Here is a 144179-nt window from a genome sequence, read left to right on the forward strand (position 1 = left end):
GGTTTCCCCTATTACTGATAAAAAAAAAAAAAAAAAAAAAAATTTTTTTTTTTTTTGATTACTGACCGTTACCCATTTATTATAACCAGAAAGGATACAAGCATAAAGATGCACCAGTCGAGGCCTGGGACAAGGCTCAGCATGTGGCTTCCACTGTCCCTGCGGACATGCCACATCCTCTCCCCTAGGTGGGTGTTCTTACCAATCCCAAAAGCCTTAAAAAGAAGGCCTCAAAGTCCCTGCTCCCCTAGTCATTGGGATCTCCATGAATATGATTACTTGAACCTTAATGCATAGTTACAATCAATCTAAGCAATGAAGATGCATGACAACGTTAGGGAGCCCTGGTGGCACAGTGGTTAAAAACTTGGCTGTTAACCAAAAGGTTGGCAGTTTGAATTCTCTGGTTGCTCCTGGGAAACCCTATGGGGCAGTTCTACTCCGTCCTATAGGGTCATTAAGAGCTGAAATAGATTCGATGGAAAGGATTTTAAAATTTTTTTAAATGATTTCCCTTCCTGAAGTTAGTTTGCCAGGTATGGGGCCTGTACTGCCCCTACCTGCCTAGCTATTTTGGGGAACAAAGGCATCTTGATTTCTTGGGTTATTTTCAAAAACCAGAGTCAAAGGAGGGCCAAGCCAGGTTCTTTGTCCAACAAGAACACCAGCAAAAGAAGGGTTTAATTGGTGGACCATACTGTCTAAGCTGGAGTAGAAAAGACTCAAGAGTGCTGATTCACAGGGAAAAAAAGGAGGTGTTGGAGGAACCACGAGTGGACTGACTCACTGAGGGAGTGAATTTAAAACGGGAACAGAGAGCTGAGAGCGAACTCTCAGAGGACATCTACATGTGGTTGGATGGAAACCTACCTCCTCCCCCTCAAAAAACTGAGAAGCACTGGAGAAACCCTGAGAGTATGACCCTTGGATACCCTTTTAACTCAGCACTGAAGTCACTCCTGAGGTTCATCCTTCAGCCAAAGATCAGACAGGCCCATAAGACAAAACAAGACTAAATGGGCACACCAGCTCAGGGGCAAGGATGAGAAGGCAGGAGGGCACAAGAAAGCTGATAATGGGAACCCAAGGTCGAGAGGGGGAGAGTGTTGACATGTCATGGGGTTTGTAACCAATGTCACAAAACAATATGTGTATTAATTGTTTAATGAGAAACTAATTTGCTCTGTAAACCTTCATCTAAAGTACAAAAAAAACAAACTGAGGAAAAATAGAGGCAGAAGGGAACCATAAAATTCAAAAGACACAAAAATAGCACAGAAGTTACTAGAATAGTTTTCCATTACATGATTTCCTTGTTTAAGAATTGAGTGTATAAGGACTTATACTTTCTGATTTCAAAACATACTATCAAGTTACAGTAATCAAAACAGTCCAGTACTGGTGTAATGATAGACATATAGACCAATGGAAGAAAATTGAGAGTCCAGAAATAAGCCCACACATCTATGGCCAATCGGTTTTCAACAAGGGTGCCAAGTCCATTCAATGGACAAAGAATAGTCTTTTCAATAAATGGTATTGGCACAACTAGGTTCCCACATGCAAAAGAATGAAGGTGGACCCATATACCCCATACCATATACGAAGATTAACTCAAAATGGATCAAGGACCTAAATTTAAGAACTTTAGCCATAACTTAGAGCAAACACAGGGTCAGTGCTTCAGGACCTAGTTTTTGACTCTGGATTCTAACATATATGCTGGCAGTGCAAGCAACAAGCGGTGGGATAGACAATTGGACTTTATCAAAATTAAAAGCTTTTCTGCATCACAGGACTTTATTAACAAAGCAAAGACATAACCTACAAACTGAGAGAAAATATTGGGGAAGCATATAAAGGCCTAATTTCCAGAATATGTAAAGACCACCTACAACTTATCAACAAAAAGATAAATGACTCAATCAAAAAACAGGCAAATGTCTTGAACAGACATTTCACCCAAGAAGATATACAAATGGCCAACAAGAAGATAAAGAAGTACTGAACATCGTTAGCCGTTTGTTACTGTTGTTAGGTGCTGCCATTGAGTCACTTCCGACTCATAGTGATCCCATATTACAGAAGCAGATTGCCAGGTCTTTCTCCCGAGGAGCTGCTGTGGGTGGGCAGGAGGACGGTGGCTCAAACCTGGCAACTTTTTGGTTAGCAGCCACCAGGGGCTCCTTTCGTTACTCATTAAACTCTTTGCTGCTGAGTCTATTCCGACTCATAGGGACCCTATAGGACACAGTAGAACTGCCCCATAGTGTTTTCAAGGAGCAGATGGTGGATTCAAACTGCTGACCTTTTGGTTAGCAACCAAACTCTTAGCCACTGTGCCACCAGGGCTCCTTTAGTCATTAGGGAAATCCAAATCAAAACCACAATGAGATACCACAGAATAGCTATGATCAGAAAAACAGAAAACAACAAGTGTTGATGAAGATGTGGAGAAATTGGAACCCTCATCCATTGCTGGTAAAATTGTAAAATGGTACAACTATTGTGGATTGAGCCCATCAGCTGCTCCACAGGAGAAGGATGTGGCAGTCTGCTTCAGTAAAGAGGATAGCCGTGGAGGCTCTCTGGGGCAGTTCTACTCTGTTCTATACAGTCACTGTAAGTCAGAATTGACTCGATGGCAACAGGTTTGGTTTTTGATTTTTTATTGTAGAAAACAGTTTGGCAGTTCCTCAAAAACATAAGCATGGAATTATTTTATGTTCCATCAATTCCACTCCTAGATAAGTACCCCAAAGAACTGAGAGCAAGACTGCAAACAGGTTCCTATACCTCTATGTTCATTGCAGCCCTATTTACAATAGCCAAAAGGTAGAAACAACCTAAATTTCCATCTACAGATGAATGGATAAACAAAACGACGGCACTGAGTTTCAGTTTTTATTAAGAGAAATGAAGTCCTGCTATGACATGGATGAACCATGGAAACTTTATACTCAGTGAAATAAGTAGGTCACAAAAGGATAAATATCATATGATTCCATTTATATGAAATATCTGGAATTGGTAATAGTCAGGAAAGATGTGTGTCAGGGTTGTGCCTTTTCACCATACTTATTCAATATGTATGCTAAGCAAATAATAAGAGAAGCTGGGGCGCTCCTTGGAAACTCTGTGGGGCAGTACTACTCTGTCCTATAGGGTCACTATGAGTCGGAATCGACTCGACGGCACTGGGTTTTTGTTTTGGACTATATGAGGAAGAATGGGGCATCAGGATTGGACGAAGACTCATTAACAACCTGCGTTATGCAGATGACACAACCTTGCTTGCTGAAAGTGAAGAGGACTTGAAGCGCTTACTAATGAAGATCAAAGACCACAGCCTTCAGTATGGATTACACCTCAACATACAGAAAACAAAAATCCTCACAACTGGACCAATGAGCAACATCATGATAAACGGAGAATGGATTGAAATTGTCGAGGATTTTACTTGGATCCACAATCAACACCCATGGAAGCAGAGGTCAAGAAATCAAAAGACACATTGCATTGGGCAAATTGGCTGCAAAAGACCTCTTTAAAGGCTGAAAAACAAAGATGTCACCTTGAAGACTAAGGTGCGATTGTGTTTTCAATTGCCTCATATTCATGCAAAAGATAGACAACGAATAAGGAAATCGATGAATTGACGCCTTTGAATTGTAGTGTTGGCAAAGAATATTGAATATACCGTGAATGGACAAAGAACGAACAAATCTGTCTTGGAAGAAGTATGACCAGAATGCTCCTTAGAAGCAAGGATGGCGAGGCTGTGTCTCACATGTTTTGGACGTGTTATCAGGAGGGATCAGTCCGTGGAGGAGGACATCATGCTTGATAAAGTAGAGGGGCAGCAAAAAAGAGGAAGACTCTCAATGAGATGGAATGACACAGTGGCTGCAACGATGGGCTCAAGCATAACAACAATTGTGAGGATGGCTCAGGACCAGTAGTGTTTTGTTCTGTTGTACATGGGGTCGCTATCAGTCAGAGCCGACTTGACAACACCCAACAACAACAAAATGGCTGGTGGGGACAGAGTTTTATGAGGAAAGTGACATTGGAATTGGATACTGAATGGGGAGCAGCGTTTGTGAGAGGAGGGGACAGGTAAGAGCAGTCTAGGCTTCAGGAACATTCTAAGGAAAGGCAAGGAGGGTTGTGGAAAGCTTGGAACTTATTCAGAGACAGCTGCAAATGGTCAGAAATGTATTAATTCAACAATTCACTGCTTTATTTCTGCCTTCACAAGCTTATTTATAGTTGAATATTTATAGTTGAATAGGGAAATAAAGTATATAAAATGCAGAAAACATTGGTGGGCTTCCTGAAAAGGAGGGCTTATATCCAGTTTTGAAGATTCTTCTGGCTGCAAGGCATCAATCTTTGGTAGCAAGTATTCACAATCTCCTTTCCAGAATGGGATCGAGAGAGGGCAGCAGCTAGACCCTTGCATGTCCGGACTCAAATTCCATTTACTTAGCTTCTGTGTGTCTCAGTCACCGCAAAGGACCGCTAAGGATACAGTGGATGAAGAACGCATAGCAAACACAGCACCTGGTATCTACGTCCCAAGTTCAACATTTAATAAACTGATAAGCAGGTGCAGTGTCAAGTTTTCACCAGAACGCACACGCCCCGCTGGCTCTAAGACAGACCACGCCCTATTCATCAGCCGGCCCTTTCCCTGCCTTCTGCCAGAAGAAACCCAAACACACAGCGTAGACCCGCTCCGGCGCACAGCGACCCCGCAGGACAGAGCAGGACCGCCCCATAGGGTCCCAAGGCGGGAATCTTAGGGAAGCCGACCCCCACGTCGCTCTCCCCAGAGCGGCTGGTGGGCTTGAACCTCCCGCTTCTCAGCCGAGCGCTTCAGCCGCCGCGCCACCGGCCGATCGGCGTCCGGCCTCTTCCGCAGCACGTGGGCCCCGCCCTCCCGCAACAAAACCAGGAGGTGCCCCACTTCGGCGCTGGCGCAGGCGTCTCCGGGAGCGACGGCTTGATTTTAAAATCCATTCAAAAGGGCCAATCAGAAGCGGCGTTCCGAATCCGGGGAAGCAGATTGGCCCGACGATACGTACAAGTGACCAATAGGCTCGGAGGTGGGCGTGACCGGGCCGGAAGCGGACGAATGGAGACCGAGCGGCGGCGGCAGCGGCGGCGGCGGCGGGCGGTTTGAATCGGGAGCTGAGAGCTGGGCTCCGACCGCGGGCGCCGCGCCGGGTTCTCGGACAGGTGTGGTTCCCAGCGAGGTGGGCGTCCGCCTGCGCCGCGCCAGGCTCTCGGACAGGTGTGGTTCCGGTTCCCAGCGAGGTGGGCGTCCGCCTGGGCCGCGCCGGGCTCTCGGACAGGTGTGGTTCCAGTTCCCAGCGAGGTGGGCGTCCGCCTGGGCCGTGCCGGACCGCACTCTCGGACAGGTGTGGTTCCGGTTCCCAGCGAGGTGGGGAGCGCCGGTTGGCCGTGCACTGGGCGGCGGGGCTCCAGGGCGTCGACCCCTTGCTCCAGGTAAAGCTGGCGCTTTGTCCCGCTCACCTGCCTGCGCTGCAGCTGCTCCAAGCGGCCATCCAAGTCCGGCAGCCAGCGGCTCCTCTTTGAAATCCGGCCCTGGCCTTTTGTTGTATTCTGGGGATGCAAGTTTGGGTTTTGATCTGGACGGCGGGGTGGTGAGCCTATTTTTAGTGCATTTTAAGCATTTTTCTCTTCCTTCTCTTTCCCTCCTTTCCACATTTATTTGGACGTGCCTGTGTGTCAGGCTTTACCGTGTGTGAAACCCACCCAAGTCATAGCCACCCTACGCGACAGAGTAGAGCTGCCCCATAGGGTTTTTAGGGCTGTAAATCTTTATGGAAGCCGACTGCCACATCTTCCTCCCCGGGAGCTGCTGGGGAGGTTCCACCGCCGAGTCTTTTTTTTTTTTTTTTTTGGACCAGCCGAGCGCTTTAATCACTGTGCCACCAGGGCTCCTACCATGCGCTAAGGACCCAGAAATAAATGCCGTAGGTCCTACCCTTTTTTTTTTTTCCTGGTCTAAAGGACACTTTGAGGCCCAGCTCAGGTGCTGCAGACACTGACTTGGGTTTCTTGGTGGACAGAGCGAGGATTCTGATAGAAAGAAAGCTGAAAAACACATTGCCCTGCAGGCCTGGGTGGGTCCCACAGGCACTTTCTGAACCTCTTGGGGCTTAAAGGGGTTGGGTGATTCCGGCCTGAAGAGTCCCTCCACTATTCAAGGTATAAAGGTGCAGTGTTTTCTAGAGGACGAGCCTGCAAAATCAGCCTCCCAGGGACCTTAACACACAGGGCTTTCTTCAGCCCACTGTCCCTTACATCCTACAGTCAGGTTCACGGTTTGCTTTTTTCCTTTTGCCCCCAGTGGCCTGATGTAGAAGGTTGATGGCTGACGCTGAATGTGTCCGTGGCTCTGATCACAGTGGGTTGGGGTCTGGTGATTGCTTTAACCATTTTTTTATGGCTGTATCTTTTTTTTTATCTTAGACTTTGAAATAGGAAAGCATTCAAGCTGCCACTCTTCTTCTGTTTCCCTCACGTCTGTCGTCTTTCTGGATTCCTCCTTTTAATCTAGAGCTTGATTTAGTAAAACACAGACAAAAAAAAAAAAAAAAATGAATCCTCACCTGTTGCCAAAGATAACTGGAAGTTGAATGACTTTACTTTCACTTAAGTTCTAAAGGCCATACTCCTACCAGATGATTTAAATTTCCTATGAGTCGGAATTGACTTGACGGCAGTGGGTTTGGATTTTGCTTTGGTAAGATGTGGCTGAGAAAGAGATAGGGCACTTGGCTCTGTACTATAGAATGACAGATAAAAATAATGTCTTCAGGGCTAACACAATAACTAGTATATAGAGAGGGCTTAGCAGGTGGCACCGTTCTGAGGGTTTAATAGATTTTTACTTACTTCATCCTTACAGTCACCCTGGGAAGTCATCACTAAACCAGAAAACCAAACCTGTTGATGTTGAGTCTATTCTGACTCATAGGGACCCTACAGGACAGAGTATAACTGCCGCATAGGGTTTCCAAGGAGTGGCTGGTGAATTTGAACTGCTGACATTTTGGTTAACAGCCTGAGCTCTTAACCACTGTGCCACCAGGACCCTGTTTGCCATTCTTATTATCCCCATTTTACAAATGTGGAAACAGCACAGAGCAGTTAAATAATTTGCCCAAGGTCATACATCTTGCGAGTGCTGAGCTGGGATTTGAATCCAGGTTTGAGTCATTCGGGCTGCACACCTGTTTGTTCTGCCAAGGCCTGTCGGCAGCCTGGCTTTACTGCCTTTTGCAGCGATTCTGGTACTAGTGTGGCTTTCACTCTGTTCGTTTATTCACTCATGCATTCATTCAACAGATTATAACTGTAAAAGAGAAAAGGGTACCTGTGCTGTGAGAGACTGACTACAGACAGGGGGGACCAGGTCAGATCTCAGGGACGGCTTCCCAGAGGAAGATGACTAGAACTGAGGGACTAAGCATGAGTGGGAATTAACCATGTGAGGAAGGGAAAAACATCTGTGAAATAACTTATGTGTTTTGTTTATTTAGAGCCCCTAACTCATCTGAAACTTATAGCATGAACTTATAGCAAAGTGTTCATGTTTTGTGTAACGGCTGAGCTGTACAAGTCAGGTAACCATATAACAAGTTAAAACTGAGAAGTAAGAAAACTGGGAAACTAAAACTGCTCCTGAAGCCAACTTGTCAGACAAAGATTAGATGGACTATAAAACATAAAATGATACTGGTCAGGTGTGAGCTTCTTAGCTCAAGTACACACATGAGACTATGTGCGCGGCTCTTGTCTGGAGGCGAGACGAGAAGGCAGAGGGCGACAGGAGCTGGTTAAGGACACTGGAAATACAGGGTTGAGAGAAGGAGCATGCTGTCATAGGGACAAAAACTAGGGTCACATAATAGCGTGTGTTTAAGTTTTTGTATGAGAAACTGACTTGAATTGTAAACTTTAAAGCACATACACACACAGGAAAAGAAAACCAAAAAAAAAAAAAAAAAAAAACCCAAAAAAATTTGGGATGCAAGGGAGGCCAACCAGACATATTATGTCCTTTATGATCAAGGTTATTGGTTTCAGGGGATGGAGAAGGGCACTATTATACTTGGCTGTCTTTTTAAAGGTCAGGCTTTGAAACTGGATTCTTTGCAGGTGGTTAGGTAGCCTGGTTAGTCTCTGAGACCTTACATTTTCTCTTGCTGTAGTAAGACTCAACAGGCTGGTTTTTCTTTTCAGTTTATTTATAAATGTTTGACTAGTAAAGAACGGGGAACAAAATGAGCTGGGCTTTAGAAGAATGGAAAGAAGGCCTGCCTACAAGGGCTCTTCAGAAAATTCAAGAGCTTGAAGGGCAGCTGGACAAACTGAAGAGAGAGAGGCAGCAAAGGCAGTTTCAGCTGGACGCTCTGGAGGCTGCACTGCAGAAACAAAAGCAGAAGGTAACGCCGCTGAGATGCTGCTTCACACGGCTCACTCCTCGTTTGGACGGCTTATTTTATTTCGGCCTTTTAAACTTAAAGAGAAGCAATTTTGCTATCTTTAAGTGGTAATTCCCGTTTATTTTTGGGGGGTCCGTCACTTAAAATTGAATTGCCATTTTCCCCCCTCTCTATCTTCATTTCTGCTTACCTGCTAATATTTGGGGTTACTGAGTTCCATTTGAGCTTCCATTTGGGACTGTGAATTGGGGATTCCTTTTGCATTCTAAACCAACAAGGCCGAAGGTGTCTGGCTGTACTTAGAGCATTTTGCATTTCGCTTTTTGAGAGTGGGCTTTTCACCTTGGAATCCCCAACCTTCTCTTCAGGACTGCTTCAGTGTTAGCCAGCTAAGTAGTGATAAAATCCCTGCTTCTGAATGATTTTGCTTATGGAAGAATTTTCTGGTTTCTCAGGATCACTGGCTTTGGCAGCTGAACTTGGAAATGAATTAAGGGACATTTGTAACTTCTTGTTTTTGATTTTTAAAATTAAAAAAATCATTGTGGTAAAATATATGCTGGACCAGAAATCAGAAGTTGTGATAAAACCTGTATAACGTAAAATTTACCGTTTTGACCATTTTTAAGTGTACAATTTGGTGGCACTAGTTACATATACCGTGTCATACAAACGACACTGCTATTTATTTCCAAAGCTTTTTCCTTACTGCAAACAGAATCTCAGTACCCACTAAGCAATAACTTCCGACTTCTCCCTCCCCATAGCCATGTTTTGACTCCTGAAAGGACTCTCTCGCCTGTGAGTGCCATGTGCAGACTGAATACAGTGCCACGCATGACTCTGCAGAACTTTTCTACCCGTGGGCTTCAAAGTGTGGCCATCTAAACTGTGTTTCTGAGTCCAGTTCAACGAGATGGTGCCCAGCTCCCAACACTGACTGCTCTGACAGGGATCACAATAGACGGTCCTGGGCAGAGCTGGAGAAAAATGTAGAACAAAATTCTAACTCATAAGAAAGACCAGACTTGCTGGTCTCACAGAGACTGGAGAAACCTGAGAGTTAAGACCCCCAGACACCCTTTCAGCTCAGTAATGAGGCCACTCCTGAGGTTCACCCTTCAGCCAAGGATTGGACAGGCCCATAAAACAAAAGGAGACTAAATGGGCACCAGGAGCCAGGGACTAGAAGGCAGGAGGGGACAGGAAAGCTGGTAGTAGGGAACCCAAGTTTGAGAAAGGAGAGTGTTGACATGTTGTGGGTTGTTAACCAATATCATAAAACTGTATGTGTACTGTTTAATGAGAAGCTGGTTTGTTCTGTAAGCCTTCATTTAAAGTACAATAAAAAAATTAAAATAAGTAAGTAAAATGTGTTCATCTAGCATTGATGCTGGATTATTGCATTATTCCTGAGAAAATTAGTCAATGTTAAACTCATGTTTATAAATTATATCTAGCAAATTTGTGAAATAAGGGATGTATTTCCTTCTGAATGATCACTATTAGGTCGAAAATGAAAAAACGGAGGGAACAAACCTGAAAAGGGAGAACCAAAGCTTGATGGAAATGTGTGAGAACCTGGAGAGAGCCAGGCAGAAGATCTCTCACGAGCTTCAAGCCAAGGAGTCACAGGTGAATCTCCAGGAAGGACAGCTGAATGCAAGCAAAAAACAAATTGAAAAACTGGAGCAGGAACTTAAAAGGTGATTTTTTTTAATGAGGTTTATATGGATTTGGTTTGTATATGTTCAAGAGATGCGTTTATCTTTCCCTTTAATGATGTGATTATTAGATCTTGCAGTATTATTTTCCTGGTGGAGGGAACAGTGATCTGAGAAAATAATTGTTTTCTCACATACTTCAATCCTGTTACTGTATGGTTCAGTACTATATAAATTTCATTGTGGTAAAATATATGCTGGTTGCTTGCTTATTTAAAAAAAAAGCCCAAAAAACCGGTTGCCTTGAGCTGACACTGACTCATGGTGACCCCCCGGGTGTTAGAGCAGAACGGTGCTCTGCTGGGCTTTCAATGGCTGATCTTGGAAGTAGGTTGCCAGGCCTTTCTTCTGTGGCACTTCTGAGCTCGTTGACCGTTTACACTACCCAGGGACTCCTTTATTCATGTGATATGTGTTTATTGAGCTGCGGTATGTGCCAGACACTGGCACTGGGTGATACAATAAATTATATAAAAATTATCAAGTGGTTCCTGCTGTTTCCTTTTTACTTCTTATTTTCACGTGGTTGGAATTTTTTAATGAGCATGTTTTTGACTGAAAACCAGCCATCAGTGTAGTGGGAAAAAATGAAAGGGAAAAAGACATGGTAGCCATGGTCCCTGTCCTCATAAATTTTACTCTCTAGTGGAGTATTTGGACAAGCCAATCTGCAGTTTCTAGTTCATGTTGTCAGTGACAGTACAGGATGCTGTAGGGGCATGTGATGGGGTTGCTTCAAGGAAAGGTGCTCTTTATGCTGAGTCCTGAAGGCTGAGTCGGAGCTGGCCAGGGAGAATGGCCTCAGCAGAGGGCACTGCATGCTGATAAGCTGGGAGAGAGGGCTGAATGTTCAGGGAACTCCAGGTAGCTCAGTAGGGAATTGAGTAAATGGAGGCAGTGCTGAGGGCTGAGGGGTCAGCTTATGCCAGGCTGTCAGGGATTTAATTCTGTCCCCCTAAAATGTGTGTCAACTTGGCTAGGCCATAATTCCCAGTACTGTGTGGTTGTTCTCGGTTTTGTTATCTGCTGTGATTATCCTATGTGTTGTGAATCCTACCTCTATGATGTTAATGAGGCAGGATTGAGGCAGTTATGTTAATGAGTTAAGACACAAGCTATAGGATTAGGTTATATCTTGAGTTGATCTCTTTTGAGATATAAGTGAGCAGAGAGGAGAGGGACCTCTTACACCAAGAAAGAAGAGCCAGGAGCGGAGTGCATCCTTGGGATCTGGGGTCCTGTGCTGAGAAGCTCCTAGACCGGGAGACGATTGATAATAAGGACCTTGCCCCAGAGCCTATGGACAGAGAGAGGCTTCCCCTGGAGCTGCCATCCAGAATTTGGACTCCTAGCCTCCTAGATTATGACAGAATAAATCTCTGTTTGGTAAAGCCATCCATTTGTGGTATTTCTGTTATAGCAACACTAGATAACTAAGACAAAGGCTTTGAACGTCAGTCACCTCAAGGAGTTGAATTTATTGTGGAACAGTAGCAGCTATTGGAAGGTTTAAGCATGGGGGTGCCATGATGAGGTGTGTGTTAGACCACTGTGAGTGCAGAGTGGACAGCAGTTAGCGGGGAGCAAGTCTGGAGGCAGGGAGACCTTTAAGAGCCATCTAGGGGAGAGAGAACGGCCTGATAACGCGGTGACTGGGAATGGGGAGAAATAGATGGGAGAGTTATTTAGGAGACAGAATCAATAGGTCTTGGTGATCGGCTGTGGGGGAAAAGGATGATTGCTCGGATTCAGGCTTGGGGAGCTGGGTAGAGGTGCTGTTCGCTGAGAGAGCACGGATCAGGGAGGAATGTGATGAGGTCATGCTTGGACGTGGATTAAATAACAGTGACCAGTAGGTACGATATGCAGATCTGAAATGGGGGAGAGAGCTCTGGGTTAGAGGAATAAATTTGGGAGCCCTCAGCATATAACTGAAGCCACAGGAATGATGCGGATCATCTAGAGAAAGTAAAACCTTGAGAGACACCACTATATAAGAGAATCAGAGATAGGAAAAGGATCCTAAAAAGACAATTGAGGAGAAGGCAGGAGGGTGGAATGACAACCAGGAGACATGGAATCACTGAAGTCAAGGGAAGAGAGCAAGAAGGAAGGAGCATTTGTCTCAAAATTGTACAGAGGAGGCAAGCAAGACGAGACCGTTGGATTAGCAACAAAGAGTTGTTTCAGTGAAGGAGTGGAGGTTGGGAGGTGAGGAAATGATGTCACCTTTCAGAGCATGGCTGTGAGGAGGAGGGGGTCTTTCGCCAGGGGGTGGGCATGGTGAGAGAGGCTCTTTTATTAGAAATGAGAGAGCTTTGTACATATTATAAAGCTTGAGTATAAGGACTAGTGTTGATGGAGAAGTGAACAGAAAAGAGAGAAGATGAATCAGGCGTGGTCCCCGAGAAGGTAAAGGTAGATGGTGGGCCTCCAGCATGGTGGGATGGATTAGCTTTAGAGGAGACTTTTATTCATGCACTGTGAAAGGGTGGAGGGAGGAAGAGGTGAGTGTAAACATAGTCAAGATAGAAAAGATGGAAGGAAGTCAAAGCATGGTTTATGCTGATGGCTTATATTCTCTGAGTGGAAAAGCTGGTGGTGAGGACTAGGGAAGCTTATGGGTTGAGGAGCACCCATGCCTGCTTGAGGTTGGAGGCCATGAATTTATAGCGGAACTCTGTCGTTGTTACTTGTTTAACGTTAATAGAGTATTTCTGTTGGAGACTTTATTGCTGTTATCTACTGGAAGCAAGCGTGTCATGATTGGGTTTGCTGATAAGTCATTATTCTCAGCTCATGCATCGCCTCTTCCTTCCCAGAACCTGGAGCTCAGTGAAACCAGGGACACTGAGGCACTGTCTTCACTCTCTGCTTGGAGTAAGGTGCCCATGGCCGAGAGGCTGGTGTGTGTCATTAGGGTGTTCATTGTGTTTCCCGGGTTAAGCTAAATCAGAGGCGTTAGAGACTTGGAGGAGTTGAGCCCTCTGATAACATGGGTTGCTCGGTTTTGAGAAGTGCTTAGAGCTTACCTGAATGGTAGGGATGTTTCTGTACATAGACACAATCTATACCTTTCTTCCCCCATTTCTTTCTGTTTGCAGCCATATCTTCTCTAGAGGCATTATAACTTTTTTTTTTTAATTAACTTTTATTAAGCATCAAGTGAACATTTACAAATCCAATCAGTCTGTCACATGTAAGTTTACATACATCTTACTCCCTTCTCCCACTTGCTCTCCCCCTATTGAGTCAGCCCTTTCAGTCTCTCGTTTCGTGACAATTTTGCCAGCTTCCCTCTCTCTCTATCTTCCCATCCCCCCTCCTGACAAGAGCTGCCAACACACTCTCAAGTGTCCACCTGATTTAATTAGCTCACTCTTCATCAGCATCTCTCTCCCCCCCCCACCGATGACCAGTCCCTTTCATGTCTGATGAGTTGTCTTCGGGGATGGTTCCTGTCGTGTGCCAACAGAAGGTCTGGGGAGCATTGCCGCCGGGATTCCTCTAGTCTCAGTCAGACCATTAAGTCTGGTCTTTTTATGAGAATGTGGGGTCTGCATCCCACTGATCTCCTGCTCCCTCAGGAGTTCTCTGCTGTGCTCCCTGTCAGGGCAGTCATCCATTGTGGCCGGGCACCAACTAGTTCTTCTGGTCTCAGGATGATGTAGGTCTCTGGTTCATGTGGCCCTTTCTGTCTCTTGGGCTCTTAGTTGTCGTGTGACCTTGGTGTTCTTCATTTTCCTTTGCTCCAGGTGGGTTGAGACCAATTGATGCATCTTAGATGGCCGCTTGTTAGCATTTAAGACCCCAGACGCCACATTTCAAAGTGGGATGCAGAATGTTTTCATAATAGAATTATTTTGCCAATTGACTTAGAAGTCCCCTCAAACCATGTTCCCCAGGCCCCCGCCCCTGCTCCGCTGGCCTTTGATGCATTCATTTTATCCTGGAAACTTCTTTGCTTTTAGTCCAGTCCAATTGAGCTGACCTTCCATGTATTGAGTGTTGTCTTTCCCTTCACCCAAAGCAGTTCTTATCTACTGATTAATCAATAAAAAACCCTCTCCCTCCCTCCCTCCCTCCCTCCCTCCCCCCTTCGTAACCCCAAAAGTATGTGTTCTTCTCAGTTTATACTATTTCTCAAGATCTTATAATAGTGGTCTTATACAATATTTGCCCTTTTGCCTCTGACTAATTTCGCTCAGCATAATGCCTTCCAGGTTCCTCCATGTTATGAAATGTTTCACAGATTCGTCACTGTTCTTTATCGATGCGTAGTATTCCATTGTGTGAATATACCACAATTTATTTACCCATTCATCCGTTGACGGACACCTTGGTTGCTTCCAGCTTTTTGCTATTGTAAACAGAGCTGTAATAAACATGGGTGTGCATATATCTGTTTGTGTGAAGGCTCTTGTATCTCTAGGGTATATTCCAAGGAGTGGGATTTCTGGGTTGTATGGTAGTTCTATTTCTAACTGTTTAAGATAACGCCAGATAGATTTCCAAAGTGGTTGTACCATTTTACATTCCCACCAGCAGTGTATGAGAGTTCCAATCTCTCCGCAGCCTCTCCAACATTTATTATTTTGTGTTTTTTGGATTAATGCCAGCCTAGTTGGTGTGAGATGGAATCTCATCATAGTTTTAATTTGCATTTCTCTAATGGCTAATGATCGGGAGCATTTTCTCATGTATCTGTTGGCTGCCTGAATATCTTCTTTAGTGAAATGTGTGTTCATATCCTTTGCCCACTTCTTGATTGGGTTGTTTGTCTTTTTGTGGTTGAGTTTTGACAGAATCATGTAGATTTTAGAGATCAGGTGCTGGTCTGAGATGTCATAGCTGAAAATTCTTTCCCAGTCTGTAGGTGGTCTTTTTACTCTTTTGGTGAAGTCTTTAGATGAGCATAGGTGTTTGATTTTTAGGAGCTCCCAGTTATCTGGTTTCTCTTCATCATTTTTGGTAATGTTTTGTATTCTGTTTATGCCTTGTATTAGGGCTCCTAGGGTTGTTCCTATTTTTTCTTCCATGATCTTTATTGTTTTAATCTTTATGTTTAGGTCTTTGATCTACTTGGAGTTAGTTTTTGTGCATGGTGTGAGGTATGGGTCCTGTTTCATTTTTTTGCAAATGGATATCCACTTATGCCAGCACCATTTGTTAAAAAGACTATCTTTTCCCCAATTAACTGACACTGGGCCTTTGTCAAATATCAGCTGCTCATACGTGGATGGATCTATGTCTGGGTTCTCAATTCTGTTCCATTGGTCTATGTGCCTGTTGTTGTACCAGTACCAGGCTGTTTTGACTACTGTGGCTGTATAATAGGTTCTGAAATCAGGTAGAGTGAGGCCTCCCACTTTCTTCTTCTTTTTCAGTAATGCTTTGCTTATCCGGGGGTTCTTTCCCTTCCATATGAAATTGGTGATTTGTTTCTCTATCCCCTTAAAATATGACATTGGAATTTGGATCGGAAGTGCGTTATATGTATAGATGGCTTTTGGTAGAATAGACATTTTTACTATGTTAAGTCTTCCTATCCATGAGCAGGGTATGTTTTTCCATTTAAGTATGTCCTTTTGAATTTCTTGTAGTAGAGCTTTGTAGTTTTCTTTGTATAGGTCTTTTACATCCTTGGTAAGATTTATTCCTAAGTATTTTATCTTCTTGGGAGCTCCTGTGAATGGTATTGATTTGGTTATTTCCTCTTCGGTGTTCTTTTCGTTGATGTAGAGGAATCCAAGTGATTTTTGTATGTTTATTTTATAACCTGAGACTCTACCAAACTCTTCTATTAGTTTCAGTAGTTTTCTGGAGGATTCCTTAGGGTTTTCTGTGTATAAGATCATGTCATCTGCAAATAGTGATAACTTTACTTCCTCCTTGCCAATCTGGATACCCTTTATTTCTTTGTCTAGCCTAATTGCCCTGGCTAGGACTTCAAGTACGATGTTGAATAAGAGCGGTGATAAAGGGCATCCTTGTCTGGTTCCCGTTCTCAAGGGAAATGCTTTCAGGTTCTCTCCATTTAGAGTGATATTGGCTGTTGGCTTTGCATAGATGCCCTTTATTATGTTGAGGAATTTTCCTTCAATTTCTATTTTGGTAAGAGTTTTTATCATAAACGGGTGTTGAACTTTGTCAAATGCCTTTTCTGCATCAATTGATAAGATCATGTGGTTTTTATCTTTTGTTTTATTTATGTGATGGATTACATTTATGGTTTTTCTGATATTAAACCAGCCTTGCATACCTGGTATAAATCCCAGTTGATCAGGGTGAATTATTTTTTTGATGTGTTGTTGGATTCTATTGGCTAGAATTTTGTTGAGGATTTTTGCATCTATGTTCATGAGGGATATAGGTCTATAATTTTCTTTTTTTGTAATGTCTTTACCTGGTTTTGGTATCAGGGAGATGGTAGCTTCATAGAATGAGTTGGATAGTATTCCATCATTTTCTATGCTTTGAAATACCTTCAGTAGTAGTGCTGTTAAGTCTTCTCTGAAAGTTTGGTAGAACTCTGCAGTGAAGCCGTCCGGGCCAGGGCTTTTTTTTTGTTGGAAGTTTTTTGATTACTGTTTCAATCTCTTTTTTTGTTATGGGTCTATTTAGTTGTTCTACTTCTGAATGTGTTAGTTTAGGTAGGTAGTGTTTTTCCAAGAATTCATCCATTTCTTCTAGGTTAGCAAATTTGTTAGAGTACAATTTTTCGAAGTAATCTGAAATGATTCTTTTAATTTCATTTGGTTCTGTTGTGATGTGGTCCTTCTCGTTTCTTATTCAGGTTATTTGTTTCCTTTCCTGTATTTCTTTAGTCAGTCTAGCCAATGGTTTATCAATTTTGTTAATTTTTTCAAAGAACCATCTTTTGGCTTTGTTAATTCTTTCAATTGTTTTTCTGTTCTCTAATTACTTAGTTCAGCTCTAATTTTTATTATTTGTTTTCTTCTGGTGCCTGATGGGTTCTTTTGTTGCTCACTTTCTATTTGTTCAAGTTGTAGGGACAGTTCTCTGCTTTTGGCTCTTTCTTCTTTTTGTATGTGTGCATTTATCGATATAAATTGGCCTCTGAGCACTGCTTTTGCTGTGTCCCAGAGGTTTTGATAGGAAGTATTTTCATTCTCGTTGCTTTCTAAGAATTTCCTTATTCCCTCCTTGATGTCTTCTATAACCCAGTCTTTTTTCAGGAGGGTATTGTTCATTTTCCAAGTATTTGATTTCTTTTCCCTAGTTTTTCTGTTATTGATTTCTAGTTTCATTGCCTTGTGGTCTGAGAAGATGCTTTGTAATATTTCGATGTTTTGGACTCTGCAAAGGTTTGTTTTATGACCTAATATGTGATCTATTCTAGAGAATGTTCCATGTGCACTAGAAAAAAAAGTACATTTTGCAGCAGTTGGGTGGAGAGTTCTGTATAAGTCAATGAGGTCAAGTTGGTTGATTGTTGTAAGTAGGTCTTCCGTGTCTCTATTGAGCTTCTTACTGGATGTCCTGTCCTTCTCCGAAAGTGGTGTGTTGAAGTCTCTTACTGTAATTGTGGAGGTGTCTATCTCACTTTTCAATTCTGTTAAAATTTGATTTATGTATCTTGCAGCCCTGTCATTGGGTGCATAAATATTTAATATGGTTATGTCTTCCTGATCAATTGTCCCTTTTATCATTATATAGTGTCCTTTATCCTTTGTGGTAGATTTAAGTCTAAAGTCTATTTTGTCAGAAATTAATATTGCTACTCCTTTTTTGCTTATTGTTTGCTTGATATATTTTTTTCCATCCTTTGAGTTTTAGTTTGTTTGTGTCTCTAAGTCTAGGGTGTGTCTCTTGTAGGCAGCATATAGATGGATCGTGTTTCTTTATCCAGTCCGTGACTCTCTGTCTCTTTATTGGTGCATTTAGACCATTTACATTCATCGTAATTATAGATAAATAAGTTTTTAGTGCTGTCATTTTGATGCCTTTTCATGTGTGTTGTTGGCCATTTCATTTTTCCACATACTTTTTTGTGCTGAGACGTTTTTCTTAGTAAATTGTGAGATCCTCATTTTCATAGTGTTTGACTTTATGTTAGTTGAGTCGTTACGTTTTTCTTGGCTTTTATCTTGAGTTATGGAGTTGATATTCCTTTTTGTGGTTACCTTATTATTTACCCCTATTTTTCTAAGTAAATACCTAACTTGTATCGTTCTATATCGCCTTGTATCACTCTCCATCTGGCAGTTCAATGCCTCCTGTTTTTAGTCCCTCTTTTTGATTATTGTGATCTTTTACCTATTGAGTTCCATGATTCCCTGTTATGTGTATTATTTTATTTATTTATTAAAATTAATCTTAATTTGTTTGTTTTTGTGATTTCCCTATTTGAGTTGATATCAGGACGTTCTGTTTTGTGACCTTGTATTGTGCTGGTACCTGATATTATTGGTTATCTGACCAAACAATCTCCTTTAGCATTTCTTGTAGCTTTGGTTTGGTTTTTGCAAATTCTCTAAACTTGTGTTTATCTGTAAATATCTTAATTTCTCCTTCATATTTCAGAGAGAGTTTTGCTGGATATAGGATCCTTGGCTGGCAGTTTTTCTCCTTCAGTGTTCTGTATATGTCGTCCCATTCCCTTCTTGCCTGCATGGTTTTTGCTGAGTATTCTGAACTTATTCTTATTGATTCTCCCTTGAAGGAAACCTTTCTTTTCTCCCTGGCTGCTTTTAAAATTTTCTGTTTATCTTTGGTTTTGGCGAGTTTGATGATAATATGTCTTGGTGTTTTCTTTTTGGATCAGTCTTAAATGGTGTTCGATGAGCATCCTGGATAGATATCCTTTCGACTTTCTTGATGTCAGGGAAGTTTTCTGTCAGGAGATCTTCAACTATTTTCTCTGTGTTTTCTGTCCTCCCTCCCTGTTCTGGGACTCCAATCACACGCAAGTTATCCTTCTTGATAGAGTCCCACATGATTCTTAGGGTTTCTTCATTTTTTTTAATTCTTTTATCTGATTTTTTTTCAGCTATGTTGGTGTTGATTCCCTGGTCCTCCAGATGTCCCAGTCTGCATTCTAATTGCTGGAGTCTGCTCCTCTGACTTCCTATTGCGTTGTCTAATTCTGTAATTTTATTGGTAATCTTTTGGATTTCTACATGCTGTCTCTCTATGGATTCTTGCAACTTATTAATTTTTCCACTATGTTCTTGAGTAATGTTTTTGAGTTCTTCAACAGTTTTATCAGTGTGTTCCTTGGCTTTTTCTGCAGTTTGCCTTATTTCATTTGTGATGTCTCGAAGCATTCTGTAAATTAGTTTTTTATATTCTGTATCTGATAATTCCAGGATTGTATCTTCATTTGGGAAAGATTTTGATTCTTTTGTTTGGGGGGTTGTAGAAGCTGTCATGGTCTGCTTCTTTATGTGGTCTGATATGGACTGCTGTCTCCGAGCCATCACTGGGAAAGTAGTTTTTCCAGTAAATCCGCTAAAAAAAAAATGCAGTCAGATCCCTATCAGAGTTCTCCCTCTGGCTCAGGCTATTCGGATGTTAATGGAGCCGCCTGGGGAGGGTGGGGGAGGGATTGGAGAGCTAGGAGAGTAGCACCTCAGGATATAGCCAGAGTTGCTTGTCTTACTTGGGATGACTATTATATCTGAGATTTCCGCGGGGCACGTCGCCTATGTGTACTGGCTGTGTGGAGATTGCCCCCGGGGGGTCTGGCCCGCTGATGTCACGGTCAGATCCTCCGCTGTCATCCCCACCCCCAAGGTTAAAGCTCCCCTACTGGGACGGTGCACTCCCGAGTCGCTGCCTCCCGGGGACTCCCCGTCCTGCCAGCCGCGTCGTGCGCCGCCCCCGTGAACCAGCTGGCTCCCCCGCCCTGGGTCAGCTCAGGAGAGCAGAGCAGCTCCCTGTGCCTGCGCCGCGACTGCGCATCCCGACTGGGACGCCGCTCTCCCCGCTCCAAGACCAGCCACTGCCTCCCGGGGAGTTCTCCCACCGGCTCGCGGCGCAGCCCATGCGAACTGGCTGGGACCCCCCCAGGGTCAATTCAGGGGGATGGAGCTGCACCCTGTGCTCACGCCACACCCGCGTCCACCAAAATCCCAGCGGGACGGCTCCCTGGCTGGGACGCTGCTCTCCCCTCTCCAAGACCTGTCACTGCCTTCCCTGGACTTATCCCACCGGTTGCGCCGCCGCGCCGCCGGTGCGAACCAGCTGGGCGCCGCCTGCGCGAACGGCTGGGCCCCCCCCCGGGGTCAATTCAGGGGGATGTAGCTCCTCCCCTCGCTCGCGCCACGCCAGCGAAAATCCCGGAGGGACGGCTCCCTGGCTGGGACGCTGCTCTCCCCTCTCCAAGACCTGTCACTGCCTCCCGGGGACTTCTCCCACCGTCTGCGCTGCCGCATCACCCACGCAAACCAGCTGGGGCCCCCCCGGGGTCAATTCAGGGGGATGGAGCTGCTCCCTGCACTCACGCCACTCCCGCCAAAATCTCGGCGGGACGGCTCCCCGCCTGGGACGCTGCTCTCCCCGCTCCAAGACCCGTCGCTGTCTCCCGGGGACTTCTCCCACCGGCTGCGTCGCCACGCCATCCGAGCGAACCGGCTGGGCCCCCTCCTGGGGTTAGTTCAGGGGGGTGGAGCAGCTCTCCGTGTTTATGCCATACCTGCGTCCAGTCCAAATCCCGGCAGGACGGTTCCCCGGCTGGGACGCTGCTCTCCCTGCTCCAAGACCAGTCACTGCCTCCCGGGGACTTCTCCCACCGGCTGCGCTGCCACGTTGCCTGCGCAAACCGGCTGGGCCCCCTCCCGGAATGAGTTCGGGGGCTAGGGCTGGGACCCTTGTCTGTGCTGTCTGCCCCCCTGGGCTCTGCCCCAAATCGGGCTCCGACGGTCACCTGACTGGTATGCTGGCTCCAGGCTCTGAAAACAATCGCTGTCTCCCCGTATTTGTTCGTTCTCCGTCTCTAAATCTGTGTTTGTTGTTCAGGGTTCGTAGATTGTTATGTATGTGATCGATTCACTTGTTTTTCCGAGTCTTTGTTGCAAGAGGGATCTACGGTAGTGTCCACCTAGTCCGCCATCTTGGCCCCGCCTCCTATAACTTATTTTTATGTTTGTGTTTTAAAAATGTAATACATGACATGTATATAAAGGCTGCGTTTGTCATGACTAAATATACTTAGAAATGTCATCCATCCTCATGACTTGAGCCCCATGCTTGGATGCATTTCCTCCCTTTTTTCTGAAACTGTGGGTTCTTTTATATCCCCTTGTCTGTCTTTGACTTAGAATGTAGAATTTGCCTGGACTTTTTTCTATCCCTGGCCCTCCAACTCTTTTGTTGTTCCTGTAGTGGCTGGTACAGATCTTCCTTGGAGCCTTTAAATAACAAACCAAACCTTTTGCCGTTGAGTTGATTCCAACTCACAGCAACCTATAAAACCCATTGCTGTCGAGCTGACTCTGACTCATAGCAACCCTACAGGACAGAGTAGATCTGCCCCTTGGAGTTTCCAAGGAGTGCCTGGTGGATTCGAACTGCTGGCCTTTTTGTTGGCAGCCAAACTCTTAACCACCACGCCACCAGGGTTTCCACCAGAGCCTTTAGAACTTTGTAATTATTGGATTACATTCTGTCTCCCCAGTTAGACTGAGTTCCTGTGATGACAGGGGGCACATTTAGTTCTTTTACTTAAGTGTCTGTTGGATAGAGGAAGTGGTGAGAATTCTTGGAGGGGTGGGTTTCTTTGTGAGTTGATTACTACCTGGGAACAGGCTTTGCCTTTGCTCTAAGGGACCTGCTGTCCTCTTGGGCCTTTTTCTCACAGGTGTAAATCTGAACTTGAGAGAAGCCAGCAGTCAGCACCTGCTACAGATGCCTCCCTGAATCCAGGCAGTACACCCCAGAAAATTCTTCCAACTCCACTCACACCAAGTCAGTATTACACTGGTAAGGGTTTTGTTTCTTGGTATAAATACCTCTTCTATTGAGAGATTTTAATTCAGTCAAACAAATGAATTAATTCAACATTGAATCCAGCTTTTAATTTGGATGTTTAAAAAAATGCAACCACTTGTTCCACACCATTTGTGCATTTGTTGAACTTACGTGGGGCCACGGTGCTGCGCCTTTAAACTTTTCACTCTATTGTTATGTGGTATGTTTTAAAAGTTGTTCACTTTCACCTATGCTTCTATGTATTTTGATATTTGAGTAATTCAATCAGTATTTTGATCCTTTGTCCTAACAAAATGTTATTTCTGCCTAGTGTACTAAGATATTCATTTTTAGATTATCTCTTATAACGATGGCTGACCTTTGAATTCCTCCATGAAATCAGCGATTGAAAAATTAAGCTGTATTTCATTGTGTTTAGGTTCTAGGTATGAAGACCTAAAAGAAAAATATAATAAAGAAGTTGAAGAACGAAAAAGATTAGAAGCAGAGGTTAGAGCGTTACAGGCTAAAGTAAGTTAATTAAGGGCCTTATAATTGTTGTTAGCTGCCATCGAGTCGGTTTTCACTCATAGCGACCTTACCTACAACAGAACGAAACACTGCCCGGTCCTGTACCATCCCTGCAGTCGTTGCTATGTTTCAGTCATTGTTGCAGCCACTGTGTCAATGTGTCTCGTTCAAGGGTCTCCCTCTTTTTACTGACGTTCTACCTTACCAAGCATGATGTCCTTCTCCAGGGACTGATCCTCCTGATGACACGTCCAAAGTAAGTGAGATGAAGTTCTTGCTATCTTTGCTTCTAAAAGGAGCATTCTGGCTGTATTTCCAAGACAAACTTGTTCGTCCTTTTGGCAGTCCGTGGTATATTCAACATTCTTCACCAACACCACAATTCAAAGGCGTCAGCTCTTCTTCAGTCTTCCTTTTTCATAGACCTTATGAATAAGGGCCTCCTGATGAGAGTGTGCAGCTGCGGAAGTATTTTGCCGTACGCTGGAACCAGGCTAAATGAAAATGTGCTTTACAAAGTGCAGACATGTTTTTCTCATGCTGAGAAAATAAAGTTCCTGCTTATTGGTTGTGATTTTTTTTTAGTTTTAAAAATAGTTACGGGTGAGTAAAATAGAGTAGGGGTTAGTTTATCTCCACGTATGAAGTATTCATGAAAATATGCAGAAGTCATAGCATATAAATATTTCCCTGCTAAGACCTAATGATAAAGAGCATGGTTGGAGAGGGCAGGACCTGCCTCATTCCTGATTTCAGTAGCCGGCTTTGTCACCTGGAGGCAGTTGTTTCATCTGTAGACCTGCTGATGGGATGCGGTGACTCCTGCCAGAATCATTATTTGTGAACTGCATAGTTCAGAGGAGGTTATTAGCATCATCTCCTCGATCTTTTTAAACAAGCTGCTGACAAGAGCGTTTAACTCTATTTTTGATGTGGGTAAAGAAGCAGAGAGATAGGTGAAGAGCTTTGCTTAATGTCAAAAAAAAGAAAGAAAATGTAGGTTTCTAAAACGCCTACTTACAGATCAGGGCCTGGCCCTGGAAATACTTAATATATACAGAGTTTTTGTCTACCATTTCTGTGCATGATATGTTGTGCGCCAGGAAAACTGGTTTGGACCTTAATGACGGGTTTCTGCTACACCTAAGAGCTTGGTGAGATGGCACAATTTAGCAATGACTTAATGCTGAATTTATGAGTAGATGCTGTAAATATCGAGGATTTAAGAATCATTAATAACCACCTGTCTGTTAGAGTTTTAACAACTTAAATTCTTTTACGCCTTTAACCCTTGTTTTGAAGTTGCTGAAATTCTGATAGTTAGCAAAGGCATTGCTTAGCAAAACAAACAAAAAAATAAATAATTCCCTGTTCTGTCCTGGAAATATCCTGGGCTTTGTTGGTCCAGTTCAGTCATCTGTACCCATCCTCCCCCGACGTCGGTTCCCAGAGTTATTTTATGGAGGAACATGAGTCCCTATAGACGCTAAGCCTCTCACCATGGCAAGAAGATCGCTCGCTGTAAGAAATTTAATGTAGCATCTACAGCTAAGACAATTCAAAGTAGCAGACATTTCAAAAGTGTGTATTACATATAAAACTCCTTATATAACACTTTTTGGGAGAGTGCTATGGCTGAGAGTGGAATTCTTGAAAGTGTTTAGACTGATAATTAATTTTCATTCTCTGTGCCCAGCTACAGGGGGCGTGACCTATGACAGGTAAAGGAAAGCCAGTTTTGGGGTTCACAACAGCGGAGAATACTCGTGTGTTCACTGGACTACATGAAGGATGGAGAAGAAATACTGAGACTTGGTGCATTTTAACTGTGCCGAGCCTCAGATGGTACCAGCTTAAACGCTGAGAAATCTGACTTTAGAAGGTTCTGTCACCAGATCCTGGGGCTTGATGGTTTCCTTAACTTGATGAACACACCTTTTTTTTTTTTTCCTAAATTTGTTTTTTTATTAATTTTTTTTTAATTGGGTGAAAGTAGATATAGCAAACATTCAGCAATTCAATACGTTTTACACGTATAGTTCAGTTACACTGATCATGTTCTTTGTGTGTGCAACCATCATCACCACCCTTTTCTGGATCATTCTGCCGGCAGGAACATAAACTCTTGGCCCCTTGAACTGTAACTCTCTTCGCCCTCCCTCCCACCTCTGCTAACCAGGAATAAGCTCTGGTCTCTGTGTATTTGCCTGTTTTACGCAGGTGAGATCGTAAAGTCCTTGTCCTTTTGTGACTGTTTTCAAGGTTCTTCCACGCCGTAGCATGGAACATCCATCTTTCCTGATGCCTAGCAGAGGTGTTAACTCCTTCTCCTTATGGCTTCATGCTCGAAAAATCAACAGCCCCAAATCGCTATGAGTCAGAATCGACTCGACGGCAATGGGTTTGGTTTTGGTTTTGATTTTTTTTGTTGGGACTTCTAAAGGGCTCTGAAGAGTTTCTGTTTTTGCAGAAAGCAAGCCCTGCTATCCCCCAGAGCACCATGAATCACCGAGAGATTGCTCGACATCAGGCTTCCTCATCTGTGTTCTCGTGGCAACAAGAGAAGACCCCCAGTCGTCTTTCGTGTAGTGCTCGGAAAACCCCGAACAGGAGAGATTTCCCGGCACCTCACTTTGCTGGGGAACAAGAGGTTACTCCAAGTAGATCAGCTGTGCAGATAGGGACAAAAGATGCGAGTAGCAGCTTCTGTGATAATTCTAGCAACTTCCGTCTTCTGGATCAGCTAAAAGCCCAGAATCAAGGTAATTTCTTAAGCTAAATTGTTTAATTTTTCCCAACACAATTTAATAGGTGACTCTGGGCCGTTTTAGTCCTAGAAAGCACTGATGTGTTTTGTGCACCTTGGTGTCATCCTCCCAGACCGGGCCTGAGAAATACTGTCCTTTAGTAAAGGATGAAGACGTCACAGCTTTGGAAGGTACTTTTATTTGTACTGAGAAATGCTGGTGCCCTGAAGCCTTGGGGAGCAGGACACATGGCTTTGGCTTATCTTTCCAGGAGCAGGGTTACCCTTAGTTCTCCTCGCACTTCTCGTCTGGCTGCTTTGCAGACCCGTGGTCTGACCAGCCTTGGCTGGAGCTGGGGCAAGTGTCTGCAGGAGGGCTTTGCTCTGCACTGCCAGCTTGTCCATATGGGATCAAACCGGTGTCTTTGGCTGCCGCGCCTGCTGCAGCCGACAGCCAAGGCTACCAGGTGGTGTTTTGGAATCTACTCCGTAGAGTATGAAAGTTTCCAGTGCTGTGATAGATTGAAAACCACTGGTGAGGGCCGTCACGCGGCCAGGCTTTGTTCCAATACTGTGTGTGTATTGAGGGGATGGTGAAAAAAATCATTGTTGATTTTGGCGGTATGGGAGGTTCACACTACGCGGGTCTTTACAGAGGATGTAGGAGGGTGATCTTTTCCTCTGTCGAGCACTTGTTTGCATTCAGATGGGCACAGAAGGAATGTCAGCCTGCCAGTGTACACAACCAAGTAACAAGATAAACGAAGGATGCCGTAGATGCCCTTTTTGCAGCTGAAATAAACGACTGCAATTTTAGAAACGCATTCCCCCCACCCCAAGTTTGCTCTGAAAAAGTAAGGAAATCTGTTTTGCCTGTTTTCTAAAGGGCATTTGAATGCAAATGATAGAGATGAAGCACTGAAATGAAAACCAATGAAAGTAGCTCTGTGTTTGATGTAAATTGATTTATATCTGGTCTCACCAGTGATTTCAGAGCAGGGCAAAATAAATGTTCAGTTCTGAATTTAATTGTGAAATTTTTGTGGAAAATGCATGTTGATTGAAGTGTGATTTTTGTTTGTAATTTTAGAACTTAGAAGCCAGATTAGTGAATTGGAACTACGTCTGCAAGGACAAGAGAGAGAATTGAAAAGCCAAGTGAATAAATGTCAGGAACTCCAACTCCAGCTGGAGACAGCAAAAGTGGAATTAATTGAAAAAGAGAAAGTTTTGAACAAAAATAGGGATGAGCTAATGAGAACAGCAGCACAGTATGACCAGGCTTCAGCTAAGGTACTTGACTTTCTGTGGGTTATTGAAAAAGCTCCATCTTATCATACAGTTCTTTGGAAAGAGCACCTTACACTTAAATTCACGAAATAAATGTTGGTAATGATCTTCGTTAATACGGACCAGACAGTGTTGATCTAATTGAACTAGTAAGATATTTTGGAGTCGGGCCATTCTGAGGTCAAATCCAGGTTATGCATTTTCCCAGCTGAGTGACTCTGGGCAAGTCACTGATTTCTTTTACATCTCATAGTGCATACACAGCCTCTAAGGATCCCTGGTGGCACAAAGATTAAACACTTGGGTGCTAATCGAGGTTGTTGGTTTGAACGCACTCTGTGGGAGAAAGACCTGGGGATCTTCTCCCGTAAAGATCACAGCCAAGAAAACCCTATGGGGGCCTTCTACTCTGTAATATGGGGTTGCCGTAAGTCGGAATCGACTCGACAGCACCCAACAACAACATACACAGCACCTGGCACAGAGAACAGGTGTCCACACATAGTGAGGTAATGGAACGTTAAAAGAACTTTAGGACGTGTGGTGGGAATGGTTTTTACTCTTGGGATCCAGCATATACACTCCTACCATTTAGCCTTCAAGGCTTCAATTGAGGTAAAGATTTTCACCTGTTACTTGAGAGGCTTTTTTTTTTTTTTTTTATGTGTCTATTCTTCAGCCCCAACCTGCCTCCTCAGTCTTTCCTTCTCTTTTTTGTATTCATTCATTCATTCACTTGCTCACTTATTTGACAAATACTTTTTTAATTAAAATTTTTAATTTTTTGAGATAATCAGATTCACATGCAGTTTTAAAAAATAATAGTCTGTTAATATGGTGGATTACACTGATTGATTTTCCAACATTGACTTAGCCCTGCATCCTTTGAATAAACCTCATTTGGTCATGGTGTATAATTCTTTATATGCTTCTGAATTTTATTTTCTAGTCATTTGGAGCCCTGGTGGCACATGTTTAAAAGCTACTATGACGAGCTATAGCTGCTAACCAAAAGGTCAGCAGTTCGAATCCACCAGCTGCTTTTTAGAAACCCTGTGGGGCACTTCTACTCGGTCCTATAGAGTTGCTACGAGTTGGAATCAACTTGGGGGCAATGGGTTTAGTAATTTGTTAAGCATTTTTGTGTGTATATTCTTGAGGGATATGGGTCTGTAGTTTCCTTTTTTTGTACTGTCCTTGGCTGGTTTTTGTATCGTGGTAATGCTAGCCTCATAAAAAATGAATTAGAAGTTTTCCCTCCTTTTATTTTCTGAAAGAGATTGTGTAAAATTGGTGTTTAGCTTTGAGGACCCACCAAAGTGTTTTCCATAGCAGCTGCACCGTTCTACAACCCCATCAGTGGTGGACGAGGGTTCTAATTCTTCCACATTCTCGCCAATAATTGTCGTTGTCCGCTTTTCTGATCACAGCCATCCTAGTGGGGGTTAAGTGGTGTCGCACTGTGGTTTGACTTGCGTTTCCCAGTGACTAATGACACTGAGCACCTTTTCGCGGGCTCGGGCTTGACGCTTGTATATCTCGTTTGGAGAAACGTCTGTTTAAGCCCTCTGCCTGTTTTTTGACTTGGTTGATTGTCTTCTATTCTGTTTTTGAATGTATTTCTTCGTAGAACTTTTTTTAATGGTTGCTTTAGATTTTAGGTCACATGTGTGTGAGTTGTCACAGTCTGCTGTTGTCATCATTTTACCAGTTTGGGGGAAGTGCATAAAACGTGCCTCCCTTTCTGTCCCTTTACCCTCCACTCTTCGTAACTGTCTTAAATGTTTTCTCTCTCTGTACACAGTCACATCCTGTTATTTGTAGTAGTTAAAATAGAATTTTTTTTTTTTGTAGTTATGTTCTAGAAAATCCCTGTCGATAGGGAATTAGTGAATACCTTGTTCGACCTCAGTTGGGATTTTTCACCGCGCATGGGCATGTCTAAATGATAAGAAAGTTGAGGGTATTTTTTAGCAAACAGGCAAATTTGTGAATATGAAATTTGCAAGTAATGAGAACTGACTATGTTTAGAATTGCGTCAGGCTGTAATTTTTGCTTCAACTGTCAAATATAATTTAGAAAAATAAAGAGGAAGGAAGGCCTATTTTATGTACATGTATTGTTGCTTCTTACCATGTTCTTTTTTCCTCCCGATTCTAACGTCTCTTCTTTTGTCATTTCCTTTCTGTTTGGAGAACTTCCGTTAGCGATTCTTTTAGATTAGGCCAGCTGGTAACAAATTCTTAGTTTTCTTTCACTTGAGAATGTCTTGACTTCCTCTTCATTCCTGCAGGATGTATTTGTTCAGAATGGGATTCTGGGTTGTGAGCTCTGTTCTCTCAGTACCATTGTGGTGTTCCTCAGGTCCCGAGGTCCCTAGTGGTCTGCCTTCTTCTCTTCTCCTTTCTGAGGCTCCTTATGTTTGTCTTAACAGAAAGTCTGGGATTTTAGAGGTCTAGGGAAGAGTCCATCTTTTCCGCTATCTGGAGGTGGACATTCAGGCTTTTATAGTATTCCCCTAGCTACTGTTTTATACAGAGAAATACTTGATAAATATGGGTTGGATGATGAAGAATTGAGAATCTCCCTGGATCCATGTGTTTATTCTCCTCAGATAATCTCAGCTTGTAATAGCAATTTCGTCTTTTTTAAGTTAGAAAGTCTTGGATTTGAGTCCTGGTTCTGTGTGTTCCAATTGTGTTGCTTTTGTAGCTATTTAATGAACTTCTGAGCCTTGGTGGCCTGTCTCACAGGATTGTTGTGAACCCTGAGGTACTTTGTGTAAAGCCTTTAGCTCAGGCACATGGTAGACTTCCAGTAGCGTTAGCTCTTATTATCGTATTGAGTTTTTGTAGTCAACTACACTCATATTCTATTTCATTTTTGCCATGTCACGCCTTCCTAAGTATGAGAATTTACATCTGCTGCTAACCGAAGCATCGGCAGTTCAAACCCACCAGCCACTCTGTGGGAGAAAGATGTGGCAGTCGGGTCCTGTAAAGATTATGGTATTGGAAACCCTATCGGGCGGTACTACCCTGTCTTATAGGGTCATTACTTCCCATAAGTTGAAACTGACTCAACACCAGTGCATTTTTCGGATCTTTTACATCTTACCTTGTTGGTTTTGGTATGACAAGGTCATCGAGTTGTCGTTCTATCTAACATACTTGGTGAGGTCGTTTCTCATCAGATCGTCAGTTAAACTTTTTGACTTAGGACAGCTCGAGAATAGAGCCCCGGCTTTCTGTCTACAAGAAACTTCGCCTTGGCTCCTAAAATTCCTTTAGCTAATCCCCTCTGGATACCTGTTTTCCAATGAGCTACAAATCCACCTAACTGAAAATCCTGTACACCTTTCTCCATCTTGACTTTAAGGATCCTAACACTAAGTGTATCGCTGAAATCAACTGATGCTCTGTTTAAGCAATTCCCTGATCAGCCACTAGGGGGAGCCGTGGTGGCACAGTGGTTATGAGCTTGGCTGCTAACCAAAAGGTCAGCAGTTCAAATCCACCTTGGAAACCCTATGGGGCAGTTCTACTCTGTCATATAGGGTCGCTATGAGTCGGAATCGACTTGACGGCAATGGTTTACCTATCAAATTAAAAATCAATACTGTGGAACACACGCTGTTTCTAGTATCTCTCTCCCAAGTGTTCACAACCCTGTGGGATACAAGGCTTGAGCTCCTGTAGAAACGCAGTGTTGGGGCTGGCTGCCCACCTGGAGTTTAGCACCTGTGTTCCACCAGTGAGACACCTAGGCGCAGAGCACCGAGTGAGTGCCGAGGGGCATGGCTCTGTCATAATTTACAAGGACTGAGCTGAGAGTTGTGTGGAGCATTCATGACACCTAGTGGTCAGCTGCTCTTACCTGCATCGTTGACATGAGAATGTCATTTTAAGAATATTTAAACAAAACGTAAATACCTTCTCAAGGAATTCCTGATTGAGATGGTTGGTTTTATAGTTTCAAGGAGCACCAGCAGAGGGAGCCAAGGGCTCATTCATCTCCTCAGCCACACGTGGCTTTTTCCTCAGAATTGTCAGCCATCAGAAGCCTGGGACAGTCATTTCGGCCATGATTTTTTGTCTGAGCTGTTTACTTCCGTATCCCCAGTGCCTAGAACAGTGCTTGACATGTTGTTGTTAGGTGCCATCAAGTTGGTTCCGACCCAGAGCAACCCTTTGTACAACAGACTGAAACACTGCCTGGTTCTGCGCCATCCTCAAAATTGTCGTTACGCTTGAGCCCTTTGTTGCAGCCACTGTTAGTCAGTCTCATTGAAGGTCTTCCCCTCTTTCGCTGACCCTCGACTTTACCAAGCACGATGTCCTTCTCCAGGGACTGATCACTTCTGATACCATGTCCAAAGTATGTGAGGTGTACTCTCACCATCCTTGCTTCTAAGGAGCATTCCAGTTGTACTTCTTCCAAGACAGATTTGTTTGTTCTTCTGGCAATCCATGGTGTATTTGATAGTCTTGCCAATACCACAATTCAAAGGCGTCAATTCTTCTTCCATCTTCCTTATTCATTGTCCACTTTTCACATGTATGTGAGGTGATCGAAAAACAATGGTTTGGGTCAGGCATACCTTAGTCCTCAAGGTGACAGCTTTGCTTTTCAACACTTTTAAAGAGGTCTTTTGCAAAACATTTGCCCAATGCAATGCGTCTTTTGATTTCTTGACTGCTGCTTCCGCGGGTATGGATCCAAGTAAAATGAAATCCTTGACAACTACAGTATTTTCTCCATTTATCATGATGTTGATTACTGGTCCAGTTGTGAGGATTTTTGTTTTCCTTATGTTGAGGTGGAACCCATACTGAAGGCTGTGGTAGGCTCTTTTTTTTTTTTTTTAATTTTTTTATTAACTTTTATTGAGCTTCAAGTGAACATTTACAAATCAAGTCAGTCTGTCACATATAAGTTAATATACATCTTACTCCTTACTCCCACTTGCTCTCCCCCTAATGAGTCAGCCCTTCCAGTCTCTCCTTTCATGACAATTTTGCCGGCTTCCCTCTCTCTCTATCCTCCCATCCCCCCTCCAGACAGGAGACGCCAACACAGTCTCAAGTGTCCACCTGATATAATTAGCTCACTCTTCATCAGCATCCCTCTCCCACCCACCGTCCAGTCCCTTTCATGTCTGATGAATTGTCTTCGGGGATGGTTCCCGTCCTGTGCCAACAGAAAGAAGGTTTGGGGACCATGACCGCCGGGATTCCTCTAGTCACAGCCAGACCATTAAGTATGGTCTTTTTAGGAGAATTTGGGGTCTGCATCCCACTGATCTCCTGCTCCTTCAGGGGTTCTCTATTGTGCTCCCTGTGAGGGCAGTTATCGATTGTGGCCGGGCACCAACTAGTTCTTCTGGTCTCAGGATAACGTAGGTTTCTGGTTGTGGTAGGCTCTTAATACTTACTTTTGAATTCCTATTTATTACTGTTACAGCCTCTGTAATATTCCTTGAGGATTTAAAATCTCAAGGACAGTAAGGAGCAAAGGTGTCTGAACGTCTGGGGAAGTAGATAAATTTGAACCACTGAATATTTTACTTTCTGAATTTTGTATTTTTAAAGTCCTGGCACTTACAGAGTCATTTAGCCAGTAATGACTAGCTTAGCTCTTTCATCTTGTTTAGTTAATAATTAGTGACTGCTTTTTGGTCTTCTGTCAGGGTGTTACCATAGTGTTTTCTTCTCAACATTTAGTTAAAATTATAGCATTTCTAATAGTTCTAAATGAGACGACACTGAATCTCAGGGAAATCCATTAGTAGATGAAGGTTTGCTGAGTTGGGGAGTGTTTGTTTTGGACCAGGGAGTCCTCCCCAACCAGTGTGGAGTCTTCTCACTCCTCCACAGGACTTCTGAGTTACTTTGTAGGACCCGAGCAGCATGGGGAAGACTCAGAGGAATGGGGCTCAACACTGGAACACTTGAAGCATTTCGACCATTTTGTCCTAACCTAATTTTAGAAGGGCCTCCTGAAATTTAAAGTAGTTCACATTTAGAAAATTAGTTTCAGGGATAACTAGCTATATAGAAAGGCTTCAGGGAGTAGAATGTTTTCCGTATTACTTTTGGCGGCTTAGTGAAAGACCAGTTGGAATTTTCTCTAAAGTCCTGTGAACCTCCAGAAATTTTAAGTGGCCCAGTGAGAGTGTCGTGGAAGGAATCATTTTAGTATTTAAAATTTCCCACAAAATCCATGATGCTTGAAACAGACTTCCACTTGAGGATAGTGAGTACCTTCTGATTATTTTCAGGCTTAAAATTCATAGGTCGGCACCATTGCATCTTAACGTCTCATTTTCACACAACAAGATGTCGGAAGAATTGTTACCCAGAAACGCTGGTCTCTCTTTCTATAGCCCAAATTACGAAGTATTTATTTAAATGGGCTAACACATGATTACATCCTTGCTAATGTCTCTCAAGTGTGAATTTTATGTGTGCTAAAGTAATTATAGTGGTTTTGATACCCAGCTCATTTTTTTATTTCATAGACACTTGCATTTAAAACTATCAAAACCCAATGGTAAACCTGACCCAGATCTTAGGACTAATCGTCCTAAAACTTGAATATTTGCTTCTTTCCTTGAATAGTTTTTGTTTTGTATTGAACATTTTGTTTTGTCATTAGTGTATTGCATTGGAACAAAAACTGAAAAAATTGACCGAAGATTTGAGTTGTCAACGACAAAATGCAGAAAGTGCCAGATGCTCCCTGGACCAGAAGATGAAGGAAAGAGAAAAGGAGTTTCAGCAGGTGAGGTGAACGGACTCTTGAGGAGTTTGTCTGGAAGACTCTTGCCGACATTTCATAGTTCAATCCTTTGAAAAGAGGAACTGTTTATCGTAATTTGGGATATTCTATCAGAGGGGAGATGTTTCGTGACCAAAAAGTCACTTCATTTTCCATCTTTTAGTATTTGATTGGAGAAGGAATTAGAAGTCAGAATTTTGTTTTATCCATGGGTTCTGGTTTGTGTGAGACTTGATATGGAGTAGGAAAGGATCATGTTTCTTCTTTCCAACACTTTCCCTGCTGTGAAGGAAGCTGTAGTACCTTCTCCAGGTGTTTTAGAGAGGGGTGGTTGGCAAACACATAGGAAAGGTAGTTGACTATTGGGGAAAGAAGTCACAGGAAAGGCCAGGTGAAGGTGCTCTTCCTTCCCTGTGCATTGCTGCCTGTTTCCTCCAGGTGATTAGCCTGCAAGGGCAGCAGGTGGAGTGAGAGCCTGTAGTCTTGGAATTCGAGCGACTGTAGATGTTAGTCTGGTGTCCTTCTGTGGTTAGCAAAGTTCACGGGTGGCATGTGTTTTCTGTCCTTGTAAACTCAAGACCATTGTAATTGGCGTGTGGTATCTGATGCTTCAAACCCCAATGTTGAGTGTGTTTACTTTCTCAGTTGAGCTCTGACCATTGCAGCTTAGCTGTTTCTCCTTTGCCCTTGGATCCTTCAAAATAGAGATGATTTGTGTAAGATTTGGGGATGTTGGGGAAACAGGCTAGCTTCCATGCGGTCGACTGGCAGACTCCTTCCCCTTCCCTTCAGAGACCTGGATTTGATTACCAGGACCAGTAACAGGGCTGATTATGTTTATCACTGAGTGAATGGTTGTCTTGGCTCCCTATTGTCTACTGCCCTTTCACTATCTCCTTTCCTGTGCAAGGTTTATGTCTCACCCTGGAATCTCCCTTTTGAACAATTGTCAGTTTAACGTGTATATTTTCTGCTTTTTAGGAGCTTTCCCGTCAACAGCAGTGTTTCCAAACATTGGACCGAGAGTGCTCTCAGATGAAAACCAAACTCACCCAGGAGCTACAGCAAGCCAAGAGCACTCACAACATACTCCAGGCTGAACTGGATAAAGTATGGTGCCGACTTAACTTCTCTCTCCTCAGTAACCCCTGTTTTTACTTACTACCTCTTCATCACAGAAATTTGTAGCAGTTTACTCTCCCGCCACCTGTAAGGTAGGGCCTTTTACTCCCTATCCTTGCTAATGGACAGTCCTGGCTTTTCAGATGTTCTCATTCCAACTAAGGAATGAAAACGACGTCTTAACACTGTTTTAACGTACACTTCCCTGTTTCAGAAGTTGATTCACCATTTGTATTTCTAAATTAAATTTTTCTGTTTCTATCCTGTGACTGTCTTGTTATGTTTGTCTTTTTGTAAGTTGAATCGTAGGTAAGCTTTACATACTATATTAGGTATGTATACAGCGAAACCTGTGAGAGCCGGAACTCAACTGCCTTGCTTTTCCCAGTCTTGCAAGTTTTCCACTTTTGACAAGGTGCAGTCTTACCACTTTTCTGTCACTTGTTTTATTGGAAAATGTTTGCGTTTTCCTTCTCTGACAGGTTTCTGCCTTACGCAGGTTCTGGCTTTTGCAGGTTTTACTCTATTGCAAATGTGTTCCGTCAGTCTTAACTTTTTTTTTTGTTGGTTTATAATTAGTAGTTTTAGTTTTGTGGAGAAATACCTTTCTTTTGTGACTTTCTGCCCAAACGCAGCTCCTTTCATCCTCTCTTTGCTGTCACTAAATGATGTCACAGGTTCATGTTGTATTTAAGTTGGTTATAGTGCTGTATTTAGCTGTGACATGTATTGGGTCTCACCAAGATAAAAAAAAAAAAAAAAAACCCAGTGCCATCTATCCAATAACCTTTTTAATATTAAAGAACTAATGATAATTAAAAAAGATGTGCCACTTAAACCTTGTTTGTTTTTCTCTTGGTAGGTCACATCCGTAAAGCAGCATCTAGAAAAAAATTTAGAAGAGTTTAAGCAAAAGTTCTGCAGAACTGAAGAGGCACTAGAGGCCAGAGAGAGTGAGCTGAGGAGAAGCCGTGAGGTGAGGGAGCAGAGCCCAGCACTTACCAACTCCTCAATGGGGAGAAAGGGGCCCTGGTGGCGCAGAGGTCAAAGCACCCAGCTGCTAACCAAAGGTCGGGGGTTGGAACCCACCAGCTGCTCCAGGGGAGAAAAATGGGACAGTCTGCTTCCATATAGATTTACGGCCTTGGAAACCCTAAGAGGCAGTTCTGCTCTGTCCTTTGGGGTCACTAGGAGTTAGAATCGACTTGACAGGCAGTGGGTGGGTACGGGGTGAAGTGTGAGGGTTAAAAGAGAATTTCTCTGTTGTTTTTCAATAGTCTTTCATGCCATGTGTCTTCTCTTTGATTTGGCAGAAGTTTTGCAAAATGAGCATATAATCTGTGACATTGAACAGAAGTATTATTTTTATACTTTCCATCTCAGTATAATTGCTAACGTGTATATAATAACTATAGGAAAAAACATAGCTTTAATTAGGAACTTGTATAAATTTTTTTTTTTAAGAATAAGTTTAAACTACCTGGGAGACTGGAAAGATGAAAGAAGAAAAGGAGGGATTTCCTAAATGGAAAGAAATAAAACTGGTGATGGGAAGTGTTCTTTAAATCCCTTTCCAAGGGCTGGATTTTGAGTCGCCAAATACAAAACCTTGTGGAAAGTGGTAGGTTTATATAAACGAAAGCAACTACAGACGAAGAGTTTCTTGATTTGAAATTCTTATAAAAGCATCAAATTAATTAAATTATATTACTTTGGCTTCAAAAGACAACGTTAGCATAGCGTTCATCGCACGCAAGCACTAGGTAACAACATCTCTGATCTATGTTTGTTATGCCAGTGGTGGACGAGGGCTCACAAACAGCATGGAGGCTAGGAGCACCCTCTCTCTGCTGTAGGGCTTTTTCGTACTTACTTTTGATGTGGCAGATCTGAGCTTACTCAGTGTGCTGGAGTTCATTCTTAAAGGGCTTAATTTAGAACCACTTAGGGACAGTTAACAGACTGAAGCAATTTGAATAGAGCCATATATCAAGAAGTATAGCTAGAATGCTTCTTAGAGGCAAGGATGGCGAGATTACATCTCACCTCCTTTGGACATGGTATCAGGAGGGACAAGTCCCTGGAGAAGGACATCATGCTTGGTAAAGTAGAGGGTCAGTGAAAAAAGGAAGACCCTCAATGAGATGGACTGACACAGTGGCTGCAACGATGGGCTTAAGCATCACAATGAATGTGAGGGTGGCGTAGGACTGGGCAGTGTTTCTTTCATTCTGCTCTACATAGGATCGCTATGAGTCGGAACCGACTCGATGGCACCTAACAACAATATAAATCGGCATGGTAATTTTAGGAAAAAACACAACAGAAGATAGCGGCAGTTTCTTCTCCTTCAAATGTCACAGGAAGGAATGGTTTTCCACTCATCCTTTAAGTATTCTCTGGTTACTATTTGGGCTGTAAACATTCTTTTTTTAATTCTCTATAAGGAACTGTTACATATCTAGGTGAGAAAAGTTTGTGTGTACTTACCCCCAAAGCTTTGAGAGTGTACGGCGGTTGTAAAATGAGAACATCTGTCAGAGGCAAAGAGGCAGTGGTGAGAGCTGCGAGCCCCAGAGGGCCGATGCTGCCGGGGATGGAGGCCAGAACTCCAGCAGCCCAAGTGCAAGACAGCCTCATATCCCGTGATGGTTTCATCAGCGAACACTTTCAAATGGAAGTGTTTGTTTCAGCAAAACAAACGTTTGCCTTTTGGCCAGTGGGGACCAATCAGCAGATGCTTCTGCTAACATTTCCACAGGCGCCCTGGCGCCAAACTCTTCCCTCTGTGAGCTTCCCTTCCCGCCAGCAGCCCTCCCGCGACTCCGTTTGTAAAAGCGGTCGTCTGGTGAAGAGGGTCCAAACACTGTTTGCTTGGCCACGAAGCAGCAGTGGGCTGGACGTTGTTGTGCAGGTGTCTCTGAAGGTTGTTCATCCCCACAAGGCCAGGTGTGTCAGCAGCAGAGCTTCTAAAGTCGGCGCTAGCCTTTACTAAGTTAGGAGCCCTGGTGGTGCAGTGGTTAAGAGTCGGCTGCCAACCAAAAGGTCGGCGGTTCGAATCTGGCAGCCACTCCTTGGGAACACTGTGGAGCAGCTCTACCCTGTCCTATAGGGTTGCTGTGAGTTGGAATTGACTTGACAGCCTGGGTTTGGTTTTTTCTTTTTTTAACTAAGCTAAATGCATGTCATGTTTGAATTTTATCTGAATTCTATGTCAAATGAGGGTAGTCATATGAAAGTGCCTAGGACAGTGTCTGGTAATTAATTCAGTTTTTGTCTTCACTTTGGGGTGTGTGTGTGTCTCCTGCTTCGAGGATGATACCAAGAACATAAGGGTTTAGCTGGCTCTTGAACCTTGGGTTGAACTGGGATCAGAAAATTGACTTACCCAGCTGGACCGGTGGCGTATCTGGTGGGAGCGTGGTGGCGGCTTCAGAGTTCAGAGCTCTGAAGTTGCATCGTCTTCCTACCACCACCTGCCCTGTGACCTTTGGGAAAGGCTTGTCCTTTCTGAGCCTGTCTTCATCTCTGTGTAAAACCAGACTGGTTGCCGCTGTGTCGATTCTGACTCGTGGTGACCCCATGTGTATCAGAGTAGAACTGTGCTCCGTAAGGTTTTTAATGGCTGATTTTTTGTAAGTAGATCACCAGTCCTTTCTTCCAAGGTACATCTGGGTGGACTTGAACCTCCAACCTTTTGGTTAGTAGTTGAGCGCTTAACTATTTGTGCCACCGAGGCGGCCTCGTCTGTATATTGGGACTGATAATATCACTTTTCAAGGCTATAGTGGAGCCCTGGTGGCACAGTGGTTAAGAGCTATGGCTAGCTATGGCTGCTAACCAAAAGGTCAGCAACTCAAATCCATTAGCTGCTCCTTGGAGACCCTGTGGGTTTACAAGCAGTTCTGCTCTGTCCTACAGGGTTGCTATGAGTCAATCTACTTGAGGGCAGCAGTTTTTTTTAAGGCTGTAGTGATGGTGGCACAGGGTTAAGAGCTATGGCTGCTAACCAAAAGGTTGGCAGTTTGAGTCCACCAAGCCGCTCCTTGGAAACCACATGGGGCAGTTCTACCGTGTCCTATAGGCACGCTATGAGTCAGACAGAATTGACTCCATAGCATCGGGTTCGGTCTTTTTTTTTTTTTGGTACTGTGGTTACATCAAATGTTGTATAGACGTGTTCTGCCCAGTGCTTAGTAAGCAGAGTGTGCTATTCTTGCAGCCTGCCTGCTCCTTGCTTTGGTCTTCACAGCTGTCACGGCCTTTCCATGTTACCAGTGCTCCTGTCACCCGTGGACACAGAAAATGAGGAGGTGACAGTGCACTTGAGATTTTTAAGGTAGAAACTTTTCCTGTTGTGCCCTCTCACTCTGGGTAGCTCTGTATCTAATTATAAGTCAGCACAAACGAGTTTAGCAGTTTATAGGTTTTGGATGCCGGAATAACGTGACAGTTGTGCTGAAATCCTCCTTGTTCGTGTTTAGTGAACTAATGGCTGCTTATACTGAGAAATTACCAGTGCTGGAAATGTGATTTTATGGCTCAATCAGGGGTAAAGTTAACATTCAGTATCGAAGTGAATGGAGGGTTTAGAAAAGCTACTTACTCGTCCAGCAGTCAGTGCCAGCCCAGTAAGTACCGCTGGGGCTGGGCAATAAACTAACCAGCATCTGGCAGTCAAGATGGGGAACACGAGCCTGGGGACCTTTCCAAGCACAGGGATCTGTATTGCACTGGGCCCTCCAAGGAGCCTGGCCTGGCAGGAGGAATGACTGGTGGTAAGGGGAGAAGGGCATCCCCTGCGCCCTCCCTTTTTCGGGATGCAGACTTTACCCTGCAGGGGACGCGTGAAACTTCATTCATGGACGGGATCCTGAAAAGCCACACGTTAACTGGAATTTGTTTTGTCTGGCCCTCGGAAATGCTGCTCCCCTTGCCGGTCCTAAACCAGAGTTGATCTGGGTGGAATTGCTTGCTAAGCTTGAATGCTGGCTTGTGGTTACAGAGAATCTTGTGTTTTTCCAGAATAGTGCCCAAGTTCGCAAATCACGTGAGGAGGCAAGAGATGCCTGGGAGAACATATCGTTGTATGCTTAACTCATTGATAACGAGTGCACCCATTCAAGTCTTAAACGGCTGTAGCCTCGCCGGAAACTAATTGCTGGTGGATGGCAACTTGCAGATTCATTTTCAGATGCTTGTTTTCTAAATTCTGGCCTTTTAAAACTCTTGGGTTGGTCATAGCCATAGCTTTATAAGCCTGCTGGGTCCCAGGATTGGCTGGACATTTCTGCATTAGAAGCAAATGTTTACTGAGCTAACGCCAGAAGAGAGAAAGACGTGTTAATCTTTCCATTGAGCTTACTTTTCATTTAAATGTCTCCATTTATGGATAGAAACTGACAGATCGGCAGACACGTGAACATAAGTCTGATCCTCACCCCCTTCCGTGTCCCCCTCCATCTTCTCCCGCTTTCCTTCCTTCCTTTGGGATGTATTAGCTTTGCTGCAGGGTCTTCCCAGCTTTCTTGGCAAGCCTCCAGACGTAGATGTCATTTGATTTGATTAAGTTTTCAGGTTAAGAAGCTATTTTGTAAGTTGCAACATAAAAAGTGCTAAATGAACCAAGGTGGTTAAGTTCTAGTCACTCTTACGCTGAACTCCTTCTGTCAGTCTTAGCGCCAATCACGGAGGCCTGGCTGACGTTCAGTTTTGGGAAGCAGCTGCTCATAGTGCCCCAGTACTCCGTTAACGTGCTTTAAGGTGTGTTTCCTTTCACACTGGGGGTCTCATTTGAGTGGGGATTGTTCCAGCCTGGAGAACAAACAAGTTATCATGGTTTTTGTGGTTCAATGATGCTAGTTTTGACTACTAACACTGTTGCTCCTTAAAGATTGTTCTGCAAAGTTTAAGACTAATGGGCTTGCTATGCGTCAGAATAGGCTCAAGGGCAGTGGGTTTGGGTTTGGGGGGTGTGAGCCTTCGCCTGTGGGGGTTGAGCTGCCAGAGCTGTTCCCTGGTTCTGACTGATGTCTTAGTCCCGTGGAGTGTCCATTCAGTTAGTGGGAGGGCGCGGGAACAGGACAGAGGAGACAGGAACATAACCCCAACAGGTTGTCTTGTTTCCTGAGGAAATGAACATATATGCATGAACAGAACAGCTGCCAGCAAGTTTTCAAGTACTTGCTACCAGCCAGGTTCCCCCTCTTCTTGAATTTGGCTGGGCTACACGGTACCCATCTGCTGGTAGTAACCCGACTGATGATTGAAGGCGGCCTTCCAGCACAGCACTGCCAGGGCCATCTTTTTTCTGGCGGTGCAGTAGGATTTTAGAGGATGGGTCTCAGTGATTTCTTTAAGATTCAAAAATTTTCCCCACTTGTCCCAGGGGGACCTTTGGCGTTTTTGAAATGAGGTTTTAAAATCCTCATGCTAAGTGAACAAAGAATATACAACTCTATTTTCCCCCAAGGATGGGTTGTGATGGCTGGTAGTGATGTTGGCCGATCTCCTGGGGCCCAGAGGCTGGTAGACGAGATAGGCTGAGGTACTCGTTAGAAAATATTTTGGAAGTTGAAAAACAGGCGGAAGAACACGAATAGAGGATTTATAACGTTGGGCGTGTGCATCTTCATATGCTTAATAAGCAATAGTGTTTATTTGGTGTGCACATATGGCTTGGTTTTAAGAGTCAGAAAAATATACAGGTCTCCCAAGCTTAGTGCCTGGCCCTGCACACGCCTCTTGGCTCTGCTGTTGCCTGTTGCTGCAGGGTGCTTCATTAGTCAGGCAACCACAGGACCCGTTTTCAGCATGGAAGCTCAGCCCCCATCTCGGGTGCATTCCTCCTTCTGTTCTCTCCCACGGATTTTCCACAGCTTGACAACCTCTCTTTAGCACACCCTGGGTGTAGAGTCACTATGAGTCAGAATCGACTCAATGGCAATGGGCATTATTATTATTATTTTTTTTCTTTTTATTGTGCTTCAAGTGAAAGATTACAAAACAAGTTGGACTCTAATACAAAAATTTATAAACGCCTTGCTATATACTCCTAATTGCTCTCCCCCTAATGAGACAGCACACTCTTTTCCTCCACTCTCTCTTTTCGTGTCCATTTGGCCAGCTTCTGACCCCCTATATCCTCTCATTTCCCCTTCAAACAGGAGCTGCCCACATAGTCTCATGTGTCTACTTGATCCAAGAAGCTTATTCTTCTGCAGTATCATTTTCTATCCTGTAGTCCAGTCCAATCCCTGTCTGAAGAGTTGGCTTTGGGAATGGTTCCTGTCTTGGGCTAACAGAAGGTCTGGGGACCATGACCTCCGATCCTTCTAGTCTCAGTCAGACCATTAAGTCTGGTCTTTTTACAAGAAGCTGGGGTCTGCATACCACAATGGGCATTGTTTTTGTTGTTATTTGGGTGTGTATTACATTACTGGTGTCACGTCTTCCCCAACTGGGGGTACCTGCCTTGAGAGCAGGGACTCTGTCTTCAGATTTCTATCTCAGAAATCCCCGTCCACTGTCTTACACACTGTAGGTTTTGTTGAACGTAATTTGACCCATAAAGGCACCCCTAGAACTGTGGCACTTGAGATGGTTGTACGGTGGAAGGGAGGTGGAAACTTGGCATGTGGATTTTTGTCTTGTTAACACATCAAGTCTTTGCAAGGATGTAGCTCAGCATTCAGATGTGATGGGAACTTGTAGCTTCTCTCCAAGGACCTTGTTCTCAGGGTTTTTCTCACGGGCTCGCTCTGTAACAAGCATATGAACAATCAGAAAGTTCAAAAAATATCTTTCATGAGGGAAAAAAATTAACATCAGATTTGGATTATCTGCTTTTGTTTTGGACATCTATGTGTAAAATTATTTGATTTAAGTAAGTTATGTCCAACTTCCCCAAGTACTCAGAGGGAAGGCGTGATTCTTCCCCAAGTGAGATGGACAAACAATTCTGTTAGGGACCCTTATTAAGGCAGAAGTCATAGTTTTTTGAGCATTTGTTTTGTTTATAACCAACTAAATCTATATTTTAGGAATCAAAGAAGGAAAACAGCCTCCTTCAGAGTCAGTCTGAGCAAAGGGCCAGAGAAATCTGCCACTTGGAGGAAGAACTCAGGAAGGCCAAGCAGTGTTTAAATCAGAGCCAGAAGTTTGCTGAAGAAATGAGAGGTAAGCTTAGTGTTTGCAGTTACTTCTTTAAGCTACTGTTCCCACGAGGGAGGTGCGATGACTTTAGCACATCAGAGAAACATCTTTGAGTTTTTCCGTCTGTTTACCCAGAATGGAGTCTGCAGTTGATGTGGAGAAAAATTTCCTTTTCCACTGTTTACTTTCCAGAGTAATAGTTGGACATTTTTTTACTGGAACATATTGAGTCCCCAAATGCCTGGTTTTCAGCACTTTGAAACCAGAAGGATAAATATTTTCCACACAAAACACTAAACTATCGGTTCCCCTCTTCCCCGGGAGTACTATTCTTTGCGTCTCAAGTGTGTTTGTTAGTTGCACCCAGACGGCACATCTTCTCACTCATTGCTGTTTCTCTGATAATAGACAAAAACCTGTGTTAAATGTGTGTTTCCCAAGCTCTTAATGACCATTGCTTTTTGTTGGCTTACTTGATTGAATGATTTTATTTCCTTATGTTAAAGCCAAAGAATTTTGCTGTATACCCAAATGAATCTACCATTAGTTTCACATCTATTTGTTTGTGGCATGTCTTTTTTTTTTTTTAGTTGAGAGTTTACACAATAAATTAATTTCCCATTCAACAACTCATACACAAGTTGTTCTGTGACGTGGATTGCTGTCCCCGCAATGTGTCAGCCCTCTCCCCATTTCCATCCCTCCAGTTTCCCTGCCCCTCCTTGCCTTCTCATCTTTGCTTTTGGGCAAACAATGCCCTTTTGGTCTCCTATAGTTGATTGTTCTAAGGAGCACATTCCTTATGGGTGTTATTGTTTATTTTATAGGCCAATCTATTATTTGGCTGAGAGGTGACCTCTGGGAGTTACTTGAGTTCCAGGTTAAAAGGGTGTCTTAGGGCAATAGTCTTGGGGGTTCCTCTAGTCTCTATCAGTCCAGTAAGTCTGGTCTTTTTTTATGAGTTTTAGTTTTGTTCTATGTTTTTCTCCCATTCTTACTGGGACCTTCTGTTGTGTCCCTAGTCAGAGAGGTTGGTAGTGGTAGCCAGGCACCATCCTGTTCTTTTGATCTCAAGCTAGAGAAGGCTGTGGTTCGCGTGGGCCGTTAGTCCTGTGGACTAACTGCTTCCTTGAGTTGTTGGTTTCCTTCACTGCCGTTTGCGCCAGATAGGAAGAGACCAATAGTTGTATGTTAGATGGGTGTTTGCAAGCTTTTAAGACCCTGGACACTGCTCACCAAAGTAGGATGTAGAACATTGTCTTTATGAACTATGTTTTCCAGTTGACCTAGATGTCCCTCAAGACTATTGGTCCTTAGCCTTCAAGCCGATAACTCAGTCCCATGAGGTGTTTGGATATGTCTGAGAAGTTTCCGTAACTGTGCCACCATAAAAAAAAAAAAAAAAACTGTGCCCCCATATGCTTTATTATATATGCGAATATACCTGCCACACATACAAATCCATACACAGATGTCCACACTATACCTATGTGTGCGTGCACGTGTACCCCCATACGTCCCCCCACACCTGTATAGCACACATGTCTTCCTACAGAACCACCCACGAGTTTTTGGTTGTTATTACTGCTGTTGGGGAATTGTGTATGTCACAGCATTTCCTAGAGCTGTCCTTTATTCCTGCATACCTCTCACTCTCTTCACTGACCTTGGCCATGTTGTACTGATTTCCTCCATATCATGTATGTCAGTAAGGAGCCCTGGTGGCTCAGCTGCTAACCAAAAGGTCAGCAGTTTGGTTAGCAACTGAGCTCTTAACCACTGACCCACCAGGACTCTTGTCTATACGTAAGCTTAGGTAATTATCAAGTGATCTTTCCAGAAGGTACCCAGATAACAATGCCACTTTTTTACTGACCATTTTTCACAGTTTAGAATAAATACTTGCTAAAAGCATCTTTTTTTTTTTTTTTTTTAATAGTTAAGAATACTTCTCAGGAAACAATGTTAAAAGATCTTCAAGAAAAAATGAAGCAGCAAGAAAACTCCTTGACTTTAGAGAAACTGAAGCTTGCCTTGGCTGACCTGGAAAAACAGAGGGATTGTTCTCAGGATCTGTTGAAGAAAAGAGAACATCACATCGAGCAACTGAATGAAAAGTTAAGCAGAAGAGAGAAAGAGTCTCAGGCTTTACTGACTGCTTTGGAATTAAAAGAGAAAGAATATGAAGAATTGAAGGAAGAGAGAACCCTGTTCACTCATTGGAAAAGTGAAAAAGAACAACTTTTAAATCAGATGGAAGCAGAAAAGGAAACATTGCAGAATAAAATTAATCATTTGGAAACTTGTCTCAAGACTCAGCAAATAAAAAGTCAGGAATACAATGAGAGGGTAAAAATAATGGAAATTGAAAGAGAAAACCTGAGTGCTGAGATCAGAAACCTTCACAGTGCGATCGACAGCAAGAAAGTGGAGGTTGAGGCGCAGAAGCAAGCTTACAGGGAATTACAGCAGGAAGCTGAGCTCTCAGATCAGAAACACAAGAAGGAAATAGAAAATATGTGTTTAAAAACGTCTCAGCTTACTGGGCAAGTGGGCGACCTAGAACACAAGCTCCAGTTACTGTCGAGTGAAATAGCGGAGAAAGACCAGTGTTACCGAGACTTGCATGCTGAATACGAGAGCTTCAGAGGTCTGTTAAAACCCAAACATTCTTCTCCCGAGATAAAAGAGGATCATCACAGAAGCCTTTTGGCTTGTGAAGAGCAGCCTGCAGTGAGTAATTCTTTTGCAAAGATGATTGGAGAACAAGGACGCATGCCTTTAGAAAGGAGCAAATGCCAGTCGGAAGCAGACCAAAGTGCCACAGACTCAGCCGATTTACAAAACAGAATCATTTCACTTGAGCTTTCATTAGAGTCTCAAAAGCAGATGAACTCCGATCTGCAGCAGCGGTGTGAAGAGCTGGTGCAAATCAAGGGGGAAATAGAAGAAAATCTCATTAAAGCAGAACAGATGCATCAAAGTTTTGTGGCCGAGACAAATCAGCGCATCAATAAGTTGCAAGAAGACACTTCTGTGCATCAGAATGTTGTTGCTGAAAGTTTAGTCGCCCTTGAGAACAAGGAAAGAGAGCTGCAACTTCTGAGTGAAAAACTAGAAACTCAGCAAGGAGAGTATCAGGAATTAGAAAAGAGCAACGGCCTACTCGAAGGCTCTCTAAAGGAGCTACAACTTTTGTCTGAAACTCTGAGCTCCGAGAAGAAGGAAATGAGTTCCATCCTTTCTCTAAGTAAGCAACAAATTGAAGAGCTGACTCAAGAGAATGGGGTTCTCAAGGAAGTGAATGCAGCCTTAAATCAAGAGAAAATGAACTTGCTGCAAAAAAGTGAGCATTTTTCCAATTGCATAGATGAAAGAGAGAAACACATTTCAGAGTTATCTGATCAATACAAGCAAGAAAAACTTACTTTACTGCAAAGATGTGAAGAAACAGAAAATGCATTTGAGGATCTTAGGGAAAACTACGAAGCTGTGCAAGAGAAGAACTCTAGATTAGAATGCTTGCTAAATGAACGCACTAGTCTTTGTGAAAATAGAAAAAATGAGTTGGAACAGCTAAAGGAAACATTTGCGAGGGAACACCAAGAGCTTTTAGTGAAATTAGCCTCAGCCGAAGAAAGAAACCAGAGCCTCGTGCTGGAGGTGGGCACTGTGCAGCATGAGATGAGATCTGAGATTACAGACTTCCAAAACAATGCCAAGAGCGAGGCTGATGGGTTAAGGCAAGAAATTATGACTTTAAAGGAAGACCAAAGTAGGATGCAAAAGGACATTAATGCCTTGCTAGAAGAGAATGAGAGCCTGATGAAGTTAACGAAGACCTCACCTGGGCATCAGGATCTAGAACTGGGACCCACCAGCTACGCTGTGAAAGAAAGAGAGCGTGAGATAAATGAATGTAACATTGAACGTCAGATGGATCTTGATGTTGAAGCCACTTCTCTAGACAGTTATAATGCGCAATTAGTACAGTTAGAAGCTGTGATAAGAAGTACGGAATTCAAACTTCAGGCAAGTGAGAAGGAGAAGGCATACCTGCAGGAAGAATTACACAGGATTAGAGGAGAGCTAGAAAACGGGAATTTGCAACAAGGTACTCAGTCACGAGAAGTTAGTGGCCTTACAGACTGTGAAGTAGATGCAGAGGAAAAGTCTATTTCAGTGCTTCACGAGCTGTCAACAAGTCAGAATGACAGCGTGCACCTACAGTGCTCTCTTGAAACAGCCATGACCAAGCTGAACGAACTGGAGAAAATGTGCCAGATACTGCAGGTTGAAAAGCCTGAGCCACCAGCCGAGCTGAGTGACTCAGGATCGGAATGTGTCACAGCAACTAGCAAAATGGCAGAAGAGGTGGAGAAACTGGCCAATGAAGTTAAAATATTAAACCATGAAAATGGTCTTCCCCAAGGAGAGTTAGTGAAACAGATGCCAGAAGATGAATTTGGTGAACAACAAAATGTGTTCTTGAATCCTTTGGAGGACAGTAATTTCTGTGAGCACCTGACATTGTCAAACAAAGAAGTTCAAACGCACTTTGCTGAATTACAGGAGAAATTCTCGTCTTTGCAAAGCGAACACAAAATCTTACATGATCAACACTGTCGGATGAGCTCAAAGATGTCAGAACTACAGTTCTATGTCGACACTCTAAAGGCAGAAAATTCAGTCTTGTCAATGAATCTGAGGAACTTCCAAGATGACCTGGTGAAGGAGGTGACACTGGGGCCCGAGGAGGGGCGTCTTCTGTCCCTGTCATTCTCTTGTGTGACTGACAGCCCCGTTCTTAAAAGTTTTGGAGAATCCTCATTTTGCAAAGATCTTTTGGAACAGACGGGAGAAACATCTCTCTTGAATAATTTGGAAGAAAACGTTTCAGTGAACCAGTCTAATGTGGCAGAAATGTCCTGCAGCAGTCTGGAGGAGGAGAGCCAGGCCAAGAAAGAAGTTCCATCTGCCCCCGGGAGGAGCCCTGAAGACCTAGAGGCCCTCTGTCAGATGTACCTGCAGGCCCTCAGGAAGCTGGAGGAGGAAATGGAAGGTCAGGGAGTTATGAAAAATAAGGAAATCCAAGAGCTTCAGCAGTTACTGAGCTCTGAAAGGAAAGAGCTTGAGTGCCTTAGAAAGCAGTATCTGTCGGAAAACGAACAGTGGCAACGGAAGCTGACAAGCGTGACTGTGGAGCTGGAGTCCAAGTTGGCGGCAGAAAAGAAACAGACGGCGCACCTGTCACTTGAGCTAGAAGCTGCCCGGCTCCAGCTACAGGGTCTCGACCTAAGTTCACGGCCTTCGCTGGGTGCTGACATTGAAGATGTAAGTACGTGGGATTTATGTGCTGTTTCCCTCTGTTTGCACAATTTACATTTACAGTACACATTTGTTACATTGAAATTTGCACTCTAGGTTAAAAATATGCTTAGGGTTCAAGGAAATAAATACAAAATATACTAATTTTTTTTCAAAATGAATCAGAACTTCAAGAAAATGAGTAAACTTTATTTGGGGAGATTTTCAGTGATTTGACTTGTTAATTGATTCTGACTCATGCTGACCCCATGTGTGCAGAATAGGACTGCTCCATAGGGTGTGGAAGACTGTAACCTTTTGGAAGCAGATCACGAGGTCTGTTTTCCAAGGCACCTGTGGATGGGTTCAAGCCACCAACCTTTCACTGATAGTCGAGCACTTAACCATTTGCTCCACCCAGGGACTCCAAACCTGTTGCCGTTGAGGCAGTTGTGACTCATGGCGGCCCCATGTGTGTCAGAGTAGAAATGTGCTCCATAGGGTTTTCAGTGGCTGATTTTCCAGAAGTCGATTGCCAGGCCTTACTTCGGGGGTGCCTTTAGATGGATTAGAACCTTCAACCTTTCAATTAGTATCCAAGTGCTTAACTATTTGCACCACCCAGGGACTCCACAGTATTAAGTGGAAAATTACTGAAGATGCTTTAAAGTCTCCTGGAGAAAATTACATTGTAGAGCCAGAAGGTTCTTGTTAGGATGTGTGTGTGTTTTTACTCTTTGTGAGTTAATAAAGCACAATTAAATATTGAATTAGAGCTTATGAATGATAATATGTAAAATTTAACCTCTCACGTCCTTTCAGGCTATTTTTAATGTTAGAGTTATAGTCATAACATAAATGTAGAAGATTCTTTATTACTAAATAATTTTCTAACAGTTTGCTATGATACAAATATGTGATTTGGTATCATTTAAAGAGACATTTCTTTATTGAATAAGCAGTTGCTTAGTTACTGATAACTTCGATCTTTTTAGCCTACCTGCCCCGATAATAATGCTCTGTCATGTAGGACTGCATCTCCCTGGGTTCCCTCTGTCATGTAGGACTGCGTCTCCCTGGGTTCCCTCTCTCTACCTCTGTCATGTAGGACTGCGTCTCCCTGGGTTCCCTCTGTCTACCTCTGTCATGTAGGACTGCGTCTCCCTGGGTTCCCTCTGTCTACCTCTGTCATGTAGGACTGCATCTCCCTGGGTTCCCTCTGTCTACCTCTGTCATGTAGGACTGCGTCTCCCTGGGTTCCCTCTGTCTACCTCTGTCATGTAGGACTGCGTCTCCCTCGCTTCCCTCTGTCATGTAGGACTGCGTCTCCCTGGGTTCCCTCTGTCTACCTCTGTCATGTAGGACTGCGTCTCCCTCGCTTCCCTCTGTCTACCTCTGTCATGTAGGACTGCGTCTCACTCGCTTCCCTCTGTCTACCTCTGTCATGTAGGACTGCGTCTCCCTGGGTTCCCTCTGTCTACCTCTGTCATGTAGGACTGTGTCTCCCTGGGTTCCCTCTGTCTACCTCTGTCATGTAGGACTGCGTCTCACTCGCTTCCCTCTGTCTACCTCTGTCATGTAGGACTGCGTCTCCCTGGGTTCCCTCTGTCTACCTCTGTCATGTAGGACTACGTCTCCCTCGCTTCCCTCTGTCTACCTCTGTCATGTAGGACTGCGTCTCCCTCGCTTCCTTCTGTCTACCTCTGTCATGTAGGACTGCGTCTCCCTGGGTTCCCTCTGTCTACCTCTGTCATGTAGGACTGCGTCTCCCTGGGTTCCCTCTGTCTACCTCTGTCATGTAGGACTGCGTCTCCCTGGGTTCCCTCTGTCTACCTCTGTCATGTAGGACTGTGTCTCCCTGGGTTCCCTCTGTCTACCTCTGTCATGTAGGACTGCGTCTCACTTGCTTCCCTCTGTCTACCTCTGTCATGTAGGACTGCGTCTCCCTGGGTTCCCTCTGTCTACCTCTGTCATGTAGGACTACGTCTCCCTCGCTTCCCTCTGTCTACCTCTGTCATGTAGGACTGCGTCTCCCTGGGTTCCCTCTGTCTACCTCTGTCATGTAGGACTGCGTCTCCCTGGGTTCCCTCTGTCTACCTCTGTCATGTAGGACTACGTCTCCCTCGCTTCCCTCTGTCTACCTCTGTCATGTAGGACTGCGTCTCCCTGGGTTCCCTCTGTCTACCTCTGTCATGTAGGACTGCGTCTCCCTGGGTTCCCTCTGTCTACCTCTGTCACGTAGGACTACGTCTCCCTCGCTTCCCTCTGTCTACCTCTGTCATGTAGGACTGCGTCTCCCTCGCTTCCCTCTGTCTACCTCTGTCATGTAGGACTGTGTCTCCCTGGGTTCCCTCTGTCTACCTCTGTCATGTAGGACTGCGTCTCACTCGCTTCCCTCTGTCTACCTCTGTCATGTAGGACTGCGTCTCCCTGGGTTCCCTCTGTCTACCTCTGTCATGTAGGACTGCGTCTCCCTGGGTTCCCTCTGTCTACCTCTGTCATGTAGGACTGCGTCTCCCTCGCTTCCCTCTGTCTACCTCTGTCATGTAGGACTGCGTCTCACTCGCTTCCCTCTGTCTACCTCTGTCATGTAGGACTGCGTCTCCCTGGGTTCCCTCTGTCTACCTCTGTCATGTAGGACTGTGTCTCCCTGGGTTCCCTCTGTCTACCTCTGTCATGTAGGACTGCGTCTCACTCGCTTCCCTCTGTCTACCTCTGTCATGTAGGACTGCGTCTCCCTGGGTTCCCTCTGTCTACCTCTGTCATGTAGGACTGCGTCTCCCTCGCTTCCCTCTGTCTACCTCTGTCATGTAGGACTGCGTCTCACTCGCTTCCCTCTGTCTACCTCTGTCATGTAGGACTGCGTCTCCCTGGGTTCCCTCTGTCTACCTCTGTCATGTAGGACTGCGTCTCACTCGCTTCCCTCTGTCTACCTCTGTCATGTAGGACTGCGTCTCCCTGGGTTCCCTCTGTCTACCTCTGTCATGTAGGACTGCGTCTCCCTGGGTTCCCTCTGTCTACCTCTGTCATGTAGGACTGCGTCTCCCTGGGTTCCCTCTGTCTACCTCTGTCATGTAGGACTGCGTCTCCCTCGCTTCCCTCTGTCTACCTCTGTGAGGGAGGCAGGGCAGGCAGTGGAGGGGGCAACAGTGACAGTAGCCACAGCATATTCCCATTTTGCAGGTGAGGAACAGTGAGCCTCCAGGACCCATTATAGCAAGTGCTGGATCTGTGGTTAAGCCCTTGGGCTGGGAATCTGGTCATGAAACCTTTACTGCCTTTTCTTATTAATGAATGCCATCAATGCAAAGTGGAGGGGGAAGGTTTTGTGATGGAGTTTGTTCCTTATTTGATAATCATAAAGAGAAATTTTATACTTGGGTGACCTAGAATATTCCTAGCGAGAACAAATAATGAAATTTAAATTAGTTGCAATTCAGATGCTAAAACAAATGGTTTGTCTTCATGATAAACACCTTACCCCTGATAAATGCCTTGCCCATAGAAAGCACCCGCTGAATGTTTGTTTAATTGCGGTAGGTATTTGAGTGGAGAGAGGACAGTGTAGTGGAAGTTATACCACTTGACTTTAGTCATTAAGAGAATGTGTTTAGCTGAGGCAAGAAGCCCATTTTTATAAAGTAATAATTAAGCCTCCTATTTATTGTACTTTGTTTCTGCTTTAAAAAAATAAATGCTTTCCTGTTATCATATTACAATTACAGGGTATTCGGGGTGGAAATGAGAGATGTGACATAAAAGAATCAGAAGAATATACTCCAAAAGCTAAAGGAAGAACACCAAAACGTGACATTCGTCAGATTGGTGAAAAAGATGTTCAGCAGGACCTCAGCCTAGAGATTGAAAAACTAACTGAGATTGGTGCAGTCATTCAGACAGGACGACCGTCCGGGGCACCATCCTCGGAAGCCAGTTCTGAGACTCCCCTGGAAGGCAAAGATCAGGGCTGGTCAGAGTGCATCTCTGAATTGTCTTTTTCTGATCCTAATGCTTTGGTACCCATGGATTTTCTGGAGACTCAGGTAACCATTCAGAATCTCCAACTGCAGGTGAAAGAGACATCGAATGAAAATCTGAAATTACTTCATGTCATAGAGGACCGTGACAAAAAACTTGAAAGTTTGCTAAATGAAGTAAAAGAGTTGAGCTCAAAAATTGATCTGCAAAAAGTACAACTAACTACCAAGACTGAAGCTTGCATAGAATTGGAAAAAACAGTTGAGGAACTTAAGAAAGAAAAATCAGATTTAAGTGAAAAATTGGAATTCTTCTCCTGTGATAACTCGGAGATACACCAGAAAGTAAAGACTCTGGAAGACCTCAGTTCTAATTTAGAAATGACAGATAAATTGACTGATGAAGTTATTGAAGATAATGTAGCCATGGTGAATGACAACTGGAAAGAGAAATTTCTTCATGTGGAAAATAAGCTGGAGAGAATCAGGTCTGAGAAAGTTAGCATGGAGCACCAGATCCTCTCTGTGGAAGCTAACTTAGAGACATTTCAGACAGAGAAGCTGAATTTAGAAAAAGACAATGAAAATAAGCAGAAAGTTATAAACTGTCTTGAAGAAGAACTCTCTGTGGTCACAACTGAGAGAAACCAGCTTCATGGAGAATTAAGTACTGTGTCAAGAGAAAACAAAGAACTGAGTCAGATGTCTGACAGGATGCAGAAAGAACTACAGGAGCTGGAGAATCATCATGACGAGTGTCTCCATCACATCCAAATTGTGGAGGCTGAAGTAAAGGAGAAGACGGTGCTCCTTCAGACTTTGTCCTCCGAGAAGGCTGATCTCCAGGAGCAGCTGCAGAGCCTGGAGAAGGATTCACGGGCACTGTCTTTGGTGAAAGGTGAGCTGGAAAACCAAATTGGACAACTGAGTAAAGAGAGAGACTTGCTTGTAAGGGACTTAGAAAGCCTGCAAAACAAGTTGAGTGAATCAGAAGATGAAAAGGCAGGCCATTGCAAGGCCTTGGAGGCTGCGTTAGTGGAGAAAAGTGAGATTGCAGTGAGGCTGAGCTCAACACAGGAGGAGGTGCTTCAGCTGAGAACCGGCATTGAGAAACTGAAGGTCCGCATTGAGGCCGATGAGAAGAGGCAGCTCCACGTCTTAGAAAAACTGAAGGAAAGTGAGCGTCGTTCTGATTCACTTAAGGATAAAGTTGAGAATCTTGAAAGGGAGTTGCAGATGTCAGAAGAAAACCAAGAGCTTGTCATTCTTGATGCTGAGAATTCCAAAGCAGAAGTAGAAACTCTCAAAGAAAAAATAGAAGAGATGGCAGAGATGCTGAAAGGTTTAGAATTCAACCTTGTCACGGTGAGGTCTGAAAAAGAAAATCTGACAGAACAACTACAAGAAAAACAAAGTCAAGCATTGGAAGTAGAGTCCTTGCTTTCTTCTTTGAAGAGCCTGATAGAAGAAAAGGAGCAGGAGAAAATACAGATGAAAGAAGAGTCTAAAACTGCAGTGGAGTTGCTTCAAATACAATTGAAGGAGTTAAACACGGAAATAGCAGCCTTGTGTGATGACCAAGAGACTTCTATGGCCAAAGAAGAGAGTCTGGGTTCGCCAGCGGAGGAAGTGTGTCAGCTAGGAAATAGCATTGAGAAGCTCAAAGTCCGCATCACAGCAGATGAAAAGAAGCAGCTTCATGTCTTAGAAAAACTGCAGGAAAGTGAGCAAAGTGTGGATTTGCTTAAGGGTAGAATAGAGAACCTTGAGAGAGAACTGGAGGTCGCAGGAAAAAACCAAGAGCTTGTCGTTCTTGATGCCGAGAATTCCAAAGCAGAGGTAGAGACCTTAAAGACAAAAATAGAAGAGATGGCAGAAATACTGAGAGGTTTAGAATTCGACCTTGTCACGGTGAGGTCCGAAAAAGAAAATCTGACTGAACAACTACAAGAAAAACAAAGTCAAGTGTTGGAATTAGAGCCCTTGCTTTCTTCTTTGAAGACCCTGATAAAAGAAAAGGAGCAGGAGAAAATACAGATGAAAGAAGAGTGTAAGGCTGCGGGAGAGTTGCTTCAAGCACAATTGAAAGAGCTGAATGAAGAGGTAGCAGCCTTGTGTGATGACCAAGAGACCTCTATGGCCAAAGAAGTGAGTCTGGGTTCACCAGCAGAGGAAGTGCAGCAGCTGAGAAATAGCATTGAGAAGCTCAAAGTCTGCATTGCAGCAGACAAAAAGAAGCAGCTTTATGTCTTAGAAAAACTTCAGGAAAGTGAGCAAAGTGCGGATTTGCTTAAGGGTAGAGTGGTGAACCTCGAGAGAAAACTGGAGGTTGCAGGAAAAAACCAAGAACTTGTCATTCTTGATGCTGAGAATTCCAAAGCAGAGATAGAGACCCTCAAAATAAAAATGGAAGAACTGGCCCAAAACCTGAGAGATTTGGAATTAGATCTTGCCAATATAAGGTCAGAAAAAGAAAGTCTGACAAGAGAGTTACAAACCGAGCAAGGGCGAGTGTCTGAATTAGAAATGCTGAATTCTTCATTTGAAAATTTACTGCAAGAGAAAGAGCAAGAAAAAGTACAGATGAAAGAAGAATCTAAAATTGCCGTAGAGTTGCTTCAGACCCAACTGAAAGAGCTAAATGAGAAAGTAGCAGCTATGTGTGTTGACCAAGAGACATTTAAGGCCAAAGAGCAGAGCCTGAGTAGTCAAGTAGATTCTCTTGAACATGAGAAGGCTCAGTTGCTACAAGGCCTTGAAGAGGCCAGAAATGATTACATTAGTTTGCAGTCTTCAGTGGATGGCCTTGTTCAAGAAATAGAAGATGGCAGACAGGAACTAGAGAAGAAGCGTGAAGAAATAAGTACACTAAAAAATCAAATTCAAGACCAGGAGCAGCTCACCTGTAAGCTGTCCCAGGTGGAAGGAGAGCAGCAGCTTTGGGAGAAGCAAAAAACAGAACTGGGAAATCTGACAGTGGAATTGGAGCAGCAGGTCCAAGCACTGCGGTCCAGAAATGCCAGTCTGCAGAACTCTTACAAGGATCTTGAGAAGGAGCTTGAGTCAATAAAAATGGAAAAGATGTCCTTTGTTGAAAAGGTAAGTGGCTTAACCTACTTATATTTATTATGTTTTTATTTAATATTTCATTGTGTTTTCAGTGAAGGCTTACACAGCAGTTTAGGTTCCCACTCAACAATTTCTCCACAAGTTGTTCAGGGACGTTGGTTACGTTCTTCACGTGTGAACATTCCTATATATTTCCGTTCTGGTTGTTTCGTTTCCATTAACCTAGTTTCTCTGCATCCTTATGCTTCTCATCTTTGTTTTAAAGTAATTGTTGACCATTTGGTCTCATCTAGGTGATTTTTAAAAGGAACACAGTACTTACAGGTTATATTCGTTATTTTTTGAGCCGGTTTATTATTTAGCTACAAGGTGACCTTGGGTTAATTTTGGTTCCAGGTTTGAGGAGTATCTCAGGGCACTAGTCTCGTGGAGTCCTGCAGTCTCGGCCAGTCCAGTAGGTCTTTTTTTTTTTTTTTAAAGGAATTTGAGGTTTTGTCCTACATTTTTCTCCTGTTCCATCAGGGCCCATCTGTTGTGGCCCTGATTGAAACTGTTGGTACTGGTAGCTGGCACCATCTAGTTCTTCTGGTCTTAGGGTGGATGATGCCATGGTTTGTGTAGACTGTTTGTCCCGCAGACGAGTTTCTTTGAGTTTTTGGTTTCCCTCTTTTCCTTTTGTCCCAGATGAGTAGAGACCAATAGTTATATCTTAGAAGGCCACTCAGAAGCTTTTAAGATCCCAGACACTGCTCACCAAACTAGGGTGTAGAACATAACTTTATGAACTGTATCATGCCAGTTGACCTAGATGTCCCACCAGACTACAGTCCTAATGCTTCAAACCCAGAAACCCAATCCTGAGAGGTGTTTGGTTACGTCTAGTTTTTTTTCTTTAGTTAATCTATTACATTTAAATACATAGTCATGAGGGCGGGGGGGAACCGCTCTGAATTAGATTTCCTTCTAGACAGTGTTTGCCACAGTGGACCAACTTTATATGGGCTTGAAGTTTCTGTTACTCGAGTGTGGGAGCCTCGAGCCTGCTCCTGCCTTAGTAATTCCTTCTTCTGATGCATGTTCATGTGGGACACTCCGTGGAGGCCCAGGATTTTCACGTAGCACCTTGACGTCGGGTCGTGCACAGTCACCTCGACGTCGGGTTGTGCACAGTCCGGATTCTAGTTATTTTTCCCTTTGTTACGTTAGATCAGAATGGTAGCATCCCCACACCCGAATGAGAGCCACTGCTACTGAGAGCGTGTTGATGTCAGCCCCCTGACTCTTGGTAAGCTCACTTGTTACAGAGTATAACTGCTCCGTAGGGTTTTCTTGGCTGTACTCTTTATGGAAGCAGTTCACCAGGCCTATCTTCTGTGAAACTGCTGTGTGGGTTTGAACCCCCAGTCTTTGGGTTAGCAGCCAATCTCAAACTGCTTGTGCCTCCCAGGCTCCTGCATACAGAGCCCAACAGACATGAATTAGGGCCAGAATGTGCAGATACCTCCGCTCCCCCCGCCCCCATCTTTTTGCCTTTAGGTGAAAGAACTGTTAAAGATATTGTTGTAATTATAACCAACAAAACAGTCCCAGCTCCCAGGCTCCAGGGAACGTCCTGGAGATTTTGTACCTTCTGTCTTTCGCAGCCTCCTGTTCCAGGGAACGTCCTGGAGATTTTGTACCTCCTGTCTTTCGCAGCCTCCTGTTCCAGGGAACGTCCTGGAGATTTTGTACCTCCTGTCTTTTGCAGCCTCCTGTTCCAGGGAACGTCCTGGAGATTTTGTACCTCCTGTCTTTCGCAGCCTCCTGTTCCAGGGAACGTCCTGGAGATTTTGTACCTCCTGTCTTTCGCAGCCTCCTGTTCCAGGGAACGTCCTGGAGATTTTGTACCTTCTGTCTTTCGCAGCCTCCTGTTCCAGGGAACGTCCTGGAGATTTTGTACCTTCTGTCTTTCGCAGCCTCCTGTTCCAGGGAACGTCCTGGAGATTTTGTACCTTCTGTCTTTCGCAGCCTCCTGTTCCAGGGAACGTCCTGGAGATTTTGTACCTTCTGTCTTTCGCAGCCTCCTGTTCCAGGGAACGTCCTGGAGATTTTGTACCTTCTGTCTTTCGCAGCCTCCTGTTCCAGGGAACGTCCTGGAGATTTTGTACCTTCTGTCTTTCGCAGCCTCCTGTTCCAGGGAACGTCCTGGAGATTTTGTACCTTCTGTCTTTCGCAGCCTCCTATTTTGTTAGCTGATGATGAAAAGGAGGAACCTGTGTGCAAGAGGATCAGTTACTAAAGAAAATTAAAGTTTTGCCCTGATTGCTTACTTACGGACCTAGGAAAGTGAATTCCTTCAAACTAAATTTTTCCTTGAACAAATAATAAGAGGAAAAGGGAGTGTTCAGAAATGCGATTAATCGCAACTCTGTCTTTTCTAAAAACCTCAGGTTTTCATACAGCTTGCAAGAGATAGCAGTTACCACAGAGACGTGAGGCAAAGGATTCCAGGCTGTTCAGCTTTGAGATTGTTTGAGATGCAAACAATAGAGCACTTACGGGTTTAGGTAATCACGGGCGTGTTTCTTGCAGATTAATCTGGCATTGCGGATTAGCAGAGATCCAAGAACACATAAAAATCTAAGAAGCTTCCTCATACAGTATTCTCTGATGTTGAAGTTTAATTTGAAATAATCCCTTCGTGAAGGTGGTATTTCAAGATTTGGTAGTATTGTCTTTCTTTGCCATTCCTTTCTTTATTGCTGCCTACTATTAAATCTTTGCTGAAGAGGAAAGGTAAGCTTGCCAGTAGGTTTTGAGAATATTAGTTAAGTAGCTTAGTAAAGTGAAGATTAACTAGGTTTCATTTTATTATTGAAGACAAAAGTGAATGTATGTTGTATCAGGGTGGTTAATTTGACTAAAATGGATGCCCATAAAGCAGATCCTAATGAAAGATTACATTTCAGGTAAACACAATGACTGTGAAGGACACGGAGCTGCAGAGAAAAATGCATGAGATGGTACAGAAAACAGCAGCGTCCAAAGAAGAATTTGACCGAGAGAAAGATAGGCTTGTCGAAGAGTTAAAATTAGCGTCGGAAGAAATAAAAAGCAGCCAGGTAAGTTTCCCTCTGACAGGTTCATCATACTCTGATATTTAATGTGTATGCTCTCCTTGTTTTTATTTTTGTAAGACACTAGTAATGCACCGGCATTCTTTATCTTTTAAATAAAATAACACTGAGTTTCTGTCAAGATTGAATCTGCGGTAATCACAACCGCCCAGCACTGTCATGAGCCTGGAAGGAGTCACGTGTGGCCTCTGAACACATGAAAATACCAGTCTTGGAGCCCAAATACTTCTTCATCAAGGAGGACCCTTGCACTATGTTAGCTCACATCAGAAGTAGATTTTACACCTCTGGTTTCCTAGCCTGCCACAGATTATAAGCCAGAATTTGCTAGAGACAGATGCACTGACAGTTGCCGAGAACTAAAATAACAGAAGGGAAGTGACAGTAAAGTGTACTGCTTTAGGGTATTGTTAAGGGGGCAACTCTACAGCACCTGGACTGCTGTTCCCCAGGCTGTTCCCGTGGCAAACACATTGCCCTGGAGTCGGTTCTGATTCGTGGCAACCCCATGTGTGTCAGAGTATAACCGTGTTCCACAGGGCTTTCACTGGACGATGTTTTGGAATTACATTGCCAGGCCTTTATTCTGAGGCACCTCTAGGTGGACTCGGACCTCCAACCTTTTAATCAAGTGTGTTAGCTGTGTGCACAACCCTGCGTCTCTGTTCCCATTGCAGACGTTGCTAATTCACGACCTCCTTTTCTTTCTCCTGACACTTGTCACCTGTGCCCAAGGTAGTGGCTACCACTCAGGCAGAGCTGACAGGAGAAATGAAAGCTGTTTGCTAAGCCTGGTTAAATGACAAACATTCCCATATTCATAAAGTCCTCCCGCACTTTAGTCCCTAAGCATCACTTAGAAGACGACAGAAAAAAAACGGTCATGATGCTGACCTTGAATTGTCACAGAAAGTTGGAATAATGTCTGTAATATGCTGCACTCTTCTTTAAATACAGTATTTAATCTAGTTCAAATAGACAAGCTTTGGCATTTAATCTTGGTTATCGATTGACAGAATTTTCTAGAAATGCTACATAGTAAGGAATTCTTAAATGATTGGTGTTTGAACAGTGAACCTGCTGAAATCTCCTTTGCTACAAGAGCTTGGGAATATTCCCGGTATATTATTATATGTATTTCATTTTTAGGCTTTGTTGTTTTGTTTGTTTGTTTTTTGTTGTTTTCATTGGTTGCTGTCAAGTTCATTTTGACTTAAAGTGACCGACCCCATGTGACAGAGTAGAACTGCCCCATCGGGTTTCCTAGGCTGTAATTTTTATGGGAGCAGAGCTCCAAGCCTTTCTCCTGCAGAGCTACTGGGTGGATTCAACCTGTTGACCTTTTGGTTAGCAGCTGAGCACTTAACCATCATACCGCCAGGGCTCCTTTCCTAGGCTCTGCTAAAAGGAAAAGCTCGATGTCCAACCTCAGTCCTATACATGTGAATGTGTTGGTTTGCAATGACTTTATTCGTTTGCTTACTTGTTTAGTCCGTAAATAATAAGCATTAGTACAGGGGTTAGAATGTTGAACAAATAGCTATGGTTCCTGCACGTGGTAAGTAATTAAATAGGTAACGTTTAATATAATCTTAGTCTGGTAAGTGCTATAAAGGGAAGAAATAGGATTCTCTGATGTGGACTAATTGGGGAGTGGGGTGTGTGGGCATATCGAGTAACCCGAATTAGACGGAGTGGTCAGAGAATGCCACCCGCAGGGTGAGCAGCCATGCAGAGCAAGGGGCGGAGGAAGGAGCTTGCTAGGTCTGGTGAGCTGCGTGGTAAAAGCTCTGCTGTTAGAAAGAGCTTTGTGTGTTCTAGAAACTAGACGGAAGCTATTGTGGCTGAAGCCAGAGGGAAAATTACACGAAGGATCGGGGAGGTCAGAAGGCCATGGTGAAGAATTAGAATAAAATGTAAAGTGACCAGAACATGTGAGCCTGCTGTTTAGAGTGGAAATGCCGATGTGGCTAGTTCAGCATATAGATGGTATTTACAATTATGACAGCGGTAGAAGGTACAGGTGGAGGTGAGAAGGTGGCTTAGAGGAACTTCAGCCCGTGAGGTGAGATGGAGGCATCAGTAAAGAAAACAGAAGACTTGATGAGACAAGCCAGGAGAGGGTCATACTCTGGAAGCCAAGAGCGGAGGCTGTCTCAAGAAGGCGGAGCGGCCAGCGGAGTCAGTACTTCCTAGAGGTTGCGTGAGATGAGGACTGAAGCGTATCCCTGGGGCTGGGCAACATGGAGGTCACCAATGCCAGGAAATACTAGTTCAGAAGGTACTGGAACGAAGCCAGGTTGGACTGGGTTGAACAGTGAATGGGAGATGAGGAAGTGGACACAGCGCGTATGGACAAGGGTTTTGATAAGCTTGACCTTGGAGGGGAGCCCAGAAATGGGGCAAAACCTGAGCAGATGTGGGCCCATGAGAGGGCTTTTACAGAACAGAGCGTGTTTCTATGCTGACAGGAATAATCCAGTAGACTGTAGAGAGGGAGGCCAAGTAACTGGAGAGTCCAACCTTTAAGAAGGAGAGGGAGAGAGGGCATGGGGACCCAGGTCAGAAAAGGAAGGACTGGCTTCTTTATTTCTCTTTTTTTTTTTGTCTTCTTTTTTTGAGTTTTATGTATCTGTTGTAAAATATGTAATAAGATATTGCCACTTCAACAGCCTCCACATGTACTATTCAGTGATGTTAATTACGTTCAACCGTCACCCTTATCTGTTCCCCAAATTTTCTGGTGCCCTTAACAGAAGCTCAGTCTCCCCTGGGTGCTGAGTCCTCCTTTCCAGCCCTGGTAGAGGCTGGCCTTTGAAATCTAGGGAGGGAGACAGGGAATGAAGAAAGAATGAGAAGATGGGTATTGTTGGTAGGTCACTGGAGGTTGCAAGGAAGTGAGTGAGCTCCCAGACAATGGCTTCTCTTTCTGGATGACTGAAACGTGCTTGTTTGTGGGGAGCGGTCTGGGATTTAAGACAAAAAGGGATAACCATGAAATGGCCTTTTTGAAGAACGGGAAGGGAGAGAGAATTATAGTAAGATTGCTGTGTAGCCACTAAGTGTTTTTTAGAGGTTTTGTAAGTTTCCCTTAGAAGCAGCCTTTTGGGGTCACACGTGGGAAAGACAGACGTCCAGGATTGGGGTTTTGCCAGCCCTGCACAGTGGAGGGAGAGAGGGCAGAGGAGCTCTGGGGATTTGGAAGGAAACTCGAAGTAATAGGACATGGAATCTAAGCTGGGAAAGGGAGAAAATGAATGTTAGTAATTCTGGAGGGTTTGAAGGTAAAGGTGGTTCTGGTGATGAGGGTGAAGAATTGCTGCAAGTGACGTACTCAAGGAAGTGACCTGGGGGCGCGGGGCCGCGGGAGCCTGGGGGGGGGCCGCGGGAGCCTGGGGGTGCGGGAGCCTGGTGGGGGGGGGGCGCGGGAGCCCAGGGTGTGGTCCAGGGTGTTTAGCTGACACGGAGGCTCAGTGGTTCTGTGTTCTCTGTGGACGTGACCTTGGTGGCCATTGTTGGGCTGGAGGAGAACACACTGTCACTGGAGGTGAAGTTGCAATTTTAAGTGAACACATTTCTGAGGATAGTAGCACTATTCTATATAGATTCTGTCTTGCTTGTAAATAATTTTTTTTTCCCTCAGTACTCAGTATTTCCTAAAGATGTACACCCAGGTTCTTCATTATTGTCCCATGGTTTCATTACTTTTCTGTTTAGGTTCAGCTGAAGGAGCTGAAGCTTGAAAACGGTGAATTGAAGAAGAGTTTGGATTGTGCGCGCACAGACCAGATGGAGAAGGAGGGGAAAGTGAGAGAAGAAATAGTCGAGTATCAGCTGCGTCTTCAGGAGACTGAAAAGCAGAAGTCTTTGCTTCTGGATACGAACAAACAGGTAAAACATGGGGTTTGGTTACTGGAGGAGCTGGAAGGCGGGTATGTTGGCACGATAAGTAATAAGGCGTTTTTAGCAAGATCATTATTCTGCATATTATTATGCTGGATGATCCTAACAAGGGTCAGAGCATATCAATTTCATTATCCTGTCCCTGGGTGGTGCAAATGGCTTGCACTTGGTTATTAACGTGGAGGTTGGCAGTTCAAACCCACCCAGTGGTACTGTGGAAGGAAGACCTGGTGATCTGCTTGTATGAAGATTGCAGCCGAGAAAACCCTGCGGAGCACAGCTCTGCTGGGAGCACAGCTCTGCTGGGAGCACAGCTCTGCTGGGAGCACAGCTCTGCTGGGAGCACAGCTCTGCTGGGAGCACAGCTCTGCCGGATAACACCTGCTGTGGCCGTGAATTCAAAATGGCAGCAGTGAGGTTTTTTTGGTTCTTGTTGTTCACTGTTTACCTGTATGTACTGTATTTTCTGATTTGAATTTTTAGTACGTTTTTAACTTGGAGTAGGAGAGTTGCAGAGACTATTTGAAATGGTCCTTGGAACAGCAGTTTTGTTTTCCCTATAATTTTTTTTTTTTTAGCAGAGCCTCCTGGCTAAAGTAACATTTTTCTGCCCTAGTATGAAATGGAAATCCAGACTTACCGAGAGAAGTTGACTTCCAAAGAAGAATGTCTTGGCTCACAGAAGTTGGAGATGGACCTGCTAAAGTCCGGTAAAGAGGAACTCAATAATTCTTTAAAAGCTACCAATCAGATTTTAGAAGAATTGAAGAAAACCAAGGTAAATAAATTCCTCATTATTTCATGACTTGTAATGTTTTATACAGGTAATAATGTTGGTTTTTTTTTTTTTTTTAATTGTGGTAACAGTATACACAAAAAAGTATTTGCCATATCAAGGATTTTTTACACATACAACTCAGCGACTGGTATGTTCACCGTGCTGTACAACCATCCCCGCTGTCTGTTCCCACAACCTTCTCATCACTTTAATAGAAACCCTTTGCCCCAGGCAGTGACCCTCCACTTCCGCTTCCCTCAGCCCCTGGGAACCACTGCCCTACTTTGGTCTCTGTGCATTTGCCCACTATAGGGATTTCATGTAAGTGGGATCATACGATATTTGCCCTGTTGCATCTGACTTATTTCAGTCAGCATGATGTTTTCAAAGTTCTTACATGTTGCGGCGTGTATTAGCAGTTCATTGTAATTTAAGGCTGTGCAATGTTCCATTGCATGTAAATACCACATGTTGTGTGTCCATTCATCTGTGAGTTGGCGGACACTTGGGTTGTTTCCGTTATTCACGATTTGGCTATTGTGAATAATGTTGCAGTGAACACTGGTGTACAAGTATCTGCTTGCATCCCCACTTTCAAAACTTTTGGGTGTATATGTAGGAGTGAAATTGTTGGTCATATGGTAATTCTACGTTTACCTTTTTGAGGAACCACCAAGCGGTTTTCCACGGTGGCTGCACTTTTGCCACCATCAATGCAGGCGTGTTCAGCTTCACTGCATCCTCACCAACACTGTTTTTCATTTTCCTGAAGACAGCCATCCTAGTGAGGGTGAAGTGGGGTCTTATTGTGGTATTGACTTGCTTCTCCGTAGTGACTGATGGGAGCCCTCATAGCAACCCTATGTGACAGATAGAACTGCCTTATAGGGTTTCTAAAGAGTGGCTGGTAGATTCGAACCGCTGACCTTTTGTTTAGCAGCTGAGCTCTTCACCACTGCACCGCCCAGGCTCCTAAATACAAAATACTTCAAACGCTATGCTGAATCCACACAAGGGAAGTATTGTTTAACGTCCTCTCCTGTAGCCTCCCACTACATCACAGTCCTCAGTCTCTCCAGCACTTGTGCTTTGAGCATTGTTCACCTCGAGTCTTGGTCATTCCCTCCTTGTGTTGTGTTCACCCTTTGTTTCTGTGAAAACATGGCTCAACAATGAAGAGGTCAAAGCAACCCCTCCAAGCCTAAGTGTGAGGGGGTGAGGAGAACGAGAAGAGGCGTTTCAGACTAGTGAGGGATGGCTGGCCGGCTAGCTCTGGAAAGCACTCCGGCCTCCAGAACTTCAAGATCACGGGAGAATTGCATATCGAGGCCCAGGCTGCACCTGTGTTCCCAGAAGAGCTCCAGAAACTCATAGAAAGGCTACCTTCCAGAGCAAGTCTTCAACTGTGACGAAGCAATTACACAGCATTTATGCTCTATTATGTACTAGAAATCATCTAGAGATGATTTAAAGCGTACCGGAGGGTGGGCAGAGGTTGTATGCAAATACTGCGCCATATATGAAGGACTTGAGCATCCTTGGATATTGGTATCCGTGGGGGTAAATCCCCTGTGAATACTGAGGGACGACCATATTGCGTGATACAACGCATGCGCCAGGTACTGCATCATATGGGGCAACGTTTTATATTAAGATGCTGTCATGTTTCTGTAGCAGAAATGCGTGGATATTCTCAAAAGGTGGGATAAGGACTATAAATGCTTTCATATCTTGTCAGGTCAGGTTTTGCTTCCAAATTATTTTCAGAGCTTCTTTGGGTTTTGGAATTGTTGATAAGGAACTTGAACTTGTACTTCTGTGAAATGCCTGATGACACAGTTTTCCCACCATTCCATTCACTTTCCATCTGAACTCCTCTAAAACATACGTTTGTATTGTGAACCTCAATGTTGGCCTTCACTTGGCTTGACTGTAAAACAAACGACACGCTGGGTATTGAAATTGTGGGACAGCAGATGAGTATAAACAACATAATTCCCTGGGAGTTTTTGACCTATCAAGAATATGCCTTTGGACACCACACACACAAAAAAAATTACAGACCAATATCCCTCATGAACATAGACGCAAAAATCCTCAACAAAATTCTAGCCAGTGGAATTCAACAACATATCAAAAAGTAACTCACCACAACCAAGTGGGATTCATACCTGGTGTGCAGGGATGGTTCAGCACTAGAAAGGCAATCATTGTGATCCATCCCAAATCACCAACTTCCTGTGGAAAGGGAAGAGGCCCCGAAGAAATTAAGTATTACTGAAGAAGAACAAAGTGGAAGGCCTCACAATACCTGATTTTAGAACCTATTATACCACCAAGGTAGTCAGAACAGCTTGGTACTGGTACAACAACAACAAATACATAGACCAAGGGAACAGAATTGAGAATACAGATGTAAATTCATCCACCTATGAGCAGCTGATATTTGACAGAGGCCCAAAATCTGTTTAATGGGGGAAAAGACAGTTTCTTCAACAAATGGTGCTAGCATAACTGTATATCCATCTACAAAAAAATGAAACAGGACCCATACCTCACACCACACACAAAAACTAACTCAAAATGGATCAAAGGCCTGAATATAAAATCTAAAACAATAAAGATCATGTAAGAAAAAATAGGGACAAAGCTAGGAGCCCTAATACATGACATAAACAGAATACAAACCATAACTTACAATGCAGAAACACCAAAAGAGAATCTCGATAACTGGGAGCTCCTAAAAATCAAACACTTATGCTCACCAAAAGACTTCACTAGAAGAGTAAAAAGACAACCTACAGACTGGGAAAAAATTTTTGGCTGCAACAAAACTGATCAGGATTTAATCTGTAACATCTACACGATACTGCAAAACTTAAACAACAAAAAGACAACCCAATTAAAAAATGGGCAAAGGATATGAACAGTCACCAAAGAAGACATTCAGGTGGTTAACAGATATATGAGGAAATGTTTACCATCATTAGCCGTTCCAAAAAACCATAGTCAAACCCATTGTCGTCGAATTGATTCTGACTCATAGTGGCCCTATAGCATAGAGTGTAACTGTTTCAGAGTTTCCAAGGAGCGCCTGGTGGATTCAAACTGCAGACCTTTTGGTTAACAGCCATAGTACTTAACCGCTACGCCACCAGGGTTTCCCATTAGCCATTAGAGAAATGCAAATCAAAACTAAAATGAGGTTCTGTCTCACCTGAACAACGCTAGCACTAATCCAAAAAACACAAAATAACAAAAGTTGGAGAGGTTGTGGAGAGACTAGAACACTTATACACTGCTGGTGGGAATGTAAAATCGTACAACCACTTTGAAAATCGATTTGGCACTTCCTTAAAAAGCTAGAAATAGAAGTCCCATACGATCCAGCAATCTCACTCGTCGGAATATATCCTAGAGAAATAAGAGCCTTTACATGAACAGACATGTGCACACCCATGTTCATTGCAGCACTGTTCACAACAGAAAAAAGATGGAAACAACCAAGGTGCCCATCAATGGATAAATAAATTAAGGTATGTTCACACAATGGAATACTACGCAACAATAAGGAACAACGATGAATCCGTGAGACGTAACATGGAGGGATCTGGAAGGCACTACACTGAGTGAAAGTAGTCGCAAAAGGACAAATACTGTATGAGACCACTATTATAAGAACTCAAGAAAAGGTTTAAACACAGAAGAAAACATTCTTCTGTGGTTATGAGGGTGGGGAGAGAGGGAGAGGGGGTTATTCACTAACTAGCTAGTAGACAGGAATTATCTTATTTGAAGGGAAGGTCAACACACAATACAGGGGAAGTCAGCACAACTGGGCTAAACCAAAAGGTTAAGAAGTTTCCTGAACATGATCAAACACTTGGAGGGACGGAGTACCTGGGGCAGGGGTCTGTGGACCATGGTTTCAGGGGACATCTAGGTCAATGGGTGTAACAAATTTTATTAAGAAAACGTTCTGCATCCCACTTTGGTGAGTGGCACCTGGGGTCTTAAAAGCTAGCAAATGGCCATCTAAGATACATCGATTGGTCCCAGCTCACCTAGAGCAAAGGAGAATGAAGAACACCAAAGACGCAAGGAAAATATTAGCCCAAGAGGCAAAAAAGGGCCACATAAACCAGAGACTCCATTAGCCTGAGGCCAGAAGAACTAGATGGTGCCTGGATACCACCGGTGACCGCCCTGACAGGGAACACAACGGAGAGTCCCTGACAGCGGAGAAAATTGGAGTGCAGAGCTCAAATCCATGTAAAAAGACCAGACTTAATGGTCTGACCGAGAGTAGAGAAACCCCAGAAGACATGGCTGCTGCACTCTGTTAACCCAGAACTAAAACCATTCCCAAAGCAACTCCTCCAACAAAGATTAGACGTGAAATGATACTTGTGAAGAGCATGCCTTTTAGTTCAAGGAGATACCTGTCCGGAGGTGAGATGAAAAGGCAGAAAGGAACAGGAGTTGGCTGAATGGACATGGGAAATCCAGGGTGGAAAGGGGGAGTGTGCTGTCACATCACAGGGAGAGCAACTAGGGTCACATAACAATGTGTGTTTAAATTTTTGTATGAGAAAACTAACTTGAGCTGGAAACTTCCTAAAGCACAATTAGAAAAAAAAAAAAAAAAAAAAATGCCTCTGGACAGGGAACCTCAGCCTGCAGGTGTGACCCCCACCGATAAACAGCCAGCTAAGTGCAGAGTGATGCTTTAGGGACTGTGGGTTTTGCTTGCTGATATTAAGGGAGTGACAAAAATACATTGTTCACTGGGGGACTTGGGAAGACTAATTTTTTATGCATCTTTACATGTTTTGTCTGAAGATAATAATTCTTACATGTACAGTATGATTCTTAATGGTATCTCGTTATTATTTTGCTCTATGCTCATCAAAAGAAATCCAAGGTTTTAAATGGAATTACTTTTGTTTTGTAGATGGACAACCTAAAACACATTAATCAGTTAAAAAAGGCGAACGAACATGCCCAGGGGAAAATGAAGTTGTTGATCAAATCCTGTAAACAGCTGGAAGGGGAAAAGGAAATGCTGCAGAAAGAGCTGGCTCAGCTGGAAGCTGCAGGGGCAGAGCAGAAAACAGGTGGGTGTTGACTGGGGGCCAATCAGCCGCGAGGTAGCGCGTGTATGGTGCGTGTGGGTTAGGGTGCCTTTCTAGCCGCGAGGTAGCGCGTGTATGGTGCGTGTGGGTTAGGGTGCCTTTCCAGCCGCGAGGTAGCGCGTGTATGGTGCGTGTGGGTTAGGGTGTTTTTCCTCCTCGGATACCAGTGCTGATTTTTAGCAGCTGTCCATCTCACAGTCTCTGAATTTGGTGTTCAGCTTGAGGTTGTGGGATTCAGAGGGAAGCCTGTGATTTGACGTGGAATTACCTATCACATCTACTCTGTCAAACACAACCAACCAACGTTTTGATAATGAGTTGTCTCAAGAAGTGTCCACGTGGATGTACGTTTAAGTGTTTTCTATGTCAGAGGCAGCCCAGCACGTGAGCTGGTATTGGCAGTTGATAGACAGCTGATGTTGGTTCTCCTTGGCCCATCCTTGTGGGTCAACTAAAGGGAAGAGACGGGAGCTTTATTTTTGGATGTGTCGGCAAAATAAAAAAGAAATGACATTTCTCCTTGTTGCTTTCCCCCACCTCTGCCTCCAGAGTGAAATCCTATCACTCTATGGGTCGGTGAACCCTCTGGGACCACGGACTGTAGGGTAGGCCATGAGTCTTCCCTGTGTGAAGGGGAGTTTGGAGTATCTTGGGATTTCAGGGAGTCTTTCTAATGGAATTACTGCCAATCATGGCAGCCAAAGTCGACCAAGACTCCCACCTTTTGCAGTGTTCTTGTGTATGTTCATCACAGGGTCCATAGGCTCCAGATGGCTTTCGGAGCTATTTTGGATCTGACTTGGCTCCCTTTCATCTTCCAAAGCCCTTAAAGCAGAGACTTCTCATTCTTAACAGAATTTTACTGTCTATTCATGTATGGTGGAAAGAACAGACAGGGGAAACAGAAGGAGATAAAATAAATTGATGCATTTGCTGTCATACAAGTGGCTCTAGAGGAAAACTGGATGGATTGGCTAATGTACGAGTTTGGTAGATTTTATTTATTTAAGCTATCCCAATAAGAGTTGTATATCAGAATATATACCTTGATATGTTGTTAGGTGCTGTCGAGTTCATTCCGGCTCATAACAGCCCTGTGCGGTAGAGCAGAGCTGCCCCGTAGAGTTTTCTTGGCTATAATCTTTATGGAAGCAGATCGCCGGGTCTCCTGCAGAGCCTCTGGGTGGGCTTGAGCCGCGTTATTTTCGGTTAGTAGCCAAGCGCTTAACCATCTATGCCACCAGGGCTCCACCAGTTGTCTTGACATGATAACTTTCCCACCAAATGAACACATCAGCAATCCAGGAACGGGCAACGGCCAGTGTTGCTGACAGGAGCACCAAGTAACTGACGCGTGACATGTTACTCAATTTTACTTTACTTTATTAGGTACGGTCGCGGATGCTAGTGTAGATGAACTAATGGCTGAGGTAAAGGAGCTGAAGGAAACTCTTGAAGAGAAAACCAAGGAAGCGGATGAATACCTGGATAAGTACTGTTCCCTGCTCATAAGCCATGAGAATTTGGAGAAAGCTAAGGAGATGTTAGAGATGCAAGTTGCTCGTCTTTCTCAGCCGTCTAAATGTAATCTCCAGATTTCTCCTTTGCCAAATTCACTTGTTCCAGAACCATCTCCAGCCCCTTCTGTTACTGAAAGGAAGTTATCTGCTGGCCACACGAAGGCTTCGGGCAAGAGGCAGAGGTCCAGTGGAATTCGGGAGAGTGGCGGAGGGTCAGCGCCTTCTACACTAGAGACTTTTCCTAAAAAGGGTAGAAAAGCGGCCCGAAGCGGTGTTCATTCCGCAGGGGACACGGAAGATGCGGAGTTTGAACCGGAGGGGCTTCCAGAAGTTGTCCAGAGAGGTATGCCTGCTTCAAAAACAAACTTTATTTGTGCTGCTTTGAAATTCCGGGATGTAAAGCTAATTCACATGTAAGATGTCAGAAGTGTCTGTTTATGGGTTATTGTACCACATCACTAATTGATCTTTAGAAAAGGTAGTCCACTTGTTAATTGGTTTTATACATATACACGTGTGTATAGATGTCGGGGAAGGCTCTCTGGAGGAAGTGTGAGGTCTTGAGAAACTAGGGAAGCTTCTGCATACGGTGGGATATTTTTTTACTGTTATGAGAGAATAACTAGTATCTAATCATTTGTGTCACGCTACAAAAAGCTGGTAGATTTGAAATACAAATGTCAAAAATCAGATCAGAACTTGTCGTTTCTATGTTGGAAACTCCCCAAGCCAAGGACATCCTTGCAGCTTTCCCAGCTTGAGTCACATCTGATCCAGCGTGAAGACAGCAGGTAAGCTGGGGACGGCTCTGAGGATGCTGGCTCCCAGCTGGAGTCACTGACCACCCGTTTCTGTGTGTTTTTTAAACCCAGTGCTTCTCAAAGTGTGGTCCATGGACCTGGTTTATTACTGGTCCATGGCAAAAGAAGTACAGAAATTGAGAGTAAGAGTTTAGAAGTTTTTGCAGCAGCCTGACATTGTTGCAACATCCAAGAGCATAGTCATTTTTCTCTTGACTTATTGTATAAAGGAAACCCTGGTGGCACAGTGGTTAAATGCTACGGCTACTAACCAAAAGGTTGGCAGTTTGAATCCACCAGGTGCTCCTTGGAAACTATGAGGCAGTTCTACTCTATCCTATAGGGTCGCTATTAGTTGGCATTGACTCGACGGAAATGGGTTTTTCGGGTTTTGTATTCTATAAAAGTATCATTCCTCAATAGACTGGTGACACAAGCATGAATGAGTGAACTCAGTATTGATTTTCTTTACCACAGATAGTTTGAGAAGCAGTGTTCTGAGTAACTTTAGCCCCAAAATAGCACTGTCTTTCTCATTGCTAATTAAAAAAAAAGGGCCCCAAACCTCTCCTTTACTTAGCCGTTAATGCTGCTGTGAGCCTGTGTGGTCTACGCTCTCCTTCAGTATTCCTGGGACCGGCTTTCTCCCCTCGGTCATCAGAAGCCATGCAAGCTCCCTCTGGAAGGAGCTGAGCAGCAAGAGTGAAATCAGCAAGATCTTGTCACTCCTCCAGCCTAGGCTTTAAGTGGTCATGGTCGTCTACATTAGGGGGCAAGCCGCCTGCAGTACCTGTCACCATTCTACCTTCTCTCCCTTAAACAAGGACCAGCCCTTTTATTTGCCCTCTGTTCTCACCTCTTCTTTCCACTCCAGATTTTAACGGTAAGGTCTGCAGCTCTTCTTCAGATCCTAGAAAAACGTGAAGTAAACCATCCACACACGAGAAGCAGCAGCAGAGACTGTTTTTTTGTTCAGTGTTTTTCTTCCCTTTCCCACTGTGGCTACTTTATGTTTTTAATAAGAGAAACCTTGTTACATATTGATACAATTCGGTGACGTCTCAGGGCAACGGCGGCTAATCCATTGTGCACTGTGGCTCCGAGAAATTGATTTTTGGTGTTAACCTTGCCTTTGTTAAAGGTTTTTGCCGGGTGATTATCATTTCAAGTACAGACAGGTTTGCACTGATCTATGTTTGGGCCCAGCCATACTGATGGTAAGCTTTTTTGCCTTTAGGTTTTGCTGACATCCCAACAGGAAAGACCAGCCCATACGTGCTGCGGAGAACAACCATGGCCACCAGGACCAGCCCCCGCCTTGCTGCACAGAAGTTAGCACCGTCCCCCCTGAGCCTCCACAAAGAAAATCTTGCTGAGATCTCGAAACCAACAGCTGGTGGCAGCAGATCACAAAAGGTAGACTACTGTGGCTCCTGTTTGGAGTGCTGCAGGAAATTGCAGTGTTACTGAGCCAGGGCTGGACAGTGCGCCCTCTGACTCAGGAGCTCCTAGGCTTTAAAGCCTGACCTTCTTCTCCACGTGTGTAAATAAGGCTGTAGTGATGAGCTGAGAGCAAGCCCGAGGGTAAACCTTACATTCTCCTGCTGCACGGCCTCGTCCGTGACCAGACCTACCACTTACAAACGGTGCGATGGGAAGTGGCGTTGTCAGATCCACGCTCAAAGGATTTGTAAGAACATTTCAAGTGTGACTGCTGAGAGGTGTGAAGAGGTAGTGTTCCTGTGGTCGCAGACATTGGTCATTGCTGTCTCACGTGTTTTACTAGCGCCCATCTGCTTGCTGTTTGTGTTTTTATTAATCCTCTACTTTCTGGCAAAAGTACCTGTGTCTGGATGGCTGAAGAAAGGAGCTCTGTGCATGGATTTCTCTGTTCTGACTGTCGAGGTTAGGGCTAGGATCCCAGACACCTCTGTACCTTGCAAATCATCTAGTAAATGTGGTTTAAGGTATAACATTTGCTTAACACATTGCTGTGGATTCTGACTCTGAGGGCCCTATAGGACAGAGCAGAACTTCCCCGTGGGGTCTCCAAGGCTGTAAATCTTTACGGAAGCAGACTGCGACATCTTTCTCCCGTGGAGGGGCTGGTAGATTGGAACCGCTGACCTTTCCGTTAGCATCTGAGTGCTTTAACCATTGCGCCGCCAGGGCTCACCTGTCTTTATTCCTATTACTGTTTTCCGTGCCATTATGTCCCGATATTCCCATGACTACAGGAACAGCTTCTTCTCCGTAATGTAACCAGCGCCATAAGAGTGAAGCTACCAAGCTGGACCAAAGCCATTAACCGTGAGAACTACTGAACGAGAGTCACGTTTAGGTTCTCATATAACCCCATTGCCATCAAGTTGGTTCTGACTCATATTGGCCTGGCCCTGTAGGGTTTCCAAGGCTGTAAATCTTTATGGGAGCAGACTGCCACACCTTTCCCCCAAGCATTTTTAATTACAGTGCCGCCAGTGCTCCTTAGATTCTAGTATAAAACCCCCCAAAAAACCCAAACCTGTTGCCGTGGAGTTGATTCCGACTCATAGCGACCCTATAGGACGGAGTAGAACTGCTCCACAGGCTTTCCAAGGAACGCCAGGTGGATTCGAACTGCCGACCTTTTGGTTAACAGCCATAGCACTTAACCACTGTGCCACAAGCGTAGGCCCTGCCATTTCCTTAGATGGGAGACTTGTAGCCCCTACTTACCCCACAGTCAGCACTGATCCATTCCTGCCTGTCTTACAGTTGTGAGGATTAAATGTCTGCCCACTGTCTTAAGTCAGAAAACACCACGTGTAACTAGTTCCTTGTACTTGTAATATCCTGAGGCAGCTCATTTTGTTGTAATTACTTGCTTAAATATCTATCTTCTAATTTGTAGCATGAGTTCTGTGAGGTTACTTAGTCTGTGACTTACCTGTGTCCTAATGTCTAACACACTGTCTGACAGTCACAAATACTTGTTGAATGACTGTCACCCTGAAGTAACCTTGTCCTGATGTAACTGCGATGATAGATGCTTAAAAAGTGTGTAAGGAAATCATCCTGTGAGACTACCACACGGGTGGCTTTTCCCTTTTATGAGGAATTGATGGTAAAAGCAGTTTGCATGTGGCGTTTTAGACTTGTTATCTGGAAAGAAAGAGCTTTGCACACTAGGGGGCCTGCTGTGCACGCCGCTGTTGGACCTGCTGACTGTGGTAACCATGGTTTCCTGTAGGTCCCTGTTCTATGCTTTAGCTACGGGCTGTTCAGTGGGCACCAGCGGGTATGAACCGCTGAGCAAGTCTGTGCACCCCTGCAAATGAACGGGGGCTGCTTTGACAGGATGTTATAGGATGTTCAGTGGGCACCAGCGGGTATGAATCGCTGAGCAAGTCTGTGCACCCCTGCAAATGAACGGGGGCTGCTTTGACAGGATGTTATAGGAGACTCCACGGCTAGAGCCAAACTCTTCAAAACCGGCCTAGTGATTTTTCATTTAATTCAGTGTTTCCTGAGTCCTGTAAGATGCTTGCCTCACCTGTTAAGCATATTTCATCATTGAGTTTTAAAGGTAGAGAACACGGTCTCTTTTCCTAAAGCAGCTGCTTAGAAATTCAGGATTATGGGCTCGCTCCTGATGGGACTGGCTGGGTGGACAGAGAAATGATTCCCTAGGTCATTTAGCAGCACTTCTAGTGACATCTGACAAGTTTAAGGAGAAAAATGGGTAAAAGGAAGGTTAGGTGAGGATCGTTCTCTATCTGTTACAAGTCTTGGATAAGTAGGCCCAGGAGCTCCTGGGGGGCTGAGGGGCTGGGGGCTTGGGGTTGATGGTAGCTGTATCCCCCGATGCAGCTGGTCTGTGCCAGAGGATTGGCCACCGTGTTGTACAGTCCTTTGTGGGTGATGGGAGAGTCGTCAGTGCAGCATCCGTCAGCAGCTTAGGGGGGCCATGCGTTTCTTTCTGCACGTGAGATTCATTCTCACAGAACTGTCCGCACACTTGCCATCTCCCGTGGTAACTGTAGACATCGTTTTTAGGGTGTTGATCATGTGAACACACTCACTGCCTTCAGTGCTTACATACTTGGTGACTTTAACCTCATCTGGTTACTGGTGGTTCAGTGCTAGAATTCTCACCTTCCACGAGGGAGACCCGGATTCAATTCCCAACCAATGTACCTGTCAGTGGAGGCTTGTGTGTTGCTGAACGGTGTCTGTGGAGCTTCCAGACCACGACAGACTAGGAAGAAAGGCCTGGCAATTCTGCTTCCTAAAATCAACCAGTGAAAACCCTATGGATCGCTGTGGTTCTGTCTGGTGCAGGAGCGGGCAGCGTTTCCCTCTATTGTGTTTGAGGTCACCGTAGGTTATGGGCCGACTCAGCGGCAGCTAAGAACAACAGCAACCACTGGTAGGCTGACTAACCGATGTGAGGATCCAACCCACTTCCAGCTCCAATCACTGAACTTTTCTCAGTTTTGTGTCAGAGAACCAGAGTCTGGAGGGGAAAGCAAAGGAATGGGTTTTGGCTGTTTAATTGGAATTGGGAAAGCATCTTCCTGGCTCAGATTCTTTTCTCTGTGTGTAACGCCTTATTTCTTACACTGATTTAGCTTGATTTCTCCTGTGTCTGACAGGCTCCAGGGGAAGGCCTGTCTTTGATTCTACTGCTTCTACTTTAAAAAAAAAAAAAGTACCAGTGAAACTGTTTCTTTCTTACAGCTTTACATAAACGGTGGTTCTCCGCTAAGCTCTGGTCCTTGGTCAAGGGCTGCTCCGTTTCTTTCTTACAGCTTTATATAAACGGTGATTCTCCGCTAAGCTCTGGTCCTTGGTCAAGGGCTGCTCCGTTTCTTTCTTACAGCTTTACATAAACGGTGATTCTCCGCTAAGCTCTGGTCCTTGGTCCAGGGCTGCTCCTTCTCAGTGCCCGGCACGTGATCTGATGTAGAGGCAAGCTTTCCGTGGTTTGGTCTGCTGGCCAGATTCCTATGTTTTCTGTAACGACAGGTGTTTAACTGCCTCTTAAAACCACATACTTTCTATGGAAAGAATTTAAGTGGAAAAATAATTTCCTCTTTTTTTTTGCTTCAGAAGGAGGTCGCTCAGGGAATAAATGTCTGTCACATGGTTATGTCTTGGCATCTACTGAACACGAAGCCGCCCTTGTCAAGAGCCTTCTTTTTCTTTCTTGTAAAGACCCTCTTCTTGCCTGTCTCTCCCACGCCTGCCTTTAGCTTGGTGCGGAGCAGCTTTTCTCTGCTCTATTCATCTGTCCCCTTTAGTCTTCATGGCCCCATCTCACTGCTGTGTAAACCTCAGAAATCTTGACTTCCCCAGCCACCCTGCCTTCCATGTACTTCCTGTGTTCTCATTTAAAGGGTGGGCTGTCAGAGAATTTGCTCTTTCTGAACTTAGTTGTTAGATAGCTACCTTTCTGCCATAATTCACATTTAACGTGGAAACAAAACAGGTGAATACCATTACCTGAGGGACAGGTCCTTGGTCCCTTATGTTGTGAGTGAAGCTTCTAGCCTGGGAAGGTAGCTGGCTCACTCACTGATACTCTTTCTGAATGACAGCAGGGGTTCAGTGAGGAAAAATGGGGCAGGTTTGGGTTTTCACCGACGGAGAATTTAGACAGAGTCGGTTCACCAGAATTTATTGAATGTCCCCGAGGTATTCAAGCTTATCCCACGCACTAGGGCTACATCAGAGTCCCTAGGTGGCCCAAACAGTTAAGCACTCACTACTAGCTGAAAGGTTGGTGGTTTGAACCCACCCAGTGGTGCCTCGGAAGACAGACATGGCAATCCGATTCCCACAGCCTTGAAAACCCTATGGAGCAGTTCTGCCCTACACACTCGGGGTCGCCAGGAGTTGGAACTGACTCAACAGCAGCTGGAAACATCGGCCCCAACAAGGGACATGCCCCGTAAATAAGACAGCCTCTGCCTCGAAGAGCTCACCTCCTGGTCGGAGACGGTCACCCTTGGCCTGGGAGGGAGTCTCTGGCCCTCAGAGCTATAACGGAGGGCTGTAAGGTGACCTGTCGGAAACCATGGCTGCCCCCTCCCAGCTTTTCCGTTAGGTGTGGGGGCTGTCCTCAGGGAAAAAGAAATACTGAAACTGTTCAACTTCTAGAGAAGAATTTAACTTAAAACTCAGTGACATATGTTTCTTATTTTCCATGTTGTGGAAGTGTGAATGTGATACAAATGTCTAACATAAGATGTTTGTGTTTTAGGTCAAGGTTGCTCATCGGAGCCCAGCAGACTCAGGTGCTTCCATCCGAGAAGCCAGCGTAAGATCTGTCTCCAGCAGTAACCTTCCTGGGAAACGTTCGGCTGGCAGTCCCCGAGAAGGCCTGAGGGCCAAGCGAAGCCAACATGCTCCCAGCCCAGGAGCCGGACCCGACCTCAAGAGCGGCGAGAACTGTAGGGTCCAATAGAAGAGACCCAGCTGTGTGGGAAAGGGCAGTGTTGGCCAGAGGGCGGTGGCCCTGCTGGGGCTTTTCTTTAGTTGGGAGCACTTGTTCAGTGGGAAGAAAACGTGACTCCTTGTAGGTCTAGATAAAGCGGACTCTCCGTCTCCCCTGTGTCGGGAAGGCTTGGAAGGACTGGTAGCCTCTTCCTCACTGACATTCCTCTCATTGTTTAGGAAAACATTATAGCCAAGTGGCAAGTACCATATAACAACTTCTGTTTGCGGATTTTACTCTAAAAAATGCAAAAACATTTAATACTTGGAACTAACAGCTTCTAGGAAAAGGTGAACTTTTTCTTTGGTATTTCGTGTGTCTAGTATTGGGGATGAAGTAGTTGTAGATCAGCAAATCTCTGAGCTGAGTGAAATGAAGGAATCCCACGTTATATGTTTTTAAGGAAACCATGTAGATAGACGTGTGTGTGTGTGTATGCGTGCGGGCGTGTGTGTGTGTGTGCATCCTTCTCCTCACTCTGCCATATAGACCTTCACCGCTGTGAGCTGTACATATTTGTGTGTTGGGGCCCTAGGGAGGCGTGTGTTTATTCCCAGTTAGCCTGGTTGCAGGCTCCTTAGAGGCGTAGGGTATCCAGTTTCCTGCCAAATGTGCTATTGGTTTTGTCTTTTTTGAAGACTATTTTGTTGCAGTCCTCTGGTAAGTATTTTCGTATCTGGCGATCTTGTATTAAATATGGCCTTTTTTTTTTTTTTGTAAAAAAGTTACCTTTGTTTTTTGTAAAAATGATTCCTAAATAAATATATTACTAACAGCATTGATGCTATTTCTTGCTCACTTCAACAGTCTTATAAAAGATATGAGCGAGTGATAAGATCTTTGCACAAATGGTCAGGTCAATTTAATGAACATCATTTAATTGTACAGAAAAGCATGATTTGGAATGTGGGTTATGAAGAATATGTGAAAATACGCGTCCAGTCATTGCCTGGCTCTTTGTGTGCGCTCATGAAGTTGCATCAGCCAGGATACCAGTACATGGCATTTTCCAGCTCATTTATTGATGGTAGGTTTAAAATTGTCCTTTGCAAGTTGGCCTTTAAGCTACTCAGTATTCATCTCCCGACTTCTCTTCTGTCTCTTCAGTTGCTTGGGCTTGTGGCCTGGTGTAGCCTCCTTCTCATGGATCACCACAGGGCTGGGTGTGCTCAGGGGCATGGCCAGGGCCCCAGAGCTGGGATTGGGCCATCAGCTTTGTTGGCTCCTCTAGTTGTTGGAAGATTCCACTCAGTGGGCCTTGCTGGTCATTCTTTGGGTCCCTTCCTTGGTGTATAGTCGCAGTTGCTTCTACTACAGTGAATATTCAACATGCATGTGGTTTTCAGAGCCGTAGAGAATTGACCACAATCTTGCAGATGGACAGCCAGGACACTCAATATTCCTTTGCTCAGGCTAACGATACCCATGATACTATGAGCTGAGCTACATACGAGACGAGAAGGAAATAAGCTACAGAGTCCTGACAAGTAACTTATCAGCCAGTTGAGTCAAAAGTAAGAGTCCAGCGGACGATTTTATGGGGAAATGGACAAAGTCTAAAGACCTGGGAATTGGATCCTTAAAAAGACTGTTTTGTCTTTGTTTGAAAAACCTTTGACTATAAAAGTTTAGTGTGATATAGACGTTAAGAGTGAAAGTTTGGTGTCCAAATGCCTGGATTACTCATGTAACCTTGGGCAAATTACTTAATTCTCATCAGTAAAATGGGTATAATGATAATGCCTCTGGGGGTTATTGTGATGATTAAATCAGTTAAAAGCTTATTAGTTAACATTTAACTACATAATTTGCTCTTGGCTTTTAGGTGGGATGGATGTACAGATCTTGACAAACACCATTTTAAAATTGTCCTTGGCAAAGTGGCCTCTGTTGGTGAAAAACGCTTCAATAATGTTAAGCTACTTAGTATTCATCTTCTGAAAGTCACATCTATACAGATAATTAGACATAATTGAAAAAAATTTGCAGCTTAAAATTTTTAGGTCAATTTATTCATCCAACACGATACATTAACTTTCAGATTAAGTTCTACCCTACAAAATTCTCTACCCTTCAAAATTCCCACCAGTCTCAATACCACTAATGTTTATTTTTCAAATGAGTTTAGTCGCTTAGAATTATACATATTCAATTACTGATCTTGCAAATGAACCATCCACTGGTTTTTGTTTTTTTATTTGGCTTATTGAATGTATCCGAAGAAAACAGTTACTGGTGATTTTATTAACAAGTAGGTTGTGCTCCTGAAGTTAAAACCTAGATTGGTTGTTTGGAACTCAGTACATTTTCTTATAGAAATAACATTGCAAACTGCCTGAATTCAAGCTCAGAAAGACAGTTTAGCTCACGATACGTTAAAATTGCAATCAGGTTTCTTTCAGCTATACAGAACCCACATTCATAGCTTTATTTCTCTGGAAAAATATATTTTAAGAATACGGTTACCAGAAACTCAGTTTTCTACCCTCAACCATTTCTTCGCTGTGCCCCACTCCTTCCTGCCTGACTCATGTCTACAACAGCTGCTCCCAGTTTGAAAGGGAAACCTGTTGCCATAGAGTTGATTCTGACTCAGCGACCCTATAGGACAGAGTAGAACTGCCCCATAGGGTTTCCAAGAAGCGCCTGGTAGATCTGAACCTCCGACCTTTCGGTTAGCAGCCGTAGGTCACTGTAGCTTTTTACCACTGCACACCAGGGCTCCACGAATGGGAGCGTTGAGTTTTATGTTGGCTTGGTGCTGCTGGCAAGGCCAGTTCTGTGTAAGGTTGATGTATTTGCATGTGTAAATTTAGGTGGTTTGCTCCCATTGGAGTTTTATAAAATCACAAGGAGATAGGCCTGCCCCAAGCTTCATACATGTGGGGACTTGCAGATTAGGTTTCAGCCCACGACATTCCCAGCAGCCTCCGTCCCCTCATTGCAAAGAACTTTGCAGGTGAACAGACTTGTTATTCCTACCTCCTCTGGGACACCTTGAGGGTGACCTGAGTGTAATATCTATCTGTATTAAAATATTTGCCAAATGAAATCCTTGCAGTTTCAAATAATTTCACATTTAATGATTAATCTTCTGATGTGAGCCCCATTTTACTACTGAAGAGACCTCAAGAAGTCATTAAGTTAGTGGCAGAAAAAAAGCAAAGACCCCGGTTTTGGACCCCAGCCCAAAGCTCTTCCTGTGTTATTACCACATACCCCCTAGGAAGAGTAAAGGGATTCAGTCAGCCAAGAAGCAGCTAGTAGCCTGGCAGGTCCTTTTTAGGACCCTGTTTTGATCTCAGGCCTTAGGACAGCTCCACATCTAAGGAAAACGTGCTTCGTTTAACTTCATTTAACCTTTAGATGGAGACCCGAGATGGCTCAGAGGGATAATGCACTCAACTGCTAACCGAAAGGCTGGAGGTTCAAGTTCACCCAGAGGTGCCTTGGAAGAAAGACTGATGATCTATTTCTGAAAAATCTGCCCTTGAAAATCCGATGAAGCAGGGTTCTGCTCTGACACACGTGGGGTCGCCATGGGTTGAAATCACCTCAAGGCAGCTAATTTGTTTTTGGTTTTCGTAACCTTTAGATGTAGCAGGGGATTTGGCTTCCAGCTTTCCAGCAAAAGTTAAACTGCTACAGGGGATGTCGCTTCTCCCACTTTTGTTTTCTCCAACACTGTTTGTTAGGGGTTGGAGAAATTGGCACCTATTCACAGTTACAGACAATTAGCCAAACGTTGGGATTTTCCTGAGTTTTAAATGTGAACAGATCCACGTGGTGTGGAGATCACAGCTGTGTTATCTAACAGCATGTGCTGGCCGGGTGCCCGCTCCCTCCTGCTAGACCTTGAGTCCTTGGCTCGTCCACGTGAGGGCGGCATTTGTCCTGCGTACCATCTCTTTGTTGTTTTAGTGGTCAGTGTCTTGGACTTAGGCCAGCAAAGGGTCTTGATGGTGCCCGGTGTTGGCCTATGGCCCTCTTTTCCTCAGTGCCGTTTATGCAGAGTGCACACTGCATGCCCACCCAGCGGGGTGGGGGTCAGTCTCCTGGGTGCCATTTATGCAGAGCACACACTGTATGCCCACCCAGCGGGATGGGGGTGACTCTTACTGGGATGATAGACATGGGGGAGGGAAGAAGTGCCACTGCTTGGATTTGTAAATGGGTTATAGTGGATGTGGACATCAATCGTTCTCCTCCTGAAATAGCCAAGACTTGGGACAGATAGGTAAGCTATGTCTTGGCTCTGCCTCATGTTTTTTCAGAAGCTAGGTGTTCAGTGTTTGGGACAATCATGGCCTTGCTCCGTGTGGAAGTACCAGATGTTCATGGACTTGCATGTAAGATACTTTAGTGCCAGGAATTAATTACTAGAAACTTTTTTTTAAGAGTCTTTATTGAGAAGATTTACTGCAACTTCCACCTACCAATCTGTTGTTATGAAGATCAGAAGCCCCGATTAGTATCCCAAATCTTATCCCAATATGTATAACAGAATAAGACTTCCCCCCCCACCCCGAGATAATGCCATTTAAGAAGAGAATATGTGGGTTTGGAGGACTCTCACACTGATTTCCCAAATGGGCCATAGGTTGTAGTCAAGAAGAATTATTTAAACCAAGCTCAGTCAATTTCCTGTCATCCCCAGGCGGAAAATCTTTGTTGCTATGGCAGAGATAGTTGACTGCCTAACCCACTGCTACTTCTGCCTTTTTTCTTGCCAATAGAACCCTGCTTTTGTTCAGATAGTGGGTGGCAATTGGGTCAGAATATGGGCCCCAAACCAGGGAAGAAACGATACGGTATAAGCCAACTGCGGTCGTCCCCTTCTCCTCTACCACCGAATGCTGAAGGATTATCCTGCAGTGACCATTCTGAGTCCAGCAGTGAGGCATTTCCAAAGCACTGCAGATGCCAGGTCAGGAAGATGGGAAGGAACTGGGTCCTTGGTGGCAGAGTTAAGCCTTTGAACCCGCCTTGGACTTTTTATCATGGCAGAACATAAACCATCCTTTTTTTAAGCAACTTTCAGCAGGAAGTTCTGTCACTTCACCCGAAAGCTTTTCGATGTGCTTGCAAAGCTTGTTCTCAGATTGGTTTGAGAGTCGACATCTACTGTGTTTGCACGTTGAGTTCGGCCTTGCTACCGAGCAAGAAAGAAAGCCTTTTGAAATCCAGTTGCTTAACTGTGTTCCTTTCTCTAGGTCTGCCCTAAAAAGCAATTGTGTTTAGATTGGTACAGGGCACTGATCTGAAAACCCAGTGGTGCTCTCTGAAATGGACTGAGTTACAGAGGGGATCAACTGCGCACAGCACAGGCCTTCCTAATGCCCCTTGATTCAGATCCTTAAAGAGACTTCATTATTCTGTCTGTCATGGTTTCCCTACGGTTCATATAATTTAGATTGTAGCTACCAAATCCCCAAAGTCAAATGACTTTTGGAGTGTCCATACACTTCTGTCATTATGATGTGGTTTAATTACCTAGGTCTTTATCACCCCGAAGATAAATTGAGACCCTGAATGGGAAATGGCTTTCTTTGTGTCCCATGCTGTATCTGAAAACCGAGATTTCCAGCCACCCAGGGAAGCACTTTTTAGAAATAAAGCATGGACCATTCAAGGTGAATAGTTATCTGAACTTAAAAAAAAATTTTTTTTTAAACAAATGATCACTCTTAGAACTGGAAGGAATAGCAAGTTTGGACCTCAGCAAGAAAACTAGATCTTGAGTTCTATGCGTATGGAATACCCTTCACTCTGGTTTGCCTGAAGACCAGGGGATATTACTAGATAAATTGGGTCGGGAAACTGTAATTAGATTGCCAGCTGCAGAGAGAGGTGTATGTGAGCATGTTAACGGAAAGCTTGAACACCCAGAGTTTCTGGTGGCAGGATCACGTTCCCCTCCAATGCCCTCACCAAGCTTTCTCTTCAAGCCCACATCTGCACAAACTTTGCTGCTTTATACACTCTGTTGTTAACTCCTGATGAGTCAGCCTCAACTGATGGTGACCCCATGCACAATGGAACAAAACACTACCTGGTCCTGTGCCATCCCCAAGATCAGTTGTGGATTGTATCATTGTGATCCACAGGGTTTTCGCTGGCTGATTTTCAGAAGTGAATCTCCAGGCCTTTCTTCCTAGTCTGACTTAGTCTGGAAGCTCCACTGAAACCTGTTCAGCATCGCAGCAACACACAAGCCTCCACTGACCGACAGCTGGTGGCCACAGATGAGGGGCACTGACTCGGAATCGAACCTGGGTCTCATGCATGGAAGGCCAGAATTCTACCACTGAGCCTGCACTGCCTCACTTACACGCCCTAGGGCCTCTTTTTTAGTAGCTCTCAAACATGACAGTGAATGTGCCTGTTACACAATTTGGGCTTTTACATTAAAAAAATATTCTTGAGTATAGCCTGTCATTAAGTTCCCCGTTTTCCTCCCCGCTAGATTCCTTTCCCTCAGAGATACAACCTACTTGAATTAGATTCAATTTATGGAAACTGGAACAAAATTAGAAGATGAACATCAACCTTTTCAAAGGATTCTCCAGTATACCCTTTAAATAACAGGGGGTGAGAGCTCTGACATTAAATTAGAGGCAATTAACTACTTGACAGGAAGCCTGGGTTTTGGAGAGAAAAAAATTTAATATTTTATTGGGCCTTTGGTGAAAGTTTATATAGCAAATTAGGTTCCCATTTAATAATTTGTGTACATATTGTTCGGTGACATTATTTTCATTCTGGTTGTACAGTTTCCATCCATCTAGCTTCCCTGCCCCCTCCTTACTTTCTCATCTTTGCTTTAGGGTAAATGTTGACCGTTTAGCCTTATGTAGTTGCTTTTTCTTTTTTAAAGAGCACAGCACTCATGGATGATATTGTTTATCAGCTAATCTGTTATTTAACTGAAAGGTGACCTCCAGGAGTGGTTTCAGCTCCAGGTTTAAAGGATATCTCAGAGCGATAGTCTTGGGGTAACCCCTGATCTCTACTGGTACAGTAAGTCTGGTCTTTTTTAAGAATTTGAGTTTCGTTCTACATTCGCCTCTGATTCTATCCAGGACCATCTATTGTGAACCTGGTCAGAAAGTTTGGTAGTGGTAGCTGGGCACCAACTAGTTCTTCTGGTCTCAGGATAGATGAGGCCGTGGTTCTTCTCTGAGTCTTTGGTTTCCTTCTTTCTCTTTTGCTCCAGATGAGTAGAGACCAATAGTTGTATCTTAGATGGTCGCTCACAGGCTTTTACGACCCAGATGCTACTCATCAGACTAGGATGTAGAACATACACTTTATGAGCTATGTTATACCAATTGACCAAGTTGTCCTACGAGACTACGGACCTAAGCCTTCAAATCCAGTAAACCAATCTTGCAAGGTGTTTGGTTATATCTAGGAAGTTTCTGTGAACTGCACCCCCTATTTATTATGTAAGTGAATATATATGCAGCACAAACATGTATATAGCCTGCAGGCACACCTGTTAAAAATACAGAAACAAAAAAAAAATTATTGCTGTTGAGTCAATTCCTACTCATAGTGACCCTATAGGACAGAGAAGAACTGCCCTATAGGATTTCCAAGGAGCACCTGGGGGATTTGAACTGCCTAACTTTTGGTTAGCATCTGAGCTCTTAACCACTGCTCTACCAGATATAGCTATACGTGTGCAAATATGTATACACATGTACTTTCCTTTACACATACATGCATACGTATCTACCTATGTAACCACACATGGGTTTTTGGTTGATATTGCTGTCATTGCAAAATTGTGTATGTTATAGTATTTACCAAAAAATCCCTTATTCTTGTGTAATTCTTGGTGTCATCATTTACCTTGATCATGTTGTGCAGACTTCACTCACATTCGGTACTGCCTTTCCCATCACCAAAAATAACAAGTGTTTACTATCTAGAAACAAAAACCCTCACAGATAGACCAATAAGCAACGTCATGATAAATGGAGAAAATACTGAAATTGTAAAAGATTTCATTTTACTTGGATCCACAATCAACACCCATTGATGCAGCAGTCAAGAAATATAATGACCCACTCTATTAGGCAAATCTGCTGCAAAAGATCTCTTTAAACTGTTAAAAAATAAAGATGTCACTTTAAGGACTAAGGTGTGCCTGATCTAAGCCATGGTGTTTTCAATTGCCTCATATACATGTGAAAGCTGGACAGTGAATAAGGAAGACCAAAAAAGAATTGATGCCTTTGAATTATGGTATTGACAAGGCTATTGGATACACTATGGACTTCCAGAAGAACAAACAAATCTGTCTTGGAAGAAGTACAACCAGAATGCTTGTTAGAAGCAAGGATGGTGAGACTTTGTCTTACATAATTTAGGCATGTTATTAGAAGGGACTAGTCCCTAGAGAAGAACATCATGCTTGGTAAAGTAGAGGGTCAGCAAAAAAGAGAAAGACCTTCATAGATGGATTGACACAGTGGCTGCGACAATGGGCTCAAGCACAACAATGATTGTGAGGATGGAGCAGGACTGGGAGGTGTTTTGTCGGCATGAGTCAGAACTGACTTGATGGCACCTAACAACAACAACACTATCTAGAAAGTGACTCTCCCTCTCCCCCTTCCCATCCCTGGTAACCACCGAAGAACATTATTCTCTGTACATGTACCTATTCTTTTCACAAAAGTGAAATTGCACAATATTTGTCCTTTTATGATTGACTTGCTTCACTCAGTATAATGTTCTCCAGATTCAAGCATTTTATGTTTTGAGAACTCATCATTGTTCTTTATTGTTGCATAGTATTCCATTGTATATATGTACCACAATTTGTTTATCCATTTACTTGTTCATTGATGGGCACGTAGGTTGTTTCCATCTTTTGACTATCGTGGATAATACTCCAATGAACATAGGTGTGCATGTGTATATTGATGTCACAGCTATCAGATGTCAGGGGTATATACCTGGCAGTCAAATTGCTGTATCATAAAGTATTTCTCTTTCTAGCTTTTTGTGGTTATGCCATTTTACAGTCTCATCAGTCATGGACCAGAGTTCCGCTTTTTGTTGTTTTCTGTTTTTTTGATCAGTGGCCATTTTTGCTGGAGTGAGATGGTATCTCTTTGTAGTTTTGATTTGCATCTCTGTAATGGCTAATGAGCGAGAGCATTTTTTCACGTATTTGTTGGCTGCTTAGATGTCCTCTTTGGTGCAGTGTCTGTTCATGGCCTTTGCCCATTTTTAAATTGGATTGTTCATCTTTTTGTTGTAGAGTTGTCAAAGTTTTCTGTATATTTTACAGATTAGACCTTTATCAAATATGTCATTCCCAAAGATTTTTTTCCCAGTCTATAGTATCTCTTTTTACTTTTTCGATTAAGTTTTTGCTAATTTTTAGGATGTCCCAGCTATCTAATTTGCCTTCTGTTATTTGTGAATTTGTAGTTGTGACTGAGAATCTATTTTTAAAGAAAATTAGGTCCCATAGTTTTGTCCCTATATTTTCTTACAGGACCTTTATAGTTTTAGCTTTTGGAGAGAAACTTAATAGTAAGGTGTACAGGGTCACACTTCACTGAAGAAAAGGAAAAGTATCTTGTAAATCCATATATTAGTAACACGGAACATTTGGAAAACAGAAGAAGATATTGTTCATAAACCCATCCTAACTCAAAAATTATTTTTATGTGTAAGAAAGATACTCAGAAAATGTTTCTCCTCATGTAATTTTTCATGCCACAACCACAGAGCGAAGTTATTTACCACATACTCCAATTATTTAAGCAGCTTATCACCAGGTTTTCCTCTGGACTCTGAGCAGATGGGCAGAGGGGTCACACTATGGGTGAGAAGAGAATGCAAGAAAGAGACACGTTTGCACTATTATGGCTTCCACTCAAGAGCTTAGAGTTGGATTGCCTTGTGGAGGACTGCTAATTCCTGGCTGGGGAGAAGAGGTCCAGAGAAGGCTCTTATTTTACTACTACAAAACCATAAAAGAGTAGTTGTCATGGAGTTGGTTCCGACTCATGGTGGCACCATGTGTGTTAGGGTAGAACTGCTCTATAGTTTCCAAGGTTTTTCAAACTTTCAACATTTTACTTTTTTGTTGTGTCATTTATCAGGTTATTTTCTCTCAGCTTCAAACCTATTCTTCTATACTTGCTTTGTGATAACTGCAGTTGAAACTGTCTAAACCATACTTCTGCCTTGCCGTCTGGCTCCCTGATAGGTTTTACCAAGACTAGGAGCTAAGGGACACTGGAAGTTGGAAGAGGAAGGGACCAGCCCCTTCCCTTTGCTCCCTGTCAGCATCGTCCTTAGCCTCACTCCCTCGCTCTGGCAGTGGCAGTGGGTTTCAGTAGCAGCATCTGGATTCCGTTTACAGTTTTCCCAACACTCATCAGCCTCTTCGTGCTCCCTTGGAAAAGCAGCACTAGTGAGACCCTTCCTCCAAGAGTCTATCTTTTTATAGTTTCCACCTCTTCCCTTTGTCCTTTGGCCATATGAGTGGTAGCTGCTGATCGCAGTTGCTTCCTCTTCGAATCCTTAGTGCTCTTTTCTGGCCATCTTGGTTCATCAATAACTAGTCAACATTTCTTCACACTGAGTTCACTCTATTTAAATAATTGGTGCCATTTCTCCCCTTGAGTGGATCCTGACTGATACAGATAGATAATGTGGGTGGTCTTATATACTTGGAGATAATAAAAATATTTTAAATAAAAACTTCAATCCATTTTTCACTGTTCCAAATTTGTTTCAACTGTGTCCAAATTAGTGACATGTTCTAGAAACCATCTTTTCTTTCTACAATAACTTACTAACCAGGCTTGATGTTACTTCCACACTTAAAACAAACAAACCCAAATCTCCATTTCAAGTAGGTGACAATTGATATTCTGTGTTGTCCTCTCCCCTGACGCCTAGAAAGAGGGCTGACTTGGAACGGAAGCATCCAAGTCAGCACCACACCTGTGACACTTTCCAAGTCACAGGAAGCCCAACACAGGGCCCTGTCAGAGTCATCACCCCTGGGGAGCAGATGATCACAAGCTGGTCTTGCTCCTGCCAGAGGGAGGTGATGTCCCAGTGGGAGCCTCAGACTTGATTTAAATAGCCTTTTTTTAAAACGTTGCTCAGCATGAGGGTGAATAGATTTTAGGGTCGGTACTTTGGCTTGATGTTGGCTGTTCTAAGTTTAGAGGAAAATTTCTCTCTGGAGAGCTTCTGTGCCAGAAGCTGACTCATTTGATAGCGGTTTCTGCTTCTTGATCCATTTTTTCTCTCACTATGAAATGGTAATCATTAATTTATCCCTTTGCTTCACTTCACACAATATACTAAGTGAGACCACGACTGAGATGGGGAAGAAGAAAATACAGTATTTGTTAAATGTCTTCTGTGAAGCATACAACACCTGAGTGTTTTCTTGGCAATGATTCTACGACATAGAACGATTGGTTTTCATCTTTGTTCTGCAGATGATGGAACTGAAGCTCGTGGAGGTTAATTAACTCAAAGCACACGCTTAGCCAATGATAGATGTGCTCCTTAAGCACAGTCCTGTCCTTTAAACCCCAAACTCTGTCCACTCTATTATACTGGTGCATATTGACAGGAAAGGGAATTGGATCCAATGATTTGTAAGATTTTCCAGGTAGAAAATTCTATGAAATTCTGAAGAAAAGAAATCAATGGGCTTTGGTATACAGATCCATAATCTAATGATGCATTTGTTTTTTTAATAGTCTTAATTTTTTGGACAGTTTTAGATTTGCAGGAAAATCAAGAAGATAGTACAGAGAATTCCCAAATAGCCCACACCCAGTTTCTCGAATTATTAACATCTTACATTTTTATGGTACATTTGCTACAATTAATGAACCCATATTGACGCATTTTTATTAACTAAAGTCTCCATTTATTAATGGGGAGCAATGGCAGATCAGCGGTGGAATTCTTGCCTTCCATGCGGGAGACTCGGGTTCAGTTCCTGGTCCACGCACCTCACGCACCCGTCGGTGGAGGCTCGCATGTTGCTGTGACGCTGAACAGGTTTCAGCAGAGCTTCCAGGATAAGACAGACTAGGAGGAAAGGCCTGGTGATCTACTTATGAAATTAGCCAGCAAAAACCCTGTAGGTCACAACGGTCTGATCAGCAACCGATCATAGGGATGGCGCGAGACAGACAGTGTTTCATTCTGTTACGTGTGGGGTCGTCATGAGTCAGGGCTTGGCTGGATGGCAGCTGTCAACATCAACAGTAACATATTTATAAATATTTCCTTAGTTTTTACCTAAGGCCCTTTTTTTCTGTTACAGGATCCAATCCAGGATATAAATACATTTAGTTGTCGAGTCTCCTCAGGCTCCTTTTGGCTGTGACAGCTTCTCAGACTCCCCTTGTTTTTGATGAACTGGACAATTTTGAGATGTACTGGTCTGGTGTTTTGTAGAATGCTCCTCCATTGGGATTTGTCTGTTTTTCTCATGATTACACTGGGGGTGTGGATTTTTGGGAGGATGACCACAGAGGTGAAGTGCCATTCTCATCACGTCATATCAAGGCTGGATACTAGCAACATGACTTATGACTGTTGATGTTGGCCTTGATCACCCAGCTACAATCCACTGAAGTTACGCTTTACCCCCCTTTCCCATACGGTACTTTTTAAAAGGAAGTCACTCTGCACAGCCCATGTTTAGGGAGTAGGGAGTTATGCTTCCCTTCCTTGAGGGCAGAGTGTTTATACAAGTTATTTGGAATTATTCTGCCCAGGAGATTTGTCTCTTCTCCCTCATTTATTAATTGTTCAATCATTTATTTATACCAGTACGGATTTATGAATATTTACTTCATATTGTGGCTATAATCCAGTTAATCCAATACTGTTTCATTTATTTTGTTACTCAAATTGTCCCACTTTGGCCATTGGGAGCTCTTTCACTTGGCTCTTGTGTCCCTTTAACATACCTCTGTCAGTGTGAGTTTTTTTTTCTCTTGAGTACTTCTTTACTTTGGCACTTAAGACTCACCTTGTATATTTTGTGCAGCAGTCCTAGATCAGCCATTTTCCCAAGGAGCCCTGGTTCCTTTCATTGGAGCGTGGTATTAGGAACCAAGATCTGGGCATTGTTGTTGTTGTTATGAGTTGCCACGGAGTAGTAAATTCTGACTCGTGGTGGCCACTTGTATGCAGAGTAGAGCTGATCCACAGGGTGTTCAAGGCTGTGACCTTTTGGAAGCAGATCGCCAGGCCTGTCTTCTAAGGGACCTCTGGGTGGGTTCCAACCGTCAACCCTTTGGCTGGTCTTTGAGCCCTTAATCGTTTGCACCACCTCATGTCCTCACTGCTATCTGGGTGTTGTTTCTTTTCGACCCTTTCAGCTGACAGAGCAAATAAATATGCACATGCATACTAACTCTGTATATGTGTATGTATATATAACTCTGTATACGTGCATGTACATATAACTCTGTATATATATGTATCTAGAAATATTTCTATATGTAACCATCTATATTTATATTAAGCTAAACAAAAGTTCATCGGCGTCTCCAACCGTGTTCCATTACCACGGCGATGATTTTATCCTCTTCCTCTTGCTTATCTGTAAATTCCCACTCCAACAGTGAGAAACCTGGCTCTCACCATCTGCCATTACCTTCATTAATTGTTCAATTCCAGTATACACGTAGAGCAGCATCAGAATTGTTAACTCGTACCCCTTGGGAAACATCTTTATCAACTATCCAAAAAAAAAAAAAACCCAAACCTGTTGACGTTGAGTCAATTCTGACTCATAGAGACCCTATAAGACAGAATGGAACTGCCCCATAGGGCTTCCAAGGAGTGGCTGGTGGATTCAAACTGGCAACGTTTTGGTTAGCAGCCGAGCTCTTAACCAGGAAAGAATGCAGATGGCAACAAGAGAGTCTACTTGCGTTACAAATGTATGAAGTCGCCTCCCTCGTTGAAAGGGATGGAGGGAAAGGTGCTGACATAAGTAACTTTGGAAACGAATGGAGTCTGTAAGACTAAAGGCAGAAGGAGCTGCCTGAGCTCATCTTAGTGAACGCCATTCAAAATCCTTCTCAGCAGAGATCCCTACCTGAGCACAGCTATTCCTGGGGAAGCTTGGAAAAGGAAGTTTGACTTTGCTGTGAGTGCTCTCTGGTGTAGAGGCGTACTGGGAGAGGGACTGCCTGGAATGCTGCCTCACTCTGAGTTCAAGAGCAGTGGCCACTGAATTGCTGTAACATCACTGATACTCTCTGTGATACTCTCTGTGGTACTTGCATTGTGCAACTCCAGGCACAATGGAATGAAATGCTTTCAGCCCTGCTCCATCCCCCGGGAAAGGTTGAGGATCCAATGGTTGTGATCCATAGGGTTGCACTGGCTGATTTTTGGAAATAGATCACTAGGCCTTTCTTCCTACTCTGTTTTAGTCTAGAAGCTCCACTGAAACCTGTTCAGCATCAGAGCAACATGCAAGCCACCGCTGACGGACAGGCACTGGTTGTACATGAGGTGTGTTAGCCAGGAACCCAACGCTGGGCAACCACTCGGAAGGCAAGAGTTCTACCACTGAGCCACCAGTGGCCCGTCTTCATCAAACGGTGCTTAAAGATTTTCTTTGTTGGTATTAACTGTTCTGCTGAAAACTCACACCATTAAAGAACAAATAATACTATGACTTAAATTTCATGATTTATATAATTGATTCTAAGTACCTTTAATAAATCTATGATATTTTCAGACAGTTACAAAAATCTTTTTCTTTTTCTTACCCACTGTCGGGAGAGTAATTTAGAAATTCAAGGAGTGTCTTGTGAGGCATGTAAAAGATTAGACGGTTTAACAACTGACTTCAAATATTCTTACCAAAATTGTCTAGGAAGAAATGAGGAGAGAGATTCTACCCTGTGATGCTTACGGAGTAAAAACATGCTGCCATTTGGGACAAGATTGCTGTTTCTTTCTTTCTTTTTTTAAATTATTTTAGTTTATTTCAGTAAATGATTAACATGGCTTAAATACATCTTGATTTTTCTTTTTAAATTTGTCATGCTTATCATTATTCAGTGTATTTGATTTAAGGCTTACTTTTGAAATTTCAAAAGCTTGATAAACTGGTTTTATCATTCAGTGAGGTACAATTAAGAAAGAATAGAAAATTGATTTAATTGACGTTTTGCTTTGTAATTGTATACTTCTATAGATGTTAAAACAGAAAACAAAAATCGGGCTTCCGTAGAAACGTCATAACACCAAATTTTCTGATTCAACATTTTCATTCTTAAAAACAGTTCAGTAAGCCCACTTCTCTTTAGGGACTTCGGGGACGGAAAAACGGCTTACTCTTCACTGTGCAGAATCTGAGAGACAACCTTGACTTTTCATTTACAGACGGATATATGTTTTTGTACCCACAAAGGAGAAAAATTAGACTGGGAGCTCTTTTATTCCTTCTGAGGGTTATGTCCTCTCTTCCTCCTCCGTTTGCCTGAAGGAGCAAAGGTGATGAATGTGAACGCTTATTAAATAATCACTTGTTACAAATAACGGATTAGGGTTTGGGCTCTGTCAACAATTGTTGCTTGCCAGCCTATTGGCAGGGCACTGATCACATTAGGTTTTTGGGTAATCAATTTATTCTAATACAAACCACATTGGATGATTGAGACCTTTTTATTATTTTTTTTTAATGATTTTTATTGTGCTTTAAGTGAAAGCTTACAAATCCAGTCAGTCTCTCACACAAAAACCCATATACACCTTGCTACTCTCCCCCTAATGAGACAGCCCGCTCTCTCCCTCCACTCTCTCTTTTCGTGTCCTTTTCGCCACCTTATAACCCCCTCCACCCTCCCATCTCCCCTCCAGGTAGGAGATGCCAACATAGTCTCAAGTGTCCACCTGATCTAAGAAGCTCACTCCTCACCAACATTGTCCAGTCCAATCCACGTCTGAAGGGTTGACTCCGGGAATGGTTCCTGTCCTGGGCCAACAGAAGGTCTGGGGGACATGACCACTGGGGTCCTTCCAGTCTCAGTCAGACCATTAAGTCTGGTCTTATGAGAATTTGGGGTCTGCAACCCACTGCTCTCCTGCTCCCTCGGGGGTTCTCTGTTGTGTTCCCCATCAGGGCAGTCATCAGTTGTAGCCGGGCACCAACTAGTTCCTCTGGTCTCAGGATGATGTAGTCGCTGGTTCATGTGGCCCTTTCTGTCTCTACGGCTCGTAATCACCACGTCTCCTTGGTGTTCTTCATTCTCCTTTAATCCAGGTGGGTTGAGACCAATTGATGCATCTTAGATGGCTGCTTGTTAGCGTTTAAGGCCCGAGATGCCACTCTTCAAAGCGGGATGCAGAATGTTTTCTTAATAGATTTTATTATGCCAATTGACTTAGATGTCCCCTGAAAACATGGTCCCCAGACTCCTGCCCCTGCTACACTGGCCTTTGAAGCATTCACTTTATTCAGGAAAATTCTTTGCTTTTGGTTTTTTTGGTTTAGTCCAATTGTGCCGACCTCCCCTGTATTGTGTGCTGTGTTTCCCTTCACCTAAAGTAGTTCTTATCTACTATCTAATTAGTGAATACCCCTCTCCCACCCCGCCTCCCTCCCCCCTCTCCTAACCACAAAAGAATGTTTTCTTCTCAGTTGAAACTCTTTCTCAAGTTCTTATAATAGTGGTCTTATACAATATTTCTCCTTTTGCAACTGGCTAATTTCACTCAGCATAATGCCTTCCAGGTTTCTCCGTGTTATGAAATGTTTCACAGATTCCTCACTGTTCTTTATCGATGCGTAGTATTCCATTGTATGAATATACCATAATTTATTTATCCATTCATCCATTGATAGGCACCTTGGTTGCTTCCATGTTTTTGCTATTATGAACAGTGCTGCAGTGAACATTGGTGTGCATATATCTGTTCGTGTAAAGGCTCTTATTTCTCTAGGATATATTCCAAGGAGTGGGATTTCTGGACCGTAGGGTAGTTCTATTTCTAGCTTTTTAAGGAAGCGCCAAATAGATTTCCAAAGTGGCTGTACCATTTGACATTCCCACCAGCAGTGTGGAAGTGTTCCAATCTCTCCAAAGCTTCTCCAGCATTTATTCTTTTGTGTTTTTTGGATTAATACCAGCCTCGTTGGAGTGAGATGAAATCTCATTGTCGTTTTGATCTGCATTTCTCTAATGGCTAATGATCGTGAACATTTCCTCATATATCTGTTAGCTACCTGGATGTCTTCTTTAGTGAAGTGTCTGTTCATATCTTTTGCCCATTTTTTAATTGGGTTATTTGTCTTTTTTGCAGTTGAGTTTTTGCAGTATCTTGTAGATTTTAGAGATCAGGCGCTGATCAGAAATGTCACAGCTAAAAGCTTTTTCCCAGCCTGTAGGTAATCTTTTTACTTTTTTGGTGAAGTCTTTGGATGAGCATAGATGTTTCATTTTTAGGAGGTCCCAGTTATCGAGTTTTTCTTCTACGTTCCTTATAATGTTTTCTATACCGTTCATGCCACGTATTAGGGCTCCTAACGTTGTCCCTGTTTTTTCTCCCATGATCTTTATCGTTTTAGATTTTCTATCTGGGTCTTTGACCCATTTTGAGTTAGTTTTTATGCATGGAGTGAGGTATGGGTCTCGTTTCATTTTTTTGCAGGTGGATATCCAGTTAATGCCAGCACCATTTGTTAAAAAGATTGTCTTTTCCCCATGTAACTGTTTTGGGGCCTTTGTCAAATATCAAATGCTCATATGTGGATGGATTTATGTCTGGATTCTCAATTCTATTCCATTGGCCCATGTACCTGTTATTGTACCAGTACCAGGCTGTTTTGACTACGGTGGTGGTATAATAGGTTCTAAAATCAGGTAAAGTAAGGCCTCCCACTTTGTTCTTCTTTTTCAGTAATGCCTTATTTATCCGGGGCTTCTTTCCCTTCCATATGAAATTGGTGATTTGTTTCTCCATCTTATTGAAGGATGTCGTTGGGATTTGGATCGGAATTGCATTAAATGTATAGATCACTTTTGGTAGAATAGACATTGTTATAATGTTAAGTCTTCCTATCCACGAGCAAGGTATGTTCTTCCACTTATGTAAGACTCCTGGTTTCTTGCAGAAGTGTACTGTAGTTTTCTTTGTGTAAGTCTTTTACATCTCTGGTAAGATTTATTCCTAAGTGTTTTATCTTCTTGGGGGCTACTGTAAATGGCATTGATTTGGTGATTTCCTCTTTGATGTTCTTTTTGTTGGTGTAGAGGAATCCAACTGATTTTTGTATGTTTATCTTGTATCCCGACACTCTGCTGAACTCTTCTATTAGTTTCAGTAGTTTTCTGGAGGATTCCTTAGGGTTTTCTGTGTATAAGATCATGTCATCTGCAAATAGAGATACTTTGACTTCTTCCTTGCCAATCTGGATGCTCTTTATTTCTTTATCTAGCCTAATTGCTCTGGCTAGGACCTCCAACACAATGTTGAATAAGAGTGGTGATAAAGCGCATCCTTGTCTGGTTCCCGATGTCAGTGGGAATGTTTTCAGGCTCTCTCCATTTAGGGTGATGTTGGCTGTTGGCTTTGTCTAAACGCCCTTTATTATGTTGAGAAATTTTCCTTCTATTCCTATTTTGCTGAGGGTTTTTATCATGAATGAGTGTTGAACTTTGTCAAATGCCTTTTCTGTATCAATTGATAAAATCATGTGATTCTTGTCTTTTGTTTTATTTATGTGGATTACATTAATTGTTTTTCTTATGTTCAAGCATCCCTGCATACCTGGTATGAATCCCACTTGGTCCCGGTGAATTGTTTTTTTGATATGTTGTTAAATTCTATTGGCTAGAATTTTGTTGAGGATTTTTGCATCTACATTCATGAGGGATATAGGTCTATAATTTTCTTTTCTTGTGGTGTCTTTACCTGGTTTTGGTATCAGGGATATGGTGGCTTCATAGAATGAGTTTGGTAGTATTCCATCCTTTGCTTTGCTCTGAAATACCTTTAGTAGTAGTGGTGTTAACTCTTCTCTGAAAGTTTGGTAGAACTCTGCAGTGAAGCCGTCGGGACCAGGGCTTTTTTTGCTGGGAGTTTTTTGATTACCTTTTCAATCTCTTCTTTTGTTATGGGTCTATTTAGTCTACCTCTGTTTGTGTTAGTTTAGGTAGGTAGTGTGTTTCTAGGAATTCATCCATTGCTTCCAGGTTTTCAAATTTGTTTGAGTGTAGTTTTTCACAGTAATCTGATATGATTCTTTTAATTTCAGTTGGGTCTGTTGTAATATCGCCCACCTCATTTCTTATTCTGGTTATTTGCTTCCTCTCCTGCTTTTCTTTTGTCAGTTTGGCCAATGGTTTATCAATTTTGTTGAGTTTTTCAAAAAACCACCTTTTGGTCTTGTTAATTCTTTCAATTGTTTTTCTGTTTTCTATTTCATTTAGTTCAGCTCTAGTTTTTATTATTTTTTTTCTCCTGGTGCCTGAGGGTTTCTTTTGTTGCTCTCTTTCTATTTGTTCAAGTTGTAGGGATAGTTCTTTGATTTTGGCCCTTTCTTCTTTTTGGATGTGTGCATCTATTGATATAGATTGGCCTCTGAGCACCGCTTTTGCTGTGTCCCAAAGGTTCTGATAGGAAGTGTTTTCATTCTCATTGAATTCTGTGAATTTCTTTATTCCATCCTTAATGTCTTCTATAATCCAGTCTTTTTTGAGCAGCGTATTGTTCAGTTTCCAAGTGTTTGATTTCTTTTCCCTGCTTTTCCTGTTATTGATTTCCACTTTTATGGCCTTATGGTCAGAGAAGATGCTTTGTAATATTTCAGTGTTTTGGATTCTGCTAAGGCTACCTTTATGACCTAATAACGTGGTCTATTCTAGAGAATGTTCCATGTGCACTAGGAAAGAAAGTACAGGTGGTTGCTGTTGGGTGGAGTGTTCTGTATACGTCTGTGAGGTCAACGTGGTTGATTGTGGCACTTAGATCTTCCGTGTCTTTATTGAGCTTCTTTCTGGATGTCCTGTCCTTCACCGAAAGTGGTGTGTTGAAGTCTCCTACTATTATTGTAGAGCTGTCTATCTCACTTTTCAATGCTGATAGAGTTTGTTTTATGTATCTTGCAGCCCTGTCATTGGGTGCATAAATATTTAATATGGTTATATCTTCTTGGTGTATTGTCCCTTTAATCATTTTGTAATGTCCTTCCTTATCCTTTCTGATGGATTTAACTTTAAAGTCTATTTTGTCAGAAATTAATATTGCCACTCCTGCTCTTTTTTGACCGTTGTTTGCTTGATATATTTTTTTCCATCTTTTGAGTTTTAGTTTGTTTGTGTCTCTAAGTCTAAGGTGTGTCTCTTGTAGGCAGCATATAGACGGATCTTGTTTTTTAATCCATTCTGCCACTCTCTGTCGCTTTATTGGTGCATTTAGTCCATTTACACTCAGGGTGATTATGGATAGGTATGAATTTAGTGCTATCATTTTGACGTCTTTGTGTTTTGTTGAGTTTCTTTCTCCCACTTAATATTATGTGCTGAGTAGATTATCTTTATATATTGTTCTTTCCTCATATTTGTTGTTGTTGATTTTGTTTCTGCTGAGAGTCTAGTTTTTTCTTGTATTTTATTTTGATGGGTAGGATAGTTTGTCTCCTTTGTGGTTACCTTAGTATTTACCCCTATTTTTCTAAATTTATACCTAACTTTTATTGCTTTGTATCGCCGTATCTTCCTCTCCATATGGAAGTTTTATGATTATATTTCTTAGTCCCTCTTTATTATTTTAATGTTGTCTTCTTTTATATAATAACATCACTGTTACCCTGCGTTGGGCTTTTTTTTAAATCTTGCGTTGCTTTTTTTTTTGGATTTCCCTGTCTGGGTTGACTTTTGGTTCCTCTGCCCAGTGTTCTAGTCTTAGGTCGATACTTGATATTATTGATTTTCTAACCAAAGAACTCCCTTTAGTATTTCTTGTACTTTTGGTTTGGTTTTTACGAATTCCTTCAACTTGTGTTTATCTGGAAGTGTCTTAATTTCACCTTCATATTTAAGAGACAGTTTTGATGGATACATGATTCTTGGCAGGCAATTTTTTTCCTTCAATTTTTTAAATATGTCATCCCATTGCGTTCTTGCCTGCATGGTTTCTGCCGAGTAGTCCGAGCTTATTCTTATTGGCTCTACCTTGTAGATGACGTCTCTTTTATCCCTCGCTGCTCTTATAATTGTCTCCTTATCTTTGTTTTTGGCAAGCTTGATTATAATATGTCTTGGTGACTTTCTTTTAAGATCTACCTTATGTGGAGTTCGATGAGCATCTTGGATAGATATCTTCTCATCTGTCACAATATCAGGGAAGTTTTCTGGCAACAAATCCTCAACAATTTTCTCCGTATTTTCTGTTATCCCTCCCTGTTCTGGTACTCCAATCACTCGTAGGTTATTTCTCTTGATAGAGTCCCACACGATTCTTAAGGTTTCTTCATTTTTTTTAGTTCTTTTATCTGATTTTTCTTCAAATATATTAGTGCCAAGTGATTTATCTTTGAGTTCAGAAACCCTGGCTTCCACTTGCTAAATTCTGCTCCTCTGACTTTCTACTGAGTTATCTAATTCTGTAATTTTATTGTTAATCTTCTGAATTTCTGATTGCTGTCTGTCTATGGATTTTTCCAGCTTATTAAACTGTTCATTATGTTCCTGAATAATCTTTCTAATTTCTTCAGTTGCTTTATCTGTGTGTTCCTTGGCTTGTTCTGCGTATTGCCTCATTTCCTTCCTGATGTCTTGAAAGGTTCTGTATATTAAACTTTTGTATTCTGCATCTGGTATTTCCAGGAACGCACTTTCATCTAAAAGATCCCTGGATTCTTTGTTTTGAGAGCCTGTTGAGGTGATCATGGCCTGTTTCTTTATGTGACTTGATATTGACTGTTGTCTCCAAGCCATCTATAAGTTATTGTATTAGTTTATGCTTGCTTACTGTGTTGTAGCTGCTTGCTTTGTTTTGTTATGGTATACCCCTATGGGTTGCTTGAATGAGCTAGCTTGATTATTTTCACCTTTGGAGCTCTGGTGTCCTGTCCCCAGCTGGCTAGAGCTGTTAGCAGGTGTATCAGTCTAGCAGTCCATTCAGTTTTCTTGTATGAATTCAGCTCAGGTTTCAAGGTAGCTGATAACAAGTGTGTGGTACATGCTCTGTCCTACAGTCTTAGAGGGGCAGGGGTGATTGGCGTATATACCCGTATCTGATTGCAGCAGGGGTTCACGCTCTGAACAAGGCAGGGGGCTGAGAACTGACCCCCAAGTGTCTCCAAGGAAAACGCATCTCTGTTCCCTAGAGCGTGCTGGTGGGTGGGCTCTGCAGAGGGACCGTGGGCACCCAAAGTTTTTGGTTGTAAGGACTGGGAGGTACCAGTTATCCCTGGGCCCCTGTCATGGGTGGCTGGGCGACCCCAGTGGAGCCACCGGTCCTTAGGTCCCTCTTGTGGGTAGGTGAGGGCCTTGTTTAATAGGCAAAGCAATGTCAAATGTCAAACACCCACCTCTCCACCACACAGCTGAAATGGTTGGAGTTTGCCAACAAAGGCTTATTCTCCCAAAATAGGCCCACACAGATCCATGCAGAAGAGTCCACGGACGTTTTATGCCTGGACAGAAGCAGCTTCTGTCCTGAGCTGCCCCAGTTAACGTAGCTGGGAAATTATCTTTTCCCCCCAGTTGCAAATTTTGTTCTTCCCCAAGGCTGGGAGGATTTCTCCAGGTGCCCACCAGGGTCTGTCTCATGCCCAGGGATTCAGCCGCTGAAGCTGGCTTGGGGTTGGGTGGGGGGGGTAGTAAAATATACGCAAGCACTTAGCTTTTGGAGAGAGTGCCCTTCTCCTCACGTTCCGGAGGTGTGAGTGGGCTGTGTGGCTGGCCTCTTCTCCCTGAGGAAACTGTGGCCAAATGCTAGGACCAGCCCGCCGTCGCTGCCACTCCACCACTCTGGGAATGGTGCCTGAGGGCTCCCACAATTCATGTCCGGTAGCTCCTCTCCACTTCTGAACCTACTTATCCTCCCCCATCCCCTCAGTTCATTGTCTAAGCTTGCCTTTGATGCTCAGGGCTCCCAGCTTGTAACAAATATACTCGTTTCACTTGTTTTTTTTCGGGTCTTTGCTGTAAAGAGGGCTTGACAGAAGCGTCTGTCTATTCCTCCATCTTGGCTCCGCCTCCAACATTTAGCATTTTTTATGTGCGTAATGACCATTCATATCTCTTCTCTGAAGAAATGTCTACTCAAGTCCTTTACCCATTTTTTAATCTGGTTGTTTGTCCTTTTGTTATTGACTTGTCAGTGTTCTTTATATACAGGTAGTCCCTGACGTATGACAAGGTCCTGTTCCAATGACTTCATTGTAAGTCTGTTCTGACATAATTCAAATATCTCTTTTTTTTTAGTCTTCATTATAATTGTCTTTTATTTTCAGCATCATTATAAATCTTATTTTTATTTGTCTTTGGGTGTTGAAAACATTACATATAAACCTACAGTTTTATTTTAACACATAAACCCTGTACCCAGTGCCATCGAGTCAATTCATACGTACATAAAAATTAAATAAACCTTAAGAATTGACTCTGACGATGAAGAAGAGTTGGACAGCATTGGCATTTTGTCAGTTGCAGTAATAACTCCACTTGTAGAATGTTCTGGGTCATCTAGATTATCCCTGAGAATGAGGACAGCATTTCTAGACAGAAAATTAGTGAGACTTGTCTGCACGGTCCTTTCTTATTTCACAACATCTCGCTGCTTCCCCAATCTGCTTATCGACGTTAGCAAAGTGATCAGCATTTGGGTCCATGTTTTCAAGCAACTGAAGCCCCTGATTTAGTTTAGAAAAAACTCCAGATAATTCTTCACTGTAAAATTATTTGACAATTTCTCTCCTTCCTCTTACTTATTTCTTTCTTCTTCAGCATTTCTTTTCTCATCAAAATCCTTTGCTGTTCCACATTGACAATATCAAGTTTTAAATTCAGCTTTCTCACCGTATGGATGATTTTTCCACCAGTCTCTTCCATCATTTTGCCCTGATCAAATGCTTGGGATGTGTTCTCATAACGCCACAGTTTTTTCCATTTCTCCTGCATGCATTTTCCCATAACTTCCCAGTAGAAGGCAAGAACCTAGGCAGGGCTTAGTCCTGAGCTGGGAAGCCTTGGGCTGCAACAGATGTACTAATGATAAGACCTACAAAAAAAAAGATCCCAAGTAACGGTTCCTTGTAAATCGGTGTCTTAGTCATCTAGTGCTGCTGTAACAGAAATACCACAAGTGGATGGCTTTAACAAAGAGAAATTTATTTCCTCACAGTAAAGTAGGCTAAAAGTTCAAATTCAGGGTGTCAGCTCCAGGGGAAGGCTTTCTTCCTCTGTCAACTCTGGAGGAAGGTCCTTATCCTCAATCTTCCCCTGGTTAAGGAGCTTCTCAGGCACAGCGGCCCTGGGTCCAAAGGACACGCTCTGCTCCTGGTGTTGCTTTCTTGGTGGTATGAGGTCTCCTGTCTCTCTGCTTGCTTCTCTCTTTTATATCTCAAGAGATTGCCTCAAGACACAATCCAAACTTGTAGGTTGAGTCCTGCCTCACTAACACAACTACCATCCATCCTCCTTCATTAACATCATAGAGGCAGAATTTACAACATATAGGAAAATCACACAATACCAGGAATCGTGGCCCAGCCCAACTGGTACACACATTTTTACGGGGACATAATTCAATCCATGACAGTCGGGGACTACCTATGTTGTGATTACTAAACCCTTACCAGGTATTTAAAAAAAAAAAATCCATTGCCATCTACTCTATTCTGACTCGTAGCTACCCTACAGGGCAGAATAGAACTGCCCCATAGAGTTTCCAAGGAGCACCTGGTGGATTCAAACTGCCAGCCTTTTGGTTAGCAGCTGTAGCACTTAACCACTGCACCACCAGGGTTTCCTTATCAGTTGCAGGGTCCCCAAATGTTTCCTCCCATCCTGTAGGATGTCCCTCACTTTCTCCGTAATGTAAACTTGTTAACAGCATGTCTGCTTGGAAGTCCCCTGCCTCTCTGTGCAGGCATTTGAGTTTGCCACCTCTGCTCCAACTCCTCTCCAGCTCATAGTAGTGCTCCTCTGAGCACCTGTCCTGCTGTCCCGTACCCCTAACAAGTTTGGCTTATCGATTCTGTCTTTTCACTCTTTATATAAATTTTAGGCCATGGCTTTATTCTAGCCCCATTGCCATGGAAGGTCCTAACAACTTCGAAGCTCAATTGCTGGGCTTAGTCACTTTTCCAACCCTCCACATTGCTGGTTGTCAATTTGTTTGACATCTTCCCAGAAACCTCCCCTCTGTTTCCATTCTCTCTGTCTCTTCCTATCCCACCTTGCTGTTTACTCACCGGATTTGAATATCAAAATTTGGGGTATTCTGTGTTTACCTGAAACTTTGGCAAAACAAAACAGGTGAAAGATTTTATTACAGAAAGAGCTCCATAGATTAAAACTTACTTTCATTTTCCTAAAGAAGCTCAAACTAGTAAAAAATAGGAAAGAAACATAGTATTTTTTCCCAGTATCCTAGTGTTTCTGCCTAAGCCAAGAAAATACCTAAAACAGCAGAAGCTTCATTTTAGCAGGGGCTCTGTAGGGGCCAAAATCTGGCTACACCTCCAGATAATAAGCATTTGGTTCAGAAGGCTGTTAAAGGATATAAAAAGGAGGCGGAGCCAAAAGGCGGAATAGACAGACGCTTCCATCGAGCCCTCTTTACAGCAAAGACCCGAAAAAAAACAAGTGAAACGAGTATATTTGTTACAAGCTGGGAGCCCTGAGCATCAAAGGCAAGCTTAGACAATGAACTGAGGGGATGGGGGAGGATAAGTAGGTTCAGAAGTGGAGAGGAGCTACCGGACATGAATTGTGGGAGCCCTCAGGCACCATTCCCAGAGTGGTGGAGTGGCAGCGACGGCGGGCTGGTCCTAGCATTTGGCCACAGTTTCCTCAGGGAGAAGAGGCCAGCCACACAGCCCACTCACACCTCCGGAACGTGAGGAGAAGGGCACTCTCTCCAAAAGCTAAGTGCTTGCGTATATTTTACTACCCCCCCCACCCAACCCCAAGCCAGCTTCAGCGGCTGAATCCCTGGGCATGAGACAGACCCTGGTGGGCACCTGGAGAAATCCTCCCAGCCTTGGGGAAGAACAAAATTTGCAACTGGGGGGAAAAGATAATTTCCCAGCTACGTTAACTGGGGCAGCTCAGGACAGAAGCTGCTTCTGTCCAGGCATAAAACGTCCGTGGACTCTTCTGCATGGATCTGTGTGGGCCTATTTTGGGAGAATAAGCCTTTGTTGGCAAACTCCAACCATTTCAGCTGTGTGGTGGAGAGGTGGGTGTTTGACATTTGACATTGCTTTGCCTATTAAACAAGGCCCTCACCTACCCACAAGAGGGACCTAAGGACCGGTGGCTCCACTGGGGTCGCCCAGCCACCCATGACAGGGGCCCAGGGATAACTGGTACCTCCCAGTCCTTACAACCAAAAACTTTGGGTGCCCACGGTCCCTCTGCAGAGCCCACCCACCAGCACGCTCTAGGGAACAGAGATGCGTTTTCCTTGGAGACACTTGGGGGTCAGTTCTCAGCCCCCTGCCTTGTTCAGAGCGTGAACCCCTGCTGCAATCAGATACGGGTATATACGCCAATCACCCCTGCCCCTCTAAGACTGTAGGACAGAGCATGTACCACACACTTGTTATCAGCTACCTTGAAACCTGAGCTGAATTCATACAAGAAAACTGAATGGACTGCTAGACTGATACACCTGCTAACAGCTCTAGCCAGCTGGGGACAGGACACCAGAGCTCCAAAGGTGAAAATAATCAAGCTAGCTCATTCAAGCAACCCATAGGGGTATACCATAACAAAACAAAGCAAGCAGCTACAACACAGTAAGCAAGCATAAACTAATACAATAACTTATAGATGGCTTGGAGACAACAGTCAATATCAAGTCACATAAAGAAACAGGCCATGATCACCTCAACAGGCTCTCAAAACAAAGAATCCAGGGATCTTTTAGATGAAAGTGCGTTCCTGGAAATACCAGATGCAGAATACAAAAGTTTAATATACAGAACCTTTCAAGACATCAGGAAGGAAATGAGGCAATACGCAGAACAAGCCAAGGAACACACAGATAAAGCAACTGAAGAAATTAGAAAGATTATTCAGGAACATAATGAACAGTTTAATAAGCTGGAAAAATCCATAGACAGACAGCAATCAGAAATTCAGAAGATTAACAATAAAATTACAGAATTAGATAACTCAGTAGAAAGTCAGAGGAGCAGAATTTAGCAAGTGGAAGCCAGGGTTTCTGAACTCAAAGATAAATCACTTGGCACTAATATATTTGAAGAAAAATCAGATAAAAGAACTAAAAAAAATGAAGAAACCTTAAGAATCGTGTGGGACTCTATCAAGAGAAATAACCTACGAGTGATTGGAGTACCAGAACAGGGAGGGATAACAGAAAATACGGAGAAAATTGTTGAGGATTTGTTGCCAGAAAACTTCCCTGATATTGTGACAGATGAGAAGATATCTATCCAAGATGCTTATCGAACTCCACATAAGGTAGATCTTAAAAGAAAGTCACCAAGACATATTATAATCAAGCTTGCCAAAAACAAAGATAAGGAGACAATTATAAGAGCAGCGAGGGATAAAAGAGACGTCATCTACAAGGTAGAGCCAATAAGAATAAGCTCGGACTACTCGGCAGAAACCATGCAGGCAAGAACGCAATGGGATGACATATTTAAAAAATTGAAGGAAAAAAATTGCCTGCCAAGAATCATGTATCCATCAAAACTGTCTCTTAAATATGAAGGTGAAATTAAGACACTTCCAGATAAACACAAGTTGAAGGAATTCGTAAAAACCAAACCAAAAGTACAAGAAATACTAAAGGGAGTTCTTTGGTTAGAAAATCAATAATATCAAGTATCGACCTAAGACTAGAACACTGGGCAGAGGAACCAAAAGTCAACCCAGACAGGGAAATCCAAAAAAAAAAGCAACGCAAGATTTAAAAAAAAGCCCAACGCAGGGTAACAGTGATGTTATTATATAAAAGAAGACAACATTAAAATAATAAAGAGGGACTAAGAAATATAATCATAAAACTTCCATATGGAGAGGAAGATACGGCGATACAAAGCAATAAAAGTTAGGTATAAATTTAGAAAAATAGGGGTAAATACTAAGGTAACCACAAAGGAGACAAACTATCCTACCCATCAAAATAAAATACAAGAAAAAACTAGACTCTCAGCAGAAACAAAATCAACAACAACAAATATGAGGAAAGAACAATATATAAAGATAATCTACTCAGCACATAATATTAAGTGGGAGAAAGAAACTCAACAAAACACAAAGACGTCAAAATGATAGCACTAAATTCATACCTATCCATAATCACCCTGAGTGTAAATGGACTAAATGCACCAATAAAGCGACAGAGAGTGGCAGAATGGATTAAAAAACAAGATCCGTCTATATGCTGCCTACAAGAGACACACCTTAGACTTAGAGACACAAACAAACTAAAACTCAAAAGATGGAAAAAAATATATCAAGCAAACAACGGTCAAAAAAGAGCAGGAGTGGCAATATTAATTTCTGACAAAATAGACTTTAAAGTTAAATCCATCAGAAAGGATAAGGAAGGACATTACAAAATGATTAAAGGGACAATACACCAAGAAGATATAACCATATTAAATATTTATGCACCCAATGACAGGGCTGCAAGATACATAAAACAAACTCTATCAGCATTGAAAAGTGAGATAGACAGCTCTACAATAATAGTAGGAGACTTCAACACACCACTTTCGGTGAAGGACAGGACATCCAGAAAGAAGCTCAATAAAGACACGGAAGATCTAAGTGCCACAATCAACCACGTTGACCTCACAGACGTATACAGAACACTCCACCCAACAGCAACCACCTGTACTTTCTTTCCTAGTGCACATGGAACATTCTCTAGAATAGACCACGTTATTAGGTCATAAAGGTAGCCTTAGCAGAATCCAAAACACTGAAATATTACAAAGCATCTTCTCTGACCATAAGGCCATAAAAGTGGAAATCAATAACAGGAAAAGCAGGGAAAAGAAATCAAACACTTGGAAACTGAACAATACGCTGCTCAAAAAAGACTGGATTATAGAAGACATTAAGGATGGAATAAAGAAATTCACAGAATTCAATGAGAATGAAAACACTTCCTATCAGAACCTTTGGGACACAGCAAAAGCGGTGCTCAGAGGCCAATCTATATCAATAGATGCACACATCCAAAAAGAAGAAAGGGCCAAAATCAAAGAACTATCCCTACAACTTGAACAAATAGAAAGAGAGCAACAAAAGAAACCCTCAGGCACCAGGAGAAAAAAAATAATAAAAACTAGAGCTGAACTAAATGAAATAGAAAACAGAAAAACAATTGAAAGAATTAACAAGACCAAAAGGTGGTTTTTTGAAAAACTCAACAAAATTGATAAACCATTGGCCAAACTGACAAAAGAAAAGCAGGAGAGGAAGCAAATAACCAGAATAAGAAATGAGGTGGGCGATATTACAACAGACCCAACTGAAATTAAAAGAATCATATCAGATTACTGTGAAAAACTACACTCAAACAAATTTGAAAACCTGGAAGCAATGGATGAATTCCTAGAAACACACTACCTACCTAAACTAACACAAACAGAGGTAGACTAAATAGACCCATAACAAAAGAAGAGATTGAAAAGGTAATCAAAAAACTCCCAGCAAAAAAAGCCCTGGTCCCGACGGCTTCACTGCAGAGTTCTACCAAACTTTCAGAGAAGAGTTAACACCACTACTACTAAAGGTATTTCAGAGCAAAGCAAAGGATGGAATACTACCAAACTCATTCTATGAAGCCACCATATCCCTGATACCAAAACCAGGTAAAGACACCACAAGAAAAGAAAATTATAGACCTATATCCCTCATGAATGTAGATGCAAAAATCCTCAACAAAATTCTAGCCAATAGAATTTAACAACATATCAAAAAAACAATTCACCGGGACCAAGTGGGATTCATACCAGGTATGCAGGGATGCTTGAACATAAGAAAAACAATTAATGTAATCCACATAAATAAAACAAAAGACAAGAATCACATGATTTTATCAATTGATACAGAAAAGGCATTTGACAAAGTTCAACACTCATTCATGATAAAAACCCTCAGCAAAATAGGAATAGAAGGAAAATTTCTCAACATAATAAAGGGCGTTTAGACAAAGCCAACAGCCAACATCACCCTAAATGGAGAGAGCCTGAAAACATTCCCACTGACATCGGGAACCAGACAAGGATGCGCTTTATCACCACTCTTATTCAACATTGTGTTGGAGGTCCTAGCCAGAGCAATTAGGCTAGATAAAGAAATAAAGAGCATCCAGATTGGCAAGGAAGAAGTCAAAGTATCTCTATTTGCAGATGACATGATCTTATACACAGAAAACCCTAAGGAATCCTCCAGAAAACTACTGAAACTAATAGAAGAGTTCAGCAGAGTGTCGGGATACAAGATAAACATACAAAAATCAGTTGGATTCCTCTACACCAACAAAAAGAACATCAAAGAGGAAATCACCAAATCAATGCCATTTACAGTAGCCCCCAAGAAGATAAAACACTTAGGAATAAATCTTACCAGAGATGTAAAAGACTTACACAAAGAAAACTACAGTACACTTCTGCAAGAAACCAGGAGTCTTACATAAGTGGAAGAACATACCTTGCTCGTGGATAGGAAGACTTAACATTATAACAATGTCTATTCTACCAAAAGTGATCTATACATTTAATGCAATTCCGATCCAAATCCCAACGACATCCTTCAATAAGATGGAGAAACAAATCACCAATTTCATATGGAAGGGAAAGAAGCCCCGGATAAATAAGGCATTACTGAAAAAGAAGAACAAAGTGGGAGGCCTTACTTTACCTGATTTTAGAACCTATTATACCACCACCGTAGTCAAAACAGCCTGGTACTGGTACAATAACAGGTACATGGGCCAATGGAATAGAATTGAGAATCCAGACATAAATCCATCCACATATGAGCATTTGATATTTGACAAAGGCCCCAAAACAGTTACATGGGGAAAAGACAATCTTTTTAACAAATGGTGCTGGCATTAACTGGATATCCACCTGCAAAAAAATGAAACGAGACCCATACCTCACTCCATGCATAAAAACTAACTCAAAATGGGTCAAAGACCCAGATAGAAAATCTAAAACGATAAAGATCATGGGAGAAAAAACAGGGACAACGTTAGGAGCCCTAATACGTGGCATGAACGGTATAGAAAACATTATAAGGAACGTAGAAGAAAAACTCGATAACTGGGACCTCCTAAAAATGAAACATCTATGCTCATCCAAAGACTTCACCAAAAAAGTAAAAAGATTACCTACAGGCTGGGAAAAAGCTTTTAGCTGTGACATTTCTGATCAGCGCCTGATCTCTAAAATCTACAAGATACTGCAAAAACTCAACTGCAAAAAAGACAAATAACCCAATTAAAAAATGGGCAAAAGATATGAACAGACACTTCACTAAAGAAGACATCCAGGTAGCTAACAGATATATGAGGAAATGTTCACGATCATTAGCCATTAGAGAAATGCAGATCAAAACGACAATGAGATTTCATCTCACTCCAACGAGGCTGGTATTAATCCAAAAAACACAAAAGAATAAATGCTGGAGAAGCTTTGGAGAGATTGGAACACTTCCACACTGCTGGTGGGAATGTCAAATGGTACAGCCACTTTGGAAATCTATTTGGCGCTTCCTTAAAAAGCTAGAAATAGAACTACCCTACGGTCCAGAAATCCCACTCCTTGGAATATATCCTAGAGAAATAAGAGCCTTTACACGAACAGATATATGCACACCAATGTTCACTGCAGCACTGTTCATAATAGCAAAAACATGGAAGCAACCAAGGTGCCTATCAATGGATGAATGGATAAATAAATTATGGTATATTCATACAATGGAATACTACGCATCGATAAAGAACAGTGAGGAATCTGTGAAACATTTCATAACATGGAGAAACCTGGAAGGCATTATGCTGAGTGAAATTAGCCAGTTGCAAAAGGAGAAATATTGTATAAGACCACTATTATAAGAACTTGAGAAAGAGTTTCAACTGAGAAGAAAACATTCTTTTGTGGTTAGGAGAGGGGGGAGGGAGGCGGGGTGGGAGAGGGGTATTCACTAATTAGATAGTAGATAAGAACTACTTTAGGTGAAGGGAAACACAGCACACAATACAGGGGAGGTCGGCACAATTGGACTAAACCAAAAAAACCAAAAGCAAAGAATTTTCCTGAATAAAGTGAATGCTTCAAAGGCCAGTGTAGCAGGGGCAGGAGTCTGGGGACCATGGTTTCAGGGGACATCTAAGTCAATTGGCATAATAAAATCTATTAAGAAAACATTCTGCATCCCGCTTTGAAGAGTGGCATCTCGGGCCTTAAACGCTAACAAGCAGCCACCTAAGATGCATCAATTGGTCTCAACCCACCTGGATTAAAGGAGAATGAAGAACACCAAGGAGACGTGGTGATTACGAGCCGTAGAGACAGAAAGGGCCACATGAACCAGCGACTACATCATCCTGAGACCAGAAGAACTAGATGGTACCTGGCTACAACTGATGACTGCCCTGATGGGGAACACAACAGAGAACCCCCGAGGGAGCAGGAGAGCAGTGGGTTGCAGACCCCAAATTCTCATAAGACCAGACTTAATGGTCTGACTGAGACTGGAAGTACCCCCAGACCTTCTCTTGGCCCAGGAACCATTCCCGGAGTCAACTCTTCAGACGTGGATTGGACTGGACAATGGATTGGAGAGGGATGCTGGTGAGGAGTGAGCTTCTTGGATCAGGTGGACACTTGAGACTATGTTGGCATCTCCTACCTGGAGGGCAGATGGGAGGGTGGAGGGGGTTAGAAGCTGGTGAAAAGGACATGAAAAGAGAGAGTGGAGGGAGAGAGCAGGCTGTCTCATTAGGGAGAGAGTAATTGGGAGTGTGTAGCAAGGTGTATATGGGTTTTTGTGTGAGAGACTGACTTGATTTGTAAACTTTCGCTTAAAGCACAATAAAAATTATTTTTAAAAAATGCTATATGTTGTTATTCATTAGGGAAATGCAAATCAAAACCACAATGAGAAACCACTTTACACCCACTAGGATGGTATTATCAGAAAAAACGAAAAACAACAAGTGTTGGCAATGATGTGGAGAAGTTGTAACACTTGTCCATTGCTGATGGGAACATAAAATTTTGCGGCCCCTGTAGGAAACAGTGTGGTGGTTCCTCAGAAAGTTAGACATGCAATTACTGTATGACCCAGCAATTCCATGCCTAGGTGTATACCCAACAGAACGGAAAACAGGGTCTCAGATACACGTACACCAATGCTCATTTCAGCATTATTCACAATAACCAAAAATGTGAAAACAACCCAAGGAACCATCAACAGATAAAGGTATAAGATGTGGTGTATCCATACAATGGGACATTATTTAGCCATAAAGAGAAGTTCTGATATATGCTGTATGACATGGACAAACCTTGAAAACAGTATGCTAAGTAAAATAAATCAGAAAAGGTCAAATATTGTATGATCACCCTTATATGAAATATCCAGAAAGGCAAATACATGAAGGCAAAGTGTATCAGTGGTCAGCAATGGCTTGGGGGAGGAGGGATGGGAGCTGTTGCTAAAGGGGCACTGAGTTTCTGTTTGGGGTGATGTAAACGTCTGGGAATGGATAGTGGTGATGGCAGCACACATGATGAAGGTAACTAATGCCACTGAATTGAACACCTAGAAATGGCTAAAATGGCAAACTTTTTGTTATATACATTTTTTGTCATGATAAAACAAATAACTGATACGATATCAATACTCACCAATCGAAACAGACAGTGGCCGCTGGGGTGAAACAGGGTCCAGTAGGTTCCCTGTGCCACTCAGCATTTTTCTTTTAATTGCTAGACAGTGGGGAGGTCTGGAGGTCCCACAGATGGGTCTGAAGTTAGAGAGGCAGGGATATATCTGGTGGGCACAGGGTACTGATTTACCAACCAAACCAAAAAAAAAAAAACCAAACCCAGTGCTGTCGAGTAGATTCTGACTCATAGCAACCTACAGGACAGAGTAGAACTGCCCCATAGGGTTTCCAAGGAGCACCTGGCGGATTCTAACTGTCAACCCTTTGGTTAGCAGCCGCAGCACTTAACCACTACACCACCAGGGTTCCTTATTTACTAACCAATATGAAATATTTTAGTAGTTTAACAACCTGTTCAGCCATGCTGATTGTCCTGGTTGATCATCAGGTCTTCCTATGTGGGCAGCATGGGTTCTGTGAACAGATACTAGAGAGAGGTGCAGACTGAGCTGAGCCTGGGAGGGCATGCCTCTTGTAAGTGGCCAGCCATAATTAGCTGTAGCCCATTGGATTTTTATGTGCGATCTCCTCCTTTTAAAACTATTTTTTCAACCCTGTGCGGGCCAACAAAACACTCTGCAGGATGATCATGGACGTTTGTCATCACGTGAGACTTTATACCCAGGTTTCTGTCTTAACAGTTATGCATCGTAACAACAGTGTCTCAGGGAAGACACTGCAGTTGTTTTTGACCTCTGTGTTCATCTATTTCTTCATTTATTCAATGCTACCTAAGTCTATATTTTCTTCACACTTCGTCATTTGTTTCCTACAGTAATCTTCTAAGCCCATCCATCTCCATATCACAGCTAACTTCTCAGAATAGTACCTGGGCACTTGGACATCACAGAGTAATCCCCAAACTTGTTTGCTTTTTTGTTTATCCATTTAACATTTAGGAAACCCTGGTGGTGTAGTGGTTAAGTGCTGTGGCTGTTACCCGAGAGGTTGGCAGTTCGAATCCGCCAGGCGCTCCTTGGAAACTCTATGGGGCAGTTCTACTCTGTCCTGTAGGGTCGCTTTGAGTCGGAATCGACTCGATGGCAGTGGGTTTTTTTTTTTTAACATTTATTGAGTAACTTCCTTTCATGAGGCACTGTCCTAGGTACTGGTATAGAAAGACCTAAAAGACAGACTCTTCTTACTTTACCTCAAGAAGCTTACTGTCGAACTTGACCCAATCATCCACTGACGAAGGATTACTGAGATTACGGTTGACATCACCTCACTTAGTCCTTAGAGATGCTCTCTAATGGCCTTGCTACAGTTCGGTTCCCACCCTTTTTCCTCATACTGAAGTAGTGGCTTCCTAAGAATCTTGACTCAGGGCCTAGATTCTTGTTCTGTGTTTCAAACTTCAAATGAGCCACCCTGGACCACTTAATCTCTGCAGTCCTTCCATACTCAGCCGTTGTGGCTTTCAGGCTTGCTTGTTTAACCCAAACCCTCTTCTCCCTCTCAGCCCTCCTGGCAGTTCCAGGTCTTTCATTTCACCAGGATATTTTTCACCAGCCCAGCTTCTCAAGGCCTATGGCTTTCTCTGAGTTGCTAGCAAGATCACAGTTCATCCTGGGAGATTTGTGCCCAGTGTGCACTTTGCGCTTGGCTGGTACATCATATTAACAAGTTCCTAAAGGATCAGGTGTAATGCAAAATACCACATCCAGAGGCGGAAGGATGCTAGTTGACAAAAAGGAGCAGTAGATGCATCAGCAGTACATACACACACACATATATTATATATAATATATATTTATAAAATTTACATTTTGTAAGTATACATATGTTTGAAAAGGGGGACTTAGTTGTCTAAACTTCTAGAGGCAGTGAATGCCATATTTTTGCACAAAAACTGTGCACCTTCTACGTTTGTTTGCCAACTGCCAGAGGCATAGTGGGTAGGGGGGAGAGCACAAGGGGGCGTTTGCCCCCCAGCACAAGTCCAAAGGGGTGCCAGATGAGGTGTGGAATGACCACAAGTATGAAAGGCGCCTAACTGAAACAGCCGGACAAGAGTAAAGATCTGGTAGTGGTGAAGAGTGACAGCAGCACCATGCAGTCAAGACCACAGAGGCTGGTCCAGCTCAAAGGCTGGGGACGACGGTGCCTTGGATCCACTCAGAGTTGCTTCCCCTCAGTTTACTACCAAATCTGCAGCAAACAGAGCAGAGGAGGGACGTTATGTAAGGTTGAACAGGGTGGACGAGCTCCTTGGCCTCTCCTGCTCAGAGTTCTGGTCAATGCTGTTCACCTAGCAATGGGAGCATACCAGGACCTCAGTTTGGTCCCACTCCCTTTGGAGCATTAGCTTGGGAAGGGAGCCACATCAGCTTTCAAGTGTCCACCAACTGCTATATGAGGAAATTATTGCTATGCCAAGTTACAGACTTGTGTTTTCCCCTTCTTACTCTGTCATCTGTCCCCAGGGCATATAATAAGAGATATGCTTGTTCTGCTTAGAGTGTGGGAAGAACTCCCATGTTCTGTAGACCCATTTGCAAACACACATTTGTCTATGGGCATTCTCAAGCTGTACTGTCCAAAAAGAGTAGCCACTGGCTCCACGTGACTCTTTAAAATTAAATTTAAATTAATTGATATTAAATAAAATAAAAAATTCAGTTCCTTAGGCACACTAGCTATATATCAAGTGCTCAGTAGTCACATGTGGCTAGTGGCTACTGTACTGGACAACCCAAATATGGAACACGATCATTTCAGAAAGTTCTATCGGACAGTGGTGTTCTAAAGAACGAGGTAGTCTAGTCAGGTCTATGTTCTGGTTAACAGAGAGATATCACATATCCCTTAAAAAAATGAAAATTGAAAAGAAGCTCTCATGGATTGAATTCTGTCCCCCCAAAATATCTGTCAACTTAGCTGGGCCATGAGTCCCAGTATTGTGTGATTGTCCACAATTTTATGTGATTTTCATATGTTATAAATCCTCTCACTATGCTGTTAATGCGATGGACTAGCAGCAGTTATATTGATGAGATCTACAAGATTGGATTGTGTCTTAAGCCAACCTCTTTTGAGATATAAAAGAGAAGCTAGCAGAAAGACAGGAGGTACCTCATATCACCAAGAAAGCAACGCCAGGAACAGAGCGTGTCCTTTGGACCTGGGGTTCCTGCTCTGAGAAGCTCTTAGACCAGGGGAAGATTGATGACAAGGACCTTCCTCCAGAGCCAACAGAGAGAGCCTTCCCCTGGAGCTGACACTCTGAATTTGGACTTCTAGCCTACTAGGCTGTGAGACGATAAACTTCTGTTTGTTAAAGCCATCCACTTGTGGTATTTCTGTTATAGCAGTACTAGACGATTAAGACAGAAGCCAATACAATTAGCTTAACCCTGAAACTGTCCTTTGATAATTCAGAGGGGATATCATAATCTTGAAATATTTTCAGTGTGGGAGTATGAATTTCAATACACAGTGTACTGACCAAGGGCAAGACTGCTGGCAAATTGAGAGTTGGGTTGATTGAAAGCTAAATAAATCAGTGTTTGCCATCTAAACTATGGCCCAAATACAAAACTTACCCAAGTCTGGGGAATAATTTAGGAAGATTTAAAGTCATTAGGATCATTAGATCTGATCTGAGCAAGGCAAACTAAACCATGTGCCCAGTCTGATTTGAAACCAGTTCTTATACCGCCTCTAAGTCAAAGCAAAACCCTCCAAGCTTAAATATATTACAAATGTTTTTCTTTGTCTGGCTGTGTTTATTCTCGCTTCTATGTTTTTTTTCAGTATTTGTTCCATTGTTCTCTGTACCCTAATTACTCACTGTCTTAGAGCCATATACTGAAACAAGGGTGGGCCTCCAGTCCTGAACTCAACTGAAGAGGCTTTCTATACTTCCTATGTCCTAGCCCCATCCTTTATGGGGACATAATCAGTCCAGGGGTGCACCCAGCAGTATGACATTGCTACCACGATTTCTCTTGCCCCCTCATCCTTCGTAATGGAACTTCTACATTCTTTCCAAACCTTTGGGTCAGAGTGACATTTGGTTTGCCCCTCCGACCTCCAGCTGTAATTCCTTCATCTGGGCCACAGGGAGGGAGACTGAATTTCTCTTTTTATTGTGGTTAGAGTGGTCATCAAAGGACAATGGTAGGAATGTAGTCCTAAATTATTAAGTTTCGGATAGCTAAATAATACTTTACAGACAGAGGGGACTCCAAAAACATTCTGAACTGACTGGTCGGCTTAAAGAAATTAACCCACTCTTCTATCAAAAATAATTTTGTCTGGCTTTAAAAGATATGTGGTGCTATAATTTTAAGTAAATTGCTGGAGAAGGACCTCGCTCCGATTCTTAAGGGATTAAGGTCACTCTATTCGATTTTATTGCTAATAGTGGTTTACTTGGAGGCTTATTTTTTTGCTCCACCAGAAAAACATTCTCAGTTATGTTGCCAAGAGACACAAACTGACTGAGCTCCGCTGAAGGCTTGTTAGGATGGGATGACTAAGAGGCTCCCCCACAAAGCAGTAACCTGAGTTCCTGCTGGTGCCCTTTACGAAGACTATTGGGCGATTAGGATGCTTACTGTTCCAAGACCAGCAACCTGATTATGTGATTGACAGATTATTATGCCAACCAAGAGTAAAGAGTCCTGACACATGCCACAACAAGTCTGAACCATGAGAAGATTATGTTGGGTGAAATAAGTCAGTGGCAAGAGGGCAAATATCGTATGATCTCACTAACACGAAATACCTAGAATAGGCAAACATGTAGAGCTCAGAGTTTAATAGTGGGCCCTGGGGGTGGGAGGGAAGGGAAAATGGAAGAATCATTGTCTAGGTAGCACTAAGTGTTTGTTTCTGGGGAGAGAAAACTTGGCAACAGTGTTAGTGATGGGTGCACAACCCAACTGATATAATTGGTTTTGTTGAACTGTACTTGTAAAAAACGTCGAATTGACAAATGCCTTGTTCACCGTATTTTTTTCAACAACAACCACAATAAAGAAACAGAGCTGAAAGGAGAGAGAGAAGTTTAAAACAAGAATGTCTTCTCTGTTATAAGCCACTCTCCCCCCAGTATGGAAGATACAAGGCATTTCTCATTTTGAGAAATTCAGTGAATAAAAACCGAAACAAAAAGACCCAGAACATCTTTAAAAGAATGGCTATTATGAAGGAACTTTCCAAATTACCAAAGACTATAAATACGCAGGATTTCTTTGAATAATGAGATTTGGTAGAAATCTGTGTTCTAGGTTTAGGCTAATTAATTTTCCTGTTTTCCACGAAGGTTCTGGACACCTCACTATTCACTCAAGCTGGTTTACAATCAGCTGCTTTTTCTCTTGTATCGGCGTTCTTATTATCACCTGTGAACAATTCTGTCTCTGCTCCCAAATTTGTACTTCCAGCACCAGCTTTCTTTTGAGTCGTCTACGCAGACTCTGCACTTGGATGTCCAGTGGACACCTCAGACTTAACAGTGTCCAAAACTGTTCCTGTTACCGTTGCATCGATTCCGACACGTAGCAAAACTATAAGACAGAATAGAACTGCCCCGTAGTTTTCACAGCTGTAATCTTTACGGAGGCAGACTGCCACACCTTTATCTCATGGTGTAGTTGGTGAGTTTGAACCGTGAGCGACCTTTTGCTTGGCAGCTGAGTGCTTAACCACTGCACTACCAGGGCTCCTTCCAAAACTGTTAGTCACTTCCAAATCCATTCAGCCAACAGTCTTCCGATGTGTCCCCAGAAACAAACACTTAGTGCTTTTGGTAATTCTAGCATTCCAGTTGCTCAGGCCCAAAGCCTTGGAGTCAACACTGGCTCTTTCCTTTCACATCCTGTACCTAACCAGTCACAAGATTCGCTTTCCCAGTATCTCCAAAATCTGGTCACCTCTCACCTCCTTCACTGCTACCGTTAGCCACAGTGTTCTCCCTCCTGGATTATTGCAACAGCCCCCTATGAGTTTTCTCTGCTTCCATACTTGCTGTTCATGGCTTCTCACCCTAGCAACCAGGGTGTAGAAGCCATTGCAGGAGTTTGAGCAAAGGAGTGACAGGATGTGACTTGCATTTTAAAACAATTTTCTCTCTCAAATATCACCTTCTCAATTAGAGCTACTGTAAAAACCCTGTTTAAAGTTATAAGCAACCTTTCCCTCTGGAGTTCCCAATGACTTTTTAGCCTGATCAACATTTTGTAGCACTAATCACTTTTTGAAGGAGCCCTGGTGGTACAGTGGTTAGAGCGATCAACTGCTAACCAAAAGGTCAGTGGTTAGAAACCACCAGCAGCTCCGCAGGAGAGAGATATGGCAGTCTGCTTCCACAGATACTTACAGCCTTTGAAACCCTATGCGGTTGCTATGAGTCGGCATCAACTGGACGGCAGTGGGTTTGGTTTGGGAATCACTTTTTACCACAATATATTATTTATTATTTCTCACGTTTATTGTCGAATGTCTTCCCCTCTCCTTAAGTTAGAATGTAAGCTACATGAGGGCAGATACTTTGTTTGTTCACTGATGTATCCTAAGTGTTGGAACAGTACATGTCACATTGTAGGTACTCTATAAATATTTGTTGAAGGATTAAAAACAACTTTCTCTCTAATCTTTCCAGGAATCTTCAATCCTGGTCAGTGAGGGTCTACCTTTTTTCCCCTGATCCTACGCAAATTTTTTTGGAGGAAAACTCATTAACAACCTGTAATATGCAGAAGACAAAACCTTATTTGCTGAAAGGGAAGATGAAGAACTTACCGATGAAGATCAAAGACTATAGCCTACAATATGAACCACACCTCAACATAAAGAAAACAAAAATCCTCACAACTGGACCAACAAGCAACATCATGATAAACAGAGAAAAGAGTGAAGTTGTCAAGGATTTTGTTTTACTTGGATTCACAGTCAATGCCCGTCATGGATTGAATTATGTCCCCCCTAGAAATGTATCAACTTGGTTAGGCCATGTGTGGTTGTCCTCCATTTTGTGATAGTACTTTTATGTTGAGAGGATTAGGGTGGGATCATAACAACACCCTCACTCAGGTCATCTCCCTGATCCAAGGTAAAGGGAGTTTACCTGGGGTCTGGAGTGCACCACCTTTTATCTCTCATGAGATAAAAGGAAAGGAAAGTAAGCAGAGTGTTGGGGACTTCATACCAGCAAGAAAGCAGCACCAGGAGCAGAGTGCATCCTTTGGGCCCGGGGTCCCTGCTACTGAGAAGCTCCTCGACCATGGGAAGATTGAGGATAAAGACCTTCCAGAGCCTACAGCGAGAGAAAGCCTTCCCCTGGAGCCGACACCCTGAATTTGGACTTGTAACCTACTGAACTGTCTTTGTTAAAGCCGCCCACTTGTGGTATTTCTTTTATGGCAGCACTAGATAACTAAGACAATGCCCATGGAAGCAGCAGTCAAGAAATCAAAGGGATGCATTGCATTGGGCAAATCTGCTGCAAAAAACCTCTCTAAAGTGTTGAAAAGCAAAGATGTCACCTTGAGGACTACAGTGTGCCTGACCCATGCCATAATATTTTCAATTGCCTCATATGCTTGCAAAAAGTGGACAATGAGTAAAGAAGACTGAAGAAGAATTGACACATTTGAATTATGGTGTTGACGAAGAATACTGAATATACCATGGACTGCCGGAAGAATGAACAGGACTGTCTTGGAAGAAGTACAACTGGAGTGCTCCTTGGAAGGTATGGTGATAAGACTTTGTCTCATTTACTTTGGAGGTGTTATCAAGTGGGACCAGACTCTGGAGAAGGACATCATGCTTGGTAAGGTAGAAGGTCAGCAAAAAAGAAGACCCTTGATGAGATGAACTGAAGCAGTGGCTGGAACAATGGACTCAAACATAGCTACAATTGTGAGGATGGCGCAGGACTGGGCTGCGTTTTGTTCTGTTGTACATAGGGTCGCTGTGATTCGGAACTGACTCGAGGGCACCTAACTTCAACATGCAAGTTGTTGATCTGATCCCATAGCTTTTCCAGTTAGAGTTAGGTGATGAAAAGGTCTTGGGACACATCTTGTCGTGGCAGCAGTCTTATTTCCATGCTTTAAACGGCAGTTCAGTGTGATAAAATTCTGACTTTCTGTCAAACGTAAAGCGTTCTCCCTTTCCCAGCCTGATCCTGCTTCAGGCTGACTTCTGTGAGGGGAGGGGAGCACGGCTGGCTGCTGTCCCACATCCTCACCTTGTTCTACTTCTCCAGCCCCCAGCTCACTGGCCCCTGTTCGGACTCCCTCAGAACTGGAAAGAATAAAGAAAATGCATGGTACTCAGAAAGTGGTATTTTCATGATCTGTCCTTGTTTGGTGTTCATGGGACTTGGCAAACATAAACCTAGGTCTTTCCCTTGGAATACGTTTTGTGGGTTTCTAGAAAACCCCCTCATTAGGAGCCTCCAATGACCAGCCCTGTAACATGGGATGAGACTGGCCACTCAACGACACTAACTCTCGGGTCGTGGGCATCTAGGCTTCCATCCCACAAGACGGTTTCTAGTAAACCTCTTGAGCAAGGGCTTTTTAAAGATGGCTCCAGCCTGACTCCCCAAAGGCCCATAAAGGTCAATGGGAACTTCTCCCTCCCGCCTGTGTGAAAGTACAGTTTGCTCCCAATCCTGCCCTTGTCTTCTGAGGGCTGCTCCTTAGCATGCCAGAGCCCAGCCGTCTCATCTTTAGATTTTTTAGCTGAGTCAGGTACCAGCAGGGCTGGGTTACTCGATAAGCAAGGTGCTTTCCCACCAATCTGCAGTGCACAATTTCACCAGTCCCCCACCACGTCAAAGATGTGGTGAAACCCACATGAAATTGCTCGCCACAGATTTGCAAGTAAATGCAATTAAGCTCATGCATACCTTGCTCAATGTGTTTAGAAGAATGCCTGGCATATCAAAAGCACTTTAAAATATTTGCTATTATTATTAATTGCACAAGTGAAGCATTGACTATGTTGTTGCTGTTGTGTGCCGTACTGACTCTATAGGACGTAGGACTCTATAGGAGTAGAACTGCCCCATAGGGTTTCCAAGGAGTAGCTGGTGGATTTGAACTGCCAGCCTTTTGGTTAGCAGCCTGAGCTCTTAACCACTTCACCACCAATGTAGTAGGTGAAATCTTTTTAGGGAGCATCCAGTTAAGAAAGCGTTATCTTTCAGCACAATCCAGGGCAAACACCACAGTCCAGTGGGCGCATAGGTCTGGGGACGGAGCACTTGGAATAGCAGTCTAGCTTAGTGGTTCAAGTACAGGCTTGTAACCTGTTGGAAGCAGACAGATCAGGATCAAATCTTGCCTCTTTGGCTTATAAACTTTGTGACACTGGGGAGTTATTTAATTTTTCTAAGAATGTGCAAATCAATTTTAGAAGAAATAGGACCAGGATATTCCTTAGAAACTGGGATGATGGGACTTCGACTCACTTACTTTGGACATATCATCAGGAAAGACCAATTGCTAACATGTTTGGTAAAGTAGAGGGTCAACAAAAATGAGGGAAACCCCCACGAAGATGGATTGACACAATGGCGGCAACAATGACCTTAAACGTGCCGACCATCGTGAAGATGGCGCAGGACCAGGCGACGTTTTGTTCTGTTGTACCTGAGGCCACCATTAGTCAGAACTGACTTGACAGCAGCTAACAACAATGGTTTCTTTATATTTAAAATAGGCATAATAATAGCACCTACCTCACAGGGCTGTTGTGTATATGACAGTGTTTGACACATCATAACAGCTCAAAAAAAGGTAGCTTTTATTTATATTGTTATTCGTAACCGCAGCTAAAACCATAGAAAACCAGTGGATGAGGACTCTGTACTTTAGATGACCATTTTTAGAAAATGCACTTAGAGATGGTTTTTTGCAATTACTGTTATAACTGATGTGCGTCTACTGGGCGTAATCCCATTATAAGGAGAACTAAGCCCCCCCCCAAAACAAACAAACAAAAAACCCCTTCAGTATAAAATTAATACAAAAAATTTCCATTCACTGCTTATCTCAAGTGACTTCAGCGCAACTAGTTCCCAGTATGTAACACAAATCAGGTTGCTAAGACAAGGAGTGATTTGAGTCCCAGTCATTCCTGGATTTATGGGCCCATGGAACACTTCCCTGTGAAGGCATTTTGAAATCTTAGGACTAACGGCACCATGTAAATCAAAGGTGGTGGGATTCTTTCCACCAAACTCAACTGCTGGAATAGCCTCCTCCTCCCACAAATAAATCTCGTATTTTATATCTGTAAAACTTTAACAGAAAATTCACATGTCGGTTTTACTGGAGACAAATGTGTTTGGATGATCTTAGAACAGCAGATTTCTAGTTCTGAGACAGCCAGAGGGAGGGGCTGCATTTCCATTCAGGATTTCTTTGGTTGTTTAAATTTGTGTACCCATTCATTTTAGCAAAGGGAGACGAAGCTGATAAAAGACATTCTGCCTCCAGGATTATGTTTCTTTTCAAAATAGGCTCGGGGCCCTGTGCCTGGGGCGTGGGACTCAACAGCATCCCTTTATAATCAGGCTTGATGGATAAACATTTTCAGGGCTTTTTTTTTTTAATGTTTATTTATGTATATTTTATTCTCCTTGACCATGTATACTTGATGTGATGTCATTTTCTTATAGACGCTAAATAATTATTTTTTTTTAGAATTTGTTGTTGGTGCTTATGGAGGTTTAAATAATAATTTCAAAAAGACTCCAAATTTGTGGTCATTCGCTTGCTGTTTATAGTCACATGTTCCTCCCGCTGACAGAAGCCTGGGGTTCTTGTGCTTTCTTTGATCTCCCCAGGTTGCGCTTCTAAACTGTTGGCTGTTGAATGTCAGAGAAACTGTGTTCCAGATGTCAGGGACCGTGGCCTAGGCAGGTCACACCCTAGGGAGGCTTCCTATATGACCCTTTCTCTCCTTCTTCCTCCAGTCCCTGGGTGTGGGCTGCTGCTGGCTCATGTCTACTGCTCCTACTGCAGATTCTGAGAACCGGAGCTTGGGAGACAGGAATGTGGTGGAGAAAAGAGGACTTTCTCAGCATCTCTCAGGACAGTGAACTGCCTGGTCACATGTTTGGGAAGGAGGCCCAGCCACTCAGTCAATGTCTTCTGACAAGCCCTTCTTACTGCCTTTGCTTGTAAACCTTCCCCTCTCCACCAAAACCTTGTCTTCTGTCAGAGCCATGGCTGTAGTACCTGGACATCGTAAAATGACGGAGAGGAATTGGGTCCATGATGGACCTGGCTGAACTGAAAGTGCTACCACTGGAGTTTGTTTAGGTAGCAGTGCACCTGTGTATAGTCCAGGCACCCACCTGTGGCCCAGGTAATACCAGAGCAGTGTGGACTGATACCACTGCCCATGGCGACCTTGTTCCAGATAACGGTGCGTTAGAAATTTAACCTGGAACTTTGATTTACTGTCCTACTTTTAATATTGGCAACTAACTGCCCAACTAGGTGTTTAGGTTTTGCTTATGAAAACACTTCTATTACACTGGAAATATAGAGTTTTAAAAGCAATTAAAAAAAAAAACCAAACCAGTATATATCTCTAAAAACCCAAACTTGTTGCTGTCGAGTTGATTCTGACTCATAGAGACCCTATAGGACAGAGTTGAATTGCCGCATTGAGGTTCCAAGGAGCACCTGGTGGATTCAAACTGCCCACCTTTTGGTCTTAGCAGCCATAGCTCTTAACCACTATGTCACCAGTGTTTCTGGTATATCTATATTCTCTCCTAAATGTATAAACTGCGCTTTTAACAATGATGGTGGATTTTACAAGTTCTTTTTTTTTTTTTTTTAAATGCTTTTACAGTTGCAGCAGTGGGTCGACAGGAAACTGCCAGAAATTCAAGCCGAATTTAGAAGAGGACGTGGAACCAGGAGTGTCACTGCTGATGTCAGATGGATCCTGGCTGAAAGCAGAGAATACCAGAAGGATGTTTACCTGTGTTTTATTGGCTATGCAAAGGCATTCGACTGTGTGGATCATAACAAATTATGGATAATATTGTGATGAATGAGAATTCCAGAACACTCGATTGTACTCATGCAAAGCCTGTACATAGACCAAGAGGTAGTCACTCGTTTGAACAGAAAGAGGGGATACTGTGTTGTTTAAAATCAGGAAATGTGTGTGTCGGGGTTGTATCCTTTCACCATACTTATTCAATCTGTTTGCTGAGCAAATAATCTAAGAAGCTGGACTATATGAAGAAGAGCAGAGCATCAGGATTGGAGGAAGACTCATTAACAACCTACGATATGCAGATGACACAAACTTGCTTGCTGAAGTGAAGAAGACTTGAAGCACTTACTAATGAAGATCAGAGACCATAGCCTTCGGTACGGATTACACTTCAGTATAAAGAAAACAAAAATCCTCACAACTTGGACCAATAAGCAACATCATGATAAATGCAAGAAAGATTGAAATTGTCGAGGATTTCATTTTACTTGGCTCCACAATCAACACCCATGAAAGCAGCAATCAAGAAATCAAATGACCTCTTTAAAGTGTTGAAAAGCAAAGACATCACTCTGATGACTAAGGTATGCCTGACCGAAGCCATGATGTTTTCAGTTGCCGCATATGCATGTGAAAGCTGGACAATGAATAAGGAAGACCTAGGAAGAATTGACACATTTGAATTATGATGTTGGCAAAGAATACCGAGTATACCACGGACTGCCAGAAGAATGAACAAATCTGTCTTGAAAGAAGTACAGCCAGAATGCTCCTTAGAAATGAGGATGACAAAGCTTTGTGTATCTTACTTAGGACATGTTGTCAGGAGGTACCAGTCCCTGGAGAAGGACATCATGCTTGGTAAAGTACAGAGTCAGCAAAAAAGAGGAAGATCCTCAATGAGAAAGATTGACACAGTGGCTGCAACAATGGGCTCAAACATAGCAACAATTGTGAGGATGGCACAGGACCAGGCAGAGTTTTGTTCTGTTGTACATAGGGTCCCTGTGAGTCGCGGAACTCATTGGAAGGCACCTAACAAAGACAACATAGATATACAAACATCTCCCTTTTTGCTTACAGGACCTAGTAAAGGTGCGTAGTGCTGAAAAAAGAGCGTGTATGCTTATAGTATTGCGTCAAGAGCTCTGTGGTACTATCCAGAATGAGGAATGCCATGGCTTACCAGACTGTAAAGCATCCAAGTGGAGGAAAGACTTGTATGTTAAAAACGAAACTATATACTCAGCCAAAGAGAAACGAAGTCCTGATGCGTGCCACAACGTGGGTGAACCCTGAAAACACTGTGCTGAGTTAAATAAGAGAGTCACAAAGGGGCAATCACTGTAGGATCTCACGTATATGAAATAAGCAAATATACAGAAACCAAATGCATCCGTGGTTACCAGGGGTGGGGGCGGGGAAGGAGGAGTTACTGCCTAGGGGGCACTTAGTTTCTGTTTATGATGGTGGGATAATTCGGAGAAGGATAGTGAGAATGGTTGCACCATATGAAAATTGTAATCGATATCACTGAATTATAAATAAAAAATTGCTGAATTGGCAAATGTTTTGTTATGTATATTCTTATCATCATCATCAAAATAATAAAAACTATAAAAGCATTAGAAGTAAAAAAAAAAAGACAAACCTACTGTTGTCTAGAGGATTTCGACTTAGAGTGATCCTATAAGACAGGCTAGAACTGCCCTGTAGCGTTTCCAAGGAGCTGTGGGCAGATTTGAACTTTTGGTTAGCAGCTAAGTTCTTAGCCACTGTGCCACCAGGGCTCCAGAAGAAATAACCAACAAGAAATACAGCAGGGTATTTTTATAATCTTGAGGAGGGGAGAAGCTTTCTCAAGGCAAGAAGTTATAAAGGAAAAATGGGCAAAACTGACTCTCCAAAATTAATTTCCCACGATGTTTTTCTTTATAACTGAACTTTTTATTGTGAGATTGTGTACCTCACTTGAGGTTGTAAGAAACGGTACAGAGGGATTCGGACCCTTTGTATCGTTTTCTGAGTTTACCCTATGTTTACATCTAGGATTTCACAACTAGGACACTGAGATCAGTACAGCCAAGGTACAGAACACTTCCATCACATCTAGGATCCTTCTGTAGCTACACAACTCCCCTGCTGCTCCCACTCCCTCTTGAATGCCTTCCCACAGCTAATCTCTTCTCCATTTCTATGGTTTTGTCATTTCAAGAATGCTGCAGCTCCAGACATAAATCCACCCACATATGAGCAGCTAATATTTGACAAAGACCCAAAGTCAGTTAAATGGGGAAAAGACAGTCTGTTTAACAAATGGTGCTGGCATAACTGGATATCCATCTGCAAAAAAATGAAACAAGACCCATACCTCACACCATGCACAAAAGCTAACTCAAAATGGATCAAAGACCTAAATATAAAATCTAAAATGGTAAATATCATGGAAGAAAAAATAGGGACAACGCTAGGAGCCCTAATAAGTGGCATAAACAGTATACGAAACATTAGTAACAATGCAGAAAAGAAACCAGATAACTGGAAGCGCCTAAAAATCAAACACCTATGATCATCCAAAGATTCCACCAAAAGAGTAAAAAGATTACCTACAGACTGGGACAAAGTTTTTAGCTATGACATTTCCGATCAGCGCCTGATCTCTAAAATCTACGTGATACTGCAAAAACTCAACTACAAAAAGACAAATAAGCCAATTAAAAAATGGGCAAAGGATATGAACAGACACTTCACTAAAGAAGACATTCAGGTAGCTAACAAATACATGAGGAAATGCTCATGATCATTAGCTATTACAGAAATGCAAATCAAAACTACAATGAGATTGCATTTCACTTCAACAAGGCTGGCATTAATCCAAAAAACAGAAAACAATAAATGTTGGAGGGGTTGTGGAGAGATTGGAACACTTCTACACTGCTGGTGGGAATGTAAAATGGTACGACCACTTTGGAAATCCATTTGGCACTTCCTTAAAAAACTAGAAATAGAACTACCATACGATCCAGCAATCCCACTCTTTGGAATATATCCTAGAGAAATAAGAGCCTTTACACGAACAGATATATGCTTACCCATGTTCACTGCAGCACTGTTTACAATAGCAAAAAGATGAAAGCAACCAAAGTGCCCATCAATGGATGAATGGATAAATAAATTATGGTATATTCACACAATGGAATACTAAGCATTGATAAAGAACAATGATGAATCTGTGAAACATTTCATAACGTGGAGGAACCTGGAAGGCATTATGCTGAGTGAAATTAGTCAGTTGCAAAAGGACAAATACTGTATGAGACCACTATTAAAAGAACTCGAGAAATAGTTTTAACAGAGGAGAAAATATTCTTTGATGGTTATGAAAGTGGGGAGGGAGGAGAGGAGTTTTCACTAATTAGATAGTAGATAAGAACTATTTTAGGTGAAGGGAAAGACAACACACAATACAGGAGAGGTCAGCACAACTGGACTAAACCAAAAACAAAGCAGTTTCCTGAATAAATCAAATATTTTGAAGGCCAGCATAGCAGAGCCAGGGGTTTGGGGACCATGGTTTCATGGGACATCTAGGTAAACTGGCATAATAAAATCTGTTAAGAAAACATTCTGCATCCCACTTCGAGGGGTGGTGTCTGGAGTCTTAAACGCTAGCAAGTGGCCATCTAAGATGTGTCATTTGGTTTCAAACCATGAAGCAAAGGAGAATGAAGAACACCAGACACTAGGTAATTATGAGCCCAAGAGACAGAACGGACCACGTAAACCAGAGACTACATCAGCCTGAGGCCAGAAGAACTAGATGGTGTCCAGCTACAACCGATGACTGCCCTGACAGGGAACACAACAGAGAACCCCTGAGGGAGCAGGAGAGCAGTGGGATGCAGACCTCAAATTCTCATAAAAAGACCAAACTTAATGGTCTGACTGAGACTAGAAGGACTCTGGAGGTCATGGTCCTCAGACCTTCTGTTAGCCCAAGGCAGGAACCATAACCAAAGCCAACTCTTCAGACAGGGACTGGACTGGACTATAAGAGAGAACATGATACGGGTGAGGAATGAGCTTCTTGGATCAAGTACACACATGAGACTATATGGGCAGCTCCTGTCTGGAGGAGAGATGAGAGGGCAGAGCAGGTCAGAAGCTGGCCAAATGGACACAAAAATAGAGAGTGGAGGGAAGGAGTGTGTTATAAATTTTATAAATTTTTGTATGACAGGCTGACTTGATCTGTAAACTTTCACTTAAAGCACAATAAAAATTAAAAAAAAATGTTGTAGAAATGGAATCATACAGTTAAGATAGACAGGAATAAGACTGGCTAACAGATAGTACATGAAATTTCATACCAATGAGTTCAGTTTGAAGCAAAATGACGAAATTATAGAATTGCTACAAATTCTATGGTACAGAAGGTCACAGCCTTGATGAAAAATTTTGGTAAAATATCAGTTAATCCAATGTTTCCTGTACCTGTTAGGATCTTTTAAAAATATACACAATTCTAGAAAAATGTTCATCCTATTGTTATGTCTCTAGTTGTAACGAATAGGAAATATTTGTAAACTCAATGAAGACGATCAATTTACAAGGAGTAAAATGAGGTCTCTAGGTGGCGCAAATAGTTTACACTTGACTGCAAACCTAAAGGCTGGCGGTTTGAACACTTCCAGTGGTACGGTGGAAGAAAAGGCCTGGCAATCTGCTTCTGTAAATGTCACAGCCAAGAAAATCCCATGGAGCAGCTCCACTCTGCATTCATGGGGCCTCCCTGAGTAGGAATCAACTTGACAACAGCAAACAAAACAGCAACCACGGAGATGTTTTAGAGGGTCTTTTAAGACTTTTTTTTAAGACTGGCGATGCAGAGAACCTGTTTTCTCTTCTTCCTTTCTTTTTTCGTTATTTTTAGGCAATCCGCAAAAGAGACACAAAATGAAAGCCTTGTGAGCATGTAGATGATAATTGCTTTCAAAGGTGTAGAATTCCTGGTAATTTAGGGAAGATAAATACACTCCGTGAGAATTAAGTGATCTATTTGTGGTATAAAGGTACGATGTTGTAATATTATCTTCATGTGAGTTTCCTTTTGGGGGAATAAGTTACTTTTCCTGTTTCCCCAGACGGCTTCAGCCTTTTCTGTGTTTCTTATATCTAGTATTAATTTCGCTATACAGTGCTCTTGAGAATTCACAGCGTATCTAGTGTCTTCAGAAAAATGTTTTAGAGGGCTCCGTAGCTTGGTTTTGTGCTACTGGTCTCACATAATCACACACACTGTACTGATAGGTGAAAATTACTTGGAAGGTTTGGGACATTTTATGGATGATAATATAGGTATCTATCTCACCGTTGTACCTGCAATTGTCCCATTTTCTCTGAGGAAAGGAGACATAGGAACTGGATTGTCTGCAAACTTCATTTCGGTCTTGTTCATAACAAAAAGAAGTACAAACTACCAGGAAAATTAGCTTGATTTATACTAGCCTTTACCTGTTTATTTTCTGGGGTAGTTGCTAAAGTAATACGAAAGATGTATAGTGATAACAACCAACAGGAGGAGGAGACCAGATGAGCCACAGTTGGCTGGAAAGTATCCTTCCCAAATCATAGGCTCTGTGATAGGAATCGAATGTCTTCATGGACCCACGTAGATATAAGCTAAAAATAATGACATGCGATCCATCGCTGGACTGTGAGCAGCGGTGGCCATGTGATACTTGGAGACTGAAGACGAACATGTCTTAGGCTGGGAGTGTATTTCAGTGTGCTGGGAGGCAGTTGCTCAATAGAGCTTTTAGCTTGGAACCATATGGGACCGCCATTTTTATAGGTCAAATATTGGTAATTTCACGTGGTTCAGTGTATATAAATTGCTTATATAGACTACACATATTGGGAATGACATTTTAAAAGACTGGAATCCTAGACTTGTCTCATTGCGGTGGGTGAGAGAAGGGACAGCACGTGGGAGCACGTGGCACGGGAAGCAAGAGGAGTTTTCCTCTGGTGGCAGAGCAGTAAAACATGTGGACGTTAATTTTGAGGCGGGTTTTCTGGGAAGTGCACATGGTTCATTGCTCCACTACTAACCCAAAGCGTGCTGGTTTGAATCCCCCAGAGATGCCTCGCAAGACAGTCCTGGCCATCTGCTTTTGAAAGTTCACAGCCTTGAACACCCTATGGAGCAGTTCTACTCTGCACACGTGGGGTCGCCACGAGTCAGAATTGACTCCACTGCAATGAACAATGACAACATCAAAGCCCCAGTCCACCCCCACCCTCACAGTGCCTCCACGCACAGGTGCATTCACACTGGCTGGGGAGCCTGGATGGTCCAGAGGAAGAGGCGTCGGCCTTTCCCAGTGTGACCGGATTGGAGAGCCAGCTGCACCAGGAAGCGGGGGCAGCCTCCACAAACTGAGCACACTGAGCAGGACCAGTGAAAGCCTTGCAAATCGTGGCCCACGATGCCACCCCAAGTCCATATTCAGAGCAGCTGCAGTCAAACTTGTTGAGTCAGTTCTGACTCGTAGCAATACTATAGGGCAGAATAGAACTGCCCCATAGGGTTTTCAGGGAGTGGCTGGTGGATTCGAACGGTCCCCTTTTGGTTAGCAGCCAAGCTCTTAACCACTGTGCCATCAGGGCTCCACTGCAATCAGAGAGACAGATTATTTCCTGCAGGAAGTATAAAAAATGCAGTCTGGCTTGGTGGTGGGACAGCATGACACCAGAAAAAAAAAAAAAAAAGATACAGAGCTATGATAGATGGGGAACTTCCTCTCACCTATTCCTATCAGTGGTAGAGTGCTCACCTTCCATACAGGAGACCCAGGTTCAATTCGTGGCCGGTGCACTTCATGTGCAGCCACCATGTCTGTTAATGGAGGCTTGTGGTTCTATGATGCTGAACAGGCTTCGGTGGAGCTTCCAGGCTAGGAAGAAAGGCCTGGCAATCTAGTTTAGAAAATCAGCCAGAGAAAACCCTATGGATCACAGAGGTCCATTGTGCATGGCGTCAGCAAGCGTCAGGGGCTGATTTGAGGGCGGCTAACAACAACAACAACAACAACCACAACATTCCTGTCCTGGTGCGTGACTCCTAACATTTATACTTTATAGAATAATTCCAGGGAAGTTCTGGTTTGTTTTTTCCTCATAAACAGATCTAGGTTATGTAACTGGTGTATCACTTGAAGATTATTCTGAATTTATGAGCTAACACATCTCAGTGAACAACAAACCTAAAGTTCTCTATCTGAAACGTAGCTGTTTCTAGAATAACTTGTTCTAGCTGCTGGCACAGGTAGCCCGTGGAAGCTTTAAAAATCGCATGACCTTCTGGATCTAAATTTCTATCGGCTCTTCTTTGCCAAATATGGTGTCTGAAACCCTGGTGGTATAGTGGTTAAGAGCTACAGCTGCTAACCAAAAGACTGGCAGTTTGAATCTACCAGGTACTCCTTGGAAACTCTACGGGGACAGTTCTACTCTGTCCTATAGGGTTGCTATGAGTCGGAATTGACTCAATGGCAACAGGTTTGTTTTTATTTTTGGTTTTGCTGTATTACCAGGAAGAAGTACACCACAGATGCTGTAGTGCTCCTAAATTTGGGAGCACTGACTGCACACAATAGGGAGAGCAGACCAAAACAGTCACTGCTGTGCAATACCGCGTGCAATGATGGTCTCCACGTACATTCACTCTTGTTGAAGAAGGAAAACATGGTAGACATGAAGCCATACAGTCTAGGAATTATTCTCAAGGGACCTTCCACATCCACCTGGAGAGCATACATGGAAGGTAACTTCTGCATGTAGTAGGTAAAATAAAAATTTAAATGACAATTACAAATTCCAAAGAAATGCATCACAATGTCTTGTCAAAAGGGCTTGATTTCATACCCTTTGCTGAACCTGAACGACTCTGAAGGTCACACCTGGAGCTGACAGAACACCCAAACAGCAACAACAAACTGAAACTCAGCACACTGTAGATATATGCCTGTGGAAGAAAAGCGATTAAAAAGGCAAACAACTCTGAAGGGAGTCTAGGAGGGAGGAAATTACCGATCATTGTAAACCAAAACCAAACCCGTTGCTGTCGAGTGGATTCCGACTCATAGCAACCCTATAGGACAGAGTAGAACTGCCCAGAGGGTTTCCGAGGCTGTAATCTTTTACATCACCCTTGGTAAAGTAGAAGGTCAGTGAGAAAGAGAAAGACCCTCAACAAGATGGATTGACACGGTGGCTACAACTATGGGGTCAAGCATGACAATGACCATGAGAATGGCACAGGACTAGGCAATATTTCGTTCTGTTGCACATAGGGTCGCTATGAGTTGGGACTAACTTGAGGGCACTGAACAACAACAGGCTTTACGGAAGCAGACTGCCACATTTTTCTTTCATGGAGTGGCTGGGCTGGTGGGTTCAAACTTCTGAGCTTCTGGTTAGCAGCTGAGAACTTAACCACTGTACCACCAAGACTTCTGATGGATCATTGTAGGCACTCAACATTCCTTTCTACAAAGTTCCTTTATGTTGAAAAGATTAACTGATTTTAAATGACTTCAATTTATTTTTCCTTAAAAGACTATTCACTGCCTACTGTATGTCATTCAAAATTACAATGTAAACAACCGCTGGGAACACCACTTCTCCACTGAGGCCTCACGCAGCAGCCAAGATTAGTTTTTGCATTTAGTGCGCTTTCAAAACGTGTAGATTGTGATTCAATTATCATACAGCGGGCACATTTCACTCCCACATATGGAAGAACGGAAAATGAAACGTCAGAAAACTGACATCCTTGTGTCTTAGGAGATAATGACAGCTAAAAAGTTACTGCAAGTCTTCAAAAATGTGGAGTCAGCCTGGTTCCTCCGCAATTTGAATTTTAAAGCGTTATTATAAATTGTTAAAACCACATAACATTCATTTCAGGGATGTCCTCTTGCTTTGGACGTGGTGACCAGAAAATAGTTAAACTCAGACCACATGAATAGGATTCGGAGCCTCTGAGGAAGCTATCACCCTTAAGATTAGAATACATTATTATTGTTTTAGATAAGTAACAAGTTTTGCAACAAATTGGTTGCAAACACATTTCTTTGAGGTAGACTTCTAGTTTATTTCTTAGTAGTCTCATCAGTGTGGTCAAAATAAGTGCAAAAATTTCATCGTCCCACTTGACATGTTTTAGTAATTGTTCCTCCCCCCCCAGCCAATGCAAATTCAGTAAAGAAATTCAGCTTCTTCCATAATGCCTGACTTGGAGGCACAGTCCTGCTGGCCACGTAGTCCTATGGGAATTGCAGTACATGTGCTCGTTGAATGAATGAAGTGGCTGTTTGAGAAGTCAGTTTAGCAAACCACAGCATATTGACTACATTGTAGGATTCTACCCTGTCGCTTAATATTTTTCTATACGTTCATTTTCAAATGCCTGTGATAGAGCTCCTCCATGTGTCTGTTAGTTTATCATACCGTAGGGGCTTGTGTGTTGCTGTGATGCTGGAAGCTATGCCACCAGTATTCAAATACCAGTAGGGTCACCCATGGCAGACAGGTTTCAGCTGCTTCCAGACTAAGACAGACTAGAAAGAAAGACCCGGTAGTCTAGTTCTGAAAAGCATTAGCCAGTGAAAACCTTATGAATAGCTGTGGAACATTGTCTGATACAGTGCTGGAAGATGAGCCCCCCAGGTTGGAAGGCACTCAAAAAACAACTGGGGGAAGAGCTGCCTCCTCAAAGTAGAGTCGACCTTAATGAGGTGTGTGGAGTCAAGCTTTCAGGACCGTCATTTGCTGATGTGGCACGACTCAAAATGAGAAGAAACAGCTGCAAATGTCCATTAATAGTCAGAATGTGGAATGTATGAAGTATGAATCTAGGAAAATTGGAAATCGTCAAAAATGAAATGGAATGCGTAAAGATTGACATCCTAGGCATTAGTGAGCTGAAATGGACTGGTGTTGGTCATTTTGAATAGGAAAACCATATGGTCTACTATGCCGGGAATGACAACTTGAAGAGGAATGGTGTTGCATTCATTGTCAAAAAGAACATTTCAAGATCTTCCTGAAGTACGATGCTGTCGGTGATAGGATAGCACCCGTACACCTACAAGGAAGGCCAGTTAATATAACTATTATTCAAGCTTACACACCAACCTCTAAGGCCAGAGATGAAGAAATTGAAGATGTTTACCAACTTCTGCAGTCTGCAATTGGTCAAGCATGCAATCAGGATGCACTGAAAATTACTGGTGATTGGAATGTGAAAGGTGGAAACAAAGAAGGAAAGTTAGTTGGAAAATATGGCCTTGGTGGTAGAAATGATACTGGACATCGAGTCATATAATTTTGCAAGATCAATGACTTCTGCATTGCAAATAGCTTTTTTCACTGACACAAACCACGACTATACACGTGGGCCTCACTGGATGGAATATACGGGAATCAAATTGACTACATCTGTGGGAAGAGATGATGGAAAAACTCAATATCATCAGTCAGAACAAGGTCAGGGGCTGACTGAAGATCAAACCACTGATTACTCATTTGCAAGTTCAAGTTGAAACTGAAGAAAATTAGAACAAGTCCATGAGAGCTGAAGTAAGATCTTGATTATTTCCCACCTGAATTTAGAAACAATCTCAAGAACAGATTTGACACATTGAACACAAATGACCAAAGACCAGACAAGTTGTGGAATGACATCAAGGACATCATACTTGAAGAATGTAAGAGGTCATTAAAAAGACAGGAGAGAAAAAAAAAAGACCTAAATGGATGTCAGAAGAGACTCTGAAACTTGCTCTTGAATGTTGAGTAGCTAAAGCAAAAAGAAACAAATGATGAAGTAAAAGAGCTGAACAGAAGATTTCAAAGGGTGGCTGGAGAAGATAAAGTATTACGATGACACATGCAAAGACTTGAGCTAGAAAATCAAAAGGGAAGAACATGTTCAGCGTTTCTCAAGCTGAAAGAACTGAAGGAAAAATTCAAGCCTTGAGTTGCAATACTGAAGGATTCTACAGGAAAATATTAAACGACACAGGAAACCTCAAAAGAAAGTGGGAGGAATACACAGAGTCACTATACCAAAAGAATTGGTAGACGTTCAACCATTTCAGGAGGTAGCACATGATCAGAAACCGATGGTATTGAAGGAAGAAGTCCAAGCTGCACTAAAGGCATTGGCAAAAAACAAGGCTTCGGGAATTGACGGAATACCAATTGAGATGTTTCAACAATCGGACGCAGCACTGGAAGCACTCACTCATCTATACCAAGAAATTTGGAAGACAGCTACCTGGCCAACCAACTGGAAGAGGTCCATATTTATGCCTATTCCCAAGAAAGGTGATCCAACCAAATGTGGAAATTATTGAACAATATCATTAATATCAGAAACCCTGGTGACGTAGTGGTTAAGAGCTACAGCTGCTAACCAAAAGATTGGCAGTTTGAATCCACCAGCACTCCTTGGGAACTCTACGGGGCAGTTCTGCCTTCTCCTATAGGGTTGCTGTGAGTTGGAATGGACTTGACGTCACTGCATTTGGTTTGGTTTTGGGTATCATTAATATCACACACAAGCAAAATTTTGCTGAGGATCATTCAAAAGTGGCTGCAGCAGTATATTGACAGGGAACTGCCAGAAATTCCAGCCATATTTAGAAGAGGATGTGGAACCAGGGATATCATTGCTGATGTCAGATGGAGCCTCGCTGAAAGCAGAGAATACCAGAAAGATGTTTACCAGTGTTTTATTGATTATGTTAAGGCATTCGACTGTGTGGATCATAACAAATTATGGATAACATTACGGAGAATGAGGATTCCAGAACACTTAATTGTGCTCATGAGGAATCTGTACATGGATCAAGAAACAGTCGTTTGAAGAGAACAAGGGGATACTGTGTGGTTTAAAGTCAGAAAGTTGTGCGTCAGTGTTGTGTCCTTTCAGTGTACCTATTCGATCTGTATGCTGAGCAAATAATCCGAGAAGCTGAACTATATGAAAAAGAACGGAGCATCAGGATTGGAGGAAGACTTATTAATGACCTGCATTATGCAGATGACACAACCTTGCTTGCAGAAAGTGAAGAGGGCTTGAAGCACTGATGAAGTTCAAAGACCACAGCCGTCAGTATGGATTACACCTGAACGTAAAAAAGAAAACAAAAATCCTCACAACTGGCCTGATAAGCAACATCATGATGAACAGAGAAAAGATTGAGGTTGTCAAGGATTTCATTTTACTTGGATTCACAGTCAACGCCCATGGAAGCGGCAGTCAAGAAATCAACAGACACGCCTAAGAACAACAACAAGATATAGCTGATGAAATATTATAGAGAATAAAATAAAAAACCCAAACCTGTTGCCGTCGAGTCGATTCTGACTCATAAAAACCCTGTAGGACAGAGTTGACCTGCCCCATAGGGTTTCCACGGCTGTAATCTTCATGGAAGCAGACTGCCACATCTTTCTCTTGTGGAGCGGCTGGTGGGTTCAAACTGAGACCTTTCTGTTAGCAGCTGAGTGCTTTAACCACTGCACAACCAGGACTACTGTTATTGAGAATAGTTTATTTAAAACTTTCCTGCTTTTTAAGTGCTTGTACCCGATCTGTGTTCATCTCAATCTTTATAAATAACCTTGGCTATAATTTTATGGACAAGATTGAGATCAGTGTCACATGCATGTCTTAATTTTCCTCCTGGCTACCTCCAAAATCCCTTTGTACTTTCACTGGACTTTTGTTCATTCCTTTTCTACGTAAAAATTGTCCCTTGTCCTTGCTAAGTCCAAAGCTGACATCTGAGCTTACAATCGCATTTTGCCTGACCTCCTGAGGAAGACCAAAGAAGAATTGACTGGACCCATAGGCAACATCCTGATAAACGGAGAAATATGGATGTTGTCAAGGACTTCATTTTACTCGGATCCATAATCAATGCCCATGGAAGCAGCGGGCAAGAAATCAGATGATGTATTACATTGGGAAAATCTGCTGCAAAAGACCTCTTTGAAGTGTTAAAAGGCAAAGACATCAGTCTGAGGACTAAAGTGTGCCTGACCCAAGCCATGGTATTTTCAACCACCTCATATGTGTGCGAAAGCTGGACTATGAATAAAGACGACTGAAGAAGAACTGTGGTGTTAGCAAAGAATAGTGACTATACCATGGACTGCCAGAAGAACGAACCAATCTGTCTTGAAAGAAGTACAGCTGGAACACTCCTTAGAAGCAAGGATGGTGAGACTACATGACACATACTTTGGACATGTTATCAGGAGGGACCAGTCCCTGGAGAAGGACATCATGTTTGGTAGAGGGTCAGCAAAAAAGAGGAAGACCCCCAGTGAAATGGATTCACACAGTGGCTGCAACAATGGGCTCAAGCATAGCAATGATTGTAAGGATGGCGCCGGACTGGGCTGGGTTTCATTCTATTGTACACAGGGTCACTATGGGTCGGAACAGACTCAGTGACGCCTAACAGCAACGACAACTTCAGATGTGACTTCGCTCTCTTTTTTTTTCTGTATTCTTCCCAGCTTATTAGCGATTTATTCATTTATTTAGCAAATGAGCTTTGAGTACTTGGCGCTATTCTCGGTGAGAGACACAGCAGTGAACAAAATAGACAAACCCCACACCCTTAAGGAACTACCGTAGTTTAAATATAAGTTCTAAATACAAAATGGATAGTATTTACTTTTTTATATTACCTTCTGTCTCGCATTTCATGAAGCAGGATTTTAAATTGTTTTAAGTGACATAGACAAATAGCACCACTACTTCTTACCCCTAAGTGATATATGCTAGTCTCTCTATTTAATGCTATCTTAAATTATATTGTTGTTAGTTGCTGTCTAGTCAATTCCAACGTTTGGCAGCCCTGTGTGCGGGAGGTGATCTGCCCCACAGGGTTTTCAGGGCTGTGTCCTTTCAGAAGCAGGTCACCAGACCTGTCTTCTGAGGCCCTTCTGGTAGATGCAGACCACCAATGTTTTGACTAGCAATCAAGCTCTTAATTAGGATAAAAAAAGATACTCAAACTCTACAATACTATTTAATTTAGGATTAACAATTTATAATTTGTGGTTGGAAGTTACTAAGAATAGAACACACTATCAAGAAAAACCATGCTAAACCTCTTGCAAAATAAACACTGAGCTTTTGATCAGGGAAAATTTAATTTCTATACCTCTTTGAGCTTTCTTACAGGGTGACTTTCTCCCATTTATTATTTTGCTCTTGTTTTACCACCACGGGAAGTAATACTCAACGAACCTTAAAATTCGGGATGTCTTGGTGTATGTTTCTCTCCATAACAGACTTTCAAGGCAAAGCTTTTGAAGTGGAGGGAACTTCAAAGTTGGACCCTAAGCTTTTGAAGTGGATTTACCCTGAGACTGATTTTCAAAACAAGAGAATTATATGCTTCATTTTCCTCAGTACTTCACACACAACAGAGAAGAAATTTGTCCTGACAAACGGCACCTCTACCAAGGCCTAAAAGAATTTAAACAGTAACCATAGTACCTAAGTGGTTTAACTTAACATTTTGGAGGCTGCAGTAAAAATGTGTTTAAAAGCATAAAAGGAAGGTTGGAAGCTCTCTGCACATGCGAAGGATTAAAACAATTGTTTAATTTGCTAACTTGGTTTAGAAGACACAAAAATGGCTATGAGATGACTGCTCCCACCTGAGATATTTAAACTCACCCATCTCATCGATTCTTAAAATGTGTTTAAAATGCAGTTAAATACCCCCCGAAATAGAATAAAGGAATAGAAAGAGATTATCTGAAAACACACACACACTCACACACACACAATCTGATTTCCTTTAAAAAAAAAAGAGCAAAAATATTGATGGGGTAATTGGTTGTGATACAGTAGATATAATGGATACAAATTATAGCTATGTTTCAGGTTCCCTTGTTTTTTGAACAAAGTTGTAATTTTTTTTAGAGCTTTCTAAGGTCTAAATATTTACATTAATGTATGGAAAAAGTCTGAACCTCAATGTCCTTTAATTTCTAACTCGCATTCCCCCAGTGTTATGGGCTGAATTGTGACCCCCTAGAAACTATGTTGAAGTCCTAACCCTCAGTAGCTATGGCTGAGAGCTTCTTTGGAAACATCATCCTTGCAGATGTCATTTGCTAAGTTTGCAGGAGGTCATGTTGGAGTAGTGGGGACCTTACTGCACCATGACTGGTGTCCTTACAAAAAGAGGAGGAGACACAGAGGCAGACATGCAGGGAAACCGCCATGTGGAGGGAGGCAGAGCTTGGAGTCAACCTGCCACAAACCAAGGAACGCCTGGGCCTTCCAGATGCTGGAAGAGACAGGGGAGTATCTTCCCCCAGAGACTTAAGGGAGTGCACGCCCTGCCCATGCCCTGAATTTGGGCTTTCAGCCTGCACGACGGAGAGATGATAATTTTTTGTTGTTTTAACCAGAGTCTGGTAATTTGTCACAGCAGCACTAGGAAACGAATACACCCAACTAAAGATAAAAAGGAGCCCTGGTGGCGCAGTGGTTAAGAGCGTGGCTGCTAACCAAAAGGTCGGCAGTTCGAATCCACCAGCTGCTCCTCGTTAATCTGATGGGGCAGTTCCATCCTGTCCTATAGGGTCGCTATGAGTTGGAATCGACCCCACAGCAACGGGTAGTAACAGGTAGTAAGGATAAAAAAGTTCAGTACAAAAGAAATTTTAAGAACAGTATTACAACAGTAAATTATGATAAAAGAATATATTTACAACAGATAAACATGCTATTTTAATCTGGACATTAGCTTAGAACACAATTTTTGTATTGTCACTTCTGGTCATACATTTATTTCAAACTCTAGTTTCTTGACTACAGCAAAAAAGGTAGTTTATTAAAATAATTTTGAATTCCTCTAGCTTGCTCAGATTGACTTATTAGAGAAAAATCTACATTTTGGTACATCATCGCAATGTAGTAATGTGCCAACGTTTTTCCATTTTTAGAAGACAGTTGTCCCGGATTTTCTTTTCCATGGTCGAGCCTCTGACACAAGCATCTCTGCTTTATACTAACTGTTGGGTTTTCATTTCAAGGCTTGTGATCTAAACTTTAGAATTTTGGCAAATCAGCCAAAAAGCCAAATAGTCACAGTTGTTATGCTTAATTAAGCTGCGCTTGTATCCCTCACCTTGTTTAAAGCAAAGTTTGATCCCAGGTTTGAACCTTCTCTGCCCCACACTCCCTGCATACTCTCTCCTATCAGCTGGTGGGTAAACTCAGCTAATTTGAATATTAGTGTCATGTAATTTGAACATTAATACTATGGCCTATGACATTGACCCAACAGGCTGAATCCTACACCCTTTCTTTCCATTACTCCCTGGGAATTGCTTGCATTACAACATGAAGCAGATGAAGCCGGGGTCAGAGACTTCAGCTGCTATATGGGTTTCTCTTTGTTCTCCTGCCAAAATCTGCATTTTAAACTCTGCCCAGTTGCCTTGTAAATATGTGTGACTGATCACAATAGGAACCAGGTGAAAGATCAGCTCATATCAGTCTCACCACAGGCAAAAACACAGGGCAAGTCAGTCTTCTAATGCCTTAAAAAAAAAAAAAAATTTTTTTTTTTTTTAGCCTCAGAAATTCCAGGACATCAATTCCACTGCATTCTAGTGGTCAAGCAAATCTCTGTTTCATAGAGAGGGAGGGAATGGACTCCACCTCTTGATGAGGAATAAAAAACAAAACGAAACAAAAACCATTGCTGTCAAGTCGATTCTGACTCAGCAACCCTATAGGATAGGGTGGAACTGCCCAGTAGGGTTTCCAAGGCCGTAAACCTTTAAAGTGTTGAAAAGCAAAGATGTCACCTTGAAGACTAAGGTGTGCCTGACCTAAGCCATGAGGTTTTCAATTGCCTCGTATGTATGTGAAACCTGCACAATGAATAAGGAAGGCCAAAGAGGAATTGGCTCCTTTGAATTGGGGTGTTGGTGGAGAATATTGAATATACCATGAACTGCCAAAAGGACGAGCAAATCTGTTGGAAGAAGTACAACCAGAATTCTCCTTAGAAGCAAGGATGGCGAGATTGCATCTCACATACTTTGGACATTTTAGCAGGAGGGATCAGTCCCTGGAGAAGGACATCATGCTTGGTAGAGGGTCAGCGAAAAAGGTGAAGACCCTCAATGAGATGATTGACACAGTGGCTGCAACAATGGGCTCAAGCATAGCAATGATTGTGAGGATGGCGCAGGACCTGGCAGTGTTTCATTCTGTTGTACACAGGGTCACTATGAGTCAGAACTGACTCAACAGCACCTAACGAGAACAACAACAACAATAAACCTTTACATAAGCAGACTGTCACATCTTTCTCCCTTGGAGCAGCTGGTGGGTTCGAACTGCAGACCTTTTGGTTAGCAGGCAAGTGCTTTCAGCACTGCACCCCCAGGGCTCACACATATAGGGAGGGAAGGAAATGATGGTGAAATGATGGTAGCTAGTGGTTAAGAGGAAACTCTGGTGGCGTAGTGGTTAAGTGTTATGGCTGCTAACCAAAAGGTCAGTAGTTCGAATCTGCCAGAAGCTCCTTGGAAACTCTATAGGGCAGTTCTACTCTGCCCGGTATGAGTATGGGTCGGTATGAGTCGAAATTGACTCGACGGCAGTGGGTTTGGTTCTTTTTGGTTTGGAGTGGTTAAGAGCTATGGCTGCTAACCAAAAGGCCGGCAGTTCAAATCCACCTGCCGCTCCTTGGAAACCCTATGGGCAGTTCTACTCTGTCCTATAGGGTCGCTATGAGTCGGAATCAACTTGATGGCAACTTTTTTTTTTTTTTAAATCTGGGCGTGTTCTATTCTGTTGTACGCAGGGTAGCTATGAGTCGGAACGGACTCAATGGCATCTGGGAAACAAGGTCCCTGTGTGGCACAAGTAGTTTGCAATCATTTACTAACCTAAGGATTGGTGGTTCCAACTCACCAGCAGCACTGTGGAAGAAAGACTTGGCAATCTACTTCCACAAAGATTGCAGCCAATAAAACCCTGCGGAGTGCAGTTCCACCCTGTAACACGTGCAGTCACCGTGGGTCGGAATGGACTCGACAGCAACAGGTTTAATTTTCTTTTTTAAATCTGGGAAATAAGCTCTCAGAAAAGCATGCTTTCCATAGCATGTGAATTAACTCCTACCAGCCTTTAGGGGTGATGGTCTATCTGTATGCACCAAACAGTCCTTGGCAGAAGTTGATGGAGCTTCCTAATGGGTGGGCTCCTTGGTCAGTTTCTGGGGCTTAACTCTCTTATATTTTTGAAAAAATATAAAAATTCACTTTGGGGGAGTGAACTGAAGCAATAAGATTTGAAATACACTCAACTCACTTTACAACTTCAACATTATAATTGACTTTCATTTATTATGTTTTTATCCTTAATAAAAATACATTCTTGCATTTATATTATCTGCAGCAATAATCAATTTTATTAATGAAACATAAATATAATTCTGAGCCTGACTCCTTAAACTTCTTATGAAAACTCTACTAGTGTTTGAACACAAAATTTCATCATTAAAACCCAGAACCCAGTGCTGTCAAAATACCTGTCAAATGTCTTTGAAGTTAAATACTGAGGGTCTCCTAAAATCCTTCTGCCTGGTGTTTATATTATGAATGGTAAAATTGTTCTAAGGAAGCTAGTAGATGGGGAAAAAGTTCTATTTTAAATACGAACAAATACTTCTCCCTCTCTATAGGGTCGCTCTGAGTTAGAATCAACTCAACAGAACTGGGGTTTTTGGTTTTTGGTATTATAACAACAGTAAGAGAACTTCAAAATAGTTACAACTTAATCTGTATCTAAAAAGTTTTTAACAGGTTTAAACCGTTATAACTCCAGAAGGGAAAGATATTCAATGGTTAGAATATGAAGTGCCCTGGTGGCACAGCGGTTGAAGTGATAGGTTGGCAGTTGGGAACCACCAGTGGCTCCGCTGGAGAAAGACATGGCAGTCTGCTTCCACAGAGCTTTACAGCCTCGGAAACCCTGTGGGGTTGCTGTAAGTTGGAATGGACTCAGCGGCAGCGGGTTTGGTTGGTTTTGGGTGGTGCGATGGTTAAGTCCTTGGCTGCTAATAGGAAGGTTGTAGGTTTGAACGTGCTCAGTCGCTCCGGAAACGGGGGGAGCGAAGACCCGACCATCTGCTCCCTTAGAGATTACAGCCTAGAAAACACTACAGGCTGGTTGTACTTTGTCACATGGGGTCTCTCTGAGTCAGTATCAACTCAAAAGCCAGCACACAACAAGGGAGTATCAGGGGGAGCAGCACTGAGGAGGGATGGAGCCTGGAGACCGTGAAAGAAGAACTCGAAGGAGGCCAGGTTTGCTGCCGCTGCACTTGGCTCCAGGAGTCCCCCAGCTGGCCTTCCTGAGCCATCCTGAGTCTGAATGGCAGTCCCCAGGTCAGGGCTGTGGTGAAGCAGAGCTGCAGGGAGGGTTCTCCCTCTCCTGGTAAAAGCCAGCGGTCTGCTCAGCTATCTGTGTGTGTCGCCACATTAAAGCTGACAGTTCTGTAAATTGGTATGATCTTCATTTTACTGCTGAGGAAACAGTCTCAATGAGTTTGAATAACTTACCCAAGGTGATGCGGCTAAAAGCATGAGAAGTTGGAATATGGTCTGAAGTCTATTGGTCCCCAAAGTCCATTCTGTCTGCTGTTTGCAACATACGTAAACAAGCATATTCTCAACTAATCTCCCCCATAACCCCGTGAAGACAAACTGCTACAGTGTAATTTTATAGAGGAAGAAACTGAGGCTCAGAGAGTTTTTTTTTTCTCCCACACAGACAAAAAACGTACTGAATGAGCGATTTATGAAAAACAAACCCACTTAATAGAGGTGGAAGGGCTTCAACCTGCTTCTTTTGCCACCTCTTTCCCCAACACTGAAGCTCCTAAGAGTCAACTCTTGCTCTTTGGCTGCTACTTTCTCCATGTTAATAAGTGCAGAATTTATTGAGAAATAGATTTCTTAATTTAATAAATTCTAAAATTTACTCATCCGATCATTTATCAATAGGTTGTTACTTGTTGTTGTGTGCCGTCGAGTCCATTCCAACTCATAGAGCCCCCGCAGGACAGAGGAGAGCTGCCCCCGGGGTTTTCTGGGCTGTGCTCTTTCGGAGAGCTGATCGCTAGGTCTTTTCTACTGGGGAGCCGCTGGTGGGCTCGGGCCACTGACCTTCTGCTTAGCAGCCAGTGCTTAACCACTGCACCACCAGGGCTCCTTAATGGGACTTAGCGCATAGTGTTTTCTTAGGAGGTTCAAGTACTTAAGGAGTTGAAAGATTGAACATGCTTTCCTTAACGCTGGTCTCCAGAGAGTTAGAGCAAATATGCTGCATTTCACGTTTTCTTGTTTGAAATAAAAAAGCGAAAGCTCACACCTGACTGAGCTTTTATTATTATTATTATTTTTTAAATTTTTCTCTGAGGTCTGAGGTTACAGCTTTATTATATCTAAAAGGTTTTTTTTTAAAACCAGTTTAAAGCATTGTTAAAGTATTGTACTCCAGAGGTGAGCTATTCCTTTGGGTCTAATGGGATAGGTGGGATCAAATTTGGGGGAAAATCGTTGACTTGCAGCCAGCTGAAGCATGACCTAGTTCATTTTGTTGGCAAATTGCTTCCTTGACCGAGGAAAGGGCAAGGCCTGAGCACGTCTGCAGCCAGAATGATCTCTTTGTATCTGGAGGACGCGGCCTTGCCTACGTTTGAGCAAGTAACAAACTCACGTGGAGAAAGAACTTGAGAGGGAAGAGCTTTCTTTATGCTTGTGATGGCGTGGAAATTGGTACTTTATCGTAATGACAGATAAAATAAATATGAGGAGAAAAAAGGCTTGGGAAGGGGGCGATATTATTTCTCAATCTTTTCCAGCTTTGATTTCTTTCTGGCAAACGTTCCATTTTTATTTGTAAGAGTAAGACATAAATGGCAACACTTCAGCTTCAAACTTAGAAGACAGCTGTTATCTTCTGCATCAGCCACTTGTTTTTATACCCACAGGGTCGCTATGATTTGGAATTGACTCAACAGCAAGGGGTGTTTTGGGTT

At 42.9% G+C, this 144179-nt stretch overlaps 1 protein-coding gene across 10 annotated transcripts; it reads left to right on the plus strand.

Moving 5' to 3' along the window:
• The first annotated feature begins 5136 nt into the window (after positions 1-5136).
• Positions 5137-77548, plus strand: CENPF (centromere protein F). Of its 10 annotated transcripts, none has more exons than XM_049868563.1 (20): positions 5137-5244; positions 8281-8483; positions 9993-10189; positions 22032-22153; positions 22581-22672; positions 25143-25434; positions 26509-26711; positions 33367-33492; positions 34471-34599; positions 35474-35587; positions 42654-42789; positions 44705-48099; positions 51798-55148; positions 58067-58219; positions 61952-62125; positions 62754-62915; positions 67870-68032; positions 69440-69913; positions 71608-71786; positions 76618-77548. In XM_049868563.1, the coding sequence occupies exons 2-20, from the start codon at positions 8322-8324 to the stop codon at positions 76819-76821; spliced, it is 9828 nt and encodes a 3275-aa protein (XP_049724520.1). In that variant the 5' UTR covers positions 5137-5244; positions 8281-8321; the 3' UTR covers positions 76822-77548. The 10 variants fall into 10 exon arrangements, with proteins under 10 accessions (XP_049724520.1, XP_049724515.1, XP_049724517.1 ...); XM_049868558.1 differs by having other exon boundaries at positions 5162-5426; XM_049868560.1 differs by having other exon boundaries at positions 5162-5383.
• The last annotated feature ends 66631 nt before the right edge of the window (positions 77549-144179 follow it).

Source organism: Elephas maximus, chromosome 24 (assembly GCF_024166365.1).
Source record: "Elephas maximus indicus isolate mEleMax1 chromosome 24, mEleMax1 primary haplotype, whole genome shotgun sequence".
Lineage (NCBI taxonomy): Eukaryota > Metazoa > Chordata > Mammalia > Proboscidea > Elephantidae > Elephas > Elephas maximus.

Excerpts from the sequence above, each read along its gene's own strand:
- CENPF (XM_049868563.1), top strand. The coding sequence starts at position 8,322 with ATGAGCTGGGCTTTAGAAGAATGGAAAGAAGGCCTGCCTACAAGGGCT. Across the intron at positions 62,916-67,869 it reads AAGAATTGAAGAAAACCAAG|ATGGACAACCTAAAACACAT; the intron begins GTAAATAAATTC and ends TTTGTTTTGTAG. Across the intron at positions 68,033-69,439 it reads AGGGGCAGAGCAGAAAACAG|GTACGGTCGCGGATGCTAGT; the intron begins GTGGGTGTTGAC and ends TTACTTTATTAG.